Source organism: Populus trichocarpa, chromosome 6 (genome assembly GCF_000002775.5).
Source record: "Populus trichocarpa isolate Nisqually-1 chromosome 6, P.trichocarpa_v4.1, whole genome shotgun sequence".
Taxonomy (NCBI): Eukaryota; Viridiplantae; Streptophyta; class Magnoliopsida; order Malpighiales; family Salicaceae; genus Populus; species Populus trichocarpa.
In genome coordinates, this window is record NC_037290.2 from 25612279 (window position 1) to 25722624 (window position 110346).

The 110346-nt window shown below is 31.7% G+C and overlaps 5 protein-coding genes and 3 long non-coding RNA genes across 16 annotated transcripts; 1 reads left to right on the plus strand and 7 right to left on the minus strand.

Moving 5' to 3' along the window:
• Positions 1-10968: 10968 nt before the first annotated feature.
• LOC7468668 (uncharacterized) lies at positions 10969-12123 on the minus strand. The gene has a single exon (XM_002309622.4). The coding sequence runs from the start codon at positions 11956-11958 to the stop codon at positions 11437-11439; it is 522 nt and encodes a 173-aa protein (XP_002309658.1). The 5' UTR covers positions 11959-12123; the 3' UTR covers positions 10969-11436.
• A 13980-nt stretch (positions 12124-26103) lies between these two features.
• Positions 26104-29890, plus strand: LOC7468669 (probable receptor-like protein kinase At1g80640). The gene is made up of 10 exons (XM_002308653.4): positions 26104-26531; positions 26815-26994; positions 27098-27348; positions 27439-27571; positions 27706-27769; positions 27863-27959; positions 28078-28180; positions 28681-28799; positions 28894-28983; positions 29492-29890. Exons 1-10 carry the CDS (start codon positions 26369-26371, stop codon positions 29648-29650), a joined length of 1359 nt encoding a protein of 452 aa, XP_002308689.3. The 5' UTR covers positions 26104-26368; the 3' UTR covers positions 29651-29890.
• Positions 29891-30129: 239 nt separating this feature from the next.
• LOC7489135 (aspartate aminotransferase, chloroplastic) lies at positions 30130-59673 on the minus strand. Of its 3 annotated transcripts, none has more exons than XM_052453835.1 (12): positions 59611-59673; positions 33932-34003; positions 33629-33706; positions 33120-33314; positions 32954-32992; positions 32776-32865; positions 32536-32644; positions 32343-32452; positions 31876-32019; positions 31510-31676; positions 30684-30948; positions 30130-30452 (listed from the first exon to the last, which is right to left on the minus strand). In XM_052453835.1, exons 2-12 carry the CDS (start codon positions 34001-34003, stop codon positions 30321-30323), a joined length of 1401 nt encoding a protein of 466 aa, XP_052309795.1. In that variant the 5' UTR covers positions 59611-59673; the 3' UTR covers positions 30130-30320. The 3 variants fall into 3 exon arrangements, with proteins under 3 accessions (XP_052309795.1, XP_002309659.4, XP_024459097.2); XM_002309623.4 differs by lacking the exon at positions 59611-59673 and adding an exon at positions 58242-58259; XM_024603329.2 differs by lacking the exon at positions 59611-59673 and adding an exon at positions 34169-34285.
• LOC7479545 (60S ribosomal protein L39) lies at positions 48918-81864 on the minus strand. 7 transcript variants are annotated; one of them, XR_008059448.1, is made up of 6 exons: positions 60966-61030; positions 60770-60873; positions 60629-60678; positions 59611-59699; positions 49503-49591; positions 48918-49120 (listed from the first exon to the last, which is right to left on the minus strand). XR_008059448.1 is itself a non-coding variant. In XM_052453837.1 (4 exons), the coding sequence occupies exons 1-3, from the start codon at positions 60966-60968 to the stop codon at positions 60630-60632; spliced, it is 156 nt and encodes a 51-aa protein (XP_052309797.1). In that variant the 5' UTR covers positions 60969-61030; the 3' UTR covers positions 59641-59778; position 60629. The 7 variants fall into 7 exon arrangements, 3 of the variants coding, with proteins under 3 accessions (XP_052309797.1, XP_052309796.1, XP_002309322.1); XR_002982411.2 differs by lacking the exons at positions 48918-49120; positions 49503-49591 and adding exons at positions 57213-57263; positions 60308-60364; XR_002982407.2 differs by lacking the exons at positions 48918-49120; positions 49503-49591 and adding an exon at positions 57208-57263.
• LOC112327916 (uncharacterized) lies at positions 63108-64687 on the minus strand. Its single transcript, XR_002982414.2, has 2 exons — positions 64298-64687; positions 63108-63516 (listed from the first exon to the last, which is right to left on the minus strand). It is a non-coding gene; the product is annotated as an uncharacterized LOC112327916 (long non-coding RNA).
• Positions 77375-81165, minus strand: LOC127905465 (uncharacterized). The gene is made up of 4 exons (XR_008059449.1): positions 81114-81165; positions 80413-80501; positions 78408-78479; positions 77375-77734 (listed from the first exon to the last, which is right to left on the minus strand). It is a non-coding gene; the product is annotated as an uncharacterized LOC127905465 (long non-coding RNA).
• On the minus strand, positions 81203-81939 carry LOC112327915 (60S ribosomal protein L39). Its single transcript, XM_024603337.2, has 3 exons — positions 81805-81939; positions 81609-81712; positions 81203-81509 (listed from the first exon to the last, which is right to left on the minus strand). The coding sequence occupies exons 1-3, from the start codon at positions 81805-81807 to the stop codon at positions 81461-81463; spliced, it is 156 nt and encodes a 51-aa protein (XP_024459105.1). The 5' UTR covers positions 81808-81939; the 3' UTR covers positions 81203-81460.
• Positions 81940-87885: 5946 nt separating this feature from the next.
• Positions 87886-91605, minus strand: LOC112327969 (uncharacterized). Its single transcript, XR_002982498.2, has 4 exons — positions 91088-91605; positions 90282-90931; positions 88671-88946; positions 87886-88094 (listed from the first exon to the last, which is right to left on the minus strand). It is a non-coding gene; the product is annotated as an uncharacterized LOC112327969 (long non-coding RNA).
• Between the last annotated feature and the right edge of the window lie 18741 nt (positions 91606-110346).

The following is a 110346-nucleotide window of genomic DNA, read 5'->3' on the forward strand; positions in this document are numbered from 1 at the left end:
TTTGCAAATGTTAGGTCATCATGCAATGTCTTTTCAATGTAATTATGTAGTGCCATTGATACCACTATAATCTTAACTTGTGCTTTGTGTGGATAAGCGAATATTTTTTGTAAAATTCTCCACCTCTATTTTCATACTATAAAAGAACGTTCTATCACATTTTATAATGATGAGTGTGTGCAATTAAATACTTCTTCTTGGTTTCTTGGTTGTTCACGATGCCTAAAATCTTGTAAGTAAGACATCTCATTTTTATATGAACCCTAATACCCATACTCAATGGGATATCAAGCATCAACCAAATAGTATTTACATGTAATTACAAACAACATTTTAAATCTATCATAATACTAGTAAATAAAAATGCAAATTACTATACTTATGTCAGCATTCAATTTCTATCACATAACTACCTTCTAGTGGTATAAGAAATTTTATATTACTATTGTCAACAGTTTTAAGAAAAATATATGTATCGTGGACATTGTCTTCTCATCATGCTCACACAAACATGAATTGCATGTTAAAACTACAAGCACTCATTATGTTTTGTGTCGGTACATCTTTTATTCTGATAAATAGAATTTGATTTTTAGGTTGATATGCAAACTCACACATATGTGCCATCAATTGCACTAATAAAATTCTCCTACAAATTACGTTTCATGTCTTCTTCCCGGAAGTCTCAAGATTCAACCTCTTCTTTGGTGTTTATAAAAAATTTCAATGACTCGTGACTTTATTATTATACAAAATCAAGTTAAGTTGAAAACAAGAAGTAGCACAAAACTAGACAATTTATTTGTGTCAATTTTAACCTTATTTAAAGTTGCTGGGATAAATAATAATAATAAGGTTTAATATTATACTCTCCAATCATCTAGACCTTACGAAATTAATTATTTCAATCTCTAAATTTTTTCAATTGATGTTTAAAAACTGATTATTATGAAAAAGCTGATGAAATTGCCTTTTTAAAAAGGCAAAACAAAATCTCAATGTTCCAGTTTTCTTATTGGGGTAGACCAGAGAGCATGTTATTTATTAAACCACCAATTAAAACAAAGCAAATTGATGAAAGAATAAAAGGCAGAGTGCTAAGACGAGTAGGGGGTTGCTGGTGCATAATCCGAGTCACTTTTGACATTGCCTTCATACAAGATAACAAAGTACATACCATAAAATAGATCTTGTCATTCTAAGAATACACTAGGACACATCCTTGGGTATTCAAATTCCTTAGCTTCTAAGTATGAATAATTTATTTTTAACAAGATTTAAGAGAAAAAAGCATGCACGCTGTCGACATGCAGACCTAATAGTGCACATGGTTAATTATTACAAGATTTAAGAGGAAAAAACATGCACACCGTAAGCACACAAACCAAGTTACGCACGTGGTAAATTAACTTATTTCACAACACCCAAATTTCCCAATATCGTAAATAAAAATAATCAATAACACCCTAATTTCAGTTTATGTGTAATTAAAACATGTATTTAGTTAAAGATTTGTAAAGAAAGAAACACATTACCTACTTCATAACATCTTCTCTTCTTGTTTCCAAACCAGTTTTTGGGGTTTTTTTTATTGTTGTGCGTCCAAAATCAACACAGATCTGCATATAGATTTTGCAACAATATACATGTTATTGTGAGAAACAATAAATAAAAATTGTAGTTTAATTCCTTTTTATTTTGTAACGACAAAACAAGGAGATGCTAGATCAAGTTTTAATTCTAAAGAATAAAAGAAAGAAAAAATTGTTTATGGTATAAGCAATAAACAACACTGTTATTTGGAATGTTTTTGTCAATAAATCTAAAAAAATTAAGGTGAGAAGCTTGCAACTGAATTGTCATGTTTTTTTTTAAATTGAGGTTCAATCTTAATTTTTGACGAGTCCCACCATGAAATAAAATTTCAACCCTAACCAAACACAACAACCGAATGACAGCGGAAGGCATGCTCGAAAGGCTACTTAGCGTGCGTGATAAGACCGGTTGCCTGCCTTTCGGCTAGTGCAAGTCTCAGGCTACAACTGTTTGCCCTATGAGAGGCGGCCAGCAGAGAGGGCTTATTTTTTGCCAGTTCAAAATCCAAGTGCAGAAAATTTTGAAATTGAAATAAATGCAATTCTAGATGGCGAACGTTGAAAACTCTTGTTTAAAAATGTTAATGGTCAATTTTGAGTCAAATTAAAATTGGAATAAGGTTGTAGTTTTTTTTTTTATGAAAATATATTAAAATAATATATTTTTATTTTTAAAATTTTATTTATAATATCAATATATCAAAATAATTTGAAAAAATAATAAAAATTCTCGATTTTTTTCAAAAAGATCTTAAAACACATTTTTAAGTTTGTTGCTGCTTCTAATACATTATTAAAAACTTTATAAAGTTTATTGGAGTTTTCTTTATTCTAATGATTTAATAATAAAAATATTTCAAATAATTAATAAATCTTCCGAAAAGTTTATTTATTTTTGTTTTGAAAGATTTTAAGAATACATTACTCGCAACAAGTGTTGAAGATTGTTCAGGGTGTGTTTGGCTTGGAGGTGTGGTGGCTTTTTGTTAAAGGTACAATACCTTTTAAGCACAAACCACACCTTTAAAAGCTATAAAAACATGCTTTTTACTCAAAAAAGCACAAGCCACCTCCCATTCAAACACCCTCTGAAGAAAATTAGCTGAAGAAGCAGGAGCCTCTCTCTCAAACAAAGGGACGAAGCTCCGAGAAGATGATTACGCGGCCAACTACATGTCAAATTGCGGCTTGCCATGTAAAAAGCATTAAAAAAAAAACTGTACTTTTTGCATAACCAATCGTAGTTTGAAACGCAGTTGACCACGACAATAAACAGGGTTACGGATGCGTGGACAGATGAATTTCAGTAGGGTTGTGAATGATGACACGTGAACGACGACATTTCATGACAGTTTTAAATATTTTTTTATTTTAAATTAATATTTTTTAATATTTTTAAATTATTTTGATGTACTAATATTAAAAATAATTTTTAAAAATAAAAAATATATTATTTTAATATATTTTTAAGTAAAAAATATTTTGAAAAACAACCACAATCACACTCTTAAACAAGCTATTAAGATATGTTGAGGATATTGTTGATATTGTTTTTTAAAGTATTTTTTATTAGGTAATATATTAAAATAATTTTTTTTTTATTTTTTAAAAATTATTTTTAATATTAGCACATCAAAATAATTAAATAATATAAAAAACTAAATTTAAACAATTTTTTTAAAAATTTTATCCAACCCTATTTAAAACACAATACTTAATCTTCAGTTCCAGTTTTATATACCAGAGTTATTTCTAGGACTAATGTTGTGGTGAATGTTATGAAGCTAATTGTTTTAGTGATTGGAGGATGGGATACCTCGAACGTGCCTATAAAAACTTTTTTTTTTCAATTGAGTCCTTGTTAGTTAAAATTGTCAACTCAATAAAATCCCACTTTCCAATTTCTTTCAATAAAGTCCTTGTCGAGTAACAAATACAGTCACATAAACTCCAATTTTCGCACAGGTCGGAATTATTACATTCTCCTTGTTAATTTAATATATTTTTAAATATAGACTATCTTTACCTTAAAATAGTCACAGCCCTAAGAGCCATGTGGAGTTTGATTGATGTTGACGAAATCTTGGATTTCACTTCTCTCTCTAACCAGATTCAAACTTTTAGTTTGAGATGGGATAGATGATATTGAGCTTTGATTCTCCACTTACCTTCTCTACCTTCGCTCTAAGACTCTAGATCAAGCAAAATCAACCCCGTGCGGCTGCCGGAGAGTACTCCGGCAGGAACCCCCAAACTTTTTTTATTTTTCCTTGCTATTTTCTTTGTTTTCTTTTGTCTCGGATAAACTTTACCTATTTTATGTTTCGAGTAATTTTGTAGGATACTTTCAATCAATTTTAGTGTGGTTTCACTCATTTTTACAGAGGGATGTCCTTCTTTGTGGAATTCAACACATGCATTCAGAGATTTTGAGAGACTCTTTTGCCCAATCCATTCGATGCGTTGTACTGAAATTATTTATATAAACATTAAAGCTATTTTTTTCCTTTAATTTAGCTCTTTTATTTTTTTTAATATCTTATTTGTATTTCAATTTTATTATTAAATTTTTTTAATAAGAATCCGAGTTGTTTTTAAATCAGTCAAGTTAATCACATCATGTTGAGATAATTTTTACATAATTTAATTTTAAACTTGAGACATCTAAGAAATTAAGTAAAGTTTTTATTTTTCCTATCAATTTCATTTTTTTTCTCAATTTCACTCTTAATCTTTTTTATCGGTTGTCTGTTTGCTTTTAGAGTGGTCAAATTAACTGGGTTATATCGAGACAACTCCTGCACGGTTTAGTTTTAAACCTGAGTTATGAAATAAGTTGGGTCGAGATTTTTTTTGCTTTCAATTCATCCCCATATTATTTTTTACAAGTTAATTGAGTTGTTTTTTAATCAATTATTTTTATTAAATCATATCAAAACAATTCTTACATAGATAAATTAAAAAAAAAATTGTTGGGAAAAAAGTTCAATTTAAGCTGACTCAATGAATTGAGTTTAATAATAATAGTACCACCTAGATTTTTTTATCACATTGCGAAAGAATATTAACTTTTCTAACCAATTGGTCCATTCTTGAACAAATCTGATCCTGTATGGCTGTATCTTTCACTTTTCTAGTTCAGTAAAAAAGAAATGGTCATCTATGATAAATAAAAGGTGAGCACTTTTAGATAATTCATTACTTTTCTATTTATTACAACCACAACTCCGAAACCCTTTTCGATGCTTTCTATTAATGAAACAAAGCGTAAATGCATCATTAAAAAAAAAAGCAAGGGGGAGAAACACACAGCAAGTCACTAGATTAGACAATGTCCAAGAACTCGATCCCTCTTATCAAGTTCTTGGACATTATCTACAGGCCTGTGCTATCATTTACTTTTCTTTCCAAGCCCCGTTGATTAGTGATTGAACTGGGATTTATGGCTCCCAATTCTGTGCCCAACAAGCTGAGACAAATGCAGCAAAAGGACTAGCATTCTCAAAATAGAAGTTTTTCCCACGTTCCATCTCTAGAGGACTAGAGACGGGGGTCATAAATCTAGGTGGTAAAAGGAACTCATTGGTTGAAAAAAAGGTAAAGCACTCAATCGGCAAGAACAATAATTGAGGCCACCAAAGAAATGCACAGGCTCATAATGGGCAATTGTCAATACGTACACCCATTTATATACTTCTGAAGCCACATTGAATGGGGAATATTATCAGCATTTGCTATTACCATACACTAGGGACTTGGGACAATCTGAAGTCAAGGAGTTAGGTGAGGAAGATTATGGACAAAAACAGGAGTATAACTTAACCGGTTAAAATTTAGATTTGAATTTTAGAAATTATTAGTTCGAGACTCATAAATTTCAGGGTCACTGGAGGCTTACATGGTCATTAACTTCAGAGCTCATAGGATTAGTCGAGGTGCGTGCAAACTGACTCAGACATTCACATTTATTTTAAAAAAAAGATTATGGAATGCTTTCATTTATTTGATGCAATTGATTGAGTTACAAACTAAATGTTAAACCAGGGAGCTTTTATTGATGAATGCAAGTAGAAAATCTAGTTATAAACGGTCTCCCATTAAACCCAATTAACGAATTTAATAGTTTATAATTAATAAGTTACACCTAAGCTTGAAAATACATTTTTTATTGTCCTATTCCATTATGTACAAAATTCATTTGAAATTTTTTTTGATATCTCTAGTTTTTTTAGTGTGCAACAATATCAGCTAAAAAATTATCGGAAATAAAATTGGGTTTGCGATCAAATTTTGTAAATGCTACGTAATCATGTAATGTCCTTCTAATATAATTATGTAGTGCCATTAATACCACTACAATCTGAACTTGCGCTTTGTGTGGATAAGCATACATGTTTTGTAAAATTTCTCACCTCTATTTCCATACTCTAAAAGAATATTCTATCACATTTTGTAGTGATGAGTGTGTACAATTAAATACTTCTTTCTGGTTTCTTGATTGTCACAACACCTAAAATCTTGTAAGTGATATCTCTTATTTTTATATGGACCTAAATACCTATACTCACTTGGATGCCAAGCACCAACCAAATAGTGTTTACGTGAAATTACAAATAACATTTTAAATCTATCATAATATTAGTAAATAAAAACTAGTTATTAAATTCTAGGTGTAACTTATTAATTCAACAAGATTAGTTCTAATTTGTTTTTTTTAAATAGATATCAATGCTTCATAAAAATAAAAAAATTATAGTTATAAAATCTAATCAGGTCAATGATGTAGTTCATGATTTAAATTACAGGCTGAGAAGATCATTAGAGACTAAACTTAAACTGGATCAATTCGAAATAGCCAAGATAGAGTCCTAAAAATATTTAATTACTTGTGAATATAAAAAACATGGATTTTAGTGTTATATATAATTATACTCGTACAAGAAATTAGGTTTTCTCTTGTTGTCATTTTTCACGTAGATAAGAACCACCATGAACGAAATGTAGTTGTCTATGTCTTTATTTTTGGGTGACAATAAAGTACAAGTGGGCAGTCTAATCTTGAATGTGAATAAAGTGCAAGGGGGTGGTGCGTTGTCACTGAAGGGCGAAGGCTAATGTTGATTGATTTCGATGACCCAGATGTCTACAGCTACATGCAACTTACTGGGCTTTGAAGCACCAATAAGAAGAACAGGTTCCAGTTATGATTGAAGGCCTCTAGCTTAGCATAGTTCGAATTTAAAAGGTCTAAGGTTGCCAGGGAAGCCCACACCAAACAGACAACAATGAAAACATTAATGATACGACGCCGAAGCAGGAGATATTTTATACGAATTATTTTTAAAATATTTTTATTTAAAAATATATTAAAAAAATAATTCTTTAACAATAACACATCAAGATAATCCAAAAACACATAAAAAAAATTAAAGCAAAAATAACAAAACAATGATGAAATCATTGTGCCAAATGGTCCCAAGAATCATAGTTATAAAACCTGGATAAGCCTCCGATCTAACTTAAAGTTTCAGTCATTGGTTAAGTTAATCTGAATTGATTTAAGTTAATTTAAACCAATATTATTTTAAGTTTTTTTTAAAAAAAAAATCATGTAAATTAACGTAGGTATCCGGATTAGTTTGTGCGCATCTCAACTAATCTCACGCGCCCTGAAATTAACGATCGTGTAAACTTTTAATAATCATGTAAATTTATAAGACTTGAACTGATAATTTTTTAAAAATAAATTTAAAATTTAGTTAAACTACACTCTTCGTAATTTTCTTATGAGAGTGGATGGATTGGATCATAAATCGACTTACTAATTTGACCAAGTTCTACAGAGATAATTTATACATCCAGTTTAATAAAACACCTCGTGTGTTATTTCAGGGGTAAAAAGTCGAAGGGAAACCGGCTCCGGTTTAATCACCCTGGAGTTCTATACAATATCATTTTTTAATATATAAAAATATCTTTGTTGTTTTAATTTAAATAATTGCATTTTTTTTAGATGACAGGGATCTCTCCACCAGTATCTGCTGATGCTTCCATGCATGGTACTCGCGTCATAGCCTCTCAGCAAGAGCGAGAGGTGGTCATCTTTTCTCCTTGATTAAAATGCTTTCATGTCCCATCATCTATCTTCATCTTCTCCTCAATCACCTCTCTCTCTCTCTCTCTCTCTCTCTCTCACACACACGCACGCACGCACGCACCCACACCCCTCACTGACAGAACTGCCAGTATCATGGCTATACCGTAAATTAGGAATTGATTTTCTAAATTTTTCTATTTTTTTTTAATCCTCAATATAAACCCTTGTAAATTAACATAACGAGATCATTAAATTTTTTTAATTAATCGAGATTATTAATCTATTGATGTTATGTTGTGTACTTGTTAAATTATTTATAATAATTGTCCATCCTTGAGGACCTTGACCATGGGATGGATAGTAAGAAATAAAGTTTTTATTTTGGTATATTTTTAAATTTTTTTTGTCTATACAAAATTGATTATGAGTAACTAAATTTTTTTTGTGGCATTTTTCTAACAAGAAAATTCGGAGTATATACTTTTTTTTATCCCTTCTAAACTTCATTTCTTGACCCTAATTTTTTTTTATCCCATATCACAGCCTAGAAATGAGTGTTTTGCTTCCCAGATACTACTGCTAAATTTTTGCACCCTGAAACCTATAATTTGGTACAGATCGGATTTCGTCAATTATGAAAATGGAGGATTTGAGTGATTAAACGTGATCGAGATACTGATGTTGTTTTTTAAAATAATTTTTAAAATATTTTATATTAATATATTAAAATTATATTAAAATACTAAAAAAATATTAATTTAATATTTTTTAAGCAAAACTTCATTTTTAAAAAACATGTAAAAGCAAAATGAGAAATTACATCAAACACCTAGGTGGACTACAACTCCATTACCTCGAAAACTAGATGAAAAGCGAGTGAAAAAAAACACTTGTAGTTATGGTTTTAAAAAGAGCAGATTTAAAAAATATATTTTTAGTTAAAATTATTGTAAGATGAATTTTTATATACAAAATAAATAAAAATCAAGTCTTCACGAATAGAAAATAGGTCATTTTATCTTTCTACACAATTAAAATTTAAAACATAATTAAGAATGGAATCTAGTGCAAAAGGAAAAAACTATTTAGCTAATGAAAGAGCTTTTCCTATATGATTAAACAAAAATTAAAAATTACCGCAATACCAAATTATCTCTTCCACATCATGAGCTCAATTTTTTTAAAAAATTAAAATAATATTAATATGAATAAAATGACCGATCAAAGTTGGTTTGATGACTTACAATTGACCCAATAAACCATTGATTCGGTTCTAAACCAGGTATAAGTATTTTAAAAGGAAATTATACTTTCTAAAAAAACTTATTGGAAAACCCGGTTGAATTTTTTTTTTTTGGGAAAATGGCTATGAAGAAACTTAGGATAGAAGTAGAATTATTTCTTTCTCAAAGCTATCACACAAAGATTTTGGAAAAAGGCAAATAAAGCAGTAAAGCATCTTCTCTTGCTTTAAGGTTCTCTCCCTTGAATTATTGAAGTGGTAATGAAGAAAGGCAAGCAGGATTCCAAAGGGTTGTCTGTCATTAGACAAAATTAGGTAATATAATAGTAGTTGTTTTTTAAAATATATATTTTTTATTTTTAAAAAATTATTTTTAATATTTATACATAAAAAAAAAAATTTAAAATAAAGAAATTTATTTTTTTAAAAAAACATTCATATAAAAAGAAAAATGAAACATCACTGCTTTTCAAAACAAATTTAACTTATATTAGCATTGTCTTTCCTTCATTTGGTACTGGAGAACTGACTTGACAGAAATTTGACAGCATGCTTATTCATATGGAGCCCAGACAAGCATATACTACCAGTCTTGCCACATTTGGAAGCAAAGGTAGGCATATCACTGTCTTTCATTTTCCTCAATGATTTTCATACTCAGCAACAAATCTTGCATTAACCTAATTATTTTTGCAGGTTCTGAATTTGATTTACTTTTCTTATTGTAAAAATAACTAATTAATAATATACTACTGGTTAGTACCTACGAGAGGATATCTGGTCCAAGAATCCAAGCCACCAATTGTTTTTGCAAGTAAAACTGTCATTTCTGTGACCGATTTTCACGTAATCAATATCCAAATTAATTCTAAAAAAAAAAACTAATCCAAATTAGATCATGAGTCAGTGCATTACTAGATTGATATATCTTGATTACCATGCATTTAATTATTTGAGTTCCTTTACTGTACATGCTTGTTTTGTAATTACATTTCATCCATGTTTGGATGTGTTTTAAAGATAAAAGTATTGAATTAATATATTTTAATATATTAAAATAAAAAATTATTTTGATATATTTTAAATAAAAATTATTTTTAAAAAATATTGTACACCACAATAACACATCCTAGGTCAAAGAAATCTAATGTATAAATCACTATGCATTTAATTATTTGAATCAATTATTGTTTGATACCATGAAAATAATTTTCATGTTTTTAAAAGTATTTTTTCTCATAAATATATCTAAATAATATTTTAAAATTTTAACAGTTTTTGAAATGTAATTTGGTAAAAATTTGAAATTGTTTTTTTTATAATTTAAAATTAATTTTTTTATAATTTTTTATAATTTTAATGTTGTGATATTAAAAATAAATTTTAAAAAATAAAAAATATTATTTTAAAATATTTATAAGAAAAGAACTGTTATCAAGTGTATCATGTGAGGGAAAACAAAGGCAAGTTCTCTTTAGAACCAGTAAAAATTGCAAAGCAGAAACCAACCATCTCTCGCCCCAATTGTTCTTGAAGACATGACCCTAAGCAAACGCAGCAAATAAGCAACTTCATGCCACAAACATAGCTGCAATCTTCAACATGTATTAGATGTTTACTCCAAACATGAAATTATCAATTTTTCCCAGGAAGGAAATTTCAAACAGACTCTTACTCAACAAACAATTACAACTTTGGCTGGAAAACTTTGACATTAGATGCTGACAACAGCAAGGGAAGACCATACTCCCTCATTCATACACAACCCTATCGATCCCATCTGCAGATTCTTATGTTCCAACTACTAAATTTAATTAAGGATTCAAATATTCATGGGTTGCCAGATAAACTTGTTCACAAACATGTAACCTTGAACAAATTCTAAACCCAAATCATGTGTTAATTATTCCACATGTATATATCCAAGAACTGGTCTTGTTAGGATGGTTTCAAAGCAAAATCCAAATTACCAGAATCAAGCTTGACAATTGAAGCTAGACACAAATCACAAATGTTTGATATCACCACAAGAATTAACACTGGAAATAATTTAAAAAACTATTATTAAGATAACTAATCAAGTACATCATAAAAAGGGATGAAAAATACCCCTGAATACTGAGGACAGAAGAAGTCATCTACTTGACAGACAATTACAGACTTGAAAACCTTAAAATAAGGGGGGAAACCCCTCATAAACTAAACCATAATTCACTTGCACAGCAAGATGAACCTAACTGTAACCTTGATTACCCAGAAACATCTAATTAGAGATTCTAATTTCTAACAATTAGCTGACACAAACAAGGTAATTAAGCTATACATAGACAACACACAATACAAGACATAATTTTAAAGTCAAGCAATTCGACTGCTCCCATTGAAAAAATAAGGGAACATCGAATGCAAAACATCAAAATCAAAACCCCACTATCATCATAACCTCCAACTATCAAATCCCATCCAGTAACTCCAAACCCACCAAATAAACCTAATTCAAGCTATAGACTAAGGCCTAGAAGCTTCCTTAGCTCACTGCCTGCATCAGCAACGGTATCATTTTTCTTTCTAAAAAAACCAGGTAAAGGAAGAGAGCTTGGAGGCGGCGATGTAAAAAAAGCCGATCCAGCATAAAATCCGTTTGACTCAGTGAGCCGGACGCGAGATGGAACCAACACAGGATCCGGACCCAACCTGGCTGTTGAACCCAGACCCAGATTTCCATTTTTCACTACTTTCGGAATCGGACTCCCTTTTGGAGCCTCCACCCTTGAGGGCTTGACTAAACCTTCTTCGCCGCGTTTGAGGATCTTGACTTGTCCCGTAACAAGGCTATTGTTATTCTTGGGAACAGCGGCGCGTGAAGGCGGAGATGAATTGGGACTCCGCTTACGACGATTGGGTTGTGCCCGGTTTGGGCGGTGGTTGTTAGGGTTTGGGTTCCGTGGGAACCTCATGCGTGGGGGCTGTGATTGTAAGGGATTTTTCAGGCAATCCTGAGGATTGACAACAAGAGCTCCCATGTTCTCAAGAAACAAACAGTTCAAAAAGCCGAGATTTCTTTACAGGAAGATCAAAGAGAGGAAGAGAGTAAACTTTTGGAGAGAGGAAGAGGAGAGGAGAGGAGAGAGGAGAGAGGAAGAGGCTTGATTCTGTTTGTGTTAACGTGGTCTTTCCAGAAGGGATGAGTGGGTAGTTTTTATAGGGAAGGAGAAATGACTCAATGGCGGTCTGGGAGTTTTTCCCAGTCTCATTAGGGATGCGTGAGACACACGGGTTCAATGTTTAAGATAAGTATTTGATTGTGAAAATTTATATGCTTTACTGACAAATTCTCTGCAAGAATAAGCTTTATGCAAAGTTAACGACATATTTTTAGCCAATAATCGCGTTACAAGTTTACAACACATATCATATTCCATTAAAATTAGCTATTTTTCTTAAACAATCAAGGATTATTTCTAGAAAACTTGTTACTAATATTTATTAACCACTTTACTAATAAAAGTGTCAAACATTATAATCAACGGCGAGCAATAATATTTTTACTAATTAATTTTTATATAATTTTTAATATGAACTGACATGACCAATATATATATATAGATACCTTAAGTTACTAGATAAATAAAAAATCATAATTTTCTTAAATTCAATTATTTATTCTTCAACAATTTATTATTATATTTTCTTATTTTTTATTGACTCAAGTATCATAGAATTTCTTGTTTCATGAAAAACTTATTTTTTCATAAATAATTAAGCTTATTCACAAAGTTTAATTTAAGCCCAGTTATATTGTCTTGGAATTACATGGTATTTTTCTAAAGTTTTTTTCTTCACAATTTTACAAGCATTAATGTTTTCAACATATATGTAGTAAAATAATTATTTAGTTTTGTGATATATTATGAAATTGTATTTATTAGATATTAATTCTTTAAAAGGATTATATATGTCTTGTTGATAATATCATAACAATAATATTAATTTAATTTTTTTTACACTTTAGAATTAGTCTTTGATTTATTCTTGTATTTTAATTTATCTTCAATCAATTTTTTAATAAATATTTTTATACGGACAGACAAAATATCATCACTTGAGAAATTTAAATTTATTTAAAAAACAAAAAGAGAATTATAAATTTTGTTGTGTTCGTGAAATCGGAAGTTACAATAACAATGAAATAATTGAAATGTGTGGAGGCAAAAGACGTGCTTGTAAAGGCGCGTGTAGTGGTAGGTGGGAGAGGAAATACCACACCAGTACCGAGGCCGATTAACTCGGTATCTGACGGGGGTTCAATGCTCGGAAGCCCACAGTAAATCTTAGCTCTTAAAGTTTCTTTTAATTACGAAAATGCCATAGGTCAACGAAACCGTTTCATATTCAAATGAGTAGAGTAGCCTGTTCTTTGTTGTCAGACTACCGTTGGACCAATTCCTTTTCCTTTTCTTTTCTTTTTCTTTTAATAACTCGGCGGAAGAGCCAAAAGCCAAATTCTTTTCATCTTCTATTTTCTTTCTTTTGCTTTGTAGTCTGTTTGCCATTTTGCTTTTAAATTATTTTTTATTTAGAAATTTGTCGGTTAATTTTTTTATATATTAACATGTCAAAATCATTTAAAAATATTTAAAAAAAATATTTAATTTTTTTTTTCAAAAATATTTTTGAAATACAAAAATAAATATTTTTAGTTTTCTTTAATAAAATAGATTTGGTAATGTTTTTTAAAAGTAATTTTTATTTTATTATTTTATTATTATACTAGCACGTTAAAATTATTATAGAATATTGAAAAAGTATTAATTAAATATTTTTTTTAAAACAAATACACTCAAAACACAGTTGAAAACGAACTCCCAATTCTCTTGTAAGCCACTTCTTCTTGCTACATTTGCCAATTATCATTACAGGAGAAAAGGGAAACCATTCAAATTAAAATTGAGTTGGAGGTTGGGATGGCTTTTTATTAAATCTCTACACGCCATCGATTTCATCCTCTTCGAACTAGAGGATTACAGGGGTGAAAAGTGAAAGCTGTATTTATACGACAAAACTAGTAAGTGTATATATATATATATATATATATATATATATATATATATATATATATATATATATATATATTAAATAAACATGCTAATTACGATTATCTGAAATACTTTTCTTATATTAGGAGATTTATAATTCATTAGTGGTCTAACTAGTAAAGTACATTAACTAGAGTTTTTATCTTTGAAGTTTGGATATAGCATCTTAATTTTTTTTAAATCTTTTTTATTGTTTCATGTTTTTTATTTTTATTCATGTTGTAATAATAATAAAATATTTTGATTTCATATTAAAGCTTGTTTGGTTTTGCCGTCTAATCATGTTTTTAAAAAACTTTAATTTTTTCTACCTTCAATTTATTTTGTAATTGTTTTAATATATTTATGTTAAAAATAAATTTTTAAAAATAAAAATAAAAACATTTTTTTATACATTTACAAACTAAAAACACTTTAAAAAATCAATATGAAATCATTGTTTTTTCTTTTAACATCAAGCTAACTATCACACAAATTAAACCTACAAAAATATTCAAATTTAAATTCAAAACTATAAATTGTTTTCAAAGAAAGAATTTGATTCACACGAGTTGCTCACGACCATGGTGTTTCATAAGAACTATGAAAAGAATCAAACGGTTGACACGGTTTAGGATCTTTGACATTTACTTTTGATCAAAGAACACGTATGGGAAGCTTCATCTTTGGTCAAGGAACCTGGCAGATAAGGAAATTAATAAAAGCAAATCACAAAATGCGCGTGAATTTGCATAGGTGTTTTTGTAATTTAAACCAAAACCAAGGGGATGTTACTTTATGGTAATACCGGAAAACACTGGATCCTCGATGATGAGAAAACAGCTGGACCTTGAAAGTATCACACGTGTCCATTGTTGAATGGAATGACGTAACGTTAGAAAAAGACGTGGGTGGCTGACTGGGTCAGCCGCCCTTTACCCTGGCTGTTCGGTTGGACCGCTTTGGATTATTACAGAGTAAATGAACCGGTCAAAGATTTTTTGGGTGGGACAGGTGGAGACAAGAGAGCTTATGGTATGGACAGGTGGCGGTTGTCACTTGTCAAAGACGCGTTCTAGACAAGGAAACATACATTTTTTTTAATAAGTAAATAAATATATTTTTTGCACGGGCTATAGAATATATACTAGTTACATGAACCGCGCGATGCTGCGGGTTAATTTGTTTTGCATAAAAAATATTAAAAAAAATTAAGATTTAAAAGTGTTAGGTCTTTCTGCAAATCTATACCCAAGAGTCTTGGGTTTGGCTGCAACGTCTGACCTAAGAGTAATATTTATAATATTAATAATAACATTAAACTTGCTTGACCCAAGTTTAAGTGGGTTTGGCTGCAATACCAGATCCAATAGCATTTGATGTAGGTCTGGCTGTAAAGTCGTGTCATAAAAGCGTGATAATTAAATAGATTAATTAAAAAGAAAAAAACAAAGAAAAAAAACTAATGAGAAAAAAGAAAAAAAATCTGAATCAATTGGGTTAACTCGCCAAATCAGGTTAAGTCGTCAAACCTGGAATTTGTGTCATGAAAGTGCGATAACTAAATAGAAAAAAGATTTAAACTAAATTTTTTTAAAAAAAAATTAATTAAAAAGGAAAAAGCAAAGAGAAAAATACCTACAGGAAGGAAAAAACTAATGAAGAAAAAGAAAAAAAATCTGAATCAACTGGGTTAAACCATCAAACCTGGGATCCGTGTCATGAAAACCTGATAATTAAACAGAAAAAATTTAATATTAAAAAACTATAGAAAAAAAAAATCTGAATTAATTGGGTTAACTCTTCAAACCAGGTTAACCCGTCAAACTTGAGATTCGCGTCATGAAAGTTTGATAACTAAATAAAAAAACAATTAACGAGTTTACCAAAAATTAACTGGGTTAACCCGTCAAACCAAGTTAACCCATCAAGTCCGGGATACGTGTTATGAAAGTCTGATAATTAAATATAAAGAAATTTAACATTAACAAACTAAACTAACTGAAAAAAATTAATTAAAAAGAAAAAAAATCTGGGTTAACTCGTCAAACCAGACTAACCCATAAAACTTGGGATCAAACAAAAAAATTAATTAAAAAAAAATTAAAAAAAACAATTTTTTAGTATATATTATAATATAATATATTAATAATTATAATTATAATATAATATAATATATTAAAGATGAGAAAGTGAAAGGCGTGGGAAAGCTACAGTAGTTTTCCCACGCCTTTTAGAGTATTACTTAATATATATATATATATATTTTTAACTTCTTCTGTTGTAATTTAAATCATATATTTGTTCTAGAAGATTTATTTTATAATCTTGAAATTTAATCATGACCCCATTTATATTTTTTATGCAATTCTTTAAGGACTAATAAAAGGATAATCATAATTATTTTTTTACAGGATTTTGATGCTATAATTTTTTTAACAACAGGGTTTTTTTATTATTATTTGTCTTGTGTATCATTGTATGTATACTCTAAATAAGAATAATTCTATTTATCATCTCAATTTAACCTTTAAAAATGTGCTCATTCAAAAATAAAAATTTACCTCGATTTTAATGTCTTTTCTTCGTTATTTTTTTTTTAATAACAATACCTTCGATTGCCTTGACTTTGAACTTGTTTCGGATTTTTGGGGTATAACATGAGATAAATTTGTCCTTGATTTATTATTCAAAAAACTAATCCTGTTAGCAATATTATTGTGCCGCAAAACACAGATTATTATTAATTATAATAGTACAATTATTATTTTACCCCTTAGCTATTTTATCCTTAGCTTTTGCCTCGGAGATAACAATGTGATTACTATTTTATCCTTTAGTCATTACATGTTTAGCCTTTATTTTGGGTGTAAGGTGTTCTTTTTATCATGACATAAATGTCATTTAAAGATTGTGAGGGGTAATTTTGGTAAATGCATTTTGCAATGCATGGTAAAATTACTAATATAATCCTTAAATAAAATAATCTAATGTTTTCTGCACAATGATATTTTTATATTTTTCATGTTTTGTAGAACAATCTAGTTACTGCATCACCTTTACAATTTGAATTTATTAGCCGTAACTTCAGGAGCTTGGTTGTAATTTCACGGTAGTTTATTTGTTAATATTTTTTTGTCATAAAGGAATTTTTGATTCATGCACTAAGAAAAGAAAAAATTACTAACACATGCGGCTAGCTCTAGTGGTTGTAACCGTGACTATGCCGTATCATTTGACTCATTTTGGTGTCTCTTTTCTCTCAATGTAACGCATGTATAGTGGTTTTGACCCGAAATTGTGTTTCTTTTATTTTTTTCCCTTCTATTTCTTTTATCGGACTACGTGTGTGGCCATGCAAAAATTCATACCACCTCTTCAATTTATTTTTTATTTTGATTCAGTCCCCCTTCTTTTATTTGTAATTGTTTTATTTACATTGATTATTTCTAATTGGATTTTATTTTCGATTTCATCCCTGATCATTTAATTTTTTTAATTTGTTTTCAAATTTGGTTCTTATTTTTTTAATTTTTATTTGTTTTTTTAATTAATTTTTATTGATTTTTTTTAACTCCATCCCGCCCGTATGAACTATGAAAAGAATCAAACGGTTGACACGGTTTAGGATCTTTGACATTTACTTTTGATCAAAGAACACGTATGGGAAGCTTCATCTTTGGTCAAGGAACCTGGCAGATAAGGAAATTAATAAAAGCAAATCACAAAATGCGCGTGAATTTGCATAGGTGTTTTTGTAATTTAAACCAAAATCAAGGGGATGTTACTTCATGGTAACACCGGAAAACACTGGATCCTCGATGATGAGAAAACAGCTGGACCTTGAAATTATCACACGTGTCCATTGTTGAATGGAGTGACTTAACGTTAGAAAAAGACGTGGGTGGCTGACTGGGTCAGCCGCCCTTTACCCTGGCTGTTCGGTTGGACCGCTTTGGATTATTACAGAGTAAATGAACCGGTCAAAGATTTTTTGGGTGGGACAGGTGGAGACGAGAGAGCTTTTGGTATGGACAGGTGGCGGTTGTCACATGTCAAAGACGCGTTCAAGACAAGGAAACATACATTTTTTTTAATAAGTAAATAAATATATTTTTTGTACGGGCTATAGAATATTTCTTTTTTTTTTTGTTTAACTTCTTCTTATCATGTTGTAATTTAAATCATATATTTGTTCTAGAAGATTTATTTTATAATCTTGAAATTTAATCATGACCCCATTTATATTTTTTATGCAATTCTTTAAGGACTAATAAAAGGATAATCATAATTATTTTTTTACAGGGTTTTTTATATATATTATTTGTCTTGTGTATCATTGTATGTATACTCTAAATAAGAATAATTCTATTTATCATCTCAATTTAACCTTTAAAAATGTGCTCATTAAAAAAATAAAAATTTACCTCGTTTTTAATGTCTTTTCTTCGTTGTTTTTTTTTAATAACAATACCTTCGATTGCATTGACTTTGAACTTGTTTCGGATTTTTAGGGTATAACATGAGATAAATTTGTCCTTAATTTATTATTCAAAAAACTAATCCTGTTAGCAATATTATTATGCCGCAAAACACAGATTATTATTTATTATAATAATATAATTATTATTTTACCCCTTAGCTATTTTATCCTTAGCTTTTGCTTCAGAGGTAATAATGTCAATATTGTTTGTTTGTTTGTTAATATTATTTGGTCCAAAAGAAATTTTTGATTCATGCACTAAGAAAAGAAAAAATTGCTAACACATGCGGCCGGTTCCAGTGATTGTAACCGTGATCATACCGCATCATTTGACTTGTTTTGATATCCCTTTTCTCTTAGGGTAATATATGTATAGGGGTTTGATCTGAAATTATGTTTTTTTTTTCTCTTTCTATTTCTTCATTGGACTATGTGTTAGCCATGCATAAATTCATATCAGCTCTTCAATTTATTTTTTATTTTGATTCTTTTTTATTTGTAATTGTTTTATTTACATTGATTATTTATAATTAGATTTTATTTTCGATTTCATCCCTGATCATTTGATTTTTTTAATTTGTTTTCAAATTTGGTTCCTATTCTTTTAATTTCTATTTGTTTTTTTAATTATTTTTTATTGATTTTTTTTCAATTCCACCCCTCAATATTTGTTTTCATTTAATTTTGTGTCAAATTTGATCATAATTCTCTTAAGTGCTATTTTTTAATAATTTTCTTGGTGGATTTGTTTCTTACAATTACATCAATAAACATTTAATTTCATTTGATTTTTCCCAAATCATTCAATTCATTTAATTTTTATGTCGAGTCCTGATTCTTTTATTTTCTATTTTTTTTCTTTTTCGTTGTTTTTTTTTCAATTTCATCCCTCAATGTTTTTTTGATTAAAAATCTTGCTTCTTTTGTTTTGTAGGTTTGTCTTTAAAGATGTCATCATAGTCTCATGACCAGGATAATAGATCCGAAGGACTAGTCCAAGTTGATTTCTATATTTTTTTAAAGCATTTTTTTATGGTTTTTTTTTGCTTTCTTATTTATATCATCATCCCAATTTCATATTCTAGTTAATTTGTTTGATTTGTTGAGCTAGACTGGCTACCGTGTTTGATCAAAGGTTTCTTTCTTTTTCCTTACCTCGACAAGTGTTTTTAAATTTATATTTTTAAATTTGTTCATTAGTGATAATATACAAGCAACATGTCTCGTATCAACTAATCTGGCACTCAAACCTGAGACCAAGGTGTGTAGAACCATTAGACCATCCTGTCAATGATGCTCTCTTCGTTTTTTCGCTTCTCTCATCCTCGTGGGTGTATTTACTTTTACTTTTTTTAAAAAATATATGTGTTTTAATGTTTTTATGTAATTTTGTTATATTAATATTACCATTAAAAAAATATAAAACTATAAAAATTATTATTTTAATATTTTTTTTAAAATAATATATTTGTAAAAAAAAATATGAAACGCATTACCAGTAACACACTTCCTCTCTCAATTCAAATCACCAAACCAGTCACGACTCAGTAACACAATATCCATTCATGCGCTTGAAAGGTTAAACGATGTCTAAAAAGTATACACTCTTAACTTGAAGCGTGCTCGACTCTACACTTATTGTTGATCTCCATGAATCTTTTAAACTATTATCGTGATTCGTTCCTCTCTTCCTTTAAATGCGAAAGAATTTCTCATTGATAGTAGATATCGCAAATCTTATTTAAATTAAAAAGTTAAGAATTCATGCTTTGAAAATTATCTAATCAATTAATTTACTTAATTAAACATTGTTATTGTAAAAATAGATGCCACCGTGAGAGATTTATTATTAAGAAATTTAAGAGCAAAGTAAAAAGAAAAGAAAAGAAAAGAAGTATACCAATCAATAAATGCTCCGATATATATAAAAAAGATCTCTTCGTATAAATGATGAATTTTATCATTTATTTATTTATATTTACTTATACACACACACTTATATATCAAATTAAAAATATTATTCTAATATATTTTTAAATAAAAAATACTTTAAAAAATAATTACCATCAAAATTCTCAATAAAATAGAAACAAGGAAAAGAAGCACGGGGCACACTGCATAGTATTGTCACCATAGCAGGTGTCAATTATTTATTTCCTGGGCCCAATTATAGCTTATCCAAATAGATTTTAAATGGGCACAGGCTTGGGTCCTAGACTGGGCAAATTATGAATTGTATTGCCAATCTCATGAGCCCTAGGCCTAGTCTCTGAACTGGGGTTACCGTTCATTGCCATGCCAGACCATGAAGCAACCTGCGGGGAAGAGAAGTCCCCTCTTCTTCAATGTCCTTTTGTTCCCTTGTGGTCTTGATGCGTCCATGTCTCTTGACTGCTACAGAAGGCGGGACACAAACTCTTATATAGTGATAGCTCATGCCAGAAATGAAAATGAAAGACTTGGAGATTCGGAGGAGAAAAGGATAATACAGTGGTAGATGTTTATTGGCTATTATTGTCGAGGCACCAAGGGAATTCGGGTCTCCATGTCCTTTGTCATGGCCGGATCCTCAACGAGGATGCCATTGATAAGTCGTTTTCTGACTTATTGTTAACACTGTGGTAGACAAGTTAATAAATAAATAGTAAAGATTATAGCTATAAACTCGATTCAATTCGAAAGATTAATTTGAAAAATTCAAATTCAAGACTTGATTCGGACTATATTTTTAACTTATCATGACCAGAAATTAATTTGTCATGTTTTCAGAGACTTAATTAACCCACCCAATCAACAAAAAAAAGATAAAATAATGGTATTTTAATAAAAATAGCTTACGTATTAATCCTACCTATTATATATATTCTCCAACCTTAACAGCTTATTGTTAGAATTACCCAGACTATATGGGTCATAAGTTAATAAATAAATAGTAAAAATTATAGGTATTAAATTCAATTTAATTCAAAAGTTTATCTTGGAAAATCCGGGATTCAAGACATGACCCAGACCATATTAATTTACTTGTTAATTAAATGAATTATTTTCATATTTAATTTCCTCATGTATTTTCATACAAACCCTACAAATATCGTTTGTATTTATACTCCCCATTTATCAGTAAAAATCCCATTTTGTACAGTCCCCATCATGCATTTTAATTCAAAGAATTGACAAGCAGGAATGCATGTCCAAGCCTTTGAGAAACTACGTGGCCCTTCATTTAACGAGAGGGTTGTTCGTGGCAAGGAGTCTTATAGGAACAATAAAGCTTCTAAGCACCACTAGTGGACTCTATAGTCTCATGTCACCATCTATAAATTGAGAGCTTGTAGACAAGGAACGTTATAATAAAACAATTTGTTTTAAATATGATCAAAACCCTTCTTAATAGAATTCTTACCAAAAACCAACTAAGTTCTGTTCCCAACTTTTAACGTTAATCATAACAAATAACAAGAGTTTCTCGCACGATCAAGAATATTTCCTGATTAGCTTGCATATTAATCTAGATTAAATCCTCTTTCCGTAACATTGCAAGAGTTCACCCCCTAGTTTGGTCTAATAAATTTAGAGAAACAAGTTGTTTTAATTTCTAATTATTAATTCTAAGAATGTGTTTCGTATTGAAGCATGAAATTGCACTTAGATGTGTTTTAAAAATGTTTTTTGATGTATTTTTAGTGTTTTTTAATTTGGTTTTGTGTGTTCATATTAAAAATAAAAAATTATAAAACAATTATTTTAATATATTTTTAAGTAAAAAATATTTAAAAAAAATATCATACACCACAATACCAAATACACGCTAAGATCTGATTTTAAAAAGAATAAAAAAAAAACAAATTTCAATCCTGACCATCAACCGATATATTTGGTAACGTAGTATAAAATGTTTTTTAAATTTGTTTTTTCAATTAAGAATATATTAAATTTTTTTAAAAATTTTTATGCATTAATACATTAAAATTATGAAAAACTACCTGAAAAAGTCAATTTGTTATTTTTTAAAATAAGAAATAATTTGAAAAGTAAAAGTAACTTAATGTAAATCGAATACTAATAGCCTGGTTAAAAAGTTGATAAAAAACTCTTATGGTAGAATAAAAACTTTAATTAAAAAAGATTATGAAATATTTTTTATAAGTAAGATAAGTTTAGGCATAGCTTAATTATTAGTTAAATAATTAAAATGGTATGATGTTCATCAACCATAGTAGCTCAACCTCTCTTAACTATCGATGTAATTATTGTCACTCTACGTGATAAATGGCCCTAGAAGATTCTTACAAATTGAATGATCCAAGTCTTTAACTAAAAGCACAATGACTTTTAGCATTTGGAACTTTATTTAACGTTAAGTGTCCTTTTCTTTTCAAGTGCTGCGCATCTGTAGACATGCCCTACATGTCCAACCACATCACCTTTAATTAATTCATCATATTAATTAGCCATATGATTAATATTTTTATTTAATTTAAATTCTTAATAGTAATCTTAATTATACCCTACATTTTGGCATTGCCAAAATCTCACTAGCCCCATAATTAAATTATATTTTATGAAATGATTTGAATAATCAGCCATACACGCATGCACTTGAAGCTATATGATATAGCGTAAACATCGTAAAACTCCTCAACAAAATAAAGCAGAAGATGGGGGCATGTTGCTCAATCTGCATACTGTAGCATATGTATTTTAGCCAAATTACAACAAGAGAGTCACTGAAATCATAGCAAATTGCGCCGAGGGTGTAGCTTCCTCGCTAATAATATAAGGCTTAAATTAAAGGATCATGCAATTTGTCCTCTTATAAATGTCAATTATTGCATGTAAAATCCCTCCAGCGAATTGTTTGATTTCGACACTCTACTTGCTCTCTCCATCTTTGACCATGTTATTAACTCTATGGGACCTTAGTGATCGGCAGCTATGGTGGTTTCTACTTTCTAGTAGTCTTTCATTGATGGTGAGATTGGTTGGCCCGTGAATGAAGAGAGAGCTTTCACTCTCGAGCATGGATGGTCAAGGCTGTCCGCAGTTGCTTGTGAAATCCATTGCTATAGAACCTGAAATCTAACGATCTAGTTTGTTTGTTTTTTCTAAAAAGACATGGTTTTTTGTTTTAAATAAATAATATTATTTTTGATTGAATTATCCAATCTGTAATTTAGGTATGAACAGAATCATCACGCATGTAAATCCTATCCTCAAATTAAAGAACGAGGACCCTTAATTAGAATTAATTCTCAAAGAGAATAAGAAAAAAATAATCAGGATTAAAATATAAAGGGAACCCACATGGGGCAGAAATCCAGTAGCTATGATCTGTTTGGACCCGCTATTTTCAAGCCTACTATTTACCTAACACATGAGAAGTTTATCTTGGAATTATTTTATTGTTGGATAGTCTAATTATTGAAAAATAATCATGAAAATGACAAGTCCAGACTTTTAGATCAGTGGTGTTTTTCCGCAAATCCATTATTGTAGCGGTCGGTGCTACAAATTTCATATGGTTTTAAGCATAATATAGTCATAATTCATTGCTTATAGTTTTGTTTTTTCCATTTTAGTTTGATTGTTAAGGTATTTTTTTCTCATATATTTAGATTGCGTTTATATTTAAAATAAATATTTTTCAAATCATTATAGGTAATTAAGTTAAATTGCTAGTTTTTTATTGTTTAGGGATCAAATTCAAATACTCAAAGAACTACAAGGACTAATCAATGCCGACAGAGATGACAAAATCGGAAAATTAGAAATGGACAGGGAAAAACAGACTCGACGATCCAGCCGTTCTTGCCTCACTGTTTCCGATTATTATCTATGAAAAAATTATTTTTAGTCAAATAAATATTTTTAAATAATATAAACTGTTTAATCACAAGATAGTTATTGTATTTGTTGCTTCTCTAAGCAACAAAACTTTATTGAAAACAGATTCAGACATTTAAAAGTCACTTTGTATTAGGTTTAGGAGTTAATTGCATAGTTATGATACCAGCATGGTCGTTTCTAGTGTAAATTCAGATGAATTTAAAATAATATTATTTTAAAAGATTTTAAAAATCAAAACATTATTATTTTTAAGTATTATTTTTTTTAAATGAAACCAATGTTTACTTAAAATTTAAACGAGTTCTATCAAGTCGTAAATCGTAAATTGACTTGCAAGCCATTCGAGTCATATTAACTTGTTTTGTCGGATAAAAATCAGTTTGATTAGATTAACTCTCAATTTAATTAAACATGAAACCCAACTTAGATCAAATCTTGAATTGATTTTTAAATTGCAAATTAATTTGTATCATTATTTTTTAAATAATATTTTTTAAAACCAAACCCAGTTTTATTTAAATTTCAAAGAATTAATTTATAAGCTCATATTAACTCAATTAAATTTAATTCAACATAAAACCTAAGCATGAATCAAGTCCTAGAATTACGAGTTTGATTTTTATAACAAAGGATCCTCGTAAAAACAAACGTTTGTAGATAAAATATTGCAGAGAGAGAGTGGAAATGAGCAATGTTGTCAGCTATTAACTGACTTGATAACTTCATATTTACTTCAATAGGATGAACATTTCAGCATCGGTTGGTACTCAAAACAAAATTGTTTTTGTTACCATTACTCAACAAAAATGAAAAGGACATAAGGAACTTGTTTACACCACGCCTTCGAATATAGTTGTTAGGTTTTATTCCCTTGTTGAAAACTTGTTGCATTAAGAATATTACAATATCAACTATCTAGGTGGTGGTCCAATGATAAAAGTTTGGGACCAAGAGGTTTGCTCCCTCTGTGGTCTCAGGTTCGAGCCCTGTGGTTGCTCATATAATAGCCACTGGAGGTTTACATGATCGTTAACTTCAGGGCCCGTGAGATTAGTCGAGGTGCGCGCAAGCTAGCACGGACACCCACGTTAAATTGAAAAAAAAAAAAGAATATTACAACATCCATGCATACATGCTAGAAAACAATGTCCTAACGATTGAGTACGAGATCAAAGCATTAAGTTCTTCCAACAGGTTGTTTGCTGACATTTTCTTAGATATTGAAAGCCAAATTGAATAAAAAATCTTGAATGTGACACCGAGGCCAAGCAAGGCAAGACCTTGTTAGGGCATTGCAAATTGTTTAGTTACTATTTTGGAATAAAAGATATGAAAACACTAGAGATAGGTGTTATATCTATCTTCTTGTACTTTTTATATAAAAAATAAATTTATTTTATATATTTATATCAGTCTCTTCAATTAAATGTATAATTTTTTTATTTCAAGATATTAACCAAATTCTATATTAATTTATGTGCTTATTTAATGTTAATGTTGGGGTAGGTTGTGTTTTTTAAAATGTTTTTAATTTTTTCTTTAAAAATAATATAAAATTGATATTATTTTAATGATATTAATAAAATAATATTAAGAATTAAATATTTTGAAAAAAAACACACACGTAATATAGCTTTCACAACTTTTTTGGATATATAACTTTTATTAATCTCTTTTACAACTGCCCACATGATTGTTGTGTGGTGGCCCCAATTCAATGGCTCAAATCATAAATAGTTTCTTCGGCCTCTTTTTGTTCCCTTTTCTTTTCCTTTTTAAACACAGAAAAACAGTTTACTAGGAAGATAAAAAGAATTGAAAAAGATTCAAAAAAAAGGAAAGACAATTCCTAGCACTGGAAGAAGACCCAAAACAAAGTGTTAACCAATCTACACACACAAACCCTTCCCATGGTGTTCCACGACTTGCAACCTCTCTCTTTGTTGAACCCACAAAGCTAAGGAACCTCAAAGTCCTAACATATATCTCAATCTTCATGTGTTCTTTCAACTTAGATACAAACAAACAATGAAGCTTCTTCATCTTGTTCTTGCTCTTCAAACAGTTCCCATTTGGTTTTTTCACTTATGTCTAGTAGTAGTACATGCCATACAAGAAGACCCACTTGTTTCTTCACCACCCCCCTCTCCCATTTCTCCCATTTCCACTTCCATGGCTGCCTTCTCTCCAGGTACTTAAAAGGGCCCTTTTTAGTTTTCAAAAGAAATGATTTTGGGGTGGTTTAAGTGATTTCAAAAATTCAAACTTTCTGTGCCAAATTTAAGTAACGACTACATAATATAGTGCATTTATGGCTTCACATTACATGTAACAAAAAGTTTAGTTCTTTGGGGCATGATCCCATCTCTCTACACAGTGTTGATAGAGTTTCAAGATTTAGTTTTTATGGTTCTTTTCTTTTTTGAAAAAGCTTAATAAGCTAAAAGGTTTGCTTCTTTGTATAATTTGACCAGGGGTTGAATTGGAAATGGGAATCAAAGACCAACAAAAGCACGAGGAGTTGCACAAGAAAATGATTCTGTTACTCATTGTTTGTTGTAGCATTCTTGTTGTTATCGTCTTTCTTTCTCTGTTTTCTTGTTTCATTTACTACAGGAAGTCCTGTCAGAAGAAGAAAGCTTCTCAGTGTTCAGGTGCTTAGGTTTCTTTTTCTACAAACAATTCATCTTTATTTTACTCCAAAATTTGTATTCACTGTTGTGTTTTTTGTTAGTAATTCTTTGTTTTGATGTGAAGATGCGGAGAAAGGGCTTTCATTGTCACCATTTTTTGGCAAATTCAGTTCCTTGAGAATGGTTAGTAACAAGGGATCTGTTTCATTAATCGATTATAAGATACTAGAGGAAGGAACAAACAATTTTGAAGATGATAAATTGTTGGGGAGGGGTGGATTTGGACTTGTATATAAGGCTGTATTGGAAGATGACTCAAGTATTGCAGTCAAGAAACTAGACTGTGCAACTGATGATGCACAGAGAGAATTTGAGGTGCTATCAATTTTCTTGAAGATTTGATGCATTTTTTTTCCTTTTAGATTTGTTTTCTTGGTGGTGATTTGTTGTTAATTCGAATTGCAGAATGAGGTGGGTTTGTTAAGCAAATTTCAGCATCCAAATATAATTTCTATTGTGGGCTATAGTGTTCATGAGGAGATGGGGTTCATTATTTATGAGTTGATGTCCAATGGGTCCCTTGAAGATCTATTGCATGGTAAAATATTTGTCCCCTTTTTTTTTTCAGGGTTATTGTGTCATGGTAGATGAGTTAAGACATTATGAAATATAGAAGTGCTAATATATATATATATATTACTTTTTTTTTCATGGATTTTGTTGATGCTGTAGGAACTTCTCGCGGATCTTCATTAAACTGGCATTTAAGGTTGAAAATTGCTCTTGATACAGCAAGGTGAGTTGCTGTTTTCTTTCTGTTGATTTTTAAATTTCTTTTGTTTGTTTGTTTTTCTTTGAGTATTTGCTTATTTCAAATTGTTGACTCTAGAGGATTAGAATATCTGCACGAGTTCTGCAAGCCAGCAGTGATCCATAGAGATCTGAAATCATCTAATATACTTTTGGATGCCAACTTCAATGCCAAGGTAAAAATGTATAAATTTTTTTAGTTTGTGTTAAATTAATGAAACTCTCAATTATTTTCTTCTTCCATCACTTCACTTTGCCTTCTCTCTCTTTCTCTTAACTTGTGTTTGGATTCAGCTGTCAGATTTCGGTCTTGCTGTAGCTGATAGTTCTCATAACAAGAACAAGCTCAAGCTTTCAGGCACTGTGGGTTATGTAGCCCCTGAGTATCTGCTAGATGGTATGCTAAACTAAACTGGTTAAAATTTCGATATCAGTAGTTTCGACTTGTTAGCTAGACAACAGGGTTGAGTTGAGAGACCGCCTTTTTTTATATAAACTAGTTTAGTTTAGGTGAATTTAGGGAGAAGACTGATACATTTTGCATGATTTGATGAGCTTAGAAGCAATGAATCTCAGATAGCATTGTCAAAGCATCTCTGAAGTATGCATTTCCTATCAAAGTTTTATTGGGTCAAAGTGTAAAATGCTACTGCTTGTTTTGAGCTTTCACAATCTAGAACACTCGAATGTTGTGTGATCACTCCATTATTTTGGAGATGATGTAACACTCAAGGTTCATCAACCAAACAATTTTTTAAGGATGCCCTTAAGGGAGAAAATCACATGAGAATAGATGAAAAAAATGTCAGTGAAATGCAAATGACTGGAATCCCATTGTATTTGTTTTGCATTTTGCCATCCCCCCACCTCAAGAAATAACTTTTTTAAATTTTATAGGTGAATTGACAGATAAGAGTGATGTCTATGCTTTTGGAGTTGTGCTTCTGGAGCTTCTATTAGGAAGAAGGCCTGTAGAAAAACTGGCACCAGCTCATTGCCAATCTATAGTAACATGGGTATGTTTACTCATCCAAAAAATTATTTTCTTTTGAGAGGCAATCATTCAAGATTTCAATAACTATATTTAATGCTATGGCTATTTAAATGCAGGCCATGCCTCAGCTTACTAACAGAGCTGTCCTTCCAACCATTGTGGATCCTGTGATCAGAGATTCAGTAGACGAGAAGTACTTGTTCCAGGTTTGTGAACCTCAAAAACTATAGTTTACTTCTTTGATTGGATGTGTACTATCTAAAAGTGTGAGTGGATTGTTTTGGTATTCTCTGTACATGATTGACTAATGCAAAGCAACCTGGAAAATTTTTCCTTAAAGTAATAAATCTGGATTGGTTTGGTAGTTGTGAGTGGGCACAACAAAATTTTGCCTCAGGTTTGCTTTAGTTCAAGATCGAATTGATCAATTCTGCCCCAAGTGTTGTTGGCAAGGTAGGAGAGAAAAAGGGTCTGTTGAACTAAGAAATGTTTTTAGCCAGGTAAGTTAGTTGAAGTTTTTTAACAAAACCAGACGCATATGGAACCATACTTTAGGTTATTTAGTTCCTTTTTAAATTGAGAGGAGCCAAGTTTCAAACTGGTGGCAATGATAGTTGAGCACGTTTGCCTTGAGTTGCCAAGCTTAGGTAATGTTAGGGTAGATTAGGAATTTCAATTTGCTTGAGTTGGCTAAATGGATAGCAATTTGTGCAGGTTGCTGCAGTGGCTGTATTGTGTATTCAACCAGAGCCGAGTTACCGCCCCCTCATAACAGATGTTGTGCACTCTCTTGTCCCACTGGTTCCTCTTGAGCTTGGAGGGACGCTAAGAGTTGCACAACCTACAACTCCTAGAGGTCATCGACAAGGCTAAGCATCAGGGGAAACTATTTTTGGATGCTGCTGCATCTGCTTTAGTTTGTGTTTGATGAATCATTGATCCACTGCACTTTCTTATGTGCATATTTTGATGTATCATTTGATAATTCATATCTTTGGTTATTTCGGACAAGAAGGTTGATGTCATGCGTTTCAAGAGCATTAGAATCTTTACTCTTGTAAATCGAAACCAAGTTTAGAGATAAAGAAAAATAGCATGCCAAATTTGCACCAAGCTCATTTTCAACCTCTTGGCTGTGTACGTAATCAGTTCATCTTTTCTGCAACTTCAAAGAATCTGTAAAACAACATTTTACTTGTCTCATGAATCTTTTGGATCTCTAGATTCAGCAGAGATCTCTCTTCTGTGCTGCAATTCTTTTCAGTTTTTCCCTAATAAAGTTGGAGGTGATCACAGTAAAGAGAATGCCTTGTGAAGAGAAGGTAGAAAGGAAAATTGACACCATGCCACAGTAAAACTACAACTCGCACCAGCTGGGATGTAATAAACAGCCTCAATCAAAGCTCAGTTTACATGGATTTGTGACGGTCATACCAGTGAACATTATTACAAAATTTCTGTAAAATAATATAAACTCAGTAAAACATCGAAGTCACCAAAATTTATTAACTGTTGGTTCTGGTATACCCGTTCACTATCTCCATCAACTGACATTATGGTAAGAGTCAATAATGGCATCAGCAAGGTATTCACATTTGGCCAAAGACAGTCCTGCCAAGGATATTCTTCCATCCCTTGTCATATAGACATGCCACTTGTTGGTCATATTTTCGCTCTGATCGAACATAAAAAGAACACACAGAAAGATCATGAATTAACGATGGCAATGGAGAGGTTTGAGGGAAATGGAAAAGAACAAATTCAAGAATTCAACCATGAATATAAAATGAGAACAAATGTCATTTAAAAGAATAATATGAAGAAGATGAGTTTTTTTTTTAATGATTCTACCACAACAAAATCACTCGAAAATCGCTAAAATGATAAAAATTTGAGGAGAAATCACCTGAGTTTTGTTCAAGCCTGTGAAGGAGAACATGCCAATCTGCTTCAGTATAAAAGACCAATCTTTCCCACTCTTATCTTTTGCGGAGAGACTGTCAAATAGTTTCTGCCTCACATTTTTTATCCTTCCAGCCAGCATCTCCATCTCTTCTTTCCATTCATTAAAGAGAATTGGATCCCCAACAACGTTAGCAACAATCCTAGCACCGTGAACAGGAGGATTTGAGTACATTGGTCGGGCAATCCTTTTCAGCTGGCTCTTAACCCTGAAAATTAAAAGAAAAAAAAAACCATTATTTAAACAGGTATTATGACGTGAGAGAAGTTTTCCCTATCGAATTGGTGGTTCAAACAAATTGTTCACAGGACACCTTTGGCAGAACCCTAATTACAACAAAGGTTCACAAAAGGTCACCCAATAATGAGAAGCAAAAAGTGTAATATTCCATTGTTCACACGACTTAGGATACAATCAATGTCCTCACATCTATGCCATTCCTTTATGGTTCATTGGAAGGAAAAAAAAGAGAGAAGAAAACATTAACACAGTTCTACTGTAGATATTCAAGCATTCAACAGAAACACGACCTATCAGCTTGGAGACCAAACCAATAAATGGTGATGACAAAACGGATGGTTGCCTGGTTAATATTTAATAATACTTTTATGCATCATATCGAGGACATATTTTTAGGTAATCTTAACCAAAACAAAGGCTAGAAAATGAACAATGCTGCAGTATAGAATAGCATGTATTTTAAGGGAACAGCATCTCAAACTCAACTAGCAAGTGAACAAGCTTTATTTAGCAAATCTATTAATCGCACCTTGCTGCTGCATCTGCCGATGAGCAGACAACATTAATTGCCCCAATTCTTTCAGCATACAAGCCCAAGTTTTTGCTGTACGACTGAGCAATCAAAAGCTCCATACCACGTGCAGCAAACAACCTCACTGATGATGCATCTGCATCGAGGCTTCCACTAGCGAATCCCTAAGAGTACATTGAACAATTGAAATTAAATATCAGTCCCTGAACAGTATTCCAATTCTCAAGGAATTTTTACACGATTACTACAGCAACAAACCACTATAAAGATTTTGTAGTTCACAAAGGCACATCTTTGGTTCAGCAGGACAATTAAATTGATGGTGCAAGTGTAACTCAGATCAGCTTTAAAGCAAATGTATACCTGGTAGGCCACATCAAAAAATGGAACGTGGTTCTTTTCTTGAATGACATCAGCAATTTTCTCCCATTGTTCAGGGGTTGGATCAATACCAGTCGGGTTGTGTGCACAGCCATGAAGCAATACAAATGATCCCTCAGGGGCTGCCTGCAATAAAATAATAGTACACTTCAGAGAAATGATTCAGTCTGAATCTGAAGTTATGAAAGAAAGATTACCCCCTCTCTCTCTGAATTCCCATACCAAGCACTGATAGTGTATAATTCAATCGCATGCCTGAGCACTGCCCATCCCCAGAGGGAGGGAGGGGGAGAGAGAGAGGAGAGTACGCTAGTGCAGATTGAAGTAGTGAGAAAGACAAAAAATGAGATGAAAGATACAGCAGCGTGCTGTTTAGGATGGCCATCAAATGATTCAACACAAAATGGCGAATTGTTTTTTGAGTGCAGTGTAACTGATCTACAACAAACCTTTATGTCTGATATCATCCCCTCAAAATCCAAGCCAACTGTTTTGGGATCATAGTATCGGTACTCGGACCATGGAACTCTTGCATCATTGAAAATATTCTTGTGATTACCTGCAAAATTAGTTTGCTGGCCATTAATGTTGATAGCAACGAGACAAATCATATAAAATGTACAAGGGAGTGACATCACACACCCCAAGTTGGAGATGATATCAGAACTTGCGCTCCAGGAAAATATCTCTCAATGAGCGCTGCAGCTAATCGAAGCGAACCAGTGCCTGAAAGACCTTGAACAGTTGCAACCTGGAAATTTTTTACAAATCGATATCCAGTTTATCATTAATATGTTACTATGTTCTCAGTAATATCTTTATGACAGGGATAGGAAACTGAATTCCTTTTAAAAGAAATAAAAGCTTATGTCTTCAACATACTCTTTGTTGTTTTATCACTGGGTTGTCAGCTCCGAATAATAACTCTGCAGTCACCTTATTGAATGCAGCCAAACCTTCAATTGGGAGATACTACATAAAAATGATCGATGTCAGGTGAGTTGAACAAAATATGGAGATTGGAAATTTGTCATTCTTACATTTGAAAATATTGACATACCTCCTTGTTTTCACCCCTCTCCAGCATAAGATTCTCAGCCTAGAAATGAAAATCAATTTCAGATATGCCATCATAGAAATCATTGTCGCTGCTTGTAAGTTAAAAGATCCAAAGCTAGATTCCCATTATAAAAACATATACCATGTAGACTGAAAAGTTTACTGACCTTCTTAACGACATCAAGCACATAAGGCTGTAACTCTTCAGTTCGGTAGGCCCCAACTCCAAGGTTGAGCTTCTTTACATCCGTGTCTGCTCTAAAAGCTTCAGAAACACCAAGGATAGGATCAGGAGGAGCCATAGCTATACCCTCAAAACGAGATACATTAACTGCGACAGTCATAGATATCCGGCCAAATGACTGCAAATCAGGGAGAGAAAAAAAACTCACATCTCGAAACCAATACATATCAAGCTCCAATCCTACCAAATAACGCATGTTAAGTCAAAATCAAATCACATCAAAATCTTTAAAGGACCAGAAGCACGCACTGGTTAAAAATCATGATTTGAACAAATATGTATAAAGCCTCAATCTTTTACACTTGCAAAAGAACATAGTTTCTGCTTTAGCAAAAATCAAGAATCCTCCAGTAATTACAAAACACAGGATCATAAAAACAATAATTGAATAAAAAAACTAAAGTCCCATTAAGAAAAACACGGCATATATACCTTTGCCTTGATAAAGGGATTGCCTTTCTCCTTGTTAAACAATGTACTCACACTACCACTTCCAAGCCTCGCCTTTCCCTGCACAAAACCACAGTTAAAATTCCTGATCCACACCATAAACATCTATTTGGTTGCTAAGAAAACAACAAAACAGAAACTTTTGAATCATAACACAGATTTTCTTAACTTCAATTTACTTGATTGGCCACATTTTCCCAACAACCAAACAGAACACTTCAAAAAATGATGACCCAATAAGGAAAAGCACTAGAAAGTGACAATCAAAGAGAGAATTATCGGTACCTTGAGAATTTCTTGCATAGAAAGTGAAGCAGAAGGAGTGGTAGAAGCTAAAGAAAGCATTGTTGAAGCCATCTGAATAACAAAAAATAACACTGCTCGATGATTAGATTTCTAAGGAATGATTTTGATAAAATCAAACAGCTACTTGAGTGATCTAAAAGTATTTGTGTGACTGGATTTGACAGAACTGTAAATGGCGCTTGAAATAATGATGGGTTCATTTAAAGAAAACGAAACCTGAAAAAACCGTTGCCTTTAGAAACTAGAAGTGCTGTTGGCGATAGATACTATGAGCTGGTCTCTGGTAATTTTCGTTATCAAGGAATATTGTGTCATGGGTTCAGTGCATGCTTTGATATGTAATGATGACCTAAGCAATTTAGCAAAATACAATAATAATAATAAAAAAATTATTGTCAAAGTGTACTAATTAAATTTATTAAACTCAATTTAATTTATAACCTGCTTTAAAACTCAAGTTATAAATTAAATAAGTTAATTTGAATTAATTTAAAATAAATTTATTTAAAAAAAATTAAAACAATATTAATTTAATTTGAATCAATTAACCCGATTAATTAGTTCATAAATTTAATCAAATAAATTTCTATCTAGTTTAATTTGACACCCAAATTAAACCAGGTCATTGAATATTTTATTATTACGTTTAATAATACTAATTCTTACCTGGTTCAACAAAATTAACATGTGTTATTCATATCAAACATTAAGATTTCAAATAATATTGTATAAAAATCACATGATTTTTTATATTCTTGAAAAAAGAGATTTAAATAGAAGATAAAAGAAAAATACATTGTAACTTGTTTCAAGAGAATCATGAAATACTGTTTATATCGAATTTATAAGAATTTTCAGATAATATCATAAATAAATGACATGATTTATTATGTTCCTGTGAGTAACACAAGATTAGAATTCAGGATAAGAAAAAAGTAATTAATGATAATAATAATCCTAGCAATATTAGATTAATGATAGGTATCTTTTCACTTTTTTTTTCTTTAAAGTTGACTCTTCTGTTCAACTGGATTAATAAAAATTCAGTTTTATTAAATTAATATTTTTATTAATTTAACTTAAAACATAATATGATTCAGACTTCAAGCTGTGAGTTTCTTAAATTAATTAATTGAGTTAGGTTTAATACTTATGAATTCTAGATATTTTGCATTTTTTATTTTTTTAAATCAATAATTCTTTTATGGTCAATTTTCATGGTCCAAAACTCCAAGTCTTCAATGAGTAAAGATAATCTTACTTTGTAACTATCTAAGTGGTGGTCCAATAATAAGAGCTTGGGACCAAGAGGTTTGCTCTCTCTGTGGTCTCAGGTTCAAAACCTGTGGTTGCTCTTATGATGGCCACTGGAGGCTTACATGGTCATTAACTTCAGGACCCGTAGGATTAGTCGAGGTACGTGCAAGCTGGCCCGGATACCCACGTTAAACTAAAAAAAAAAGATAATCTTACTTCTTGACCCAATTTGTATGCCGTAAGAGCTGTTTGTTTTTATATTTTAAAATTGTTTTTAGAAAAAAATAATTTTTTTATTTACTAAAAATTAATATTTTTTTAGTATTTTTTAATTATTTTGACGTGCTGATGTCAAAAATAATTTTTTAAAAATATAAAAAATTATTTTGATACATTTCCGATAAAAAAACATTTTAAAAAATAACAATTACCACACTTGTAAACACCCCTCAAGAGAACACACTCACCCATGATGCCATGGATATATATTTTTTTTTTTTATTAATGTAGGTGTTCGGTCCAGTTTGCGTGCACCTTGATTAATCTCACAGGCTCTAAAGTTAACAACCATGTAATCCTTCAGTGTTCATCATATTAGCAACCACAAGACTCGAACCTAAAATCACAGGAAAAGCAAATCTTATAGTCCCAAACTATAGATAATTCTTTTTCCCCAAAATGGTTTGATCTGTCCTGAACAGATTTTCCTAAGCTTTGACTATGGAGATGTGAACGAATTTTGATTCAAGATCTTATAGGTCACCGATGGACAGGTTTGCCTCTTGAACTCCCTGAGAATAATAAAGGGATCATATGGCTTTTGGCACTCTTTTTGAACACTTTCTTTATTATTGTGTCCCCTCACAAGCAATTCTTTATAAAGCCAGAGGCAACTCGTTAGGTTTTCCCTTTTGACTATTAACTACTGTGCTAAAAATGTTGGAGTTTTCCTCACCTTCAACTCTTACCTTTCTCGTAAGAACAGTTAAGAAGGTGACTTCCTTTTGTCTTTTCAAAATTCTATCTTTCAAATTTTTTTTTTACTTCCTGTTGAATACTCACATGCCTGCTAAGTGAAACCATGTTTTTTTATAGTTATTCTATTGCTGTTGAACTGATTAAATTGACTAGATCAAGTTGAAATCACAATCTCAAACAAATATCTTAATATTTGATTTCTATTTAATTTTGTGAGTATTTATCTTTATTATTATATCATTAAATAAAAAATAGTTAAAAAACAAAGTTGTTAAATCCAATGAAATCCATAATCCAACTCACGAGTTTGGTAAGTTAAGCTACGAAATCCGAGTTAATCTAATATGTTATTGTTGCAATATTATAAAAACAATGACTACTTGAAATTTTTTTAGAGTGAAACTATATTTTTAAATAGTTATTCTGGTTGTTTTTGAATTCATCAAATCAATTAAATAAAGTAGAAATAATTTTCACATAAGTTAATTTTAAACTAAAATTAAATAAAAAATTGAATTAATAAAATTTAAAATTAAAATAATAATACCAAATAATTCTGAAGCAAAGCTTAAGATCAACCTCGAAGCCACGGATGAAAGCAAGCGTGCAAAAGTAACAAAATATGTTGCAAGCTTAGAAATTGATATTGCAATATTTAGTAATCAGCTTATTTCCAGATTGAATACTTGAATCAATTTCTATATATATATATATATATATATATATATATATATATATATATATATTCTAATTTAAATAAACACAATCTAGCCGCGTAGGGGATAATATAAAAATTATACTTTTTTTATAATTTATCTGGAGGTTTGAAATTTGATAAAGTAACATGTACTTTAGCATAATATCAAGTTATTGTTTTAAAGATAGAAGATATAAAAATAATGAAGATAGAAATCACATGCTTTATTGTTTTTTATATTTTAAAATGAGAGAAATTCATTTTAAATTATCAAATGAAAAAAAATTATTTTATGTGTCTTTATCTCTCCAATCAAATATAATCCTGTTTTTTACACATATTGTTTATATCCTGAAACACCGATTAAATTCACTTTAAATTAAAAATTAAATTAAAAATCGGTTTTTAAGCGGCCCAAAGGCCTTCATCATAGACCATTGCTAACCCATAGCAGTGGAATCAAAGCTCTGGGCTGCAATTGCTCGACCTTGTCTTCGTTCTTGCCTGCTCGTTCGTTGATTCGTCAGTTCATTTTTCAGTTCCACCTCGTCAAAGATGATTATTAAAGAATACTGTCAAAGATGATCTGGCTCTTTCCATACATGCTATTGCTTCTTATTAAATACATCATTTTAAATAAAAATATGGATTTGGGTAGATGACTATAAGTGCTTCGATTGCAAACCGAGTCTAGCAATTACTAGCTTTGATACCCGCGCGATGCCGCGGGTCATTTTTTTTGCATAAAAAATATTAAAAAAAATATAAATTTAAAAATATTGGGTTTTTCTGCAAAGTTATACCCAAGAATCTTGGGTTTGTCTACAACGTCTGACCTAAGAGTAATATTTATAATATTAATAATAAAATTAAACTTGTATAACTCAAGTTTAAGTGAGTCTGGCTGTAACACCGGACCCAAAAATACTGGATGTGGGTCTGGCTATAAGGTCGTGTCATAAAAATGTGATAATTAAATAGATTAATTAAAAAAAACAAAGAACAAAAATTAACAGGAAGGAAAAACTAATGAAGAAAAGGAAAAAAAATTGAATTAATTGGGTCAACCTTTTAAACCAGGTTATCCCGTAAAACCTGAGATTTGCGTTATGAAAGTTTGATAACTAAATAGAAAAAAAAATGACGGGTTTACCTAGAATTAACCGGGTTAACCCATCAAACAAAGTTAACCCGTCAAGCCCAGGATACGTGTCATGAAAGTATGAAAGTCTGATAATTAAATAGAAAGAAAATTAACTTTAACAAACTAAACTAAATGAAAAAAAATAACTCGTCAAATCAGGTTAACCCATCAAACCCGAGATTCGTATCATGAAAATCTGATAACTAAATAAAAAAAAAATTAACATTAACAAACTAAATAAAAAAAAAATTCATAAAAAAATTAAAAACAAAAAACAAAAGGAAAAAACAATTATATAATATAATACAATATAATAATAATAATTATTATAATTATAATGAAAAAACGTGGGGAAAATTTCAAAAAAAAAAAAAAAGTGGGGAAAGCTAAAGCTAAAGCTAAATTCTCAACCAACTCAATATTGAAAAAAATAAATTTAACAAAGATAATTTTTTGAAAAAAACATGTGAGGAAAACACTGTAGCCAAACAAAAACATGTAAGGAAAACACTGTAGTAATCCATAGTGTTTTTTTTTTTTTAAAAAAAGCTACAAAGCTAATCTCTCAACCAGCTTAATATATAAAAAAAACCGATAAAGGCTATCTTAAAAAAAACGAAGAAGTCAATTTTGGGTAAAAGAAATGAAAAACAAATGTATAAAAAAGGAAACAAAAGCGAAAAAAAAAAACACGTGGGGAAAGCTACAGTGTTTTAAAGAAAAAGACAAATAATAATAATAATAATAATAATAATAATAATAATAATAATAAAATATGTAAAAAATGACAATTTTGAAAAAAAAGAAAAACTACAAAGCTAGATTATCAGCCAGCTCAATATTGAAAAAATAAATTCGATAAAGATAATTTAAAAAAAAAATATATTGGGGAATTTTTTTTTTTTTAAAAAAACTACAAAGCTAAATTCTCAATCAACTTAATGTAAAAAAATAAAATCTACAAAGATCATTTTGAAAAATAAAAATAAAGAAATCATTAAAAAAAAGAAAACAATGTATGAGAATATTATAGCAATCCATAATGTTTTAAAGAAGAAAACTACATAGTTAAATTTTCAACCAGCTCAATATTTAAAAAAATTTAGCAAAGATAATTTTGAAACAAAAAAAATTAAGAAAAAAACGAAACAAAAAAAAGAAGAAGAAATCAATTTTGGGTAAAAAAAAAACCATAAAAAAACATGTTAAAAAAAAAACAAAACCGAAAAAAAAAACAAAAGCAAAAGCAAAAAAAAAAAAAAAAAAAAAAAAAAAAAACTGATGCTACAGTGAAAAACCTACTCGTTTTAGAGTTCTTATTAATATGCTAGTTTTGTCTCCCACGCACTCTCGTGTTAGAGTGTGTTTGGTATTGCTGTAGCTGTTGTGGTTGTGGTTTGAAAAAAATTGTTTTATAAAAAGTACTTTTAATTGAGGCTGGTTTGAAAAAATAGGTGTTTGGTTAAAATTGTGGTTGAAATTGAGGTTGAATAAAAAGTAATTTAATGTGTTTGGTTAATAATGCTTTTGAAATTAAAGTTATAAAATAATTTTAAAAAATATATATTAAAATTGATGATTTTTAATTTAAATATTGTAGAACTATTACTATTACTTCATGAAATAAATAATACTTTATATAAAATATTTTTTATTATGCCATTAAACCATCTACAATTCCATTACGTACAAAATTCATTCGATAAGAACTATAGTTTCTATAATTTTTTAAGCGTGCAATAAAATTAGATAAAATATTATCAGGAATAAAATTAATTTGATATTAAAGTGCGAGTGAATTTAATTCGCTCGATACTAGTTTTTTGAGAAAAAAAATATTGTGTACATGACAATGCAAAACTAGTTTTTTTTAAAAAAAATATACAAAAACTATACACGCTAATAAAAAAAAAAAGAAGTCACTCGAACAGTGCAAGTGAATTGCACTGTTCACGGGAACAGTGCAATTCACTTGCACTGTTTACGTACACAGTGCAATGAATTGCACTGTTTGCGTGCACAGTGCAAGTGAATTGCACTGTGCACGCGAAGACAAAAGTTAAAAAAGCAGCTAGGAGCTGCTTCGCTAATTTCACGTTCAAAACGTGAATTGGCATGGCCCCACCGGTCATGAAATAACGTTTTGGATATTACCAAATATCATGTTTGCTGTGGTTACTTCAAACGCAGAAGCAACCACGCAAACAAACGGCCTCTTACCCCTCAACTTTGTCAGCGTTTTCTTTGGCCAGAGCATGTTTGGAACCGGTTGATTTTTTTTATTTAAAATTAATTTTTTTATTATTATTTTGGATTGTTTTGATGTGTTCTTATAAAAAATAATTTTAAAAAATTAAAAAAAAACATTATCTTAATACATTTTTAAATGAAAAAAACTTTGAATTACAATTTATACCACAATTCTAAACAAGCCCCTTACTAGATGTTTTTTTCTCTTTTATTACTCTCTCACTGTTATGCCTATATATTAACTGTGAATAGAATGATATTGATTTTATATACAAAAAGCTTCCGAGTCATGAGTTAAAACATGAAGAATTACATGGTCTATGGTCTCCATTGGATTGGTGGGTGGCTGCCATGATCAAGCCAGATTTTGTTCTTAACTCATTGAAGATTTTTTTGTCCCATTAAAAATAACGTAACTTTGGCAAGCTAATTGTAATTTATCCTAACTATTATTAATTTTCTTCTTTCGCTTGAGTAGAAGAGTGCCTCGTAGATAAAAAGAGTGGTGAAAAAGAATATTAGAATATCTTCAATATCAACAGAAAGTACTAGAATGTTAGGCATTTTTATTAAATAGAAGAATTAAAGAGTACCGGTACAGAGAATCAAAGATGATGGAAAAATCTCTAACTCTTTCTATATAGTCTATAGTTTCTTAATATAGAAAACTATTTTGGTTTATGTAAACAATGTGAGTCTATGGTAAAATCATAGCCATTCATTTTTAATTTAAAAATTAAAAATTCCTTCAACACGTGAGGATCCAATATTTCAATAAACGTCGACCTAGTTAATTCAACACTCAACATGATATTTGCATCATTAACATCCAAGATCAACAAACCAACACGAATCAGGGAAATAAATATTTATCAATGATCATTAATTTGCATACAAAAGGACTCATTATATCACTCTCCTTGCCGCACTCTCTATTTCCCACTTGTGCTCTTAATTTCAACTTCCATCATGAACATGATCCCTGCAATTTGTACGTAAATTAAAAAAAAAAAAACATGATCAATCTAAATCCAGAGAGATCACAAGATCGTCAGAAATTAAAAGAAAAAAAAATTATAAAGCAAAACTCAAATATAGTCTATATTGAAAAGAGGTAGAAGAAGGAAGGGAGGGTATTTCTATTAAAGAGAGAAGATAAGATGAAAGAAACATATCTCTTTCTATATATTCTACAGTTCTCTATAAAGAAAAACATTAAAGTGGTAAAAACATAACCATTTAACATGATCTAACGACAAAGCGCAAGATTTGAAAGAAGAGAATTATCAAAAAGTAAAAAAAAAAAAAGAGTCTTCTTTTCCTTAAGAAACATGCCGTGGACGATATACATGAAACATACATCACTTAGGAGGTTTGCATTGGCCTGATCCAGGCAGGTAACTGCAAGGATTAGGTCCTGAAGGCTGAACGGGACGGTTACTTTGAGGAGAATACATGCTGCTTGCTCGAGATTTAGGTTGCCTGGTTGCAATCACAAGAGTAGCACTGGCAGCAAGGATCAGAAACAAAAGGATGGTGAATTTTGACACAAGAAAGAGAGGTCTCTTGAAGATACTCATCATATATGGTTTTGAGTAGCTTTCAGATAAGGATATGAAATATATTGAGAGAGGAAGGGTTTATTTATATATGGAGTTCGAAGACTGCCAAGGAATTTTGTGCTCTCTCTCTTTAAAAAAAAAAAAAAACAAAGAGGCGGTTACTGATAAAAAGACGCCCTTTGTACACCGAATGAAGTGGTCAAAGATTCGGAAATCTAACTAAGACACCTTTGGCGTGACCGAACCTTGTACTCTCATGGCTAAAAGATGAAATGCCCGCGCAGCTAGTTGCACTGGAAGACCAGAAGGTTGGAAAAAAACTCTTTTACGATTCCCCTCGCACCGACTCCACCCACAACAGACAGTGTGACCGAACCAAAGCAGCCCTGTTATCTTAAATCGGTCATCCTTAATCGGCTTCGCTTCTCCCAACTTCAACTGTTCCTCGAGGCATCGTATACAATAAAACCTTCACTATCCTTTTCTTCTCTAATTAATTATAGCATAGCTCATCGCGTAGGTTTAATCCACCGTTTCAACCTTATATATATAACTCGGGGATCAAAACAGAGATATACATATCAAATTTTTGAAAAGTTTGGGATGGCTATGGGTGTCCCAGCCCCACGCAGGGCCGACCCTAGACACACATCGCTAGCCTCACATTCTGCGTTCTTGTCTAGATTGCCAATAATGCTTATCCAGTTTTATTATTATTCACAGATAACGTCCAAAATGTTATGCTAAGAGTAATAACACCAAATTAAGGTTCGATTTTACGCTATAATAATCATCAAATCTCAAATAAATAATTCTTAATACCCAATCCAAGACCCTTTACTTTCCCCTCCTGCAACCTTAAGTTTTTTCTACGTGATGGTTTGAACCCGAAACGCATATTCCAGGACGAGGTTTTCACCTGCTTTCAAATTCTGTCCACTGAACTCGAAATCTTGGTTGTTTGGTTGAATTCACAAGAGTAGCACTAGCTGCAAGGATTATAAATAAAAGTATGGTGAATTTAGACATAGGAAAGAGAGGTTTTTTTTTTTAGTTTAACGGGGGTGTCCGGGCCAGCTTGCGCGCACCTCGACTAATTCCACGGGCCCTGAAGTTAACGACCATTTAAGCCTCCAGTGGCCATCATATGAGCAACCACAGAGCTCGAACCTGAAATTATAAAAAAAACAAATATCTTGATTCCAAGCTCTTACCACTTACCAACACCTAAATGGTTAGGAAAGACAGGTTTCTTGAGGATACTTGTCATGCTTTTGATCATTACTTAGCTGAAGATAAAGAAAAAGAGACGGGGGGCGGGGGTTTGCTGCTACTGGCGAAAAGGTAACAAGTGGCCAAAATTGGTCGGCGGCAATCCTCATATAAACTAGTTTTATATTGATAGAAGGTGCAAGAAGGAAGGGAGGTGATTTCTACCAAAGAGAGAAGATACGGTGAAAGAAAGGAGGGGAAAGAAAAGGTCTTTTGGCTGCTGCTGGCGATAAGGTAACAGAAGTTACAGAACAGGTGGCCAAAATTGGTCGGCGGCCCCATCCTTAAATAAATAAGTCCACTTCTATCTCGGTATCTGAACCTTGTCTCCTGGAAGATGGTCCCTACCTAATTGAATTTTGTTAACATCCACTATTTTATGCCATTAAAAAAATAGAAAAAAACATTTGAAGATCTATCTGAAAGGAAAACCATCCACTTCAGAAGGACCTTTTATGCCTCATGTTTTTTTCCCGTTTCGTCCCATTATTAAATCAGCCGTCATGAAGGGTGAAAATTGAATATTTAAGAGATCACGAGGTGGATTAAAAATATATAGAAAATCTCTTGGTGAAATTATTTTAAATCCCAAAAGATGTCGTTGAAGATTTATCCATCAACTTTAAGAAATAGCTGCAAAGAGAGGAAGACGACCCTGTCAAAAAATAAGACAACGAGTTTGGGTAGATCAGGAAGGCTCATTACTACCAAACAGAACAAAACGTCACCACATGAAGTACGGCTAGAACAAGAGATCTCCACCCTGGCCATACCTAGCTAAGCCCCATTCGCATTGCCTCCCTGGGGAAAGTCATGAAAAGCTTTTAGGGCAACCACAACTTGCCATTTCTGTCTGCCTCGTACACACTTCCCGGGAGTTCACACATTAAAATAATTTTAAAATATATTTTTTTTATTAATTTAAAACAAAAAAAATTAATTTCTTTTAAAAATACTTTTTTTTTTATAAAAAAAAAACAGATATTCCTCTGCCACGTTAAATCCACAAGACACCCCATACACTTTCCCTTCCAACTCCGATCACCGCAAAAGGCCTCTGCATCGCCAGGAAAAACCTTTTTTTTTTTGTTTTAAAATTTTCACAACATCATCAAGTTAATATAAGAGTATTAAAAGATTTGAATACAAGATAAAAAGGGTAATTAACCATAGTCTAACGCAAATTACTTAAATTAATATGCGCAATTCATATTAGATTGTGGGAGTAGGTATCCAACATACACGAGTTTTAATCACATGCCTTTTAGCTCTTTAGATTAATGACAAGAGTAATCATTGAGGTTAGCTTTTCTTATTAGGCCACATAAGTCTTAATTTCTCCTAAATTTTGTAATCTTAATATGAATAAGTTGTTTTTAATAAAATGGGAGAGATGAATTTAATGCTGATACATGCAACCTAAATGAAATATTAATACATCAATTATGGATTGGTTGTGGTTAATCTTACTGCTCTTGAGGCCGATGAGGAGCTAATTTAGGGTGCGTTAGTTTATGAGGTGCGCCTCATAAAGAAACATGTACTTACTTCAGAATGCTATTTTTAGTAGATTAATAGACAAGTTTTTTAAAATATGAAAGTGGATCTTGATATGATATGAGATGTGAATCCATTAAGTTATAAAGATAAAATAAAAGTAACTTGCACTTTATTTTCATCAAAACAATCAAAACCTACACTAACATTGAGAGGGAAATCAAGGAGGTTTGATTTAAGGTCAAATTTTTTGTTTTTTTTTTGTTTTTTATTATTAATTTAAGTTGTGTTCTCTATCGATATCTTTAAATTGAGTTTTTACATATATATTAGGGTTATTGAAAAAGATTTAGAAATTAAAATTTTTATAATATTTAATTTTTAATCACTTTTAAAAAATAGATGTTATACTAATGGAGTCTTGGATTGATAGGAAACTATTAGAAGTAAAAGTAAAATTAAAAAAATTAAAAAAAAAGATGGCAACTCTAGGTCACCATAACCTGGCCTTCTAATGAGTGTTATGATTGAATTTTGGTACATAGATAAGTAAAAAAATTATGGTAGTAACTAATGGTGTTATATTAGTTACTTTATAGGGGATTTATTTTGAAAAAAAAAAATCAAAGAACCATTTCATCAAAAAATTTAAGTTGTTAATTGAGGTCCCAATATATGATTTACACTACAAGTTTCAAGTGAAAATTGATATTGCAATATTTAGTGATCAGTTTATTTCCAGGTTCAATACTCAAATCAATTTCTCTCTCTCTCTCTCTCTCTCTCTCTATATATATATATATATATATATATATATATATATATATATATATATATTCTTTTCTAGTTTGAATAAAGACAATCCAGCCGTGTAGGGGATAATATAAAAATTATACTTTTTTATAATTAATTTCGAGATTTGAATTTTGATGACTAAGAAAGTAATACGCATTTTAAGATAATATCATATTATTATTTGGAGATGGAAGATATAAGAAAAATGGGGATAAAGAGAACACGTTCTATTGTCTTTTATATTTTTAAAAAATAGAAATTCACTTTAAATTGTAAAAGAAAAAAATATTTTATGTGTGTCTCTCTCGTCAAATTCAATATTAAGTAATGTTTAGCTTGCCTTTTCTTGGCCTAGGACTAGCACAAAAGATCGAATGTCAAAATCTTTATTGCCATCAACTTCATGTTTAATCTATTAAAATGCTAAAGAGATATTAATTAGTAATCACAGCACGTATATTTTCACTTCTTAAATATATTTAGACATTCCAGTTGCTCACATACATAGCCCCGACCATCTGTCTGTCCAATTTAACTTGAAGTTAGAATATAAACTGAGTTAATTATAAAACGAATAATTAATTTAATTGATTAATTACTTTAGTGTTTCCAGCTATTATTATATTTGTTGGTTGATGCAGCAATTTTTTTTTTTAAAAGAAAAACAATAATTTTACTCATACTTGGAGCGAGTTTGCTTGACCAGACCAGTATGACTAGGCTGGACAACAGCTCATTTGGATTGGTTGGGGATTTGTATGGTACTGGATTAGATAATTATTGAAACATGAAGGACTGAAATGGAGGGGAGAAACATTGGTTGGCTCCTCTAATAATATATAAGTGCCAGCTAGGGAACGAAGTCCGTCGCTATTGAGTAGCGTGCGACTTACTCCCACTTCCGATGGCATACTCCCACTTCCGATGGCGGCTTTCTTTGATTATGGTTAGGTATGGTATCTCGTTTCAAGTCAAGGTGTGGCTACGAGCCTTCGACAACTCATTCTTCCTTTCTTGTTTTTTCTTTTTTATCTTGAAACGCGCTCCAAAATAGATTTCTATGCAACCAATGATAAGAATATGCTGTTCTTGGCAGTCATCGCAGCAGTCGATGACCTAGCTTAAGCCATGAAAGTGTTCAAAAGTTTTTTTTTTCCTGGTCCCAAATCCACGAAACCTTATAACAGCTAACCCATAGTAGTGGAATCATACGTACGTCATGTAACCCATAGCAGTACTGGAATCACAGCTTGAGCTCTAATTGCTCTACCTTGTCTTTGTTCTTGCCTGCTCGTTTTGTTTTAGTTGATTAATGGGGGAGTTTGTTTTCCAGTTATTTTTAGTTTGAAAAAATATTAAATTAATTTTTAAAATATTATTATTATTATTTTAATATATTGATATTAATTAAAAATAAAAAATATTTTAATATAATTTTAATTAAAAAGTATTTCTTAAAAATATCATGAACATTTACATGATGTTGTTCTAAGCCATGAGGTAATGCTAGCTGGTTTATGCGGCCCTTTCAAAAATCTTGAAAGCTTGATTCTGAGAGTTTAATTGTTTTTTTTATTTTTTAACTTAGTTAGGTAAAATAGACACAATGAAATTTAAATTCTTAGCTATTTTAATTTTAATTGTAATGAAATCTTTATCCATGAATATAAAATTATTAACTTTGTAAGGTAAGGCCAAGCTAATAGATAGAAGGTGACGGGCAATTTATCAAAGAAAAGAAAGAGTGCTTTTCAGTAAGAGAATCAAAGATGAAAGAAACATCTCCAGCTCTTTCCATATTGGCTACAGTTTCTTAGTAAAGAAAACTACTCCTAATAAAGTTATAAAAATTATTTTGGCTTCAAGTAAACAATATATAGTATATGGTAAATTAATTCATAGCCATTTTTTTAATTTAAAAATTAATAATTCCTTCAACGTGAGCGAGGATCCAATATTTCAAAATCTTTATTGCCATCAACTTGAGGTTTAATCTATTAAAATGCTAAAAAGATATTAATTAGTAATCTCAGTACGTACGTATATTTTCACTTCTTGAACATATTTAGACATTCCAATTGCTCACATAGCCCCAATCATCTGTCGGTCCAATTTAACTTCAAGTTAGAATATAGACTGAGTTAATTATAAAACGAATAATTTGATTGATTAATTACGTTAGTATTTCCATCTATTATTATATTTATTGGTTGCCGCAGCAACTTTTTTTTTTTTTTAAGAAAAGAAAAATAGCAATTTTACTTATACCTGGGGCGAGTTTGCTTGGACCAGACAACAGTTCATGTGGATTGGTTTGGGGATTTGTGTGGTACTGGATTAGAAAGATCAAGGACTGAAATGCAAGGGAGAAACATTGGTTGGCGCCTCTAATAATATATAAGTGCCAGCTAGGGAACCAAGTCCGTCGCTATTGAGTAGCGTGTGACTTACTCCCACTTCCGATGGCAGCCACTCCCACCTCCGATGGCGGCTTTCTTTGATTATGGTTGGGTATGGTATCTCGTTTCAAGTTAAGGTGTGACTATGAGCCTAGGACAACTCATTCTTCCTTTCTTGTTTTATCTTTCTTTTCTTGAAACGCGCTATAAACAGAGGCTCCATCTTTCTTATCTTGAAACGCGCTATAAACAGTGGCGGAGCCTCGTAGAACATTAAAGGCCCCCTTAATTTTTTTAATTGTTTTTGAATAATAAGTATTAATTTAATTGTTTTAAATTAATTAAAAGTTATATTATTTTTAATTGAATTGATTACGGTATGGAATTAATTTTTTTTACGAAATAAATAAGCAAACATTTCAATTATTGTCAGTGAATAAAGATTAATACTTGTAAAATTAAAGGTTTGTTTTTTCTTTTAAAAAAAAAGAATTTTTTTTTTGTTTTTAAAAATGATTTATCAAGCATGTAAGACACCACTTCTCGTCGCAGCGATGGCTCGGATCTTGACAAGTGTGTGGCTATTAACTTCACTGTTGTGTTCCTCAGCAGTTCTTGTTGTACCACCCCCAATGACTTCTAGTGTGTTTAACATTGTATTTTAAAAGTGATTTTAATTTTTTTATTTTAAATTAAAATTATTTAGTATTTTTAAATTATTTTATGTATTGATATTGAAAATAATTTTTTAAAAATAAAAAAATATTATTTTAATATATTTTAAAATAAAATACATTTTAGAAAATAACCAGTACCACACTTCCACATGGATAAAAATAAAGGCTGTGTGTACGTGTAAGAAATCCAATGTTGAAGTTTCACGAACAAATTTTACAGCCACTTCAATCTCTCCCACAAAATCAAGGGATACCTATTTCTATACACTTTACCCGTCTCCAAGGTAGATAGACGTACCCGGACTTCCCCCGTATGAAAATCAGGATGCGTGGCACTTTTATCATCATCGATCTCACATATTCCCGAGCTATCAAAAACCCCAATAGCCAACACGGTACACGGGTCGTAAACCTTTAGCATACGTGAGAGAATCCAATATTTCAATAAACTTCCTAGTTCATTCAACACTCAATATGATGTTTGCATCTTTAACATCCATAATGAACAAACCAACACGAATTAGGTAAAGAAATATTTATTAATGATCATTAATTTGCATAAATATCAACTCTCCTCCTGGCCATACTTTCCACTTGTGCTCTTAATTTCTTTTTCCATCATCAACATGATCCCTGAAATCTATACGTAAATTAAAGAGAAAAAAAACATGGCCAGTCTAAATGTAGAGAGATCACAAGATCATCAGAAGTTAAAAGAAAAAAATAATAATTATAAAATAAAACTCAAATATAGTCTATATTGATAAGAGGTAGAAGAAGGAAAGAAGGGTATTTTTATTAAAGAGAGAAGATAAGATGAAAGAAACATCTCTCTTTCGGTACATTCTACAGTTTCTCTATAAAGAAAAATGTTAGTACTGTGGTAAAAACATAACCATTTAACATGGTCTAACGACAAATCGCAAGATTTGAACGAAGAGAATTATCAAAAAGTAAAAAAAAGTCTTCTTTTCCTTAAAAACCGTACCATGAACGATATGCATGAAACATGCATCACTTACGAGGTTTGCATTGGCCTGATCCAGGAAGGTAACTGCAAGGATTAGGTCCTGATGGCTGAACGGAACGGTTACTTTGTGGAGAATACATGCTGCTTGCTCCGAATTTGGTTGCAATCACAAGAGTAACACCGGCAGCAAGGATCAGAAACAAAAATATGGTGAATTTTGACACAAGAAAGAGAGGTATCTTGAAGATACTCATCATATATGGTTTTGAGTAGGTTTCAGAGAAGGCTATGAAATACAGAGAGAGCAAGGGTTTAATTATTATATATATGAATTTTCAATTATGCCAAGAAAAAAAACAGAGAGCCAAACCAAACTATTTATATGGGTCCCACATGTACCCAAGGGCAGTGAATGACCATAGAATTTTATAAATAGTCAAAGATGAGAACATTTGATTTGTGCAACCGAATTAAACTTGTAAGGAAATCCAGCAGTTAGTTGCATTGGAATTTCATGCATAAAGGGTTGGAAGAAAGTTTTTTTTTTTTCTTTTATGATTCCTTTCACATTAAAATTATCAAAAACATTTTTTTAACACGATATAAAATATATAATATAAACTTAAATTATAAATTTGAATCATAAAATTATAAAATAAAATATTTTAATTAAAAATTATAAAATTATAAATAAAATATTTTAGATCCAATCAAATAATATATAATAATATAATATAATTAAAATTAAAATAAAATAAACAATATAAATGTCTTTCTATTAAAACACACACACCGATTTGATTCTAGGCCAGCTGTGCTGCTGACTAATCAATTCCTACACTTCCAGAATATTAAAACCTCTATCCCAAGGAAGGAATAATTATTTCACTTTCTGACTGCCATAGATGAGAAACCCTCGTCTATTTTTCTTTTGACTTTTTACTTTTCCTTGAAGCAATTAGTTTCTCAATACTTGAGATGTTTCTTTGATTCTAGGCCAACTTGTTGATGCCGAACTTCTTCAACTGTATGCTGATGTTAATTGTTAGGGCTGAGACTTGAGATTCTGAGATTTGGGGAAAGTGGAAAGGCTTAAGGGGAAAAGGGGAAAGGGGTGGGTGGAGACATGGAGTGTCGTGCGCAATGAAAACAAGAGATGGAGTCAGTAGTGAGCAGAATTTTAATTTTTTTTAGCCAACTCGTGAAATCGGTCCAGTTTTTGCCCATTTTAACGAGTTTAATCGAGTTTATACGAGTTTGACCTAATTTTTCTGATTTTCAAGTTTTTAACCTGATTTTACACATTTATCTGTTTTGATTCGTAAAATCGTAGTTTTCGAGTTTTTAATAACATTGTTTCACACCAACTGATCCACCAACAACAGGCAGGGTGATAGTTGTCTACAACAGGCACACCTGTATACAGTTAAAATTATAGCATAAAATAAGACTCTGGTTTCATTCTTCAACCATAAAATAACTAAAGTTGCAACTATATAGAAACCTGGTTTCATTCAATTCATACACATCCACATGACTCTAAGACTCTAAGTTGTTGGGGATTCCGGCTCCCCCATGCGCGAATCGGGGGTGTACTGATAGTTGCTCAACGGAGGGTAAAGCACACTGAGACAATGTTTTACGTGGTTCGGCAAAACCGTCTACATCCACGGGAGAGTCCATATTATCAGAGATATATAGAGAAAGGATTACAACAAATACATGGAGGAGGATCACTCAACTCCCAGCTCACTTTGGTGCTCTTACAGCTGCTGCAATGGCAGCAACCATTGCAGCTCTCTCTTTCTCTCCACTCTCTTGAACACACTCACGTTCTCACTCTCTTCAACCCTCTCAATTTGCTCTCAACAAGACATGCCTCTTTATAGGCAAATATGGTCAACATGGAGGGGCCAGTAATGCCTTAAAGTGTGCCACTAATTGTGGCATGAATGGAGCTACCACTAACTTGGTGGTGGGGTATTGCCACTAAATGGCAATATCCTAACAATCACCCCCTTTGCCATTTATGTGGGCAATTGTCCTCTTGCTTCTTCAACACAAGCTTGCATTCTGCAGCTCTTCCAAGCTTCCATTCTAAGAGTGTCTTCAACACAACATTCCCCTTCGAGCGTATCAATCATGCTCGGTCCAGAATGATTTTTCAAGCCTTACACCAAGGCTTATAACACCCCCTCAAACGAATATTCCCAAGTGCGACAATCATTGAGTATTTCAATGTGATCACAAACTCACCACTCTTCCAAGAGTCTACTCATCCAGGAGTTGCGCCTGCCCTCTGTTTCACCTTAGGAACCACGCCTTACTTCTCCGTGAGTCTCTCGCTTTTAGTCGTAAGAGTCCAGGTAGCTCTCCACCTTTAACCATGGGGGCAGCCCATTAAAGGTTGATCCATATCTGTCTTCATACTCTGAGTATTACAATGCCATTACCGAGCTCACCACCTTGACAAGAGTCAACTCGTTCTCGGAACCTGCGCATGCCCTTCTGCTTCTTCATAGCAACCGCGTCTTAATGCTCCACAAGTCACACACTTATTGTCCAAGGCAAATGTCTTCTAGCTCATTGATCTTTAGCATGGGGGCAATATCCATAAAAGTCAATCCTGCATTTGTCTCCATACTCATCATAGCCACTTCATTGGCTATACACATGTCCACTCATATCTAGCCATCACATTGGCTCTGGGGTTGTTCTGAACTTGGCTCATATCGTGGCCCACACACCTTCTCCTTAGGTGTCTCCGCTCGTCACCATGCGGCGGTCTGAACTGGGGCTTCTATCACGGCCCTCACACCTTCTCTAAGGTGTCTTCACCCGTTGTCATGGGACGGTCTGATCCGAGGCTCCTATCATGGCCCTCACACCTTCTTTCTAAGGTGTCTTCACCTTTCATAGGTGGTCGCATCTTATTTCAGCTGAGATGCTTCAAAGTGGCTCCAAAATTCTCTACCACCATATGCACCAACTGTGCTGACGTGTCTGCTGACATGACATGCTGACTGTGCATGCTGATGTCACGCTTACATCAGGATGACATCATCCTGGGCATGCCTACTGTGCATGCTGATATCACTATTACGTCATGCTGACGTCATCCTTATCCGAGTCAGCCATGTGGGTCGGGTCAACTGGTATTCGGGTCGGGTCAGCCCATCCGGGCGAAGAAGACGCGTGGCACGTGTCTGCGCGCGTGGGCAGACGCCTTGCCGGAGAGTGTGGTCATGTCTGACGTTCGATTTTGACGCCGTTTTCACCAGTGGCTTCGTCTCTTCCTCCTCTACACAGTGGTATGGTCAAAACATAATTTTAACAACTTTCATTTTTGAGAAAAAATCAAACACCCCTTTAAACCATGTGCTCTGATACCAATTGTTGGGGGATTCCGGCTCCCCCATGCGCGGACCGGGGGTGTACTGATAGTTGCTCAACGGAGGGTAAAGCACACTGACACAATATTTTACGTGGTTCGGCAAAACCGCCTACATCCACGGGAGAGTCCATATTATTAGAGATATATAGAGAAAGGATTACAACATATATGGAGGAGGAGGATCACTTCACTCAAACTCAACTCCCAGCTCTTTTGCTGCAATGGCAGCAAGGCTGCTGCCATTGCAGCTCACTCTTTCTCTCTATTCTCACGTTCACTTCACTCTCTCAACCCTCTCATTGCTCTCAAATAATTATCCATCTTTTATAGGCATTTCATGGTCAACATTGAGAGGCTAATAAAGCCTTAAAACATGCCACTAATTGTGGCACTAGTGGTGCTTCCACTTGCTTGGTGGTGGGGTATTGCCACTAAATGGCAATATCCTAACAATGTGATTGTTAGGATATTGCCATTTAGTTGCAATACCCCACCACCAAGTTAGTGGTAGCTCCATTCATGCCACAATTAGTGGCACACTTTAAGGCATTACTGGCCCCTCCATGTTGACCACATTTGCCTATAAAGAGGCATGTCTTGTTGAGAGCAAATTGAGAGGGTTGAAGAGAGTGAGAACGTGAGTGTGTGCAAGAGAGTGGAGAGAAAGAGAGAGGTGCAATGGCTGCTGCCATTGCAGCAGCTGTAAGAGCACCAAAGTGAGCTGGGAGTTGAGTGATCCTCCTCCATGTATTTGTTGTAATCCTTTCTCTATATATCTCTGATAATATGGACTCTCCCGTGGATGTAGACGGTTTTGCTGAACCACGTAAAACATTGTCTCAGTGTGCTTTACCCTCCGTTGAGCAATTATCAGTACACCCCCGATTCGCGCATGGGGGAGCCGGAATCCCCAACAATTGGTATCAGAGCACATGGTTTATAGGGGTGTTTGATTTTTGCTCAAAAATGAAAGTTCTCAAAATGATGTTTTGACCATACCACTGTGTAGAGGAGGCCGAGACGAAGCCATTGGTGAAAACAACGTCAAAATCGAACGTCGGACATGGCCACACTCTCCATCACTCTCCGGCAGGGCGTCTGCCCACGCGCCCCACGCGTCTTCTTCGCCCGGATGGGCTGACCCGACCTGAATACCAGTTGACCCGGCCCATGTGACTGACTCGGATATTAATGACGTCAGCATGACATAATTGTGATGTCAGCATGCACAGTAGGCATGCCAGGGATGGCATCAGCATGATGTAATTGTGATGTCAGCATGCACAGGTGGCATGCCATGTCAGCGACCAGTCAGGACAGTGGGACCCACCTGCCACATCAACAGCCGCGAGCCGAGCCAAGTCGAGCCGAGCAGAATTGAAGCCGAGCCGCGAGCCGAGGGACAGGATCCAGTGTAGCAGATCCTACGTGCAACCGGATCTGAGATTGAATTTGGGCCGTTAATCAGGCCAGAATTGTTTTGATCAAATCCTAGCCGTCTGAAATGCGATTTGGACGATTTCAGACTTGTTTCCAGCTAATTTGATCGTTCCGGATGCAATGGTACGGTCCGATCGTTGAGATTTGAGACCAAAAATGGCGATGGTTAATTAACAAAAGAGATTGCCCGATCAGGAGGCATCTGAAGGTCATCATGGTGGTCGATGGAGATGAAGAAGAACATGTCACACATGTTTACCCAATTACATGTGTTGAACTGCTAAGTGGGGAGAATTTTAGCTGCCTTGAAGGAAGGCAAAATTGGGACACTCTGGACACCCGATCAAGTGGATAATTTGAGGTGAAGAGTGGAAATTGACGAAGACCAATCTTGACGAATCTAAGAACTGGTAGTCTCGCCAGATGTTGAGAAATCAGGTATAAAACCAGGATACCCCAGATCACTTGTAAAGGAAAGCCGCAACAAAGCTAGCAAATGGTTGTATATACGGAAAGACAGTACGATGAATAGATATGGCCTAAGAAGTTCTGTCTAGGAGATTGGGTTTTAAGCGGGACCAGTGTGACCCCTCCAATCTTTCCTGGGAACTTGCTTAGTGGAAGGATTATCCATACGGTACTATTTTCGTATATATAGCAGTTTGTAATGAAACGGTTGAAGACTAGCAGGATGACGGCACAAAGGAACAGTTGGGTTCCGTATGATCAAGGATCTGATGAAGTGGTGATTTCTCCAAAAAAGTTAGATTCGGTGACTGTGATTTCTCGAGGGGAGAATTGATGAAGACCCTGATAATGGAAGAGAAATACAGTAAGGGGATAAAGATTGACACCCTATTTTGACTTGGACGGGTGTTGTGACAGGATGAGTTGCTGTCAAACATAAGCAAGGAATAGGGAGAAATCTGGAGAACAGAAATTGCACGAGGGCACACGAAGATTGTGCAGGAGTACCCGTAGGATCCAACGAGGTACTGTAATGAGACAACAGGTGCAAGGAGAAGAAGTGTTCCCAGATGAAGCTTAAAGCAGAGACTGTTAAAGTTTGTACAACAAGAAGTCTCTTGTGCTCTTGATGAAGACAACAGGCGAAGACCTTTCCAATGCATGCAAAGATGGAAAGAGAGCTGTTGTAGAGACACCTAATTGAGGGGGTGCAAATGCCTGTGATACAAGGCAACCGCCTATGATGAAAGGCGAAGACACCAAAGAGAGTTGGTGTAGGTGGAGCTGTCAAGCAGAAAGGCACAGAAGCTCCAAACATAGAAATGGAGGTGGAGGATTGCGAGGAGTATACCGCAACTTTCTCTTTCTATGTAGTCAGTGGCAGTAATCTCTCCCATAAGTGCACATGGTGGTAGAGACTTTTGGAGCCACTTTGAAGCATCTCAGCTGAAGGAAGATGCGACCACCTATGAAAGGTGAAGACACCTTAGAAAGAAGGTGTGAGGGCCATGATAGGAGCCTCGGATCAGACCGTCCCATGACAACGGGCGAAGACACCTTAGAGAAGGTGTGAGGGCCGTGATAGAAGCCCCAGTTCAGACCGTCGCATGGTGACGAGCAGAGACACCTAAGGAGAAGGTGTGTGGGCCACGATATGAGCCCAGTTCAGAACAACCCCAGAGCCAATGTGATGGCTAGATATGAGTGGACATGTGTATAGCCAATGAAGTGGCTATGATGAGTATGAAGACAAATGGAGGATTGACTTTTATGGATATTGCCCCCATGCTAAAGATCAATGAGCTAGAAGACATTTGCCTTGGACAATAAGTGTGTGACTTGTGTAGCATTAAGACGCGGCTGCTATGAAGAAGCAAAAGGGCATGCGCAGGTTCCGAGAACGAGTTGACTCTTGTCAAGGTGGTGAGCTCGGTAATGGCATTGTAATACTCAGAGTATGAAGACAGATATGGATCAACCTTTAATGGGCTGCCCCCATGGTTAAAGGTGGAGAGCTACCTGGACTCTTACGACTAAAAGCGAGAGACTCACGGAGAAGTAAGGCGTGGTTCCTAAGGTGGAACAGAGGGCAAGCGCAACTCCTGGATGAGTAGACTCTTGGAAGAGTGGTGAGCTTGTGATCACATTGAAATACTCAATGATTGTCGCACTTGGGAATATTCGTTTGAGGGGGTGTTATAAGCCTTGGTGTAAGGCTTGAAAAATCATTCCGGACCGAGCATGATTGATACGCTCGAAGGGGAATGTTGTGTTGAAGACGCTCTCAGAATTGAAGCTTGGAAGAGCTGCAGAATGCAAGCTTGTGCTGAAGAAGCAAGATGACAATTGCCCACATAAATGGCAAAGGGGGTGATTGTTAGGATATTGTCATTTAGTGGCAATACCCCACCACCAAGCAAGTGGAAGCACCACTAGTGCCACAATTAGTGGCATGCTTTAAGGCTTTATTAGCCTCTCAATGTTGACCATGAAATGCCTATAAAAGAGGCATAATTATTTGAGAGCAATGAGAGGGTTGAGAGAGTGAAGTGAACGTGAGAATAGAGAGAAAGAGTGAGCTGCAATGGCAGCAGCCTTGCTGCCATTGCAGCAAAAGAGCTGGGAGTTGAGTTTGAGTGAAGTGATCCTCCTCCTCCATATATGTTGTAATCCTTTCTCTATATATCTCTAATAATATGGACTCTCCCGTGGATGTAGGCGGTTTTGCCGAACCACGTAAAATATTGTGTCAGTGTGCTTTACCCTCCGTTGAGCAACTATCAGTACACCCCCGGTCCGCGCATGGGGGAGCTGGAATCCCCCAACAAAAGACTATATATAATAACATGTAAGTGCCACCTAGTGAAGCGTGCATCACTTAGGAGGTTTGCATCGGCCTGATCCAGGTATGATTGGAACCTGATTGCTAAACAGGACGACTTCTTTGTAGAAAATACATGCTGCTGGCTCGAAATCTTGGTTTCTTGGTTGAATTCACAAGAGTTGCACTAGCTGCAAGGATTGTAAATAAAAATACGGTGAATTTAGACATAAGAAAGATAGAGGTTTCTTGAAGATAAGGATACAAAACACCTGAGAGTCCACATGTTCACATTGAGACACCCTTCGCGTCCCGAAAGTTCGAGGACTTGCATACATTGTTATAACCAGATATTTTACATTTTTTTTATAATTATGTATATATGTGTGTGGTTTTTTAAAATAATAATAACAATAAAATAATTAATCAGATTTTCTAGTATATTCTTTTTAATAATTAATGGTGTTATAAGTACTAGTGGATATATTATCAATTACATAATAATTTAAAGAATGAAGATGAAATAAAAGTAATTTGCACCCTTTGATTTAAGGTCAAAATTTTTGTTTTTTCTTGTTTTATTAATTTAAGGTTTTTTCTCTGTCCATATCTTTAAATTGAGTTATATATATATATATATATTAGGGTTATTGAAAAAGATTTAGGAATTAAGATTTTTATGATATTTAGTTTTTAATTAGAAAAAGAGATGGTTACTCCGGGCCACATAATAAACAACTCCCAAAAACCAGTAAAATTCACCCATGGAAGCAACCGACATAAATTCCCTTATATTGATACGATGATCCAATTAGATACTGATTAGGTGTGTGACCCCTTTTTCCCTTAACTTGTTTGGAGATTAATATGAAAAAATCTAAATTATTATATTAACTCATGGATATTATTAATTAATTTTATTAAAACAACGTTATTTCATTTTTGAGTGGAGTGTAACTGATCTACAACAAACCTTTATGTCTGATATAGAAAGTGAAAAGCAGAAGCAGTAGTAGAAAGAGACAATCAAAGAGAGAATATGTTATTTACTTCAAAAAATGATGCCTTGAGAACTGTAAATGGACATATTCTCTGTCCAATAAGGAAAAGAACTAGAAAGTGTAAATGGCGCTTGAAATAAGGATGGGTTCATTTAAAGAAAACGAAACCTGAAAAAACCGTTGCCTTTAGAAACTACAAATGCCGTTGGCGATAGATACTAGGAGCTGGTTTCTGGTAATTTTCTTTATCAAGGAATATTGCGTTCTGGGTTTCAGTACATGCTTTGATATGCAATGGTGACCTAAGCAATTTAGTAAACAAAAATAATTGTTATAGCAAAAGTTATTAAACCCCATTTAGCCTATAACCCGGTGTATAACCCAGTGCAAGTGTAAAACTCGAGTTATAAATTGAATAGGTTAATATAAGTCAATTTAAAATAAAATTATTTTTAAAACATTAAAAATAATATTTTAATTAAAAAAATAAATCAAGTTTTATTAAAGCAAGTCATTGGATGACCTATTAAGCCATATTTAGTTTAATAACACTAATTCTAACCTGGTTCAACAAACAAAATTAACATGTATTATTCATATCAAACATTAAGATTTCAAAAAATATAAAAATCACATGATTTTTTTTTTTATATTCTTGAAAGTATAAAGAGATTTATATACAAGATAAAAAAATACATTCTAACTTGTTTGATGAGAATCGAGACATACTGTTTATATCGATTTTATCATAAATAAATGACATGATTTATTATATTTAGTGAGACTAACACATGGTTTGAATTCAGGATAACTAAAAAAGTAATTAATGATAAGAATAATCCTAGCAATATTAGATTAATGATAGGTATCTTTCCGCCTTTTTTTTCTTTAAAGCTGACTCTTCTATTCAATTGGATCAATAAAAATTCGGTTTTATTAGATTAATATTTTTATTAATTTAACTTAAAACATAATATGATTCAGACTTCAAGTTGTGGATTTCTTAAATTAATTTATTGGTCGGGCTTAATAGTTTTGAATTCGAGATATTTTGCGCTTTTTATTTTTGTAAATCAATAATTTTTTTATAGTCAATTTTCATGCTCCAAAACTCCACGTCTTCAACGAGTAAAAAGAATCTAATTTTCGGCCCACCCAGTAAGAGAGCACACCCGCTCATGATGCAATGGATAATTCTTTTTCCCCAAAATGGGTTGATCTGTCCTGAACAGATTTTCCTAAGCTTTGATTATGGAGATGTGAACGAATTTTGATTCAAGATCTTATAGGTCACCGATGGACAGGTTTGCCTTTTGAACTCCCTGAGAATAATAAAGGGCTCATATGGCTTTTGGCACTCTTTTTGAACACTTCATTTATTAACGTGTCCAATCATACGCAATTCTTTATAAAGCAATAGGCAACTCGTTAGTTTTTCCCATTTTTACTATTGACTGATTAGAAGACACCATTTTATCAGTAGAAGGGGAAAAAGGAAGAAGATTATAATAGCTCATCAGGGCCAGGAAAGACTCACAGAAATCCTCTGCAAATGAGATTCCCCTGGTGTGGATTTCGATACCAAGGCATGACGAACGTTGAATGCACAAGTGAATCTTCAGAAAACTGCATCAAATTGCAGTTCAAATTACCACCAGATCATTAAATGGCACCTGGCCATGCAAGGTCAGATGGTTTATGCCACCTAAGAGTACATAATTAGATGAAATAAGAACCCACTGAATTTGAAGATTGGCAACACGTTTATTAAGAGGTAAGAAACCAAGCACCATAAGCAATCCCCAAATTACAATTGGAAAATTAAATTCATGATCATGAAAATACAAGCTATGGAAGACTTGAACTGTCTTCAAGACTACATGATTAGGCAGATTGCATTTAGAAACTAGACCACAAGCTATGGTCAGAAGCAGAAAATATACCCTCGGACAAGAAATTTTGTTCAAAAATCTAATGAAAAGAAGACTACGATTCTGGAAAAGATAATCAAGCTGAAAATAAGACATGTAAACATTATACAAAAGAACACAGAACCTCCTTTGAACATGTAAAGTTGAATCACAACTGAACCATAGATTGCAAATCAACCTAAGGACAGCTACTGGACTAACTAATGTAATGCATCAAAGCAATTAAACAAGTCGATCCACTAGACCTAGCTTGGGCAATAGTTGGTATTTAGAAGAAAACTAGAGACACTTAACTTCCATTACCTAAGCTAATAAATCTGATAAACAGCAAGGATATTCCACCCTAATAACACCTGAAACCTAATAAAACAGTAAGAGAAACAAAATCAATTCAGCATTCCCAGCCGATAAAAGAACACTAACATTCGAAAACTTGCAAGTTTCATCAAAATTGAAAATTACTTAAGCAAATCAATACTTCAAACATAGCAAGATTTATCAAGTGGGACTCCCATGAGTTCCGTAGAAAACAACATCAACTCCTATTCTTTTCTTAATCAAATCTCCAACGAATTAAAACCCAATTAAATTAACAAATCCCAATATGCCAAACACCCAAAACACCTTAGAATCCAAGCTTAGTTCTTCTCCAGTGCCTACGCTTGGCGTTGTACCTAAAAAACCAAAAAAACCCACATTCAGTAGCTTTAAAACTTTTTTGTCTTTTCTATAAGGCAAGCAACAAAACGTATACAAGAAAAAGACCTGATAGTGTTATCGGTTCTCATGCGAATCCAATGAGGGATAGGCCTGTTTTGCCTCATCTTCTTTGCTAGTTTCTTCTTGATCCTAAATGTCTTGTGTGACGGCTACAAATACCAACATACATCAAAAATCAAAATTTGAGCTTCAGATTTCAAACCCATCAGGACAGGATGGATCTAGACATAACGAGGGTTACCATTTTCGCTTGCTTCTGATCGGCTTCTGCTGCTACTCGGTCTGGTTACTGATGAAAAACCCTTACCCTAGAGTGTTGATATAAGGGCTTCTATACATGGGTTTCTTGGCGATTACGGGTTGCCCGGATGTGAAGTTTTTAATTTTGGGCCTTTAATGTTTTGGGCAGTTATATTAAGTTGGGTACCCAAACTCTAGAACCTGGGCTCAATAGAATTGGCCCACTAACCGCTTAAGATCTAGCTCGAAGCCATAGATGAAAGCAAGCGTGCAAGAGTACCAAAATATTTTGCAAGCAAGCCATAGGAATTGATATTGTAATATTTAGATTGCGTAAATAAAATATTATCACGTGTAATTTTAAATATTTTCAAAAATATTTGACTTGAAAAATATTTTCTCATTAAATATTTTATACATAAAATATTTTTTAATTATGATAATAAAAGAAAAAGTCGTTGTTAGATACGAAGAAAATAATAAAGAAAAAACAATGATGGCGAGATGGTGATGGAGGAGGTAGCCATAAAGTAATTGTGATGGTGGTGATAAAAAACATTGCGGAGGCTGTTGAAATAACTGGATGATATTATAAGTGAATTATTATTTGTAGAATATTTCACAAAACTTCATGAGTTGAAAAATATTTTTTAAATAAATAAATTAAGCTTGAAGATTGATTGTAAAATATTTTTCCTTAACTAATTTTCTATAAAATATTCTATGAAAAATAAGTACATGAAAATATTTTTAAAGAACAAATATAGAAAAAATTAAAAAATATTTTTTTTGGTATAATAGTGTACTCAAAACACACAAACCCTTAGTGATCAGTTGATTTCTTGGTTCCATGGTGAGTATTATCGAATTATTTTTAGAATGTATTATAAGATAATATTTAATTACTGTATAGTATAATTTCTTTCCGTATAAAACTGTCAATCTGTAGACATTCCTGTGACATATCTACTCAAATTATATGTATTTATATAAATTAATAGGATTTACGGGTTGATTCAATAATTAATGAGGTTACATATATAGTGGATAATACGCATTAATTAATCCGATGGCTTGAGACCTAATCGACTCTCATCTCTCAAATGATCTGGATCAAGATTTATAAATAAATATAGTATCCTATAAAGGATTGGTTTAGAACCATAGGATCTGAACGCCTTTTTTGGTGAAAATAAATATAGTATCTCTTTTTTTTATTAGTTCCTGCAGAAAGGATGTGAATGAACCATAGGAGCAGGGTTTCTTTTATACAAGTTAATTTCACACGATGAATGGCAAAGAATTTGACGGTGCATTAATTCGTTCACGTTTTGGCATGCGAAGTCCAAGGATTGTTAAAAGAATTTATTTCCACGTGCTATGTAATCCAACCCCCAATATTAATTTGTTTTTAATAGGTTTGATAGGAATGTTACAGGTTTCACAGGGATGTGACCTGATAGAAAATTTAATATGTCAGGTAGGGATGTCATTAATTTAATAGGTTGGTGGCTGATGATATATAATACTATAAATGACAAGAATTTTTGTCCATGGCAGCCACACGTTAAGTTAAAGTTGTACTTGGTAGTGTTAAATTTCAACTTTCGCACTAAGAAATGGAACAAATCATTGTGATGCCGACCCTCCGAAAAGATATGTGATCAGCATCAGAGGTGGGGTTAGATAGACAGTGATTGCCTTTATATTGCTTATTTTACTCCTCTTTCCATGGCAGTTGGATATTTTGCTTCTTTACTCCGAGCCACTGGATCCTTTCGTACAAAATTTAAGATGACCATGTAGAGATGCATTTTTGGAAGAGGAAGTGCATGCATGCACTTGGGCAGAGAGGGATTTGGTGTGGAGGGAAGCACTACGGAATTAACATCCCTCCATTTTTTCCCTATTAAAGCGATAAAGACAAGTTGCCAAAATATCTTAGACTATTGTAAGCCATGGGCCGGGTAATGCTGGTTTATCCCCTTCAGAAATCTTGAAAGCTTGATTCTGAGTTTATTTTTTTTTTTAAAAAAAAAAAAAAACTTAGTTAGGCAATGAAATTTGAATTCTTAGCTATTTTAATCTTAATTATAATGAAATCTTTATGCATGAATATAAAATAGACACAATGAAACGGGCATTTTATCGAAGAAAAGAAAGGGTGAATTCAGTAAGAGAATCAAAGATGAAAGAAAGAAACATCTCCAGCTCTTAATTTCCTTATAGGATACAGAGTCTAAGTGAAGAAAACTACACCTGATAAAGTTATAGAAAATTATTCTGGCTTCAAGTAAACAATATATAGTATATGGTAAATTAAATCATAGCCATTTTTTAATTTAAAAATTAATAATTCCTTCAACGTAAGTAGTGAGGATCCAACATTTCAAAATTCAAATAACAGTCCAAACTAATCCCAAAACCAACAAGATATTAGGGAAATGGTCATTATTTTGCATATGAAAGGACAAATTAAATCAACTCTCCTTGGCACACTCTCCAGCACCCATAAGTGCTCTTAATTTCCACTTCCACAATCAACATGATCCCTGAAATTTATATATAAATTAAAGAAAAAAAACATGGTCAGTCTAAATAAAGAGAGAGATCACAAGGATCGTCAGAAATTATAAGAAGAAATATTAATTATAAAACAAAACTCAAATGTAGTCTATATTGATAGAGGGTGCAAGAAGGAAGGGAGGTGATTTCTATTAAAGAGAGAAGATAAGATGAAAGAAAAATCTCTCTTTCTATATAGTCTACATAGTTTCTCTATATAAAAAAAAAACATTGATGTGGTAAAACATAATCTTACGACAGATTGCATGATCTGAAAGAAGAAAATTATTAGAAATTAAAAAAAAAACTTATATATATATATTTACTTCAAAGAGAGAATTATTATGTTATTTACTTCAAAAAATAATGACCCAATAAGGAAAAGCACTAGAAAGTGACAATCAAAGAGAGAAAGGAGAGGGAGTAGTAGAAAGTGACATCTATATCTCTCTCTTTTTTTAAAAAAAAAAAATTACCATGTGTTGAGAAGGAAGGTGCAAGAAAAATTAATTATAAAACAAAACTCAAATATAGTTTATATTGATAGAGGGTGCAAGAAGGAAGGGAGGTGCTTTCTATTAAAGAGAGAAGATAAGATGAAAGAAAAATCTCTCTTTCTATATTTATAGCCTATAGTTTCTCTATAAAGAAAAATATTAATGTGGTAAAAACATAACCATTTAATATGATCTAACAACAGATTGTAAGATCTGAAAGAAGAAAATTATTAGAAATTGAAAAAAAAACTTATATATATATAAACCTTACCATGTGTTGATGGATGCATCACTTTGGAGGTTTGCAGTGGCCTGATCCCGGTATGAAACTGCAAGGATTAGGACCTGATGGCTGAACGGGACGGTTTCTTTGTGGAAAATACATGCTGCTGGCTCGAAATCTTGGTTGTTTGGTTGAATTCACAAGAGTAGCACTAGCTGCAAGGATTATAAATAAAAGTACGGTGAATTTAGAGATAGGAAAGAGAGGTTTCTTGAAGATACTGATCATGGTTTTGATCATTAATTAATTAGCTGAAGATAAAGAAAAGGAGGAGGAGGAAGAGAAGAGAGGGGCAATAAAGGGAGATGAAAGAAAAGGAGGTTTGCTGCTACTGGCGAGAAGGTAAGAAGGCAATCCTCATATAAAAAAGTTTTTAGGAGTGTTCTGGACCTCTGGTGGAAGGGCGGTGGAATTTTATTTTCACAAAGTCACTTGCATCCTGAGCCACATGCTTCACTTGCTCTCTAGATAATTTTTTTTATTATGAAGCTCTTATCTGATCGATGCCTAAATGGCATGACATGGTTTGGCAAAGGAATTAAATGTGGGGTTTTTTTAAAATAAATTAATAAATTATCATCTTAATTAAAAGATTTTTATATAATAATATTATTTAAAAATATTTTGATAAAATATTATATTTTTTTCTTATTATGCTTAGTAAATACAATATATAAATATCATTTTTAAAGATAACTATAAAAAATTAATTGATATCATCATAGACTTTGAATCGACATCAATAAAATTAAACATTTGGCCTGACGACCGAATATATTTGGGCTTGTTGATGAGTTTTTTTTAATTTTTATTTAGGTAAAACATAATTTTATTAAAAAATTATAAGATCCAATTGAGCTATTGACATGAATAATTGATTTAATGATCCGTGATATAACATGTAATTTAGTTAAAATATTTTATTTATGATTTTATAATTGTAGTTAAAATATTTTACTTGTGATTTTATAATTTTATAATTCGAGTTTATATTATATATTTCGTGTCATGTTTAAAAAAATATTTTTGACAACCTTGACGTGGTATCCTTGGATTGAATGTGGTAGTAGTAGTAATTGTTTGTTTTTGTATTTTAAAAGAAATTAAATTTTTTATTTTATTTTAGGTGTGATGCCAAGGTGGGGAGATCTCTTTGTTCCAGGCTTCCATCGCGTGGTCAAGTTTTTTTTTGCACCACTTGCCATTTCACATGGGGTATGAAAATCACACCTCGTGGGTATGTTCTAAAAATTAGTTTTAATTAAAAAATATATATAAAAAAATTCAAAAAAAATTTATTTTAAAAATATTTTTAAAATACAAAAACAAGTAGTTACAACTTGAAAATTAAATTCATGGTCGTGAAAATACAAGCTAAGTCAGACTTGAACTGTCTTAAGAATCCATGATTAAGGGGGATTGCATTTAGAAACTTGACCACACAAGCTATTATCAGCATCAGAAAATATGTGGAGGGCAAGGAATTTTGTTCAAAAATCAAATGAAAAGAAGACTACGATTCTAGAAAAGAACATCAAGCTGAAAATCAGACATGTAAACATTTTACAAAAGAAACAAAGAACCTCGTTTGAACATGCAAAGTTGAAGCGCAACAGAACCTTATGTAGTAAGAAAGCGTTTGGCTGCGTGGTAGCTTCCGTGTTTTATTGTCACCGCAGATATCAGCTGTTTGGTAAATTATAAACCATTATTTACTGTTAATGGGACCTATCAATTTTTGTGGACGCGTCTGCGTTCCGTTGAAAGCAGCTCCAAGCTGCTTTACCTGCGTCTGCGTTGCAACCAGTGAAGTTTTCTTCAAACCGTGTCTCAGTGAACAGTGCAATTCACTTGCACTGTTCACTCATAACAATGAACAGTGCAATTCACTTTTTTTTTTCAATGTGTTTATTTTTTGTAATATTTTTTTTTAAAAAAAAAACTAGTTTAGAGTGAATTAAATTCACTCGTACTATCATGTGAACAATATTTTTTTGATACGACACGAAACATATAATATAAACTCGAATCATAAACTCGAATTGTAAAATTATAAAATCACAGGTAAAATATTTTAACTAAAATCATAAAATCACAAGTAAAATATTTTAACTAAATTACATGTTATATCACGGATCATTAAATCAGTTATTCATGTCAATAGCTGAATTGGATCTTATAATTTTTTTAATAAAACTATGTTTTACCTAAATAAAAATTAAAAAGAATAAAATAAAAAAACTCTTCGACAAGCCCAAATACATTCGGTCGTCAGGCCAAATGTTTAATTTTATTGATGTCGATTCAAAGTCTGTGACAATATCAATTAAATTTTTATAGTTATTTTTAAAAATGATATTTATATGTTGTATTTACTAAGCATAATAAGATGAAAATATAATATTTTATCAAAATATTTTTAAATAATATTATTATATAAAAATCTTTTAATTAAGGTGATAATTTATTTATTAAAAAAAAAACCCATATTTAGTTCCCTTGCCAAACCATGTCATGCCATTTAGGCATCGATCAGATAGGAGCTTCATAATAAAAAATTATCTGGAGAGCAAGTGAATCATGTGGCTCAGGATGCAAGTGACTTTGTGAAGCATTTGGCTCAGATCTCAAATGTGTTTTTTTTTCCTTTGATCTTGTTTTTCCTTCAATATTCCATAAAGAGTACATATCAATGCAAATATAAGAGCTATTTTTTAATTCAAGCGCCTCTCTCACAGTGACATACATGAAAATAATTTATTGTTGGTGAATTCTTTTTTTCCTTTAAGCCTAAAATACTTTTGTGCTATGAAAATCAGTAAAGCAAAAAATAAAAGTAATTCTAATCTTTTTGTTTAATGAAAATTTGTCATGCATGAAAACTATAAGCATAACAACAAATACAGGAGACTTTTTTTTTCCAAAATTAAAACAAATTAAAACCCTAGAGAAAGGGAAAAGGGGTAGGTGGAGTGTTAGGCGAGGGAGTGGGGACTCATGGGAAAGGGGAGTGCTGACTCAGCAGTCAGCACTTAGCAGTTTTTGTAATTTTTATGGTGAGATTGTGAATTCTATCCGGTTTTAATGATTTTAACGAGTTGAATTAATTTTACACAAATTTGACCGATTTTACTAGTTTTTTGTCATGCATGAAAACTACATGCATAACAATAAATACATGAGACTTTTTTTTCCAAAATTAAAACAAATTAAAACCCTTTAGAAAAGGGAAAAAGAGGTAGGTGGAGTGTTAGGCGAGGTAGTGGGGAGTGGGGACTCATAGGAAAGGGGAGTGCTGACTCAACAGTTAGCACTTAGTAGTTTTTGTAATTTTTATGGTGAGATCATGAAATCAATCCGGTTTTAACAATTTTAATGAGCTAGATTGATTTTACATGAATTTAAACGGGTTTGACCGATTTTATTAATTTTTAAATTTTAAACTTATTTTTTTTATTTTTTATATGTTTTTACTTATAAAATCATATAATTTTACAACTCAAATCTTTTTTTTTATAACATTGCACCATATGCACTTTCCCTTCCACTCCATTCACAGCAAAAGCATAGTTTTGAAACCCGACCCGGTCATCGACCTGGTCAAGTGATCGGGTCACGGGTCAGATGGGTTGACTCGGGTTAACCCAAAAAAAAGGGTTCGTGGTTAGCCAACCATTTAAACAAAGGTTCAAGAACCTGCAGATATGCTCAGAGAGGATTACAGAAAATTAATGAGCTGCTCATACCTTTCCATTCACAAAAAACAACTCAGTTCCAACAAATCAATTGTTTCAACAAAATTTGAGCATTTATATATAGTTATGGATACATTTGTGCATGAGTGCACACATGAACACCCACTTTGGTGCGCATTCACATCATACCTCAACTAAACAAGGAAGAACTGCATGAACACCACTGTATATTCAGTGGAAAATTCAAAAGTCCAAGCATCATATAATCAATTGATAATTTCTAACCTTTGAAGCCAGCTGCCATGACAGTACCCAGAACACCACCATCATTAACTTGGTGTGATCCAAGTCCATCACCCTCTACTGCCAAACAGCGAAGAACAATCTCGATGCAATAATTGTCCCTAGGTGAAATGGTAACATTCACCTGCAATAACAACTCAGGTCATGAGCAAAGGACAAAAAATTAACTGAAAAAAGGATGACACAAAAAAGTGTGGAGTACATTATTTCCCCCACAATCTGTAAAAGGTAGAGCCCCAGGTGTTGCTGTTTTCCCCAATTCTGAGTGAAAAATAGTACTATTTCCCCCATATGGCTGAAGTTGTTGTTTTCTCAGTGCGCGGAGCCCCATGTGTTAGTTGGGTCAATAGTACTAATCCCTCTTTTTGTGCTCCTAGGGCGGGAAGAAGAAAAGAAAACGTGAAGCAATTTGCACTTGTCTCAATCAAGATGAGCTGCAAGACTTCCTTCATTTTCTAATCATTCGATCTTCGCATCTCGGGTGCCAACGAATGTCTTTGCTTTCGCTTGATTTGAATCATCTCTGTCGAGCCTCTCTGAACTAAGGGGCGAAGCGGCTCGACGTCAGGAGAGGGATAGAAGGCTAGAGGCCACAAAAAACAGAGAGTGAAAGATGGAGATTCAAACCTTTTTCACAGAGAAACAACAACGATTAATAGTCAGACATCCCTCTTTACTCCTCAGCTGGGTTTCAAAGAATTAATTAGGTTATTGATTTTGCTTCATTCTTCTTCACTCTTCAGTCTTCAGCGTTTTGGATTTTAGAAAGCAAAAAACGACGTCGTTTAATGACAGTCAAAATAAAAAAAAATTTGATCGGGTCTCACCCGGGTTTGATCGGGTCTCACCCGGGTTTGATCGGGTCTCACCCGAGTTTGATCGGGTCTCACCCGGGTTTGACCGGGTCGACCGGGTTTTCCCTGGCCAATTCCCGAGCGGGTTTTTGCCTCCACCCGGACCGGTCCCAGGCCCGGGTCGGCCGGGTCCCGGGTCGACCCGCCGGGCCGGTCCGGGTTTTAAAACACTGAGTAAAAGGCCTCTGCGTTGCCTCTCTGGGGAACCTGTCCCCATCTACTTACTGACACGTGTCGAGATCAGGGACGTGCACCTTCATTGGGCAGTCACCATGTTCTGATATCAAAAACAACCTATCATCGAGCACCACGCTCAGCGCTGTCCACCCTTTCCTCATCCAATTACTCATCTCTTGCCACGTGTCCTTTTCGGCGTCGTAGATCCCTGTTCTTGTTGAGAACATGAAGGGCCACGTCCACCCTTCCGTCACGTACATTCTGTTGCCTACAACAGCTGAATCACACCTAGCTAGCCCCATGCGCATTTTAGCATCCGGGCCCCACTTCCCAAAGCACGAAGATATGTGGCAAGGACAGGGATAGAGATTTCTAGTGACGTACCATAATTAAATACAAGTGTAGTTACTTATTAAATATAATGTAAATAGGTGTTTGGAAAATCATCTGATATATTATCAAGTAGGAAAAGGTAGTATAAATGCACAATTTAAAGTAAACAAAAGTTTTTGTTGAATAAAAGAAAGAAAGTATTTTTGAAATTGTATTTTAAGTGTTAATTTAAGAGGAATTTTTTAAATTGATTTGCAGAAAATCTACTCTCTTTGTCTATTTTTTATGATTTTAATTTCATTTAGAATTCAAATCAATATCCTCAAAAAAATTCCTAACATAATAATTAATTTAATCCTAGAATTGAATTCAATTCCAAGAGTTACAATCAACGTGTAAAGCAATTAAGTTTCAAGTTGTATGGTATATATATATATTTTTTCAATTACCCGTAAATCTGGGTGCTTATAAATATCATGATGACTATTTATTTGTGGCTAAATTGAAATTTATTGCTAGAAGACACTTTATGAATATAATTGTTGGCAATCAAGGTGTGATATTAGATTTATTTATAAATCTAAAGATAGCAAATACAGTTAATTTGTGCATGTATAATTACAAAATTAAGTTAAGTTTTACTAGCATCATCATTGGGAAAAACCCAGCCCAAAAGCAGCCAGCCAGGAAAAGCCTTTTTTTTTAAAAAAAAAAATAAATAAAATTCACGACGTTTTCAAGTTAATAAGATTATTAAAAGATTTGAATACAAGATACAAAGGGTAATTAAATAGGAGAAATGAAATTATGCTACATAAGTCTTAATTTCTCCAAAATTTTGTAATCTTAATATGAATAAGTTATTTTTAATTAAATAGGAGAAATGAATTTAATGTTGATACACGCAACCTAAACGAAATATTAATATAGGAGATCTATTGTATCAATTTTTTTTCTTTGATTAACGTGGGTGTTCGGGCCAGCTTGCGTGCACCTCGACTAATTCCATGGGCTCTGAAGTTAACGACCATGTAAGCCTCCAGTGGCCATCATATGAGCAACCTAGAGCTCGAACCTGAGACCACAGAAAGAGCAAATCTTTTAATTCCAAGCTCTTATTACTGGGTTACAATCTAGATGGTTTCTATCGTATAATTTTTTTTTTTAGTTTAACGTGGGTGTCCGGGCCAGCTTGCGCGCACCTCGACTAATCCCACGGGCCCTGAAGTTGACGACCATGTAAGCCTTCAGTGGCCATCATATGAGCAACCACAGGGCTCGAACCTGAGACCACAGAGAGAGCAAATCTCTTAATCCCAAGCTCTTACCACTGAACCACCATCTAGATGGATTGGTTGTGATTAATCTTACTGCTCTTGAGGCTGATGGGGAGCTAATTTAGGATGCGTTAGTTAGTTTATGAGGTGCGCCTCATCAACAAAGACATACTTACTTCATAATGCTATTTTTAGTAGATTAATAGACAAGTTTTTTAAAATATGAAAGTGGATATATCTTGATATGAGATGAGATATGAATTTATCAAATGCTGGGCTTTATGCAGCTCAATATACATTAACATCTCTAAATTTATCAAATGAGGAAAGATCTGGTAAATGATTTAATAATTAAAAAAGCATATACAAATTAATTTAATATTTTTTTTATAAAGAAATAATTTTAAAAAATATTTGAAAAATATATACAACGACTTTAGAAGTTTCCAACCCACGAGGACCACATTTCCAAGTCAAGACGCACATGACCCGATACGCATGTCGCTCGATATGCGGTGGTTAAAAGCGTGACCCCAACGTTTTTAAGGGTAAGAAAGAATAAAATAAAATTTTCTGGCGTTATCGTGCGATATCGAAAGACACACGCGAGAAATCTGCCAAGCTCGAGCGGAAAACTTGATAACTTTTCATTTTGCAGATCTGATTCCTCCATTATAAATGAAGGGATATCGTGAAGGACTCTTGTCGGTGTGGACACAAATTTTCAATTTCAAGAGAAAGGAAGGAAGAGAAGTCAACACGGTGGAGCCATCTGGGTCTCTGCGTCTATGGACTCGATCAAGCCTTTAGCTCTGCGCCGCCATGTTTACAAGTCTAAACATAGGAAACAATGGGTACCCACCAAATCCAGTTACAATTCTATGTTCTTTTTTTTATAATTTCTTTTAATCACGACAAGAATTGTTTCAACTAGGATTTGGTTCTTTCTTAAATCACCATATTTTTTCTTAATTTATTGACTTGTCAAACCGGTCGAGTTTAATAATTTTTATTTTATTATATCTTGTTAATAAATAAATTATTAAATTTAATTAATCACGCTCTGTTTATATTTTTTTCAACTTTATTAAATTGAAAAATTCTATCGGATGCATAACTATACGATCGATTTAGTACAAGTTTTCCATGTGGGTCTTGGGCAATATTTTAATAAATTGTTTTGCACAAGATGAAATTGAACAATTAATGAGGACAAGGTATTGAAAAATACTTTTCCCTTGATTTTATAATTTTCCTTTTTTTATTTATTGCCACAAGAGTTGCAACTCACCACTAAATGTTACAACCCAACTAATATTAAAATTAATAACTCCTTGTTCATCATAAAATACCCTAAATTTCCATGAATTGTGTAGGTGTACTAGATGCTAGGAACATCAAAGCAAACAATGCCAGGACTCGACCAATTAGGGCTCGTGTTTGGTAATAAATAAATAAATAAATAAATCACGATTATAATAAAAAAAATAAGACCCATAAATCCCACGAGCAGAGTATTGGTATAAAGGTTTATAGACCAATAATGCTTTGTATTGTTGACATAGTTCATACATGATGATGGGTACTAAGTTAATGTTGTTTAATAAATAATTTAATAGATTCATAATCCATCATTGCAAATTATTAATTAGTATTAAACACCATTAATTGTTTACACTAACAATATTATATAATTGTTATCTACAAAAATCCTGTCATCGATCAATCGTTTCTTCTCCATCACCACACCCACATCATGTGCTTGATTTCAATAATTTCAAGCACTTGCAAACAATCTGTCTTTCATTTTTTATCATTGTTGATTACCTGGACATTTGTAGCATTAAACAATATTTTTTTTTTGAGAGTTTTATAAATTATATTAGACAGTTTAGAGTTGTCTTAGCGTTTTAAAAAATATTGAAAATGAATTTAAAAAAAAAATAAAATTACTAGCTCTAGATTATTATAATCTACGAGCCGTGAAGGAGATTAAAATAAATGAAAATTGTTGCTATGCTCGTGACTGTTGCAAATAGAACAAAGAGTAATTTTGATTGTCTTCTTGCTCCATGATTAATCATTATGAAGCACTGCATGGATGGTGTTTAAGGTCATGTATTTTAAAGAAAGATTTAAGATTTTTTTAAGATTATTTTAATGTACTAATATCAAAAATAATTTTTTAAAAATAAAAAGAAATATTATTTTGATATATTTCCAAGTAAAAAACACTCTGAAAAGCAACCGCAATCGCACTACCAAACAGGCTTGGGTGTGAAAACAAACCCATCCAATCCATAAAATTCCATGATCTTGATTAAACCCATTGAAGATGAAACAAAAATAATTAATAATGTTAAGAAATTCAACAACAACGTAACCAAACTATCTATACAGATAGAGACCTCTAATTATTGATATTCGAAAGTTCAAGACAGGAGAATATGTTGACATTAGCCCTCCCCAGCAACCAAAACAAAACAAAAAAAGAGTGTTGCTGAAATTCAATATAAAAACTTCAAAGAAAATATTAGCATCAAAAGATTGGATTAAAAAAAACCATAACACCAAAATTGTTTCAATATATTTTTTCCTAGTGGGACCATCCAAGAGAGGTCATTTGATAACAATGATCATAGTTGGTGATTGAAGGCCCCATTTAAGGCACCGGGCCTAGACACCATTGTTGGCTTTTGCTTGGCTCCACGCCCATCCTTACATTCGATAGTAGACTTAGTTTCAGTCATTTGATAACAATGATCATAGTTGGTGATTGAAGGCCCCATTTAAGGCACCGGGCCTAGACACCATTGTTGGCTTTTGCTTGGCTCCACGCCCATCCTTACATTCGATAGTAGACTTAGTTTCAGTTAACATATAAGTTAGCCTAAAAATATATTTACCATCAAGCAAAAAAAAAATACATATCTAAAAGTATATTAAAATCAAATTCACCTCATTATTTTTTTTTATAATGAAAATCAGGTGCAAGATGTAACCAAGCCATATAGGAAAAACAATTTTAAAAAACAAAATTGAAAAAGAAAGAGAAAACGTTGTTTATCTAGACAATTCATTGTGGATATAAATAATATTTTTTATTAAATTTATATTTAGATAAATTTTATTCTTGAGTTAAATAAGATTGATTGATTGAATATCCTTCCTCTTTTTTTTTTCCTGCAATGTTGCTCTAGCGATCCATATGGGTTTTTTTTAATGTCATGCACTTTTTTGCAGTGAGATTTGGACTGTCTCAGCAAGGTGTTTCATGAATTAAGGCTTTTCTTGAAACTGCTAGTCTTCATTATCATCAAAACCTGGAGTGGCGTACATGTCATGACAAACACAATTTAATATGTTTCGACACAATCACATGCCAAGCAATATATTTGTATGTACAAAATAATCTTGCCATATGAGAACATCAAGAGCCATCCAAGCAAGTTGAATGCAAATCTTGTGCATTATTGTTTTGTTTATTTTCAAAGATTCTAATTAAGTACAATAAAGAGACAAGTTTTACCCTTTTTTTTTTGTTTGTTTGCTTCAAATTTTTTGCACATATGATTTTTTTTATTAACATTTATAAACATATCGAAAATCTTTTTAGATGTATATATATTGATTTAAACATGAATAACTTGTTCGAAATTCAATAGAATTTAATCTTGATATACATCAAAATCAACTTAAAATACTTTCACCGATAAAATAAAAAAATAAAATTCATTATATAGATAAATTATTTTCCATGTAATTTGTATTCTAATTAATTTTCTAAATACAGAAACTAATGGTGCCCAACTTCTTTTTGAACCAATATCGAAAAATAAAATAAAATAAAAATGGTGGGAGCTTGGGTACCTACTACCTACACATATAATCATAGTAATAGGCTAAAGAAAGGCTAATTCATGGCACCTTTTGTGTATGTAAACAATAATGAAGGACTGCTTTTCACTGTTGTGGTCAAATAATTTGCTATTTTTAAGGGTTTTTTTTTTTTTTAGCTTTTCACTTTCTTTAAACCATAAAACAATTTCACAATGTAAGGATGGGCGTGGAGCCAAGCAAAAGCCAACAATGGTGTCTAGGCCCGGTGCCTTAAATGGGGCCTTCAATCACCAACTATGATCATTGTTATCAAATGACCTCTCTTGGATGGTCCCACTAGGAAAAAATATATTGAAACAATTTTGGTGTTATGGTTTTTTTTAATCCAATCTTTTGATGCTAATATTTTCTTTGAAGTTTAATATATTTTTTATTTTTTTAAAATAATTTTTGATATCAGTACATCAAAATGATTTAAAGATACCAAAACAATATTAATTTAAAACAAAAAAATTAAATTTTTAAAATACAAAAATAAACAGGACATAAACATACTGAGCCCAAAAGCATGCATTGATATTTTTTTATTGTAATTTACACAACATGGTCAATGATCGTGGGCACTTGCTAGCATGCATTAACCATGAAATTAAGTTCAATTGTAGCATGCATACAAGAGCAAGACACATATCTTCAAACTTAAGGGCATCCTAAGCCTTCCATGAAAAAATAAAATAATTATCTTGATGTTACTTCACAATTGATGGTGAACAGCTCTCAAAAATCAATTAGATAAGATAAGAACCTTTTAATCACGACAAGAATTGTTTCAACTAGGATTTGGTTCTTTCTTAAATCACCTTATTTGGGCGGTGATTAGTAATTAATTAACTCAGGATTTGAAAGAAAAGTTGTAGATATATATGAACCATAAAACTTTTCCTGATATGCACACTAGCCTGGTAAGAACTTAGGGATCACTTGCCTTTTGATTTTAGGCAAAATTCCTCACTGCATTTATGTGTTCATCTTAGTTATTCAACCGTATTGTTGTATATATGATAAATTAAGTATAATTGATTAATCATCACATGTTTTTTCTTAATTTATTGACCTCCAAACCGATTGAGTTTAATAATTTTTATATTACTATATCTTATTAATAAATAAATTATTAAATTTGATTAATCACGCTTATTTATATTCTTTTTTAACTTTATTAAATTGAAAAATTCTGCTAGATGCATAACAATAAGATCGATTGAGTACAAGTTTCCCAAGTGGGTCTCGGGCAGTATTTTAATAAATTGTTTTGCACAAGATGAAATTGAACAATTAACGAGGACAAGGTATTAAAAAAAACTTTTCCCTTGATTTTATAATTTTTAATTTTCCCTTTCTTTTTTTTTAATTGCCACAAGAGTTGCAACTCACCACCAAATGTTACAACCCAACTAATATTAAAATTAATAACTCCTTGTTCACCATAAAATACCCTAAATTTCCATGAATATTTGTGTAGGTGTAGATGCTAGGAACATGAAAGCAAACAATGCCAGGACTCGACCAATTAGGGCTCGTGTTTGGTAAAATAAATAAATAAATCACGATTATAATAAAAAAAAAATAAGACCCATAAATCCCACGAGCAGAGTATTGGTATAAAGGTTTATAGACCAATAATGCTTTGTATTGTTGACATAGTTCATACATGATGATGGGTACTAAGTTAATGTTGTTTAATAAATAATTTAATAGATTCATAATCCATCATTGCAAATTATTAATTAGTATTAAACACCATTAATTGTTTACACTAACAATATTATATAATTGTTATCTACAAAAATCCTGTCATCGATCAATCGTTTCTTCTCCATCACCACACCCACATCATGTGCTTGATTTCAATAATTTCAAGCACTTGCAAACAATCTGTCTTTCATTTTTTTTTTATCATTGTTGATTACCTGGACATTTGTAGCATTAAACAATAATAATTTTTTTTGAGAGTTTTATAAATTATTCTATTACATAGTTTAGGGTTTTCTTAGCGATTTTAAAAAAATTGAAGATGAATTATTTTTTTAATTGTTTTTTATCACCTCTAGGTTAGGAACTGTTTGAGAATATGGTTGCAGTTGTTTTTTAAAGTATTTTTTACTTAGAAATATATTCAAATAATATTTTTTAATTTTTTAAAAAATTATTTTTAAAATTAGCGCATCAAAATGATCTAAAAACACTAAAAAAATATTAATTTAAAGTAAAAAAATTTAAATTTTTTTAAAAACACTAAAATAATAAAAAGAACTTATTATAATAGTAATTTTAATAAGGAGATGAAAATAAATGAAAATTGTTGCTATGCTCGTGACTGTTGCAAATAGAAGAAAGAGTAATTTTGATTGTCTTCTTGCTTCATGATTAATCATTATCCTGGTGTTTTGCTAGGGGTGTGAAAACAAACACATCCAATCCATAAAATTCCATGATCTTGATTAAACCCATTGAAGATGAAACAAAAATAATTAATAATGTTAAGAAATTCAACAACAACGTAACCAAACTATCTATACAGATAGAGACCTCTAATAATTGATATTCAAAAGAGTAAGACGGGAGAATATGTTGACATTAGCCCTCCCCAGCAAAAAAAAAAAGAAAAAAAGAAAAAAGAAAAAGAGTGTTGCTGAAATTCATTGGAGTCATTTCACAATACAAGTTCATTTTCTCACTAACCATCATAGCAATGAAACCTAGCCCGTGAGGATTTGACAATATACATTAAATCATTTACCAGAAAAACCATGATGGAAGAGAAGCAGCTAGGGTTCTTCGACTTGCTCAAAGAATCCCTCAAAACCCCCTTCAGAAATCCCAATCTCATCATCCTTGCCTTCTTCTCCTCTCTCCCTTTGTTCTCCTTTTTTATCATGTACGAGACTGTCTTCCAGCAAACCATGATCAAAACATTGAAGGATATTTTAAAGGAAAGAACATCTCCTTTTGATGTTTTCGATTATTATTATGCAACACCAGGAGCTACAGAGAGGTTGATTGAAGGAATTTCTAGTAAGTTTCTTCCACTTTGTCTCATATATTTAGGGATACTCCATTTGCTAGACCTCTTCAGCATGATTGGTGGGTACCCATTGTTTGCTCTTCAGTTATAAATAATTGGATACTAATTAGATGTGTGACCCCTTAATTTCTCCCTTAACTTGTTTGGATAAAAATATGAAAAAATCTAAATTATTAGGTTATTATATTAACTCATGGATTATATATAGAGTTAACTCAAATTAATTAATTTTATTAAGACAACGTTATTTCATTTTCGAGTGGAGTGTAACTGATCTACAACAAACCTTTATGTCTGATATAGAAAGTGAAGTAGAAAGTGACAATCAAAGAGAGAATTATTATGTTATTTACTTCAAAAAATGATGACCCAATAAGGAAAAGCACTAGAAAGTGACAATAAAAGAGAGAAAGCAGAAAGAGTAGTAGAAAGTCACAAACAAAGAGAGAATTATTATGTTATTTACTTCAAAAACTGATGACCCAACAAGGAAAAGCACTAGAAAGTGACAATCAAAGAGAGAATTATCGGTACCTTGAGAATTTCTTGCATAGAAAGTGAAGCAGAAGGAGTGGTAGAAGCTAAAGAAAGCATTGTTGAAGCCATCTGAATAACAAAAAATGACACTGCTCAATGATTAGATTTCTAAGGAATGATTTTGATAAAATCAAACAGCTACATGTGTGATCTAAATGTATTTGTGTGACTGGATTTGACAGAACTATAAATGGCGCTTGAACTAATGATGGGTTCATTTAAAGAAAACGAAACCTGAAAAAAACCGTTGCCTTCAGAAACTGGAAGTGTTGTTGGCGATAGATACTAGGAGTTGGTCTCTGGTAATTTTCGTTATCAAGGAATATTGTGCTCTGGGTTTCAGTGCATGCTTTGATATGTAATGATTACCTACGCAATTTAGTAGACAAAAATAATATTTTTTAAAAAAAATTATTAACCCTATTTAGCTTATAATCTGGTACAAGACTCGAGTTATAAATAAATTGAAAAGATTTATCAGAGTCAATTTAAAATAAAATTATTTTTTAAAAAATAAAATTGTAATAACCAGATTTTTTCTAAGGGAAAATTGGATATTTCACATTTTTTTTTATAATTATATATGTGGTTTTTTTAAATAATAATAATAATAATAGTAGTAGTAAATAAAATAATATAATCAATCAGATTTTCTATTATATTCTTTTTATTAATTAATGGCATTATAAGATATTATTAATTACATAATAATAAGAGAATAAAGATAAAATAAAAGTAACTTGCACCTTATTTTAGTCAAAACAATCAAAACCTTGAGAATTAACATTCAGAGGGAGATCAAGGAGGTTTGATTTAAGGTCAAAATTTTTGTTTTTATTTTATTTTATTAATTTAAGGTGTGTTCTCTATCCATATCTTTAAATTGAATTTTTGCATACATATTAGGGTTATTGAAAAAGATTTAGGAATTAAAATTTTTATAATATTTAATTTTTAATCACTTTTAATGAGAAGATGTTATACTAATAGAGTCTTATATTGATAGTAAACCATTAGAAGTAAAGTAAAATTAAGAAAATAGAAAAAGAGATGGTAAATCTAGGCCACCATAACTTGGCCTTGTAATGAGTGTTAGGATTGAATTTTGGTACATAGATAAGTAAAAAAAAAATTATGATGTCCAGAGAATAAATAATGATGTTATATTAATTACTTTATGGGGGATTTTTTTTGAAGAAAAAGATGTCAAAGAACCATTTTACCAAAAAATTTAAGCTGTTAATTGATATCTTAAAATATGATTTAAGATGCAAATTTTAAGTGAAAATTCTTCAAGTTTAAAACTTGCACAAATCTAAAAAAAATGGCTAGTAAAAATCAAACTTATGACCACTTGGTCAATAAAACTTTTATATCTTATCAAATAATCATTTCACTTATAAGTTTAAACTGTTAGATGAGATTTTAAAATGTGATATATATATATATATATATATATATATATATATCATCACACAAAGTTGCGAGTTTCTCAAATTAACTCGTTAGATGAAATTTAATATCTATGTATTTAATTTATTTTGCGCTTTTTAGTTTTTTAAAGCAATAATTTTTTCGTGGTCAATTTTCAAGCTCCAAAACTCAAAGTCTTCAATGAGTAAAGAGAATCTTACTTCTCGGCCCAGGAAGAGAACACACCCACTCATGATGCCATGGAAAATTCTTTCCCCAAAATGGTTTGATCTGTCCCGAACAGATTTTCTCAAGCACCTATTGATATGTGACAGAATTTTGATTGAAGACCTTATATGTCAACGATGGACAGGTTTGCCTATATAACTCACTGAAAATAAATAAAGGGATCAAATGGCTAGACTCTAGAGAGTGGCTTTTGGCACTCTTTTCGAACACTTTCTTTATTAATGTGTCCCATAGGCAACTCGTTAGGTTTTCGCTTTTCACTATTAACTGATATTTTATCAGTAGAAGGGGAAAAAATACAGAGATTATAATTGCTCATCAGGGGCCAGGAAAGACTCACAGAAATCCTCTGCAAATGAGATTCCCCTGGTGTGGATTTCGATACCAAGGAATAACGAACGTTGAATGCACAGGTGAATCTTCAGAAAACTGATCAAATTGCAGTACAAATTACCACCAGATCATTAAATGGGTACCTGGCCATGCAAGGTCAGATGGCTTATATATGCCATCTAAGAGTACATAATTAGATGAAATAAGAACCCACTGAATTTGGAGATTGGCAACACGTTTATTAACAGGTAAAAACCCAAGCACCAAAAGCAATCCCCAAATTACAATTAGAAAATTAAATTCATGATCATGAAAATACAAGCTATGGAAGACTTGAACTGTCTTCAAGACTCCATGATAAGGCAGATTGCATTTAGAAACTAGACCACGAGCTATGGTCAGAAGCAGAAAATATACCCTCGGACAAGAAATTTTGTTCAAAAATCAAATGAAAAGAAGACTACGATTCTAGAAAAGATAATCAAGCTGAAAATAAGACATGTAAACATTATACAAAAGAACACAGAACCTCCTTTGAACATGTAAAGTTGAATCACAACTGAACCATAGATTGCAAATCAACCTAAGGACAGCTATTGGACTAACTAATGTAATGCATCAAAGCAATTAAACAAGTCGATCCACTAGACCTAGCTTGGGCAATAGTTGGTATTTAGAAGAAAACTAGAGACACTTAACTTCCATTACCTAAGCTAATAAATCTGAGAAACAGCAAGGATATTGCACCCTAATAACACCTGAAACATAATAAAACAGTAAGCGAAACACATTCAAAATGCATACCAACAAACAAAATCAATTCAGCATTCCCAGCCCATAAAAGAACACTAACATTCGAAAACTTGAAAGTTTCATCAAAATTGAAAATTACTTGAGCTAATCAATACTTCAAACATAGCAAGATTTATCAAGTGGGATTCCCATGAGTTCCGTAGAAAACAACATCAAGTCCTATTCTCTTCTTAATCAAATCTCCAACGAATTAAAACCCAATTAAATTAACAAATCCCAATATTCCAAACACCCAAAACACCTTAGAATCCAAGCTTTGTTCTTCTCCAGTGCCTGCGCTTGGCGTTGTACCTAAAAAACCAAAAAAACCCACATGGCCACATTCATTAGCTTTAAAAAAAATTTTTCTTTTCTATAAGACAAGCAACAAAAAGTAAACAAGAAAAAGACCTGATAGTGTTATCGGTTCTCATGCGAATCCAATGAGGGATAGGCCTGTTTTGCCTCATCTTCTTTGCTAGTTTCTTCTTGATCCTAAATGTCTTGTGTGACGGCTACATATACCAACAGACATCAAAAATCAAAATTTGAGCTTCAAATTTAAAACCCATCAGGACAGGATGGATCTAGGCATAACGAGGGTTACCATTTTCGCTTGCTTCTGATCGGCTTCTGCTGCTACTTGGTCTGGTTACTGATGAAAAACCCTTACCCTAGAGTGTTGATATAAGGGCTTCTATACATGGGTTTCTTGGCGATTATGGGTTGCCCTGATGTGAAGTTTTTAACTTTGGGGCCTTTAATGTTTTGGGTTGTTATATTAAGTTGGGTACCCAAACTCTAGATATTGGGCTCAATGGAAGTGGCCCACTCACCGCTTAAGATCAAGCTCGAAGCCATAGATGAAAGCAAGCGTGCAAGAGTACCAAAATAAGTTGCAAGCAAGCAAGCCATAGGAATTGATATTGCAATATTTAGTTTGCGTAAAATGTTTTTTAATATTTGACTTGAAAAAAAATTTTGTTATAAAATATTATTTCATAAACTTTAAAATATTTAACTTGAAAAATATTTTCTCATAAAATATTTTAAACTTAAAATATTTTTTTATTATAATAATGGAAGAAATGATGGTGATGAAATGATATAAAAGTTAACGATGAGACAACATGATAGTTAAATGATGATAATAAAAAAGGAGGTGGTCATAAAGTTGCAGGGGTGGAAGCTATTTAAATAAGTGAATGATATTGTAAGTAAATTATTATTTGTAAAATATTTCACAGACTTCATGAGTTAAAAAATATTTTTCAAACAAATGAATTAAACTTGAAGATTGATTTTTCATTGACTAATTTTCTGTGAAATATTTTATGAAAAATAATACATGAAAATATTTTTTGAAAATAAATATGTATAAAAAAATAAAAATTATAAAATATTTTACTCAAAACACACTAACCCTTAGTGATCAATTGATTTCTTGGTTTTACGGTGGGTATTATCTAGTTAGTTTTAGTATATATTATAAGATAATGTTTGATTACTATATATATAGTATAACTTCCTTCCGTATAAAACTGTCAATTTGTAGATCTATCTACTCAAATTATATGTATTTATATAAATTAATAGGATCTATGGGTTGATTCAATAATTAATGAGGTTACATATATAGTGGATAAGACGCATTTATTACCCCTTTAATAAATGCTGAAATAGCAAACCCATACACCATATCTATATTAATTTTTTCAAGATCATCAGAAACTGTGTTCTAGAAATCAGATTTGATAAAAGGAATTTGTTTTTGTAACTGTATCCATGTCTGTGCATGTTTTAAAAGTCTATTTTATTTGAAAAAATTTTAAATTAATAATTTTTTAATATTTATAAAAGAAAATTAATATTGTCATAACCCAATTTTTGACCCTTTTATTTTAATTTTTATTATTATTTTATTTACTGAGAAATAATGAAAAAAAATAATGAAAAAATGATGATGTAAAATAAGTAAAAATGAAATAATGAAGAATGAATTAAAATTTGGGTTAAGGCCAACATGTTTGGAAGTTTAGAGATTAATTAAACTCTTGACTAGTTTAATTAATTAAATCAAGGGCTTAATTAAAAAATTGATAAATTTTTAGACTTAATTGAACTTGGAATTAATTTAATTAATGGAATCAAGGACTTAATTGAAGAAATATCAAAGTTTGGGGTTTAATTGGGGTCCAAATTACAGCAGATTAAAGTCCAAGGACTATCTTGTAAAAGGCACCTAAATTAAGGGGTCTAATTACAATTTAACTAGGGGCTTAATTACAAAAATTTCAAAACCGCAAGGACCAAATTGAAATTAGCGGTTGAATGGAAAACGGAGCCGTTTCTTGGACGACTGTTCACTGTCTTCTTCCTCCGTTTCATCCGTTGGCAGCCAACGCGTACGTTTCTTCATTGAAGGCGTCGGTTACAGAGCATTTAGGAGGCCGGCCGTTACCACCACCGGGGCTGTCTCTGGCCTTATAAAAGCTGGGCAAAGGCAACCTCGCGCAGGGGGAGAAAACTGGAAAAAAAAAAGAGCAGAACCGAGGAGAGGAAGAAGAAAACAGGGGAGGCACTGGACTGGGGAAACAGGGAAGACCACGAACAGAAAACAGAGAGGGGGAGGAAGAAAAAAAAAAGGGCTTGAAACCCAGGAGACACAAAGAACAAACACAGACGAAGGAAGAAGAAAACAAAGAGGGGGAACCGGCAGGAGAGAGAGAGAGTGACCGAGAACGGGGGGGGGGGGGGGGCGAGACCAAGAGAAAAACAGGGCGAACCAACACAGAAACAGGGAAGCAAAACACACACAAAAAAACAGAGAAGAAACCAGAGGAACAAGCAAACACAGACAGAACAAAAAGAGAAGAACGAATTCGCAGAATAACAAGAACGAAGAAGGGCGAAGGAGAAAGGCGCTCAGCAGACCAGGTCAGTAACCTTTTCTTCTTGCATTATTTCGTTTGATTAGCATTTGCACTGTGCAAGTGAATTTTAATTCACTTGTGTATCAACACGCGTGTTGCTAAGCCGAGCCAAAAAATAAAAATATATATACAAAAATGAAAATTTTGCATGTCTTAGAAAAAATATATTGTAAAAATTTATTCACTGACACGAGGATTAAGAATAAAAAAGATATACTAATTTTTTTTAGCTGGAAATTTTACTAATATCAGAATTAGAATTATTCGTAATAAAATATTTACCGACGCTATAGTTGGAAGTATTCGAGATCAAATATTCACTGGCGTCAGAGTCAGGAATATTATAAACAAAACATTATAGCATAAGCTAATAAATATTTAGCAATTTAAGACAAAACCAGCAATGCAGTCTGCCTCAGGCAGAACGTTTAAGGAGTGATAATATCTTTCCTTTTACATAACTAGTTCCGTACCATAGAATTTTTATTGACCAGTTAGGGTTTCTAGTGACCATAATACTAAGTGACGACTCCTTAAACAAGACTTTTTTCCTAAAAAAATAAGATGTCAGATATTTTTTTTTATAATCAAAATTATTTTTAAGGTCGCTGTGATGTCGGGTGCGACAAATATATTTTTTTTAAATGTATTTGAAAAGTCTGTAATCATTTGGCATTATAATATATAGTAATCGATCGACGCATCTTTTCATCACTACTCTACCCTTTTTTATTTGAGTTAGGTAATGCCCGGGCCCGTGGTATGGTGCCCATGAGGCTTTTTATTTTTGGTAGAACTCGTGGATAAGTGGAACCAAAAAAGTAGAATAAAATAATGAAATTTAATTTTAAAGTAAAGTTTTTCATGAAAATGATTGAAATACGCTTCTAACAATAATTAATTACGAGATGTCAAGTCTGCACCATACCACGGGCTTGTGGTATGCTTGTACGTTGTCGTGAGTTTGTGAAAAATATCATAAAAAAAATAAAAAAAAATCATATGGAGAAAAATTGTTGCAATCCATAGTGTTTTCAAGAAAAAAACTACAAGGTTAAAATTCTTAACTAATTTAATATTAAAAAAAAGATAAAGAGTCCGTTTGTCTACGCGGTTACGACTACGGTTAAAATAAAACGCAGCAAATATATGTTTGGTTACAAAAAAAACATTGTTTGCTATTCATGGGTCCCACCTTTTACTGCGTTACAAACTCAGTAATCGCGAAGTAGCAGGAGGCTGCTTTTGTTTCAACAGTAAACAATGGGCAACACATATTTACGCACTGTGCATGCTAATTAATTAGCATGCACAGTGTAACTTGCATACACTGTACACTGTATGCATGTTACACTGTACATGCTAATTAATTCGCATGAACAGTGTAACATGCATACAGTTCCGGTTGGACCGGTTCCCGCCAAACCGGTTCCGGTTCAAAGTTTAAAATACATTGAATCAGGTTCAACCCAGTAAAATAAAAATTATTTTTAATTTTTTAATTTTTTTTTATTCGAAAAACTAGTGTTTAACATTATTTAATGAAACTACATAAATTAGACAGAGATCGCTTGATAAAGTAGCATTTGCAGAATTTGATCGCAATCCTAATTTCGTTCTTGATTATATTTTACCTGATGTTATTGCGCGCTTAAAAAATCAAAAAAATTGTAGTCCTTGTCGGATGTATTTCATACGTGATGGAATTGTAGATATTTTAATGGAACAATAAAAAATATTTTATATAAAGTATTATTTATTTCATGATGTAATAACAAAAGTTAAATCTATAATATTTAAATTAAAAACTATCAATATTAATATATATTTTTTAAAATTATTTTATAACCTCAATTTCAAAAGCATTCTTAACCAAACACATTAAACTACTTTTTCTTCAACCTCAATTTCAACCACAGTTTTAACCAAACACCTATTTTTTCAAACCAATCTCAACCAAAAGTATTTTTTATAAAACAACTTTTTTCAAACCACAACCACAACAGCTACCGCAATACCAAACACACTCAAAATCAACAAAGATAATTTTGTAAAAACTCATAACAAAAAAAACGAAAGAAAAAAAAAACCTTGCAGGGAAACACTATAGTAATCTATAGTGTTTCATGAGGAAATATATAGTTGTAATTCTCAACCAGCTCAATATTGAAAATATTAAAATCAATAAAGATAATTTTAAAAAAAAATCATAATAAAAAAATCATGTGGGGGGAACATTGTAACAATCCACAGTGTTTTAAAAAAAAAAACTACAAAGCTAAATTCTCAACCAGCTCAATATATATATAAAAAAATCGACAAAGACAATTCTGGAAAAAAAAACAAAAAAATCATAAAAAAAAAACTATGTGGGGAAACACTATAGCAATTCACAGTGTTTTAAAGAAAAAACTACAAAACTAAATTCTTAATCAGCTCAATATTAAAAAAAATAAAATCGATAAAAAACAATTCTAAAAAAAAAGCAAAAAAAATAAATAAAAAAGATAATTTTGAAAATAAAAAGCAAAAAAATAGGAAATAAAACATGTGGGGAAAGTTAAAGCTAAATTCTTAACCAGCTCAATATTAAAAAAAAAATTCAACAAAGATAATTTAGAAAAAAAACATGTGGGGAAACACTGTAGCAAAACAAAAATAATATTGGGAAACATTGTAGCAACCCATAGTGTTTTTTTTAGAAAAACTACGAAGCAAAATTCTCAACCAACTCAGTATGAAAAAAATAAAATCGACAAAGACCGTTTTGGAAAAAAAAATTCCTTTAAAAAAAAGAAAAAAAAATCATGTTGCGAAACATTATAGCAATACATAATATTTTAAATAAAAAAACTACAAAACTAAATTCTTAACCAGTTCAATATTAAAAAAAATCGATAAAGATAATTTTAAAAAAATACAAAAAAAAAAAACAAAAAAACAAAAAAAAGAAGATAATCTTGGGAGAAAAAGAAAAAAAAACATGTAAAAAAAAAAAAAAAAAGCTACATACTTTCCCACGCATTTTAAAGTATTACTTAATAATTAGATATTGATTAAAAACAGGCATCTAAAATATAAATATGCTATCATATCGAGAGAGGAATCTTTTCACAATGAGTGTACATGTTCGTTTGAATCCAAAAAATCTAAAATATAATACAAAAAGTAACAAAGAAGAAGAGAATGGCCATTCATTAATAGGATCTGCCATGTAGAACCTCAATCTTAACACGATCCTTCTTACAAAGTACACAACATTAAATAAATAATCGTGAATATTTAATGAAGATTAATGACAGCCGTAGGTAGTAATTAAGTAGTCGTTGGTCAACAACAAAGCTACAGTCCCAATCTAGCTGGATGTGACTCCACAAAGCAGATTAAAATTTAAGAACCTTCAATATTGTATACTATCTCCCCTAAAAAATAGATAATATTTTTATATTAATTTTGGTTTTAAGTAAACAATATAGAGTATGTGATAAAATCATAGCAGTTCATTTTTAATTTAAAAATTAAGAGTTCCTTCAACATATGAGGATCCAATATTTCAAAATCCAAATAACCATTATAGTTGTTATAGTTAGATAATGTTTGTTTTTGTATTTAGAATTGTGCTTGAATATGTTTTAAAAGTGTGTTTTGATTTGAAAACATGTTAAATTATTTTTTTAAATATTTTTTAATTGCTTTGATATGCTAGTATTAAAAATAAAAAAAATTATTTTTATGTATTTTCAACTATAAAATAATTTTTAAAAATATCACATATCATAATTCAATAATGAATATATATTTAAACATCGGTAACATCCAAAACTACAGACCAACACGAATTAGGAAAATATATATTCATTAAGGATCACTAATTTGCATACAAAAGGACTCATTAAATCGACTCTCCTTGGCACACTCTTTATCGCCCACTTGTTAATTTCCACTTCCATCATCGATATGATCCCTGAAATTTATATATAAATTAAAGAAACAAAAACATGGTTAGTCTATGTTTGTTTGATAATGGTGTGCGGAGTGTTTTTTAATTAAAAATATATTAAAATAATAGTTTTTAGATTATTTTTAGTTTTTAATATATATCTACACATTAAACCATACAAAAAAAAACATTAATTTAATATTTTTTTAAGTGAAAAATAGTTTAACAAGCAAATTAAATAAAAACAAACACTAGTTAAATCCAAACCTAGCAAGAGATCACAAGATCATCAAAAATTAAAAAAAAAAGAAAAATTAATTATAAAACAAAACTCAAATATTTTGTAATTGATAGAAGGTAAAAGAAGACGTAAGGGAGGCGATTTCTATTAAAGAGCGAAGAAAAGATGAAATAAACACCTCTCTTTCTATGTAGTTTGTACTTTTTCTATAAAGAAAAATATTAATGTGGTAAAAACACAACCATTTAACATCATTTAAACACCATCTAATGACAAACCGCATGATTTGAAAGAAGAAGATTATCAAAAAGTAAAAAAAAAAAAGACAAAAAATATTTTGTTTTCAGAAACATACATACCATGCATGTGTGTGCTGATGGATGATATATATGAAACATGCATCACTTAGGAGGTTTGCAGTGGCCTGCTCCGGGCAGGTAACTACAAGGATTAGGGCCTGATGGCTGAACGTGACGGTTACTTTGTTTTGAATACATGCTGCTTGCTCGGAATTTTGATTGCTTGGCTGCAATCACAAGAGTAACAGCAAGGATGATCAGAAACAAAAGAATGGTGAATTTTGACCCAAGAAAGAGAGGTCTCTTGAAGATACTCATCTCTTTTTTTATTAGTTCCTGCACAAAGGATGTGAATAAACTGAGAGCAGGGTTTCTTTTCATACAAGTTGCACACGATGAATGACAAAGAATTTGAGTGCAGTTTTTTTTAGTTTGGGCATGCAAAGACAAGGATTATTAAAAGAATTTATTCCCACCCACTATGTCAAGCAGGCCACAGTAAAAATAATATAATAAGCTAAGAAATCAGGATTAATAAAAATTAATATGATAGAATAAAAACTTGTTTTTAAAGCATTAACATTATTTTTAATAGAAGTTAATCCCATGGGAATCTCAGAGCCTGGAAAAGTTGACATTAACAAGTTACGTGATTTAAGAGTATTCTCACGAGTCAACTATAAGATATTACACTTTTCACGTCAACTCAGGAACGTCCGATCAGTCCCAAAGCCCATTCGCAAATATTCTAATGCTGGGAACGAACTTCTCGTTTCAGTTCAAGAAAATATCAATTGTTGTCAACTGGGTGGATCATTCTTTAATCATTTGGCATTATCTTATAATATATAGTAATCGATCGGCGCTTCTTCTCGTCACTATCCTACTTTTTTTTTTTTTTGAGTTAGGTAATGCCCTGGACCTTCGATGAACCTTCCCCATGGTTTATTGAGCTTGCCCTGCCAAGTTCAGAGAGGGGGGGGGGGGGGGGGGGGGGCTTTTTTTTTTAGAATTCGAGGATAAGTGGACCAAAAAAGTAGAATAAAATAATGAAAGTTATTTTCAAGTGAAGTTAATGATGAAAAATGAGGCTGACAAATTATTGAAAAAAACATTGAAAGAAATCGACTCCTAATCTGAGAAATAAAATTAAAATAATTGGATTAATTTGACTAAATATTTTGTTTTATATAAGATAATAGATTGAAAATTACTTGTGCAATCGTTCAATTTTTGCTTTTAAAGGAAAGGAAATAAATGTAAATATCCAACTAAATTTCCATAGGCTATTTTTGGTTAACGTTCTGAGCAGAACTTAAATGCAAGTATCTTTTATTTTTATTTTTCTTGTTGTTGTCTCTACATATTAATCTAATATTTTATTTGATGATGCAGTCAACTTGTTTTTTTAATGATTTAATATGTTAATATTAAAAATATATATAAAAATAATTTTAATTGAAAAATATATTTATAAAAATACGCTGAACAATATTATTAAACACACACTAAATATAAAAAGGATTGATTACCCGGTGCAGAAGTGAGAAATACAGGAGAGATGGAGACAATTGCAAAAGGTCACAGTATACAAATATAAAATTTGAGCTTCAAAATTTCAAACCCATCAAGACATGATGGATATAGTCATATAGACACAAAGAGGGTTACCATTTTCGCTTGCTTCTGCCTTCTGCTGCTGATTGGTCTTGTTACTGATGACTGAGGGAGAAACCCTAACCCTAGAGTGTTGATATCAGGGCATTTTATACGTGGGTTTCTTGGTGGTTATGGGTTGCTCTGTGAAGTATTTGGGCTCTTACATTAAGATGGGTACCCATTATCTACTAGTTGGGTTTAATGCTATTGGGCCACTCACTGCTTAAGATCAAGCTCGAAGCCACGGATGAAAGCAAGCGTGCAGCAGTAACAAAATATGTTGCCTGCAAAGCTTAGAAATTGATATTGCAATATTTAATGATGAAGAGAATGGAGATAGTAAAGACTAGTGGGACATGTCCCATGTTCTTTAAAAAAAACATAAATTCATTTATTACAGAAATATATTTATTTTATTCTAAAATCAAAGATGTAAAATGTCAAAATTTATATTGCCAGCAACGTGGTTTAATCTATTAAAATGTTAAAAGGACATTCATTCAAGCTAGCATTGTTAACAACTACATAAAACTTACATTCTCAGATACACCAAATTTGGGAAATAAATCATTATTAAATATCATTAATTTGCATACAAATAAAGGATTCATAATTGGACCAACTCTCCATGCAGACGATCTCTCCACTTGTCTTCTTCACACCTACATCATGCATTACACTATCACTGAAATTTATATATAAATATAGAGCTAGATTTTTAATTTAAAAGACCAGAAAGAAGAAAAATATATATAAAAAAACCTAGAAAATATCCATTGATATATATATAAGAGCTAAATCTTTAATTTAAAACAGACCATGTATATAACTATATGCTTGACGGAGATGGACGATACTGAAGCATCACTTGGGAGGTTTGCATTCGCCTTTTCCAGGTATGTAACTGCAGGGATTAGGAGCCGATGGTTGAACTGGACGGTTAGACTGTGGAAAATGGGTGCTGCTCGCTCCAAATCTTGGCTTCTTGGTCATGGTATTAGATGGCCTAGCTGCAACTACAAGAGCAGCTCTGGCAACAAGGATCAGGAACAAAAGGAAGATGGCCTTTGCCCTAAGAGAGAGAGATCTCTTGCACCCACTACTCACCATGGTTTTGATTAACCTTAGAGAACGATACAATGATTTAGATATATCGAGACAAGTGCAATAAACTGAGAGGTTTGGTCTATATATATAAAGATTCTTGAAGAGCCTACACTGCATGCTTTTCAGAGAGCGTTCGATATATGATAACATACGTAGATTTCTATACAATATTAAACTGTTTTTTTCAGACAACAATTAGTTAATGATATCCTTGAACAAAAAAGCCTGCAATATCATGGCTTGATGTCGCTCGTACAAGAATATTCTTATTTACAAAAAAAGAAATAGAGAACAAACAAATGCCAAATGTTTTTTTGTGTCTAAAGGGATGGTATTATCCTATCAGAAAAGCAAAAAAGTTTGCTTTGGTGGCCGATGTTGTTCATGGCAGCCATACGCAGCAATTGTTGACCAATCATAAGCCATTAAAGAGTTCGTTTTTCTTTTTCTTTTTCTGGGTACGAAATCTGCAGAGCATCAAAGTTGTATACGGCAGAGTACTTGGTAGGATGGAGGCGCGAGCACCAAATATTTTGTGATGATTCTCATATTTCTTAAAGCTCAGTCGGCTCAGATTTGTGATGGGTTGGACATGATGAAGTGCATGGTAAAAGAAAGACTGTAGTTTTCTTAAATTTTAAGATTATAACTATTTACTGTTTTGAAAAATAAGTTATCAAGATGTTTAAATAGTGACTAAATTAACATACATAATTAAAACAAATCAAATTAAAATAAAAAAATTGACTAGGAAAGGAATATTCCAAAAAATGATTCGAAAAATAAAAAAATATCTAAAATAATATATTTTGAGTCGAATTTAAGCAAGTTCCCAATCCTAATTGATTACAGCTAGTTGATTCATTAAATAACTAGGTACGTAGATATTGTTATGTTGTTAGGTACAAAATAAAAACATGATAATTAATTATTATACCATGTTAATAAGAACTTCAAACAATAATTGATTAAACAATAATATATTATAAAAAAAATCATAGCAAATATATTTTATTTATATTAAACTTATTTGACACGTGTACATGTCTATCATAAGATACGATTCATTGTGTCCCTATCCTACACGTGGTAGAACCCTCGACACACACGTTGGGCAACTTTCTAAAACGTTTAGTATGTTCGAGTGATTGCCTTTTAATCTAAGTCCCACAAATGTATATTCCTCTTGATCCTTTCATATTTTAATCCCAAAAGCTTTGATGTGCTAGCCAGTTGATTTTGATGTTACATGGATCACCCGAAGCCACAGTATTTTTGAGCTCAGCTACTTGTCTTTTGTAGTGTGTGTCGACTATATATATTTCAATAAAATCAATGATTAAAAAAATGAATTTAAAAAAGATTGATTTTTTATTTTTATAAAACAAACAGTTTCCACAATAAGAAGTTGTGTTTTTGTTTAAAACCAACACGATTCTTTTTCTAAAAAAATCAAATCTTTTTTGTTTTCAAAATAAAACAAATACTATTTTTATTACTAAAACAATACCACACAATTAAATAATTGCCGTCTCTTGTTTTCTGTTTTTAAATTATCAGTCATACCAAGATAGTAGGCTTTAAGTGAAAATATTTATTTATTTATTTTTGTTTCTTCTTGTCCAATAATAGTGTTTTGTCTTAGTTTTTGTATTTTTAAAAATAGTTTCCATCTTTTTTAAAAATATTTTTCTATTTTTATTTTTCTATTCAATATTATTATATAGTTTTCTTATTTTTATTTTTCTATTAAGTATTATTAGGTTTTTCTATTTTTTTTAATTCAAAGGAAATAGTTTTTTTTTTCTATTCAATATTATTAGAACTTTCTAATTTTTTCTATATAAAAAATTTTAAACTTGTAATAACATTTTTACAAGAAATTTAATGAATAAAAATTAAATATTCTAGATATCTCTTCACAGTTATGAAATTCTTGATTTTTAAATATTTTAACTTATAATAAATCACATACCCTGGCAACATTATCTATTTATTTATGATCAAGGAAAACACAAGGGCCTGTGTTTTTGGGGATGTGTGGGTTTAAAGCCTGCAATATATTAAAGAAAAAATTTAAAAATTTGGGTTGTAATAAATTTTTAAATATTTATATTAAATGAATCGGTCGATCAGTTCATTCGACATAATATTTTTATTATTAATTTAATTTTTTTTATTTAATTTCTTAATTATTTAAGATTTTATACCTATAAATAACATCATAATTAATAGAACAAGAGATAAAGCAATAAAAAAGAACTTATAGCGTGTATCTTTCAGAAAATATTTAATAAAATATATCTTTTCTCTCAAATATTTTGGTCTTTTTTAGTTTTGTTATTTTGCTTTGTTGTCCATAATTAACCATCTACAACACCTACCTTTCTTCTAACATAATATATATATATATATATATATATATATATATATATATATATATATATATATATATATATATATATATATATATATATATATGATAGTTCATGCATGTTTCTTGAAACATATGTACTAATCAGGATATAATCCAATTAACCATCCTCTTCAACACTTGGCAGAATAAATTAATTCAAGCTAGCATTGGTAACAACTACATTCTCAGATCCAGAAAATTTGGGAAATAAATTATTATTAAATATCATTAATTTGCATACAAATAAAGGATTCATAATTGGACCAACTCTCCATCATGCATTACACTATCACTAAAATTTATATATAAATAAAGAGCTAGATTTTTAATTTAAAAGACGAGAAAGAAGAAAAATATATATAAAAAAACCTAGAAAATATCCATTGATATATAAATAAGAGCTAAATCTTTAATTTGAAACAGACCATGTATATAACTACATGCTTGACGGAGATGGACGATACTGAAGCATCACTTGGGAGGTTTGCATTCGCCTTTTCCAGGTATGTAACTGCAGGGATTAGGAGCCGATGGTTGAACTGGACGGTTAGACTGTGGAAAATGGGTGCTGCTCGCTCCAAATCTTGGCTTCTTGGTCATGGTATTAGATGGCCTAGCTGCAACTACAAGAGTAGCTCTGGAAACAAGGATCAGGAACAAAAGGAAGATGGCCTTTGCCCTAAGAGAGAGAGATCTCTTGCACCCACTACTCACCATGGTTTTGATTAACCTTTAGAGAACGATACAATGATATAGATATATCGAGACAAGTGCAATAAACTGAGAAGTGTACTGTGGTTTATATAAAGATTCTTGAAGAGCTAAAGAGCCTACACTCAATCATTTTCAGAGAACGTTCGATGACGACATGCGTAGATTTCTATACAATAATAAAACAAATATTTTCAGGTAACAATTAATTGATGATGATATTGATAGCGTCGATTGAAATCATTAAAGAAAAAAGCCTGCAATATCATGTTTTGATGTCGCATGCAATGCTAGCTAGCTAGTATCAGAATATCATGAACAAATTGACAACAAACAGGTGCCAAAAGAATCTCTCTTTTTGTCGAAAGGGATGACATAATTCTATAAAAAGCAAAAAGGTTGCTTTGGCGGCTGATGAATAACGCTATAAATGATAAGAATTGTTGTTCTGGGCAGTTATACGCAGCACTTGTTGACCTATATATATATCATGAGCCATTGAAGTTCGAATTTTTTTTCTGGGTACGAAATCTGCAGGACTTTAATCACGTGGGTTTTATTCTCATAGCAGTTGAAGTTGTATACGGCGGTCTGCCTTGTAATTGGTAGGATGGCGGGGGCAATGCACCGCGAACACCAATTTTTTTTAATGGTTTTTCAAATTTCTTAAAGCTCAGTCGGCTCAGATTTGTGATGGGTTGGATATGATGTCGGTGTAGATTGAAAGAAAGAATAAACTTTTTCTTTTTCTTTTTCAAATTTTAAGATTATAGCTCTAATTTATAAAGAAAACTTTGTAATTAATTTTTATTGTTGTGAAAAATAAGCTGTAGAAATATTAAGACAATCGATAAAACTAATTAAATTCAAATTTTATACTATAACTAGAAAAATAAAATAAAAATTATGAATAATATCTCATAGGTTAATTTAAATTTTAAACACGTTATTGTTCTTGATCTCAGTTGATTATAGCTAACTGAATATCATATAATTGGACTTGTAGAATATGTTAATTAAGTTTTAATACAATCTAACAGTTGAAAAAAAAATTAAATATTACTGGTAAAAACTAACTTCTTTCACTAATAAATACTCTATGAGTACTAAACAATTGACCTTAATCCTAATGCAGGTGTAATGGATTCTAATTAGGCAGAGTTGATAGCTGTGTCCTAAAGCATGAGAAGGAGATTTCGATAGCCATAAGTTAATCATCGGAGTTTTGTAACTTTTTCACAATTGGCTGCGCCTTTTCCCTTGGGTGTTCGTGATGTATCTTCTACTTTATAAAAAAATAAAAATAAAACAGATATGTAATTAATCTGATTTGGTGCTGTGAATTACATTATAATAACTGGTTAGTACGAACAAATCGGATAATTAACTAGTTTACTAGTCGGATCAAATCATTTTATCAAACGTAAAAAAAATATTTTGGTTGTAAAAAATTATTTGATATTTTTATTAAATTCGATCTAGTAGGTCAACCTTGAAATCCCATGATCCGGTTCAGTGTCTATTTTTTTATTTAAAATTAAATTACGTGAAAGTTGTTTTAATGTGACACAATCGACTTGGCTGATTGAAAAACATCCTAACCAATCGGTAAAGGAAATTTGAGGATAAAAAAGGGATAAAATTGACAGTAAAAAACCTCTTAACCCAACTTCTTTCTTAGCCTGATTTTAAGCTTTTTTCTTAGTCTAATTTTAAAATTAATTGTGTGAGCGTTGGCTTGACATGATTTTATTGACTTCATGAATTTAAAAATAACTCGGATGATTATTAAATAAAATCTAATGATGAAATTGAAAAATATAATAGGTGCTGAATTGAATGATTTCCAAGTTGTTTTGTTTTTTTTTAGTATAGAAGTAATTTGATTGATTTAATTTATATGAACGAATTTATAAATGGTCCTCAACTTGGACACTAAAATTGGGCCTTATGATTTACGGTGATTGCTGGGCTACATTTATTGTTTAAAGTTTGAATTAATTTTCCGGGCTTCAGGGGCTTAGCCCATCATTGTCGGATAAAAGTTAAAAATGGAAAAGAAGAGATTATTCAGTGTTCATACTTCATATTGTCGCTGCCTTGCTGAGAAAATTCTTAAAAATATTAGATGTGCTTTTTTTTCTGTTTTAGTAGTGTCTGAAATTGTGATAATAATTGTTTTTTAAAGTGTTTTGTACTTAAATACATTAAAATATTTTTTTAATTTTGTAAAATTTATTAACAATTTAAAATACCATTTTTTTTTAATTTAAAGCAATAAAAAAATTAAATTTTTTAAAAGTAAGGTATGACAGAAAAGAAAAGGAGACCTTTATATAAATATAGAATTCATCATAAAAATTATTTAAAAATTTAAAATTATATACAGCAGTCAGGGTCTAATAGTTGGCACCTGCTTTTTTGGCAGCCCGTGACTTAAATCTTGCGAAAAGAGGATATTTCGTTGTTAGTCACTGCAAACAGAACTCTAATCTTTCAAACAGACTGCCACTATATAATTTTATTTTGTTTTGGGGCCAATTTTCCTCTTAAGTTTTCTTTATAAAATTTATTTTAGCTTTATTAATTTTTAATTTGCTCCTTTTCTTTCTGGACATTGGCCCTCTATAATTTTTTTAACTTTTTTTTTTGCCACCAGTTTTGAAATATCCTAGTTTTTATATTTATTAAGGCAGTGTTTGAAAACACCGCTTCAATTGTATTTTTTTTAAAATTATTTTTTAAAATATTTAATTTTTTAATGTTTTCATATCGTTTTGAGTGCTGATGTTAAAAATAATTTTTTAAAAAAATATTTTGATGCATTTTCGAGTAAAAAACATTTTGAACCGCAACCGTTACCATACTCTTAAAAACACCTTCTAAGCCTTTTCTTGTTTGATGGGTAGATCCAATTACCTAAAACTTGATTTAGATCTGGTTTTATTTCAATTTATTTTTTTACATGAAATTCAGTGAATGAATCTTGAAAAGGTGCACGAATTGACTTAAAGTAAATAATTTGGAGATTAACATACAATCTAGTTATTTGAATTAAAATAAATAGAATAAAAAATAAAATTACATTATTTTAAATAAAAATATAAATTTGGATCCATTACTGTAAGTGCTTCGATTACAAATAGAGTCTAACAACTACTATATGCTAGTTTTGTCTCCCATGCACCCTCGTGTTACCCCTCAACTTTGTCAGCGTTTTTTTTAAGTTCTTAGGAGATGTATTTTCTCTTTAATTTCTCTCTCGTTATTATGCCTATTATCTGTGAATAGAATGATATTGATTTTATATACAAAAAGCTTCCGAGTCATGAGTTAAAACATGAAGAATTACATGGTCTATGGTCTCCATTGGATTGGTGGGTGGCTGCCATGATCAAGCCAGATTTTGTTCTTAACTCATTGAAGAATTTTTTTTTCCCATTAAAAATAACGTAACTTTGGCAAGCTAATTGTAATTTATCCTAACTATTATTAATTTTCTTCTTTCGCTTGAGTGGAGAAGATTGTCTTGTACATGTATTCTTATTATGCTTGCTAGTGTTTGTGGGTGCCTACATGTAGGGGAGGAACTAGGGAGAGGCAAATAGATACCCGGATCCTTGTAAAACATTTTAAATTTTTTATTTTTTAATATTTAAATATGAAATAGTATAATATATTTTGTTTTAAATAAATAAATTTTTTAATAATATATTTTATTATATTAATTTTGACTTACCATATCAAATACTACCAACTCTACCCCTGCCTGCCTGCACTACCATATCCTATCTCAACATTATTATCAAATCACTACTCAGATATATCGGTAGCAGACAATTAATCGCATATTTCCACCATCAATAGCATCTTAAATAACAATCACTGATATAAAGAAATTATTACAAGAACTGAATCCTTCGTATACCAAACTAATAATATTAATTATTTATATTATCGATTTGATCCATACATTATCTTAAGTGGTGGATAAAATTCGTATAGTAATTTTTCATGTATATAAAAGAGTGGTGACGTCGCGCCAACATTACTGAAATACTTAATATTTTTAGGTTTAAAGTGTTGATATAAAAGAGTGGTGACAAAGAAGATTAGAATTTTAGAATATGTATACGTATAATCTCTATTAAAAATATTTTTTTATTGATGAATATGAAATTATTAGCTTTTGAAGGTCTAGCTAATCGACAGAAAGAACTAGAATGACGGATGTTTTTATTAAAGAGAAGAATTAAAGAGTACTTTTAAGTAAGAGAATCAAAGATGATAGAAACATCTCTAACTCTTTCTATATAGAAAATTACTCCTAATAAAGTTATAGAAATTTATTTTGGTTTTTATGTAAACAATGTATAGTATATGGTAAAATCATAGCCATTTATTTTTAATTTATGGATTAAAAATTCCTTCAGCGTATGTCAGGATCCAATATTTCCAAAAACTTCGACCTAGTTAATTCAACACTCAACATGATATTTGCATCGTTAACATCCAAAATTATCAAACCAACACGAATTAGGGAAACAAATATTTGTTAATGATCATTAATTTGCATACAAAAGGACTCATTAATTATATATATCGACTCTCCTTGACACACTCTCTATTTCCCACATGTGCTCTTCATTTCCACTTCCATCATCAACATGATCCCTGCAATTTGTATGCAAATTAAAGGAAAACAATTCCAGCGAGAGATAAAAAAAATATCAGAAATTAAAAGAAATCAGTTAATTATAAAAAAAAAACTGAAATATCTATTTATAAACAGGCTAGATTTTTTTTTTTTAAAAAAAAAATAACGTACCACATGCTGTATGGAATACTATGGACCATGAAGTATCACTTTGGAGGTTGGCAATGCCCTGGTCCTCTCGTGTAACTACAAGGATTAGGCCCAGATGGTTCAATTGGACGGTTATATTTTGAAAAATCCGTGTCATTTGATCCAGTTTTTGGCTCCATGAGATTAGAAGCCCTAGCTGCAACTACAAGAGTTGCACTGGCAGCAAGGATAAGGAACGAAAGGAAGATGGCTTTTGTCCCAAGAAAGAGATGTTTCTTACACATCCTCACCATGGTTTTGATTTTCAGAGAATTACGATGTAATGTATATAGATTGAGAGTCGAGACAAGCTTAATGAATAATGAGAACTGAACTGCATGTGGTTTATATAAGGATCTCGGATACGTCGTCAGAAAAGAAAAAGAAACTTGGATAACGATGAACTCATTAAACAATGTCAAAATTTAGCTTTAGTGACGCAATAATGAACAAACCCTTATGTAACGAAAAGTAAAAAGCATAAAAGACATACGTCAGATCAGTCAAAGATGCTTTGTGAAAGAGGTACGATGACATAATTCTATAAAAAAGAAAGTTGTCCGACGAAACATTTATGTGGGATTTGATTTGGCAGCTGATGCATGAATGATATGGATTGTCGTTCTTCATTGGTAAAAGCAACAATTGTTGACTTGTCAAGCCACTAAGAGTTGGATAATGTTTGCTGAGTATAGAATCCACAGAAGCACCGTCCGTTTCATTTTAATAACAGTGAAAATTGAAAACTTCTGTGCTGTAGTGTTAGTAGAATGGTTATGGCAGAGTGCGTTAGAGCTTAGAAGTGTCTTACGTGCGTAGAAGATAAATATCGAGAAAATCTAATAATTGCTTAGTATGGAAATATATATATATATATATACCTATGATCGATTTCACCTTCAATCAAAATCGCTCTCGATATCCTGATTGATGAGATTCACTTATATTCGTAATATCTAGATCATATTCATTTATATGCCTCAAACGGTGTGCATGGTTGGTGGCCACCCAATTTGTAAGATGAACAGAATTTTATATCGAAAAGCAAGAATTTTGTAGGTCTTATTGATCACCTACATCAACAATAATTTCCTCTTACTTTCAATTTATAACTATATATCTGTAACATTTATTTTACTATGCAAGACATATAATACCATATTCATTTCCTTTTCATTATAATTTCAGGGTTACCAATCAATCTAATCCATATTTTTTAATGCATAAACAATTTTATTTTTCATTATCCACTATTATCAATCTTTATACCGTGGACCTGCTTTAATAGTCATAACAAGGTTTATTTAAAACTATAATATTCATTTATTTCTTTTGATAATCATATCTCATACTCAAGAATTAATGTCATCAATCCACCTTTTACTTATTCTTCATGATTTAATAAACTTTTATGATTGAATCCATTAATCCAAATCAATGTTCACAAGTCGTGTTTTATTTACATATATAGATTTTTAATTTTATGGATTTACTTGATAATTTGATCAATTATGTGGATTTATTTATCCTATTTATTCACTAGCTCATACTCTTAGTAAATGTTTTAATCAATCTTTTTTATTCATTTCTATTCATTTTTGTATTCAAGACTCATACTCTAAATCCAATATATTCATCACCTTATTTGAGTATTTACAGCTTATACTTTATGCCAATTATACATATATTGTTCCTTTTCATTTCTTGAAATTTCATCAACAAAATTGTTTTATTCATTTTTATAATTGCATCTTGTGTTTTATTTTTATTATACTTTTGTTATTCTTTTCCCATAGTTATAGTTCGCATTCTAGATTATTCACAATCATTAATTCGTTTAAATATATGCAACCTATATGTCAAAACATAAGAACTTTCATCATAATGGTTAGATTATCATTTAGCATATTAGGCTTACTGTTGCGGCCAATTTAAAATTCACAAAATGATCCAATCATTGATACATATATCCTAATCATGTTATCCTACCCTAAAAGCAGCATAACATTTATAAGAACCTGCTTCAAAGACATAACATTTATACATATACAAATAAGCATACATTATTTATTACAGGATCAATATAATTTCAGCAGAGTTTCCCTTTGAAAAAGACCTCCCTGAAATATCAAATCTATAAGATCATATAATTAGCTTCCAAAGCCATTTCCTAACCTTTTTGGATGACCATAATCAACTTTTCAATACCAACCTCAAGCCTACCCTATTATTTTCATATTTCATCCCTAATAATAAAAATTTCCCTCTACGTTTATTAATTTTCAATTGGAGATTTTTCTATTTAACACTAGTTTACAATTTTAAAATAGGGCTTTACATGGAAAATATAAGGCAAGTACAAATGTGTCCTTTGATGCTCCTTTTAGATGCTATAGTTAGAGACTAGTGATGTTAAAGAGACTCTACTTGATGGAAACTTAAGTGACCTTATCTAGTTACACTAGATTTTTTTCACCCTAATATAATTTTACATTGTCTATTTAAAATTAAGTAGAGTCCTTTTAGAAAGTATGTGCATGTGTTTCTATAATAAGTAGTTGTAAACTACATCAATCAAGGTCTTAGTGACAATCAGTTTGAGTGAATTTTCCACTTTGAATATTTTCTTAAACTAGTTAAATAGTATTTTGTTAAATAATATTGTTTTAATTTTGAGATATAAAATAACCAATAAAAATTTAATATATTAAGAACCATAGTTTTTAAACCCAACCCGGTAATTGACCCGGTGTAACAAGCGGGTCACGGGTCAGATGGGTTGACCCGGGTCAGCCCGGGTCAACCCAAAAAAAAAAACTCTGCTTTTGAAAGGTTTTTCTCATTCCATATTTTCCACTCTCCGTTTGCTATGTCCGTGCTGTTCATTGGCGTCAATCTACACATCTGGGCAAAGTAACATAAAAAAAGACTTGGTTTTTCCCCTTCGATCCCTCTCTTTCTTCTCCAAATTCTCACTTTATCGCTATCCTAGTTTGGGACGACAGAACAGAGAGAGAAGAGAGCTGGGGAAAGAAAGGTTTTGTTTTTCTGATCTGAAAAAAAATTTCAACTTGAACAGATCCAGGAATTCCTCCACTCTGTAAGCTTTTTCTTATCTCTTTCTTTCTTGCTTTCTTTCTTTATCAATTTGACTGATTGTTTCCAGTCACTGTCACTTCTTGTTGTTGCTTAATAATGGCTTCACCTGGGTAATCCAAATCAACAACAACAAGGAGGTGGGGGGATAATACAGGGAGGAGAAGGTTTAGATCTGAATAAACTGTGCAAGCCCTCTTCTTCAAATTCTATGAATATGATGCAACCCCATATCCATCAACAGCAGTAGCAAGGTCTTCTCCATCTCCCAATTGTAACACTACCACAAGCTGATTTCTAAAAGGCAAAAGCAATTGTAAAAGGCAAAAGCAACAAAAACAACGTCGTTTCACATGCGTGTGTGTGTATATATATATATATATATATATATATATAAAAACAGGCCGGGTCTCAACCGGGTTTACCCGGGTTGACCGGGTTCCGGGTCGACCTGCCGGGTCGACCGGGTTCCACCGGGCCAACTCCCCAGCGGGTTTTTACTTAGACCCGGACCGGTCCCAGGCCCGGGTCGGCCGGGTCCCGGGTCGACCTGCCGGGCCGGTCCGGGTTTCAAAACTATGTTAAGAACATTTTAACAAATATATTTTACTTATATTAAATAATTCAAAACTTGTTAAATGTCAAAGAACCAATTCAACCCAAAAGGTTAAGCTGTTAGGTAAACTCCCAATATATAATTTATATTATTCTTTAACACATCCCCTCAAGTGAAATCTCTTCAGACTTAAAACTTGTACAAGTCCATACTGCATTATGCTTAATTTTTATCAAATAAATAAGGATGGTAAAATTCAAACTCGTGATCGTTTTGGTCATCAAGGTTCTAATTCTATCAATAAACAATCTCAACCCAATAACTTAAACTATTAGTTAAGGTCCCAAGATATAATTTATATTATTGTCTAACATTAGACCATATAGTTTATGTGAGTATTACTTGAATTTTAAAAAAATAATAAAAAAGATTAAATAGTATAATACACACACACACATCATTATAGTAAAGTCAATAACACAAAAAAAAATTAAAATTGAGTTATGTAAAACACTATTATATTTAGCACATGTCATTTAAAAATAAAAAAAATAGAGAAAATTTTAATTTAATTAAAAAACTAATTCTATAATAAGTAGTTGTGTTTTTGTTTAAAAGAAAAACATTTTTCTTCTTCAAGTTACACCTATTTTGGTTTTAAAGTAAAATAAATATTAATTAAATAGTATTTTTTATACTAAAAGTATTTGTGTTTTAAAAGTATAACAATACCAAAACAAATCAATAATAGTTGTTTTTAGTTTTTAAATTGTTAGTCATTCTAAGTTTTATCCTCTTTTTAGATATCTTCACTTAGTTCTTCTATCATTATTTTTTATTTTTTATATTTAAAAATTTACATTGAAAAAAATATATATATTTGATTTTTTTTACCCAATTCATTATATTCTATCGGGCCACGCCATACATTTTATAATTTAACCCATCATGTAAATCATGCACTGGAATCACATCTTTGGACTCTGATTGCTCGAGCTTATCTTCGTTTTTTCCTACTTGTTTTGTGGTGTTGATTTATAATAACTTCTTTGATATTAAGGTAGTTTTAATGGTTGCAGTTTGGAAAAGAATAGATTTAAAAAAATTATAAGTTGTACTTTTTTTAAAACCTAAATTTTTACTGCAATTTAAGATGAATAATAAATTTAAGCAATAAAAATTAAATAATTTTTGAAGTTGTGGCCAATCTAAAAGCCTCATTTTATTTTTATTTTTATTTTTAAAATTTTAAGTTATTACATGACAACTGACCATTACTATGCTATGTTTATTTTTTTAATTTAATCAGATAAACAAAAATAATGAGATTTAAAATTATAATTGCATGATCATTAAAATTTAAATATTTTATTAAAAAAATTATATATTCATTCTTCTATCATTATTTTTTATTTTCTATATTTGAAAATCTGTATTGAAAAAAAAAACATATATTCAATTTTTTACCCAATTCATTATAATCCATCGAGCCATGCTGTACATTTTAAAATTTCTCATGTAACCCATGTAGTGGAATTACATCTTTGGGCTCTGATTGCTCGAGCTTGTCAGTCTTTTCTTGCTTGTTTTGTGTTCTTGATTTATAATATAACTTGTTTGATATTAAGGTAGCTTTAATGATGGTTTAAAAAAGAATACATTTTAAAAAACTATAAGTTGTAGTTTTTTTAAAACCTAAATTCTTACTGGAATAATAAATTTAAACAATAAAGTACATCAAATAAATTTTGAAGTCGTGGCTAATCTAAAAGCCTCATTTTAAAAAAATTTAATAGTTTAAACTATTACATGACTCATTAACCATTATGTTATGTTTATTTTTTTTAATTTAATTAGATAAAAAAATAATAAGATTTAAATTTATAATTGAATGTTCATCAAAATTCTAATACTTTATTAATAAACTATTTTAATCTAAAAACTTTAATTATTAAATAAAGGTTTAGAAATAATTTTACATCGTTATTAATTCATTAATTTCAAGTATAATTAACATGAAAAAACCTTTTAGCTTTTTGAAAATGCCCAATCTTATAAGTGTGTATTTGGTGATGCAATGCAAGATATTTTTGTAAAGATGCTTTTTAATCGAAAATATATCAAAATGTTATTTTTTGAGATTTTTTTTATTTGACATCAACATATCAAAACCATTAAAATTCACCTAAATAATATCAATTTGATGTTTTTTCAAGTGTGTCGCTCCCGACATCGTGGTGGCCTTAAAATATTTTCAATAAAAAAAACGGATTTCTGGTATCCTATTCTTTGATGGGGAATGGTTTTATTTAAAAAGTCGCCACCTAGTATTATGGTCACTAGATACCCTGACTGGCCAGCAAAGATTTTATGGTACGAGACTAGTTACGTAAAATAAAAGATATTATCACCTCTTAAACGTTCTGTCTGAGGCAGACTGCATTACTGATTTTGTCATAAATTGCTAACATTTATTAGTTTATGCTATGATAATTTGCTTATAATATTCCTGACTTTGGCGTCAGTGAATATTCAACTATTGATACTTTCAATTTTGGTGTAGGTAAATATTACGTAGACATAAAATACAAAATAAATTTAAAGCAGCATTTTTATTTCTGACTTTGGCATTAATGAATAAAAAAAAATCATATTTATATATTTTTTATTTATGCATACACAAATTTTTATTTTTTATTTTTTTGAACTGGGCCGAGCTCAGCCCATATAGCCTGGGCTAGACCCAGCCAGCCCGGCCCGGTCACTGGCCCAAGCCAGTGACCCAACTGGGCAAAACAACAGCACGCATGACGCGTGCGGTACAGTAAAAGGGTTAATTATATTTCAAAGTTACAATGTCTAATGAATTAAATTGCAGAATGGGAAAGGATGAACTTACCTGGTCTGGTGTGCTTGACGACGAAGACGAAGCTGCGGCCTGCGGGTGATTAGTGCACTGGTTAGGCAACGCCTCGTTCTTCCGTTCTGTCCTCCTTCGCTTTCTCTCCTGGTCTTGGTTTCTTTTCTCTCTGGGTTCTCTCTCTAAAATTCTGGATTTGTTTTCTTCGTGCTCTGTTTTTATTTTTTTCTCTGTTTGCCCAAGTTCCTCTTCTCAGTTCGTCCTCCCTGACTCTCCTTCTTCGTCCGTGTATTTGTTCCTATGCTCGTTCCCCTGCTCGTCGTCCGTCTGTTCAAGGAGCGGCGCAACCCGAGACAAGGCTGGTGCTCGTGCGTTGGCTGGCCAATGCTTCTCTCTGTTTCTGTCTCGTTTGCTTCTCCAGTCGTCCCCTGGTTTTTTTCTGCGTTCTTCCCCCTCTTGTTTTTGTGTTTTTCTTGTTCTGTCGCTTCTGTTTCTGGAGGCTGGTATTGAAGAAAGATGAAGCCGATGGTGATGTGGAGGTTTGGTTCTCTCTGTATTTTTTTTTTATCCCCCCCCCCCTCTTTTTCGTGGCCTTCTCTGGCTTATATAAAGCCAGGGAATGGCTTCTGTTCGTGCATTCGTGCCTCACGATCGTGAGGCACGTTCATCTCTGTTTTTCTGAGAAGAAACGGAGGAGCATCCGTCTTGTAATCAACTTCGTGGCCCCGGAAATAGCAACATGGGGATAGTGGGCAGGAGACGTGTTTTGGTTCATTTCCTATTGAATCGGTCTCTGGTATGGAGACAAAGTGGCGAAGATGATGAATAGTGGTAAAAACGGCGCCGTTTATATCCGGGAATGGCTATTTTCAACTTGGCCCCTGAACTTCTGACAATTAACAATTGGGTCCCTGATTTCATTAACCACACAATTCCAGTTCAATTAAATCCCTAAACTTTCAATTTATGTTGTCTTGGCTCAAATTTTAATTTATTCCTCATTTTTTTCATTTCATATATTTTTCTTGTTTTTTATTTTTTCAAAAAAATAAAAATAAAATAGGAGTAAAAAATTGGATTATGACAAAGTGATAAACAATTTAAAAAATATTTAAAAAATTAAATTGGACCACAAAATAAACACACCTTAGGTTCATCCATGTAGAACATGTATGCATACGCAAATTAGGAGATATATTATTTGCGAGGAGAAGTTTTTTTTTTTTTTTTTTTTGGGGTACTCGGTGGCTTCTTTCAATTCTAATTGAAGGGAGGATATTTTTATGAAAGAGAGAATAAAATATGAAAGAAACATCTCTCTTTCTATATAGTCTCTAGTTACTCAATAAAGAAAAAACTATGTGCTAAAATCATAGCCATTTATTTTAATCTAAAATAATATGATGAGAGGTCATGCTCCTTGTAACATATGTGAAGATTGACCCAATATTTCAAATAACAATCCTTCAACACTCAACAAGATATTAAAGCTTTAGTAATTAACAGCTAAACCTATCAAAACGACACGAATTTGGGAAAGAAATTATTAATGATACATAATTTGCATCCAAAAGGACTCATTGGATCGACTCTCCTTGACACTCCCTAGTCTCCACTTGTGTTCTTTCCACTTCCATGAATGCATCATCAATATGATCCTGAAATTTATATATAAAAGGAAAAAAATTGATCAATCTAATTTCAACGATAGATTGCACAAGATCTGAAAGAAGAAATTATCAAAAAGTTTATAAAAAGCTCAAAAAATACCTTCTTCCCCCCCCCTCAAAAAACACACCGTTTTGATGGACGATATGAAGCATGCATCACTTAGGAGGTTTGCATTGCCCTGGTCCGGACAGGTAGCTGCAAGGATTAGGACCTGATGGTTGAATTGGACGGTTGCTTTGTGGAAAATACATGCTGCTTGCTCCAAACTTTGGCTTATTGGTCATGAGGCTAGAAGGCCTCGTTGCAATCACAAGAGTAGCACTGGCAGCCAGGATCAGCAACACAAGTATGGTGGCTTTCGCCCCCAGAAAGAGAGGTTTCTTGCACATACTTATCATGGTTTGATTAATTTTCAGAGAAGGATGTGAGATATACTGAGAGTGGAGACAAGTTTAGTGAGCCGAAAGCAATGGCTTATAAAGACATTCACGACTACAATGGGAGTCTTTAAATCTTATCATCGAAAGCTGTATCGTTTAGGGAATAAAAAAAATTCCAGAATCTTCTTCTAAGTTTGCTTTGACAGATCAGAGATAAATGAGAAGAATTGTTATTGTTCTTCGCAACAAGGCAGCCATTGTTGACCTGTTGCAACTTGCAAGCCATTAACGCCTGGAGAATCTTGTAAAGTACTGACGAGGGGAGTAGATTTAGTTTCGAATTTGATAGACAAAGCAAAATTCCAAAAATTATTTGGTCATGTGAAAGTGTTTTTCAAAGATGGATCTGGAATATATTGAGAGATTGCATACAAAGTTTGGTAAACTGGTAGCTGTGGTTTATAAAGATATTCATGACAGCAAAAAATCTAATATCGAAAACCTAAACTTTTAAAAAAGAAAACAAATCTCAGATTTTTTCAGAAAGGTATAGTACAAATCCGTTTGCCTAGGTTTGCTTAGACGGTGACAGGTGAATGAGAACAATTGTCGATCCCGGAGCGACCAGTCTTCTCTTTTTATTCTAGTTTTATTATAAATTAACATATAAAGTTGTAATAAAAATTTGATTTTTATATTAAGATAATTGATTTTAAATATTTAAATGTTATATTAATTTAATTTTTTTATATTTTTAATAGATTTTTTTAAAAGAAATATTTAAATTATTACTGATGATGTTACCGACAAACTTATTCTGTCGGTATATTTCAGAGAGTTAGAAAAGAATTACAACAAATGTTAATGTTGCAGTTAACTCACCGATAAAATCAGTCCATCGGTATATTTCAGAGAATTAAAAAAGAATTACTGTAAATAACACTGTAACTCACCGACGAAATTACATACAGTTCTTCTATTGGCGATATGATAAATAGTATTAAAGGAATTACCGACGGACTGAAACGGGTAATTTTTTATACGTGCATGGTCCGTCTATAAAATTATCGATAAATTTATTAACGACAAACTTACCGATAAACCAGAATTTACCAACGACAATTTTTCTAAAGGATGTTTTCTATTTGCAATTCTATCAATAAAATAATCATAAACAAAATATTAATATAAATACTAGCAGAAATTTTCATGAATGAAACTATTAAGAGCGTGTTTGACAGTGTGGTTGCGGGTGCTTTTCAAATAACTTTTCGTGCCAAAATGCATGAAAATGATGTTTTTTTATTTTTTAAAAATTATTTTTGACATCAGCACATCAAAACGATCCAAAACATACAAACCATATTAAATTTTAGTAAAAAAAAAAATTTTAATTTTTTAAGAACGTAGCTGCAGCTGCAGCCGCATTTCCAAACATGCTCTAAATCTGGTGGTGTGTATGTCATGAAAGTTGATTATTATACAAAGGCTCTTGCACAATAGCTTGATTGTTTAGCATATCAAAGACGTGCATAATAGACTGGGTTTTTCTTGAGAAAATTCACTAGAAAACAAAATAGAATACGTTAGCTATCATTCAACATCATAGATTCTCCAAAATCCGAACTCCATTAACAATATAAAAGAAAAACATGCTCATTCATCGAAATATACATATCGTATTTTTAAATATGATTAAAAATTACTGATGGTTAGAGAAGCACGATTGGCGTAAGCAACGATGAATTTTAATTTGAAACTTTATTTACGTTGTTATAGTTAATAATAAAAATTAGATTTCGACATGAAAAAAAACATATGATTAAAAAAGTAGATTGTATTTAGTTAATATCTTAAAATAAAAGAGAATGTACTAACCCAATTTTTGAATAAAAAAAATAATAAATAAATAAAAAGGAATTTGAGAATTGGATCAAGACAATACAAATTAAAAGTTTAAGGACTAATAAGTATGAAATTATAAATGTGAGAGTCAATCTTCTCAAATATTAGAATAATTAATAAGTTTGGGGACTTAATTACACTTGAAATTAGTTTAATTAATAAAATCAGGGGCGTAATTGAAGAAATATCAAAGTTTGAAGCTGATTTGGGTCATAATTGCATGAAATTAAAGTTTAAGAACCCAAATGAAATGACGGGGGTTCTATAGGGCGTTTAATTGATTTTACTAGGGGTAATTTTGAAAGAATTAAACATTAATGAGTCAATTAAGGACTGCATTGAATAATTCAGAAACCATGGACTGTTTTGTAAATGTTTCTACAATATAGGGGTCCATTTGCAATTGATCAAGGGGCCAAATTAAAAGCAAAAAGAATTTTCCATGAATAAGGGCCTGATTGCAAGATATCATAATTCCAGTGGCCAAATTGAAGAATGAGCGCCCCAGCTCAAAACAACGCCGTTTCAA

What these genes read in the sequence shown, in the direction of transcription:
- LOC7468668 (XM_002309622.4), bottom strand. Translation starts at nt 11,958, where the DNA reads ATGGGAGCTCTTGTTGTCAATCCTCAGGATTGCCTGAAAAATCCCTTA.
- LOC7468669 (XM_002308653.4), top strand. Translation starts at nt 26,369, where the DNA reads ATGAAGCTTCTTCATCTTGTTCTTGCTCTTCAAACAGTTCCCATTTGG. An exon ending in CATGGCTGCCTTCTCTCCAG is followed by an intron (nt 26,532 to 26,814) that starts GTACTTAAAAGG and finishes TAATTTGACCAG; the next exon opens with GGGTTGAATTGGAAATGGGA. An exon ending in ACGAGAAGTACTTGTTCCAG is followed by an intron (nt 28,984 to 29,491) that starts GTTTGTGAACCT and finishes CAATTTGTGCAG; the next exon opens with GTTGCTGCAGTGGCTGTATT.
- LOC7489135 (XM_052453835.1), bottom strand. Translation starts at nt 34,003, where the DNA reads ATGGCTTCAACAATGCTTTCTTTAGCTTCTACCACTCCTTCTGCTTCA. An exon ending in ATCCCTTTATCAAGGCAAAG is followed by an intron (nt 33,315 to 33,628) that starts GTATATATGCCG and finishes CCTGATTTGCAG; the next exon opens with TCATTTGGCCGGATATCTAT. An exon ending in TCGGCAGATGCAGCAGCAAG is followed by an intron (nt 30,949 to 31,509) that starts GTGCGATTAATA and finishes TTTAATTTTCAG; the next exon opens with GGTTAAGAGCCAGCTGAAAA.
- LOC7479545 (XM_052453837.1), bottom strand. An exon ending in AGAACCGATAACACTATCAG is followed by an intron (nt 60,679 to 60,769) that starts GTCTTTTTCTTG and finishes TTGGTTTTTTAG; the next exon opens with GTACAACGCCAAGCGTAGGC.
- LOC112327915 (XM_024603337.2), bottom strand. An exon ending in AGAACCGATAACACTATCAG is followed by an intron (nt 81,510 to 81,608) that starts GTCTTTTTCTTG and finishes TTGGTTTTTTAG; the next exon opens with GTACAACGCCAAGCGCAGGC.